The sequence below is a fragment of the Bombina bombina genome, chromosome 9, assembly GCF_027579735.1.
Source record: "Bombina bombina isolate aBomBom1 chromosome 9, aBomBom1.pri, whole genome shotgun sequence".
Classification (NCBI taxonomy): Eukaryota; Metazoa; Chordata; class Amphibia; order Anura; family Bombinatoridae; genus Bombina; species Bombina bombina.
The window spans coordinates 50,113,544-50,257,722 of NC_069507.1; the positions used below are offsets into that span (position 1 = coordinate 50,113,544).

The 144,179-nt window shown below is 36.6% G+C and overlaps 2 protein-coding genes across 2 annotated transcripts; both read right to left on the reverse strand.

The window, feature by feature from the left end:
* Positions 1–3,876: 3,876 nt before the first annotated feature.
* LOC128640387 (pulmonary surfactant-associated protein D-like) lies at positions 3,877–63,169 on the reverse strand. The gene is made up of 4 exons (XM_053692879.1): positions 62,998–63,169; positions 62,366–62,482; positions 8,499–8,582; positions 3,877–4,671 (listed from the first exon to the last, which is right to left on the reverse strand). Exons 1-4 carry the CDS (start codon positions 63,167–63,169, stop codon positions 4,289–4,291), a joined length of 756 nt encoding a protein of 251 aa, XP_053548854.1. The 3' UTR covers positions 3,877–4,288.
* A 61,263-nt stretch (positions 63,170–124,432) lies between these two features.
* On the reverse strand, positions 124,433–129,513 carry LOC128640388 (pulmonary surfactant-associated protein D-like). Its single transcript, XM_053692880.1, has 4 exons — positions 129,333–129,513; positions 128,264–128,380; positions 127,340–127,423; positions 124,433–124,812 (listed from the first exon to the last, which is right to left on the reverse strand). Exons 1-4 carry the CDS (start codon positions 129,511–129,513, stop codon positions 124,433–124,435), a joined length of 762 nt encoding a protein of 253 aa, XP_053548855.1.
* Positions 129,514–144,179: the final 14,666 nt, after the last annotated feature.

Consider the following 144,179-nt stretch of genomic DNA (forward strand, 5'->3'; position numbering starts at 1 on the left):
GAATGTATTTGTTTAGGTAATTTGGGCTTATTTAATGGGGTGTTAGGTTAGGGGTTGTTAGGTTAGGGGTGTTAGGTTACGGGTTGTTAGGTTTGGGGGTGTTAGGTTAGTGTACTGTACATAGTTATTTAAATAGTTATTTGCGTTGTGGGTTTTGCAGTTTAAAGGGTTAATAAGTTAAATAGGTTTATTGCGATGTAAGGATTTTGCGGTTTAGGGGTTGCTAGAGTAAATAGGTTTATTGAGATGTAGGATTTTGCGGTTTAGGGGTTAATAGGAAAAATAGGTTAATTGCGATGTAGGGATTTTGGGGTTTAGGAGTTAATACTTCGTGTAGGATTTTTTTTTGTTATATTTCGTGCGGGCAGTGTTTTTTTTTAATATTTGATGCGGGCGGTTAGTTTTTTTTTTTTTAATACTTGATGCAGGTGGTTAGTTTTTTTTAAAATACTTTAATGTGGGCGATTAGGTGTTGCTTTTGTAATGCTCCGTTTGCCTTCTCTGCATCCACAGGGATTGTGAAAATAGCAGGGTGGTGAAAGAATCCACCTTCAGTGGATTCTTTCACCACACTGCCATTTTTTAAATTCTTTTCTCCTCGCGCTGCCAACATTCCATTGAGGATGCGTGCGCAACTGCCGACAGCGACGGACATTACAAACGCAATTATAGTATAGATAGAAATCTTTAAATTAATAAGCACTCTCCCCAAACTGGTCAGGTAGGCACCAGGCTGCAAAAATAGGAATAATAGACTAGCAAGAAATAAGCACTCTTTGGTTTTGTAAAATAAATAGTATTTAACTAGCGTGATGTTTCAAGGTATTCACCCCTTCCTCAGACAAATACAAAGTGAGCAGTGAAAATATTTATACTGACACAAAGTCAAAAACCCCTCCCCTCATTAGTGCAACAAATCACATACAAAGCCACCTGATTGGTGGATAAGGACACACCCTAATCACATTCAGGTGTGTAACATCAATTAATTAATACAGAGCCCCAAAACCTATGTAAACAAGTGAAAGGATTGGTGGTTAACAACACACCCTAAATCACATTCAGGTGTGTAACATCAAATAATGAATACAGAGTCCCAAAACCTATTTCACCTGATTTCATTTGCTTACATAGGTTTTGGGACTCTGTATTCATTATTTGATGTTACACACCTGAATGTGATTTAGGGTGTGTCCTTATCCACCAATCAGGTGGCTTTGTATGTGATTTGTTGCACTAATAATGGGAGGGATTTTTGACTTTGCATCTGTATAAATATTTTCACTGCTCGCTTTGTATTTGTCTGAGGAAGTGGTGAATACCTCGAAACATCAGGCTAAATATACTATTTATTTTACAAAACCAGAGAGTGCTTATTTCTTGCTAGTCTCTCTCTCTCTCTCTCTCTCTCTCTCTCTCTCTATATATATATATATATATATATATATATATATATATATATATATATATATATATATATATATATTTATATTTATTTGTATTTTTTTTTTTTAAATAGAGTTAGAACTTTCTTGTGTGAAACATAAATAATGAATTCCCTTTTTTTCTAGTTTTTATTTATTTAGCAGTTTGTGTTTATGTTATACAGTAAAATGAGCATTATTAAATGGACATATTACATTCTTATAGAAGTCCAATTAACTTTGTACTTGAACTTTTTATCAGTTCCATCTCAAGAAGGCTATTTCAAAATAAACTTAAGTGCCTAAAGAACCATTAAATGCAATAGAATTGCATAATCAACAAATGCATTATGAAAAGACAATTCAATAGCACTTATACTGAATTTCAAATAAGCAGTAATTATTTTTCAGATTTTATTTCCATTTCCCTGCCCCCCGTATCATGTGACAGCCATTAGTGAACCACAGACTCATATACGTATACACTGTAAATGTTTGCACATGCTCAGTAGGAGCTGATGTCTCCCAAACTGTCCCTTTAAAAAGACTGTGCACAATTTGATAATGGAAGTAAACTAAAAATTATTTTTAAATACTTCGCTCTATGTGAATCTGGATAATTAGTGTCCATTTTTTTTTTTACATTTTTAACTTTTTTTTTTTTAATCAATGTTTCTGTGCAGAACTAACTGACTTTTTATGGGAACTTATCATATTGACAGATGTGTTGTAGATACCTGGATATCAAATTTACACAAAGATGGAATACTACTCATTTCACTTCAAATGTATCACCTCTTTTGTGTAAAATAAATAAATAATAAATATCTGTAACATATTTAACTGATACACTTTCAAATGCGTGATAGATACTTGATAAGAACTTATCCTTTTCATTTCTTAAAAACTTGGGCTTTTTAAAGCGACATTAAATTATAAATTAAAGGTAGATTTGTAAAACTTACACTAACTCTATGGTTAAACTAAAAGCTTTTGCTTATCTACAAGGATAAGTCTCTCTAATACAGGACCAAGAGAAAAAAGGTACATTTGACAACTGAGGTTTTATGTTTTTTAATCATAAACTTGCATGTTAGATAAGAGTTTTATGGATCACAATCCCTAATCATCTACTTTGTTGAATCCATTCTAAAAACTCATGCAACATTTAATTTATTGACATTTTAATGCTTTCTCCAACGGAATTAAAACAAATATTTTATTTCTTATATACTGTATGAAGTGAAAGGCAGGACAGAAATGATAAAGAGAGGTGTAATGCATTCTTTTTACCAACAGAGGGAGTTCTATCATAAAACTCTAGCTAAATGTCTATTATTGTAGTGGTGCTTTAAATTTAAATTATTTGTTTGAATTCTCTTTCTAAAACTTGTTCTAGTTCCTGTATATTTTCATTTCCCGGTCAGCAATGAATCTTTGGATCTTTTGCATTTACTAGCAGTATAATTATGTGGCTTAAAGGAATGTTTTGAGAGTTTACCATAGGCTTTAATGCAATGTAACTAATTTATTTTTTAACAAAATTCTTATTCAAATATTCAGCTGAACCAAATGTGCAGACAAACTAAATTCTGAGCTAGCCGAAAATACAAAATAAAATAACTGAAATATATGTGTGTATATCAAACTCCACTTTAAGCAAGGAATCACTTTTATGGTGCCGAAAAGCTTGACTGAGAAAATTGATGTAGTAGCTGGACTTTCACATTACAGTGAGGCATCAGAAGAATACAACCAGGAGTGGAGAATTATTTTAATAACCTTTCTCTTAATTGATAAGTTTTAATTACACTTTGATTGGTGTCAGTGTGAACTACAATCTTATGAAGGAAGTTCATCTACTTTACTCCAACTGGAGTGTTCACAGGTGATCCGGCATAAAGATGTTTTTTGCCATCCTCCACCATGATCCAGCATAAACACAGATTGGAGCATATCCCACCCCCCATGTGAATAACAAACCTCACATGTTTGAGGTATGACCAGGGGAGCATGTTTTTGTCACACCCATTAACATACTACACCATCAGGAGTTCTCTCTCTCTCCTTTCCTCTGTGGTACCTTCCCTCTTTCTCATCATTTTAGATTTAGCCACTGAAAGGTGTGGAGCAGCTTCTGTAACCACTTTAATAGAGACTGTAATTCTGTGTACTTTATATGCAGCACAAACAAAGAGAGACTTTCCTGTATCCATATATAAACATATATAACATTGGTTTGTTTGGGACTTTGACATTTGTTAGTCTGTGTATTTATATGTGTATAGTAGTTACTACCTTGCTACATAACATAAAGTTATATAAATGAAATACTACATTTTACAACACTGTGCTTTAGTCTGTAATTGAGCTTCAGGCTGTCATAACAAGAACCGTGACACAGTTGTGTTGTTTCATATTCCAGAGAGAAATCAGAAAATAATACCATTAGTTCTTGTGCATTCAAGGATTTTTAATTCGATGTTGTATTATATTAAAATTGATTGCAATTGATAATATGATTTGTATACTGTTAAGAAAAGAATATATTTTTATATTATTTTCTTAAAAAATATGTAGGAAACAATAAAAGATATTGAAATAAATGTTGTTCTATATGTAGAGGGCATGAGACACTGGCAAATAATTATTAGAAATTTTGGAAATACAGCACCTGATTTCAGATATAGTAAGTGGAATCTAAAGTTTAGTTCAAAGATAATAGACCTTTATCACAAAAACATTACTCTCAGCATAAATTGGATTCACGTGTTCATTCCCAATATACAAGAATTATAGAAACATGAGCAATGTAGCCCTTAATATAGTGCTGATAAAATCAACTTATTTATCAGTAACTTCATTTAAACTGAGAATTCACATATGGTCAAGCACTTTTCTTTACAGCTCTTATCATTCCATTTACCATTTGTAAACATTTCCACACAGTCTTCTACCCCATATTCATTGTTGGGCTCACCGGTTGACCAGTTATTATAGCCAATAGATTTAGCATTTGGGTACCTAAAGCTGCCTTCTGTCTGTAAATCATTTATACCCAGGCATGCTGGCTTGTTATATTGTGATACGATTGCTTCTACAGCTTGGTTCTCATTAGGATTTTGTGGTGAAGCCAGCTGACCCCCAGCTTTGTTGCAAGTTGATGTTGCTGCATCATAGTTGGTTTCTACACCATTTGTAAAAAAAAGTTTGTCTCCAGCACTTGTACCTCTTGAAAACAGTATAGCTGAAATACAAAGTAGAATATTAGCTATTTTAAAGCTATTGGGGCCTATCTATCAAGCTCTGAAAGGAGCTTGACGGCCCGTGTTTCTGGTGAGTCTTCAGACTCCGCAGAAACAGCAGGTATGAAGCAGCGGTCACAAAGAACGCTGCTCCATAACTATGTCCGCCAGCGCTTGTGAGCTGCTGGTGCAATGCTGAATACGGAGAGTGTATTGCTCTCTGCATTCAGCGATGTCTTGCAGACCTGATCCGCACTGTCGGATCATGTCCGCAAGACATATGATAAATAGGGGCCTCTGTCTGGATATAAAGAAAAACACATTGTAACCTCAGAATAAAATCGTCAGAAGAATTAAAAGAAATAATTTAAAGGGATATGAAACTTAAATTGTTTATTTTGTGGTTCAAACAGAGCTTAGAATTAAAACATTTTTTTTTCCAATTTACTTCTTTTATAAAATTTGCTTAATTCCCATGATTTTATTTGTCAAATAAATACCTAGGTAGGGGAATTTAATTTTGACAATTTTTTCCCTTTAACTGTGACATATGGTTATCTTTGAATATATTTAAACTTTATCTTCCTTAGCTGTATTTCTAGTTTAATTGGCCTAATTAGCAGGAAAGGCTTATTTTACTACCCATGCCTCTTAAATAAAGTATAACACTAAATTAACTTCCCAGTAATGTCATCCCACCAGGTTTCATTTATGCAGATAATATCATATTTCTCTTCTGCTTCTAAGAGCTCCAGCTCCCCCCATTTTTTTCTGTCATACATTTTTGTGTGCTTTCTGATGCTACTTGGTTCTCTTCCCTCCAAACTGGTACCCTTCCCTCATGCATATTTTGAGATATGTATGAGCAATGTATCATATTTACAGACTAACCTGTCACAAGTATTATGGTTTTACTGACCATCCCCCATTTAGGGTTGCCACTTTAGGGTTGCCACCTGGACACTTATGAGTTGCAGGTAGGGTTGCCAACCATCCCTTAAACTACAAAACACTTATAAGTTACACATGCTGCAGGGTGTGCAGGGAGGAATATGAATAGTGCTGTCCAGAAACACAATGCCTCCCTGCACACCCTGCAGCATGTGTAACTCATAAGTGTCCAGGAATATATGGCTGAGGTGGCAACCCTACCCCAATTCCTTAGTTTTAAAGATTTACTAAGCATGCTGCCTTGTTTGCCAAAACACACCTGCACCCATGTCATTCAGATGCAATCCATCCTTACTGTAGAAATTGTTCTCAACTGAAAAATCAGCCTAGTGCTCTAAAAAGTCAAAGCCCTAATGTTTACACCATGTTTTTAACCAGGTAGCAAATGGCACTGATAATATTTCAGAAAATACTTCTTTGGGAGCCCTTGCTTTAAAGGGACATGAAAAATGAAATGTTTCTTTAATAAATCAGATCTAAAATACAATTTAAAACAACTTTCCAATTGACTTCTATCATCTAATTTGGTTCACTCTCTTGATATCCTTTGTTGAAGAAGGAGCAATGCACTACTTGGAGCTAGCTGAAAGCCAATAACAAGAAGCATAAATGTGCAACCACCAATCAGCAGCTTTTGAACCTACCTTGGTATATTTTTCAACAAAGGAAACAAAGAGAATGAAATACATTAGATCAGACATTCTCAAACTTAAAGGGACATTAAACCCAAAAAATGTATTTCATGATTCAGATAGAGAATACAATTTTAAACAGCATTCCAATTTACTTCTATTATCTAATTTGCTTCATTCTTTAGATATCTTAGATAACTTTATATATGCTTATATATTTATATATCTTAGATATCTTTAGATATGCTTTTCAGAAAAGAATATCAAGAGAATGAAGAAAATTAGATAATAAAAGTAAATTAGAAAGTTGTTTAAAATGGTATTCTCCATCTGAATCATGAAATAAACATTTTGGGTTTAATGTCCCTTTAACCTTCCGAGGGTTTTGGTACTACATGTCCCATGATGCTCAGCATCATTGGAAATGTATTTTCCAAACCTCTGTAAGGCCATGTTTGAGGTTGTCTGCATTACATAGTAAACATTGAAAAGTTATTTTAAATTCCATGCTCTCTGATCCATTTATTAAAGTTTCAAAATGTAGAAGTGACAAGTGAGTGTATGTGAGAATGTCTGCATCACTATGAGTGAATTAGTGTCCATGGCAAAAATTTATCAAAATTGTATGTGATAGTGCTGCCATCTAGTGCTCTTGTAAATGGACACTAATCCTGCTGCCATCTAGTGCTCTTGCAAATGGACACTAATCCTGCTGCCATATAGTGCTCTTGCAAATGGATACTATTCTTGCTGCCATCTAGTGCTCTTGCAGATGGATACTATTCCTGCTGCCATCTAGTGCTCTTGCAAATGGATACTATTCCTGCTGCCATCTAGTGCTCTTGCAAATGGATACTATTCCTGCTGCCATCTAGTGCTCTTGCAAATGGATACTATTCCTGCTGCCATTTAGTGCTCTTGCAACTGGATACTATTCCTGCTGCCATTTAGTGCTCTTGCAAATGGATACTATTCCTGCTGCCATCTAGTGCTCTTGCAAATTGATACTATTCCTGCTGCCATTTAGTGCTCTTGCAAATGGATACTATTCCTGCTGCCATTTAGTGTTCTTGCAAATGGATACTATTCCTGCTGCCATCTAGTGCTCTTGCAAATGGATACTATTCCTGCTGCCATCTAGTGCTCTTGCAAATGGATACTATTCCTGCTGCCATCTAGTGTTCTTGCAAATGGATACTATTCCTGCTGCCATCTAGTGCTCTTGCAAATGGATACTATTCCTGCTGCCATCTAGTGTTCTTGCAAATGGATACTATTCCTGCTGCCATTTAGTGCTCTTGCAAATGGATACTATTCCTGCTGCCATCTAGTGCTCTTGCAAATGGATACTATTCCTGCTGCCATCTAGTGCTCTTGCAAATGGATACTATTCCTGCTGCCATCTAGTGCTCTTGCAAATGGATACTATTCCTGCTGCCATCTAGTGCTCTTGCAAATGGATACTATTCCTGCTGCCATCTAGTGCTCTTGCAAATGGATACTATTCCTGCTGCCATCTAGTGCTCTTGCAAATGGATACTATTCCTGCTGCCATCTAGTGCTCTTGCAAATGGATACTATTCCTGCTGCCATCTAGTGCTCTTGCAAATGGATACTATTCCTGCTGCCATCTAGTGCTCTTGCAAATGGATACTATTCCTGCTGCCATCTAGTGCTCTTGCAAATGGATACTATTCCTGCTGCCATCTAGTGTTCTTGCAAATGGATACTATTCCTGCTGCCATCTAGTGCTCTTGCAAATGGATACTATTCCTGCTGCCATTTAGTGCTCTTGCAAATGGATACTATTCCTGCTGCCATCTAGTGCTCTTGCAAATGGATACTATTCCTGCTGCCATCTAGTGCTCTTGCAAATGGATACTATTCCTGCTGCCATCTAGTGCTCTTGCAAATGGATACTATTCCTGCTGCCATCTAGTGCTCTTGCAAATGGATACTATTCCTGCTGCCATCTAGTGCTCTAGACATGTGAATGCTCCTGAGTTTATGTTCCTGCTTTTCCACAAAAAATACCAAGAGTATGAAGAACATTTGATAATAGAAATAAAATAGAAAGTTGTTTAAAATGTCATACTATATCTTAATCACAAAAGAAAAAAAATGTGTTTCATGTCTCTTTAATTCAGAGTGAAATCACAGTAAAACAATGTGTCAAAATATACTTATCAGAGCCAATTTATTATTTAAGGGATTCTGTATAATGTATGGTATAATACAGTGCTCACCTTTCTTTTGTATGTCTGTGGTTGCCTGTAAACTGCTCAGCCTTCTATCCAAAACAGCAACTTGTTGTTTGAGGGCTTCAAGTGCTAAATATGATGGATTAAACAGATAAACAACAATTTAGATTAATATTCTGTTACCTACAAACTAAACATTGTACAAAATCCTTAACTGTATTCCAGTCATACTCATTAAAGGGACAGTATACACCCATTTTCATATAACTGCATATAATACACACTACTACAATATAATGATATGAAAATACAGTATAAAACTGTGTAAAAACTTACTTAGAAGCTCCAAGTTTAGCTCTGTTGAATAAGTTAGATGTAAGACCTACTAAAAGTGGGTGTATAGCAAAAAAAAAACTAACAGACACCCCCCCCCCACTTCCATTGCATATGAAAAGACCCTTTACACAAACAGGAACAAGCTGGAGAGGTATACGTCAGTATTCTCCTAAAACTTTAGGGCTTGGTTAGGAGTCTGAAAATCAGGGCAATGTTATTTAAAAATAAGCAAAACAAAACATGTATTTAAAAAAAAAAAAAAGAAACTGTATAGGCGCTAAATGGATCATCTACAAGACATTTATGCAAAGAAAAATTTAGTGTATAATGTCCCTTTAAGTAGATAAATCCAGGGAATATTTTTATACTGAGATACACAAGTAGCTGGTACATATGTGCATTCGGATGTTTCGTTCCCCTCCGAATGCAGGAAGAAAGCGTCTCTTTGTGCTCTTTTCATTGCCGCATTATTTTTGTGCAAATCCATATTTTAGTGCGTTGCTGTAGCACAATAATAAATGAATCAACGAAAATAACTGAGCAGCACAAAGAGCCACCTTCTTCCACCTTCGAAAGTTAACAAAACCTCCGAATGCACGTGTCTAGTAGCAGCTAAAGATTCTGAAACAAAGGACTGATTTTCTAATTGGTAGCTAAAAGGTTTAATGTAGGGGTGGGTAAATATTTCAGCACAATATGGGGTCTATCACAATCCTTTAGATTAATGTATTTAAAAGGAAAGTCTACTTCAGAATTTTTATAGTTTAAAAAGATAGATAATCCCTTTATTACCCATTCCCCAGTTTTGCATAACCAACACTGTTATATTAATACACTTTTTGCTTCTGTGATTACCCTTGTTATGAGCTGCTTATTCTATTTTCTTTATTTTATAAGTTTAACTAAACTTTTCCTTTTCTTTTACTGAACTCTTCTCTGAAATTACTTCTGTATTTTCCAGCAATTCACTTATAGCCTAATAAGCTATGTATCTGCATTTTTCTAACAACTTGCTTCTAACCTAATAAGTTACACAAACATATAACTTTGTTTTGGAATTTCTCATAGATTGTTTTCTAAATATCTTAAAATCAAGGCATCTTTGTCTAGTATTATTTTTCCAACCCAATTAACCTCTGGTCAAATTCCAAGAAAGCATATAACTAATTCTAAAATAGAAAACCTGTTTTTTTAGCAACTAATAATCACGTGAGATTTATTAGCCAATTATTATCAGCCAATTAGCTCTCTGCTTTGTAAGGAACTTTAATAGTATACAAATGCATATAGATGAAAATGTGTTAGTCTTTCGTTGCTGTGTTTTGTGCTGGGACACTGTTGCAACAGTGTTATAAAGATTACCTCTCCTGAGATGAGCCCTTGTTTGATAAATATCTGGTCTGGACCTCTTTATTACTGCAACTGGGATGAGCTCACTCACGACACCCTCTATCTAAGCCTCTGAAGACTGCCCCTTATTTCAGTTCTTTTGACAGACATGCATTTTAGTCAATCAGTGTTGACTCATAAATAATTCCACAGGAGTGAGCACATTATTATCTATATTACACAAATGAGCTAGCACTGTCTAGCAGGGAAAAACTGTCAAACTGCCTTCAGAGGCTTAGAAATTAGAATATGAGCCTACTTAGGTTTAGCTTTCAACAAAGAATACCAAGAGAAAAAGCAAATTTGATGATAAAAGTAAATTGGAAAATTGTTTAAAATTGCATGTCCTATATGAATCGTGAAAGTTTAGTTTTGACTAGACTGTCCATTTAATGGTTTTCTACAGAAATCCGCGAATAGGGGTGGGTGTGGGGAGCGCTCTAAAAGAGCTGTGAGTATAAACTATGATTTGAAGTGTGTATACACTGTGATAGAATGTGTATGGATTTACCAAAATATCATAAATATAATTTCTTTGAATAAATATAATTTCTTTGAATCATAAATTTTTTGTGTGGTTCTGGTGTTAAGTAGTGTCTCTCCAAAAATGTGAACAAATAAACAAACAAAAACAAAACGTTGACTCTTAAAATTCCTCAAGGACAATTTTATAAAACCCTTCTATTTCTTCAAAATGTGTATGCACGGTGTATTATCACTGTACCTCTAAATAAATTGATACACAAATTGTGCTTCTAAATGGATAAACAAACAAATCGTGATGAATTTAAATCGTGATGAATTTAAATGAATAAACAAACAAATCGTGATGAATTAAAAAAGACTTAACTTCTAGATGAATAAACAAACAAATCGTGATAAATTTAAAAAAACTTTACTAAGATAAAAAACAGTATAAGATCGTTTCAATCGTATTGTATGGTTATACCATACAGTGAATCTGTTTAGAGCATATGGGGGTACATCTTTATCGTATAAAAATGCTGAAAGTTCGGATTTTTAATCCTTATGGTGAAAGTTCGGATTTGTAATCCTTATGGTTTTCTTAAGTTGTGGCCACAACCAATTCTAAAACAGTTAAAATCCAAATGTAGTACTGTGCTGTTGTTAGTTTGCAGTTTATTCTCCCCCTAACCGGACCTCTGATATTCCTTACCTCCGTGTTTATTTTCTTTGTATTACCTTGGGTTCTGGGAAGAGTGCTTTTGTAAGTAGGTCGAGTTCTCCAAGCGGCTTTGCCGCTGTTTGAATTTCCTCCGCAACTACTTCCTACCCTGATGTGCGTGTGACGTTGACGTTGTACACGGAGGACCTATCAGGCAACCGGATCGTGGGGGGAGTGTTTCTTGTACTGGAGCCAATCTTTCCACACTCGATGTCAGGTTTTCTACGCGTTTCAGCGCCGTAACTTGCGCCTTTATCAAGACTGTATAATCTGGTGTGTCTTTTAGGCTCCTATATAGTCCTGTTGAGGTTAGGATACTCCCCCTAATTAATGCTCTAATATGTTCCGGTTTATAAAATATCATTTCTTAGCCTTATTCATTTTTCTTTCAATGACAGATTCTTTGTATACAAATAATGTTGTTAACACATTTATACTGAAATATATTTGTTGAAAATAAAATAAATAAATAAATAAATAAAATAAATAAAACATGTGAGTAAGAAGTGATGTTTAGTGAAAATGTGAAGGGAGACTGTGGTGTGTTAATTCAATTGTTGTCATATTCGAATAAGTATGAGGATATGTGCCATCAAATAATGGTTATTTTCTATCGGGTAATCAGTACACTATTGTACTGTTGTTATGGCAATACTGTTCACTGTTTTCGCTGCACTCACAAGAAAGGATTCAAGTTAAGCTCTGCATTGAGGCCATATGGTGTGAGAGTATTGAATTTGAATATGAGTTCAGCTTCCTTTAATAGTAACATATTTTCCATATTACCTCCTCTGTTATTATGTATCTTTTTTATACCCCAGTATGTGAATCCTATTGGTTTTTTTTGATGTTTTTCTGTGAAATGTTTAGATAATAGATGTTTGCAGTTACCTCTTTTAATGTTGGATAGATGTTCTCTTATTCTATCATGTAACGGTCTGCTCGTTTGCCCTAAGTATTGTAATTTGCATTTGCATTGGATTAAGTAAATTACATTTGTATCTGAACACCTAATGGTGTCTCTTATGGGGTATTTATAGTTGTTATTAGAGGATATTACTACTTTACTTTTTTTACCATATTTGCACGCTTTACAGCTTGTGCAAGGAAAAAAACCTTGCAGAGCATTTCCATATAGGTCTTGGTCTCTTGGTTTAGATGATTTGTTAAACTGACTGGGTGCCAGTATACTTCCCAGATTATTTGTCTTTCTGAATATTAGTGTAGGTCGTGATTTTACAATGTCAGTTAGTAGTGGATCTTTTCTGATTATGTGCCAGTGTTTATCTAGAATCTTTTTTATAATCTTATGATCTTCACTGTATTCTGTAATGAATGATATTTGGTTATGTAATAAGTTTTTGTTCTTATTTGTATATTTTAATAATTCTGTTCTATCTTTATTTATTGCTTGATTTTTGGCTTCTTGTATTATTTTATCTTTATATCCTTTCTCTTTAAATTTCCTTTCCAAAGTGTTCGCTTGTTTCTGAAATGTATTTTCGTCTGAACAGTTTTTTCTTATCCTATAGAACTGGCCTTTAGGTGTATTGTTGATCCATCTTTCTAAATGACAGCTGTCCGGATGTATGTAACTATTTGTATCTGTAGGTTTGAAATATGTTTCTGTTGTGATGGTGTTATTTATGATATTTATTTGAACATCTAAAAAATGTATATTTGTTTTACTATATTCATGGGTAAAACTTAAACCCCAAGTATTGTAATTTATGTCTTCTAGAAATAAATTGAGGAGTTCTTGATCCCCTTTCCAGATCAGAAACATATCGTCTATGAATCTCCTATAGAGCACAAGGTTTGCACCCCATGGGGAGTGTAGGATATATTTATCCTCAAACCTCCCCATGAATAAGTTAGCGTAACTGGGTGCAAACCTTGTGCCCATAGCTGTTCCTTTTAATTGTAAATAAAATGTTTGATTAAAGTTGAAATAATTATTTTCTAATATGAATTGCATACAATTTAAAATGAATTTAATCTGTGGATTTTTCATTTCATAATCTGTGTTCAAGTAGTATTCTGCGGCTTCTATTCCTAATTTGTGTTGTATGTTGGTGTATAATGAATTGACGTCGCATGTGACTAATGTGTAGTCCTCTTGCCATTTTATTGTTGTTAATGTATTTAAGAAATCTGTGGTGTCTTTTAAATGAGAGGGTAAGTTTTGTACGTATTTTTGTAGGAATGAATCCACATATTGTGACATGTTAGAAGTAAGAGCATCAATTCCTGAGATTATTGGGCGCCCTGGTGGGTGGTCTAGTGTTTTATGTATTTTAGGGAGGTAATAGAAGATTGGAGTTTTGGGATATTGTATATTTATAAATTGATACTCTTGATTATTTATTATTCCTGCTGTTTTGGCAATATTTAAAATTGTTTCGAAATTTTTTGTTTGTTTTTGAATGGGGTTAAATGATAATTTTCTGTAGGTTTCTGTGTCTCCCAGTATTCTATTGGCTTCCATAATGTAATCTTTAGTGTTTAATACAACTAACCCTCCGCCTTTATCTGCTTTTTTTATTGTGATGGTTGGGTCTTCTTTAAGTTCTTTTAAGATAGTTTTCTCTTTTTTGGTTAGATTAGATGGTTTTCTTTTATTGATTTCACAATTCTCTATTTCTTCTTTTATTAGTTTTTCAAACATTTCAATATGTGCTCCTTTGTCTTGTGTCGGATAGTATGATGATTTAGGTTTAAGTGATGTGTGAATGTATTCTGATTTTTTAGTTTGTATTTGATTCTCTTGGGGATTTTTCAAAAAATGTCTTTTTAAGGTGAGTTTGCGTATAAATTGGTTTGCATTTATTAGGGTGTTGAATTTGTTTAACCTAGTAGTTGGGGCAAATGATAATCCTTTAGCTAGGACATTTTCCTGTTCTCTATTTAGGGGTTTATCACTTAAATTAAAAATGCCTTTATTAGTGTTGTTTCTTTCTGTTGTATTTATCTCGTTTTTTTGTGCTTTCCTGGGCTCTCTGCCTCTTCTTCCTCTACTTCCTCTAATCTTCTTTTCTTTTGATTTTTTAATCTCTCTCTGTTTTCTTGTTGTATAGTGTTGGATGTGGATGGGTGTTCTTGTCTTATCCCTAAAAAATGTTGATTGTCATCATCTATGGTTTCCAATACATCATATCTATTTTCAAGTTCTATCTTTCTTTGTGAGTCTCTGGTTTCTTTATTATTATTGTGATATCTATTATAATTTGGTTCATATTCCCTATAATATTGTTGTTGTCTTGGGTGGTCATTATATGAGTTGTGTCCTAGCTAAAGGATTATCATTTGCCCCAACTACTAGGTTAAACAAATTCAACACCCTAATAAATGCAAACCAATTTATACGCAAACTCACCTTAAAAAGACATTTTTTGAAAAATCCCCAAGAGAATCAAATACAAACTAAAAAATCAGAATACATTCACACATCACTTAAACCTAAATCATCATACTATCCGACACAAGACAAAGGAGCACATATTGAAATGTTTGAAAAACTAATAAAAGAAGAAATAGAGAATTGTGAAATCAATAAAAGAAAACCATCTAATCTAACCAAAAAAGAGAAAACTATCTTAAAAGAACTTAAAGAAGACCCAACCATCACAATAAAAAAAGCAGATAAAGGCGGAGGGTTAGTTGTATTAAACACTAAAGATTACATTATGGAAGCCAATAGAATACTGGGAGACACAGAAACCTACAGAAAAATATCATTTAACCCCATTCAAAAACAAACAAAAAATTTCGAAACAATTTTAAATATTGCCAAAACAGCAGGAATAATAAATAATCAAGAGTATCAATTTATAAATATACAATATCCCAAAACTCCAATCTTCTATTACCTCCCTAAAATACATAAAACACTAGACCACCCACCAGGGCGCCCAATAATCTCAGGAATTGATGCTCTTACTTCTAACATGTCACAATATGTGGATTCATTCCTACAAAAATACGTACAAAACTTACCCTCTCATTTAAAAGACACCACAGATTTCTTAAATACATTAACAACAATAAAATGGCAAGAGGACTACACATTAGTCACATGCGACGTCAATTCATTATACACCAACATACAACACAAATTAGGAATAGAAGCCGCAGAATACTACTTGAACACAGATTATGAAATGAAAAATCCACAGATTAAATTCATTTTAAATTGTATGCAATTCATATTAGAAAATAATTATTTCAACTTTAATCAAACATTTTATTTACAATTAAAAGGAACAGCTATGGGCACAAGGTTTGCACCCAGTTACGCTAACTTATTCATGGGGAGGTTTGAGGATAAATATATCCTACACTCCCCATGGGGTGCAAACCTTGTGCTCTATAGGAGATTCATAGACGATATGTTTCTGATCTGGAAAGGGGATCAAGAACTTCTCAATTTATTTCTAGAAGACATAAATTACAATACTTGGGGTTTAAGTTTTACCCATGAATATAGTAAAACAAATATACATTTTTTAGATGTTCAAATAAATATCATAAATAACACCATCACAACAGAAACATATTTCAAACCTACAGATACAAATAGTTACATACATCCGGACAGCTGTCATTTAGAAAGATGGATCAACAATACACCTAAAGGCCAGTTCTATAGGATAAGAAAAAACTGTTCAGACGAAAATACATTTCAGAAACAAGCGAACACTTTGGAAAGGAAATTTAAAGAGAAAGGATATAAAGATAAAATAATACAAGAAGCCAAAAATCAAGCAATAAATAAAGATAGAACAGAATTATTAAAATATACAAATAAGAACAAAAACTTATTACATAACCAAATATCATTCATTACAGAATACAGTGAAGATCATAAGATTATAAAAAAGATTCTAGATAAACACTGGCACATAATCAGAAAAGATCCACTACTAACTGACATTGTAAAATCACGACCTACACTAATATTCAGAAAGACAAATAATCTGGGAAGTATACTGGCACCCAGTCAGTTTAACAAATCATCTAAACCAAGAGACCAAGACCTATATGGAAATGCTCTGCAAGGTTTTTTTCCTTGCACAAGCTGTAAAGCGTGCAAATATGGTAAAAAAAGTAAAGTAGTAATATCCTCTAATAACAACTATAAATACCCCATAAGAGACACCATTAGGTGTTCAGATACAAATGTAATTTACTTAATCCAATGCAAATGCAAATTACAATACTTAGGGCAAACGAGCAGACCGTTACATGATAGAATAAGAGAACATCTATCCAACATTAAAAGAGGTAACTGCAAACATCTATTATCTAAACATTTCACAGAAAAACATCAAAAAAAACCAATAGGATTCACATACTGGGGTATAAAAAAGATACATAATAACAGAGGAGGTAATATGGAAAATATGTTACTATTAAAGGAAGCTGAACTCATATTCAAATTCAATACTCTCACACCATATGGCCTCAATGCAGAGCTTAACTTGAATCCTTTCTTGTGAGTGCAGCGAAAACAGTGAACAGTATTGCCATAACAACAGTACAATAGTGTACTGATTACCCGATAGAAAATAACCATTATTTGATGGCACATATCCTCATACTTATTCGAATATGACAACAATTGAATTAACACACCACAGTCTCCCTTCACATTTTCACTAAACATCACTTCTTACTCACATGTTTTATTTATTTTATTTATTTATTTATTTATTTTATTTTCAACAAATATATTTCAGTATAAATGTGTTAACAACATTATTTGTATACAAAGAATCTGTCATTGAAAGAAAAATGAATAAGGCTAAGAAATGATATTTTATAAACCGGAACATATTAGAGCATTAATTAGGGGGAGTATCCTAACCTCAACAGGACTATATAGGAGCCTAAAAGACACACCAGATTATACAGTCTTGATAAAGGCGCAAGTTACGGCGCTGAAACGCGTAGAAAACCTGACATCGAGTGTGGAAAGATTGGCTCCAGTACAAGAAACACTCCCCCCACGATCCGGTTGCCTGATAGGTCCTCCGTGTACAACGTCAACGTCACACGCACATCAGGGTAGGAAGTAGTTGCGGAGGAAATTCAAACAGCGGCAAAGCCGCTTGGAGAACTCGACCTACTTACAAAAGCACTCTTCCCAGAACCCAAGGTAATACAAAGAAAATAAACACAGAGGTAAGGAATATCAGAGGTCCGGTTAGGGGGAGAATAAACTGCAAACTAACAACAGCACAGTACTACATTTGGATTTTAACTGTTTTAGAATTGGTTGTGGCCACAACTTAAGAAAACCATAAGGATTACAAATCCGAACTTTCACCATAAGGATTAAAAATCCGAACTTTTAGCATTTTTATACGATAAAGATGTACCCCCATATGCTCTAAACAGATTCACTGTATGGTATAACCATACAATACGATTGAAACGATCTTATACTGTTTTTTATCTTAGTAAAGTTTTTTTAAATTTATCACGATTTGTTTGTTTATTCATCTAGAAGTTAAGTCTTTTTTAATTCATCACGATTTGTTTGTTTATTCATTTAAATTCATCACGATTTAAATTCATCACGATTTGTTTGTTTATCCATTTAGAAGCACAATTTGTGTATCAATTTATTTAGAGGTACAGTGATAATACACCGTGCATACACATTTTGAAGAAATAGAAGGGTTTTATAAAATTGTCCTTGAGGAATTTTAAGAGTCAACGTTTTGTTTTTGTTTGTTTATTTGTTCACATTTTTGGAGAGACACTACTTAACACCAGAACCACACAAAAAATTTATGATTCAAAGAAATTATATTTATTCAAAGAAATTATATTTATGATATTTTGGTAAATCCATACACATTCTATCACAGTGTATACACACTTCAAATCATAGTTTATACTCACAGCTCTTTTAGAGCGCTCCCCACACCCACCCCTATTCGCACATTTCTATACATCTGATATTGGGAGCATATCAGATTTGGGGAAGCTAGTTGAGTCCTATCTACATATCACTCCACACTTTCCTTTTCTTGCATTCTTCTCTTCTCCCGTAGAGTGAATAGTAGATAAAACCATGGACATGTTTAATCTAAGAGATAATATACTATCTGATATATCGAATGATTCTAATGACACACTATTACATAAAACTAATATAGACATACAAGAAGAAATGTCTGAATTAGAAAATATAATGATGAGAGAAATAAAACAAAAAATTGAAATAATATTTATGGAAAAATACACCAGTTCCAATATGGTCCCAAGAGGACTTAGACTGAAGAAAAATTGCACTTTCGAATTAGAAGAAGATCACGAAAATGAATGGTGCAATGTACTAGAAAAAGCATCATTAGATCTGATGCAAGTAATTATAAAATCTCGCACTAGAACATTAGAAAATCTTTCCATAAAAATTAATCAATTTAAAGAAACACTCAAACCATATATAGAAGATAGCAAATTTAAAGAAAAACAACAAAGCATCATTAAAAATATGAAAGATCTTAACACAAGTATATATAATAGTAAAAGAAAAAAATTAGAGAGAGATGAAACTGACTATAATCATAACAAAAATAAAAATAAAAGAATTTCACCAAAAGACTACTGTGAAAATAATGACACAGATATAGAAGAAATAGAAATGGAAACAATTGATACAGATAAGAACAATACAAATAAAAAAGGAAATAATGAACTTTTTAAAAAAAGTTCATTATATAGGGAATATGAACCAAATTATAATAGATATCACAATAATAATAAAGAAACCAGAGACTCACAAAGAAAGATAGAACTTGAAAATAGATATGATGTATTGGAAACCATAGATGATGACAATCAACATTTTTTAGGGATAAGACAAGAACACCCATCCACATCCAACACTATACAACAAGAAAACAGAGAGAGATTAAAAAATCAAAAGAAAAGAAGATTAGAGGAAGTAGAGGAAGAAGAGGCAGAGAGCCCAGGAAAGCACAAAAAAACGAGATAAACACAACAGAAAGAAACAACACTAATAAAGGCATTTTTAATTTAAGTGATAAACCCCTAAATAGAGAACAGGAAAATGTCCTAGCTAAAGGATTATCATTTGCCCCAACTACTAGGTTAAACAAATTCAACACCCTAATAAATGCAAACCAATTTATACGCAAACTCACCTTAAAAAGACATTTTTTGAAAAATCCCCAAGAGAATCAAATACAAACTAAAAAATCAGAATACATTCACACATCACTTAAACCTAAATCATCATACTATCCGACACAAGACAAAGGAGCACATATTGAAATGTTTGAAAAACTAATAAAAGAAGAAATAGAGAATTGTGAAATCAATAAAAGAAAACCATCTAATCTAACCAAAAAAGAGAAAACTATCTTAAAAGAACTTAAAGAAGACCCAACCATCACAATAAAAAAAGCAGATAAAGGCGGAGGGTTAGTTGTATTAAACACTAAAGATTACATTATGGAAGCCAATAGAATACTGGGAGACACAGAAACCTACAGAAAATTATCATTTAACCCCATTCAAAAACAAACAAAAAATTTCGAAACAATTTTAAATATTGCCAAAACAGCAGGAATAATAAATAATCAAGAGTATCAATTTATAAATATACAATATCCCAAAACTCCAATCTTCTATTACCTCCCTAAAATACATAAAACACTAGACCACCCACCAGGGCGCCCAATAATCTCAGGAATTGATGCTCTTACTTCTAACATGTCACAATATGTGGATTCATTCCTACAAAAATACGTACAAAACTTACCCTCTCATTTAAAAGACACCACAGATTTCTTAAATACATTAACAACAATAAAATGGCAAGAGGACTGCACATTAGTCACATGCGACGTCAATTCATTATACACCAACATACAACACAAATTAGGAATAGAAGCCGCAGAATACTACTTGAACACAGATTATGAAATGAAAAATCCACAGATTAAATTCATTTTAAATTGTATGCAATTCATATTAGAAAATAATTATTTCAACTTTAATCAAACATTTTATTTACAATTAAAAGGAACAGCTATGGGCACAAGGTTTGCACCCAGTTACGCTAACTTATTCATGGGGAGGTTTGAGGATAAATATATCCTACACTCCCCATGGGGTGCAAACCTTGTGCTCTATAGGAGATTCATAGACGATATGTTTCTGATCTGGAAAGGGGATCAAGAACTCCTCAATTTATTTCTAGAAGACATAAATTACAATACTTGGGGTTTAAGTTTTACCCATGAATATAGTAAAACAAATATACATTTTTTAGATGTTCAAATAAATATCATAAATAACACCATCACAACAGAAACATATTTCAAACCTACAGATACAAATAGTTACATACATCCGGACAGCTGTCATTTAGAAAGATGGATCAACAATACACCTAAAGGCCAGTTCTATAGGATAAGAAAAAACTGTTCAGACGAAAATACATTTCAGAAACAAGCGAACACTTTGGAAAGGAAATTTAAAGAGAAAGGATATAAAGATAAAATAATACAAGAAGCCAAAAATCAAGCAATAAATAAAGATAGAACAGAATTATTAAAATATACAAATAAGAACAAAAACTTATTACATAACCAAATATCATTCATTACAGAATACAGTGAAGATCATAAGATTATAAAAAAGATTCTAGATAAACACTGGCACATAATTAGAAAAGATCCACTACTAACTGACATTGTAAAATCACGACCTACACTAATATTCAGAAAGACAAATAATCTGGGAAGTATACTGGCACCCAGTCAATTTAACAAATCATCTAAACCAAGAGACCAAGACCTATATGGAAATGCTCTGCAAGGTTTTTTTCCTTGCACAAGCTGTAAAGCGTGCAAATATGGTAAAAAAAGTAAAGTAGTAATATCCTCTAATAACAACTATAAATACCCCATAAGAGACACCATTAGGTGTTCAGATACAAATGTAATTTATTTAATCCAATGCAAATGCAAATTACAATACTTAGGGCAAACGAGCAGACCGTTACATGATAGAATAAGAGAACATCTATCCAACATTAAAAGAGGTAACTGCAAACATCTATTATCTAAACATTTCACAGAAAAACATCAAAAAAAAACCAATAGGATTCACATACTGGGGTATAAAAAAGATACATAATAACAGAGGAGGTAATATGGAAAATATGTTACTATTAAAGGAAGCTGAACTCATATTCAAATTCAATACTCTCACACCATATGGCCTCAATGCAGAGCTTAACTTGAATCCTTTCTTGTGAGTGCAGCGAAAACAGTGAACAGTATTGCCATAACAACAGTACAATAGTGTACTGATTACCCGATAGAAAATAACCATTATTTGATGGCACATATCCTCATACTTATTCGAATATGACAACAATTGAATTAACACACCACAGTCTCCCTTCACATTTTCACTAAACATCACTTCTTACTCACATGTTTTATTTATTTTATTTATTTATTTATTTATTTTATTTTCAACAAATATATTTCAGTATAAATGTGTTAACAACATTATTTGTATACAAAGAATCTGTCATTGAAAGAAAATGAATAAGGCTAAGAAATGATATTTTATAAACCGGAACATATTAGAGCATTAATTAGGGGGAGTATCCTAACCTCAACAGGACTATATAGGAGCCTAAAAGACACACCAGATTATACAGTCTTGATAAAGGCGCAAGTTACGGCGCTGAAACGCGTAGAAAACCTGACATCGAGTGTGGAAAGATTGGCTCCAGTACAAGAAACACTCCCCCCACGATCCGGTTGCCTGATAGGTCCTCCGTGTACAACGTCAACGTCACACGCACATCAGGGTAGGAAGTAGTTGCGGAGGAAATTCAAACAGCGGCAAAGCCGCTTGGAGAACTCGACCTACTTACAAAAGCACTCTTCCCAGAACCCAAGGTAATACAAAGAAAATAAACACAGAGGTAAGGAATATCAGAGGTCCGGTTAGGGGGAGAATAAACTGCAAACTAACAACAGCACAGTACTACATTTGGATTTTAACTGTTTTAGAATTGGTTGTGGCCACAACTTAAGAAAACCATAAGGATTACAAATCCGAACTTTCACCATAAGGATTAAAAATCCGAACTTTTAGCATTTTTATACGATAAAGATGTACCCCCATATGCTCTAAACAGATTCACTGTATGGTATAACCATACAATACGATTGAAACGATCTTATACTGTTTTTTATCTTAGTAAAGTTTTTTTAAATTTATCACGATTTGTTTGTTTATTCATCTAGAAGTTAAGTCTTTTTTAATTCATCACGATTTGTTTGTTTATTCATTTAAATTCATCACGATTTAAATTCATCACGATTTGTTTGTTTATCCATTTAGAAGCACAATTTGTGTATCAATTTATTTAGAGGTACAGTGATAATACACCGTGCATACACATTTTGAAGAAATAGAAGGGTTTTATAAAATTGTCCTTGAGGAATTTTAAGAGTCAACGTTTTGTTTTTGTTTGTTTATTTGTTCACATTTTTGGAGAGACACTACTTAACACCAGAACCACACAAAAAATTTATGATTCAAAGAAATTATATTAATTCAAAGAAATTATATTTATGATATTTTGGTAAATCCATACACATTCTATCACAGTGTATACACACTTCAAATCATAGTTTATACTCACAGCTCTTTTAGAGCGCTCCCCACACCCACCCCTATTCGCACATTTCTATACATCTGATATTGGGAGCATATCAGATTTGGGGAAGCTAGTTGAGTCCTATCTACATATCACTCCACACTTTCCTTTTCTTTCTTTCTACAGAAATCCACCATTAATGACTATAGGGATTTTTGTAGATAAATTATTTGATAAGATTTTCTAAAGAATTGAAAACCTAAGAAAGAAAACTGAATGTTGGCCACATTTGTGTAGAAATGTTAAATGTTTGCCAAATATTACATATTTATCTTTGCAAAGAAAAGTTAATTTTTATCTGTATTTAAAGTAACATATTACTATTATTCAATCAATAAATGTAACATTCAAATATTGAGATTTAAAAATTCAAATTTTGTTTCACGTGTTATGTTTTATAATTGAATGACACATTTGATGTTCCATATTTTGAAGGAACATTCATTCTGCAATTTGAATGTTAAAATTGCAATATTTGCCCACTCGAGGAAAATCAGGACAAAAATTAAAGAACCTCTGATTACTTAGGGAAGTTTAAAGTCTGTGATTTATACTTAGCAGGAAAATTTTAAAGGGACATTACACACTTTGAGATGGCAATGTAAAATTTTCTGATAAATTTATTTATATCAATAAATAAATCAAAAGAACTAGGGTTACTCGTGGGGGCAAAGGATAGCCCTTTTTTCAGGAGGGTTTCCTCCTGTGAGTTTAAAATATGTGAGGAAATATTAAAAATGTTTATATTATCCAAATTTTCCTCAGTGTTCTCAGTTATCACTTCCTTCTTTTTGAGTTTAGATCTTCTTCCTGCTCTACACCCTCTTCTGTGTCCATTATTCTTTTTCTCCCCTTTCCCTGATCTAGTACTAGAGGGCTGTAAAACTGTGGAGGTCTCCACTCCATGTCCCAATCCACTTGTTTGGGTCTTGCACCTAGGTCTTTAATCCTTGGTCTGGATTTGTTTCCTGTATCGACCTCTAAAAAAGGTTGATATTCATGTTTGGTTTGGATTGGTTGTGCATACTGGCCTTCAAATCTATCCCTTTCCTGTATTCCTCTCGAGTTGTTTGGGATTTCCCAATCAGCTTCATAATCTCTAGGGGCATCTCTAAATTCTCTGAGTCTATAATTGGTCCTATTTTCTGGTAACAATTGTCTATCTCTACCAGTGCATACTTGTGTTCATATTCGTATATATTTGTCTACTCCCATTTCGATGTTCTCTCCAATTGTCATAGACTTGATTGGCTTGTTTATTAGCCCTATAATTTCTTGGACTTTGACTATAGTCACCACATTGTGTATGATTCAACTTTGAGTTATAATAACCATTCCCCTCATTCCAAATGGTATTCAATCTGTTGTTATCATATTGTTCCCTGTAAATATATGTACTGTATATGCTTATATAGCTATATATTTATGTGTTAATATGTGTATATAAGTATATACATATATATTAAAATTTGCTGTGCATCGCTGCGCGGCTTATCCGCTTCACTGTGCTTAGGCTCTGTGCCATGTCTGAAGGCATGAGAACAAGGCTCCCATTAGAGCCTATAGAAGCACGCTCTCATGAGCACAAAACGTCCGTGCAACGCGAATGTGAAGTCCTGCATCTAACTCGTAATACCAGTGCACATTTGCGTGCACTGGTATTACAAAGTGGAGCACAAATATCGCTTATTTTGCACTCCACTTGTAATCTGGCCCTTTCAAAAAAGAATTGTACAGCACCACTGGTGAGTTTTCTGATGCTTGTGAGAAAAAGGGTGACTGTTAACCCCTTACAACTCCAGCAAACAAATTCCAAAGCACCATATACTTTTCAGCCTTTTATTTAGCTTCTTCTCACATAGAGGTACAAATGTATATCAAAGACGTTTTGGGAGACTATCCCTTAATCATGCTAATAGGCCTCATCTGTTAAATGCTCTTTATAGGCCATCACATTAACCCTTTCAGTGATTATACAGAATTACATATACAACTTACTAGCACCACCTAGTGGTTACACAACCTACTACTTCAGTAAATATAAATGTGAATATAAGAACAATAAAAACATTTACCTACAAACATCTATGCAAAAAAAATCTTATTTAAATTTCAAGTTACATTTTTTATATTTACATTTTTTATTTATAGGTTATAAGAACACCCGAAATGTCAAGCTCTCTGTTCATCCCTTTAGGCATTAAAGATTCCAACGTATTATGAATCCAAAATGACTATTTTTGCTTTAATATTAGTTCCCTGTTTGCACCACTTCTTTGCTTACCTACACCATCAATAATTTGCCATCTCATTTGGCTGATGTTGTGACATCATGTGCAATTTGTTTTTCGTTCTGAATCAAAATTCGAACAAAAATCAAGTGATTCAGAGATTCAGATGTATCTGAATCTCCGAAACACCCTAGTAACAAAATTAAACTAATCCAAATCAATTTGTAATGAAAAATCCAAATTAGTTTGGATTTATTTGTTTTATTCGAATGGCCATGGCACGATAATCTGACTCTCTGGACTAATCCCAATTCCTTTGCAGTTCCATATTTATAATAAAAAAAACTAATAGAGATATATTATAAATAAATATAGTGAGATAGAACAGTGAAACTATTCCTTTTGTGTTGGTTGGAGCCATCCGAATCAACGTAACATAACATAATGAATAAATCCAAACATACCGGACTTCCGAATTTCCAAATGCATCCGAAACAAATGACCGCTATAACAAATCAATCCGAATGCATCCGAAACGAATGAACAATATAACAAATAGATCCGAATGAATCCAAAACTAAATGAAAAATTACTGAATCGATACGAAACGACATTTTCCGGCATGCACATGTCTAGTTGTGACTAGCCTCTAAAATGTGGCTGGACACCGGTGCTTCCCTAGCTTTACATATGACATTAGACCTGTGTTGACTCATACTATCTCGTACCAGCCTTATCGCCTCGACAATATAAATCTTAGAGCATGGGCATTTAATGAGGTAAACGATATAGGATGAGTCACATGTATAGTAATTTCTAATACTGAATTTTTTTCCTGTTCGTGGATGTTGAAAATCTGTTCCCTTAAAGGGACAGTAAACCTTAAAAATAATGTTATATAATTCTGCACTATGTGCAGAATTATATAACATTATATTAGCCAAATATTATTTAAACGTAATTTCCCCTATTCATTTTTAAAAGAAAGCGCTGTTTCACAGACCCGCTCTCTGCTCTCTGCTGAGCGGGTCTGTTATATTTCCTCAGCGCATCGGGCCAGCTGTATAGTCACAGCCCGGCCCGACCGCACCATAAGACTAAGTGCAGCTCGCTCCTGTGACAGGAGCGAGCTGCACTTAGTGCTATGGCGCGGTCGGGCCAGGCTGTGACTATACAGCTGGCCCGATGCGCTGAGGAAATATAACAGACCCGCTCAGCAGAGAGCAGAGAGCGGGTCTGTGAAACAGCGCTTTCTTTTAAAAATGAATAGGGGAAATTACGTTTAAATAATATTTGGCTAATATAATGTTATATAATTCTGCACATAGTGCAGAATTATATAACATTATTTTTAAGGTTTACTGTCCCTTTAATTACTGCACTGCAGCTGGCAGATCCCAAACATGGGAAAGTGCCATAACTTTTAGAGGTGATAAATCTCTGTTGTTTTTAAGTACCAAAGTCATTTCTTATTAAAAGGTCACCTAAAGGTCACCTAAATTAGGGACCCTTTGATATGCCATCATAGTTTTTTTTTTGGAAAGACTCAATATTAAGATTAACATTTTTCAATACATGCCAATGTTTGGTGATAATTCTGCTTATCTCTTGGTTAAATGGGGTTATATTGAGTGATACATACTACCCTCTGCTGTTTATCATTTGGGGCATTAGGGTTAGTTACCCCTTCTTCACTCTTTATTCTTTCAATTTCAGCTTCTATTAATTTCTTAGGGTAACCCCTCTCGCTGAATCTATTGCCAAGAGTGAAGAAGGGGTAACTAACCCTAAAACTCCAAATGATAAACAGCAGAGGTTAGTATGTATCACTCACAATATAACCCATTTTAGCCAACAGATAGGCAGAATTATCACCATGGGATGTGCCAGCTGCAGTGCAGTAATTAAGGGGGTGGATTTTCCGCAATCACAAACAGGAAAACAATTCAGTACAGGTGGCCTTCGGTTTATGCCGGTTCAATTTGTGCCGTTTCAGAATAACAACCTTTTTTTTCAGTCATGTGACTGCTATTGAAAAGCTTTGGAAAGCAATGCACTAATTAAAATAGCCAGTAGGTGGAGCTGTCCACTTGTTTTGCAGCAAAGTTATGCAACTTAACAGCCTTAAATTGATCTGTGTACACAGATCAGACCAGATCTATCGAGCAAAATTTAGCAGACACTTCCCTATTATCTTCCTGTCCAGCAGCTTGAGGTGAGGGTGCCTAACTGCCTATTAATCACTGCAGATTGAAATGCATAGAATAGGTGCAGACCCAATATTATCTAACATGCTAACAATGCAGAGAACTGATTGCAGAAAAATGCAAGTAAAAAAATGTTTTTGTTCATTAAACTTAGTTTGATGATGATACAGTCTGTTGTGTAATTATTTTATTAGGTGATGTTTAGCAAATGTTTTTGTTCATTAAACTTGGTTTGATGATGATACAATCTATATTATTAGGTTTATAATGCTGTTTAGCATTTAAAGTCTTCATTTCAAAGCTTTAAAAATAATGTATTAGGTGTTACTTATGACAATTTTGAGAGGGGCCTGGAACCTAACTCCCTCACTTCCCATTGACTAACTGGGTTTCAATTTACAATGGTTTTGATTTACAACCATTCCTGTATAAGGAATTACTAAACATGTGACTCATCATGTCGGTTACCTAATTTAATGCCCATGCTCTAAGATTTATATTGGTGAGACGATAAGGCAGGTACGGGATAGTATGAGTCAACACAGGTCTAATGTCAGATGTAAAGATAGGGAAGCACCGGTATCCAGCCACTTTTTAGAGGATGGTCACAACATCAGCCAAATGAGGTAGAAAATCATTGATTGTGTAGTAGGTAAGCTAAGAAGGGATGGAAACAGGGAACTAATATTAAATAAAAAAAGAGTCCTTTTTGATTCATAAATTTGAATTTTTAATGCCTAAAGGGAATAAGGGAACCCTAGGGTGTTCTTATAACCTGTAAATAAAAAATGTAAATATCAAAAATTTTACTTTAAATTTAGATTCAATCAGCCAATCAGATTTTTCTACCTTAATTCCGATTGGCTGATAGAATCCTATCAGCCAATCGGAATTCGACGGACGCCATCTTGGATGATGTCATTTAAAGGTACCTCATTCCTCGTTCAGTCTTCGTGCCGGATGGATGCTCCGCGGCGGAGGAGCGAAGAAAGAAGATTGAAGATGCCGCTTTTCTTGAAGACATCGCCGGATGGAAGAAGACTTCGCACGGATGGAAGAAGACTTCTTTGCCGCTTGATTGAAGACATCGCCGGATGGAAGAAGACTTTTCTGCCGCTTGATTGAAGACATCGCCCGGATCGGATGAAGAGCTCTGCCCGGCCGGGTGAAGACAAGGTAGGGAGATCTTCAGGGGGGTAGTGTTAGGTTTATTTAAGGGGGGTTTGGGTGGGTTTAGAATAGGGGTATGTGGGTGGTGGGTTGTAATGTTGGGGGGTGGTATTGTCTTTTTCTTTACAGGCAAAAGAGCAGTTTTCTTTGGGGCATGCCCTGCAAAAGGCCCTTTTAAGGGCTGGTAAGGTAAAAGAGCTAACTTTTTTAATTTAGAATAGGGTAGGGAATTTTTTTTATTTTGGGGGGCTTTATTATTTTATTAGGGGGCTTAGAATAGGTGTAATTAGCTTAAAAATCTTGTAATCTTTTTTTTATTTTTTGTAATTTAGTGGGGGGGTTTTGTAATTTAGATTAGTTTATTTAATTGTATTTTAGATATTTGTAGTTTATTTAATTTATTGATAGTGTAGGTGTATTTGTAACTTAGGTTAGGATTTATTTTACAGGTAAATTGGTCATTATTTTAACTAAGTAGCTATTAATTACATTGTAGCTATCTTAGGGTTTATTTTATAGGTAAGTATTTAGATTTAAATAGGAATATTTTAATTAATAATATTAATATTAATTAGATTTATTTTAATAAGAATTTAGTTAGGGATGTTAGAGTTAGATAGGGTTATTATACTTAATATATATCTAATAACGATATTAACTATATTAACCCTAATATAATTAGGGTTAATATAGTTAATATATATAATATAATAACTATATTAACTATATTAACCCTAATATAATTGGGGTTAATATAGTTAATATAGGTGGCGGCGGTGTAGGGGGATTAAATTAGGGGTTAATATTTTTAAAAAAGATGGCGGCGGGGTAGGAGCTCACTTTAGGGGGTAGGTAAGGTAGATGGTGGTGGTGTAAGGGGCTCACTTTAGGGGGTAGGTAAAGTAGATGGCGGCGGGGTAGGTAAGGTAGATGGCGGCGGGGTAGGTAAGGTAGATGGCGGCGCGGTAGGTAAGGTAGATGGCGGCGGGGTAGGGGCTCACTTTAGGGGGTAGGTAAGGTAGATGGCGGCGGGGTAGGTAAGGTAGATGGCGGGGGGTAGGTAAGGTAGATGGCGGCGGTGTAAGGGGCTCACTTTAGTGGGTATGTAAGGTAGATGGCGGCGGGGTAGGTAAGGTAGATGGCGGCGGGGTAGGTAAGGTAGATGGTGGCGGGGTAGGGGCTCACTTTAGGGGGTAGGTAAGGTAGATGGCGGCGGGGTAGGTAAGGTAGATGGCGGCGGGGTAGGGGCTCACTTTAGGGGGTAGGTAAGGTAGATGGGGGCGGGGTAGGTAAGGTAGATGGCGGCGGGGTAGGTAAGGTAGATGGCGGCGGGGTAGGTAAGGTAGATGGCGGCGGGGTAGGGGCTCACTTTAGGGGGTAGGTAAGGTAGATGGCGGCGGGGTAGGTAAGGTAGATGGCGGCAGGGTAGGTAAGGTAGATGGCGGCGGGGTAGGGGCTCACTTTAGGGGGTAGGTAAGGTAGATGGCGGCGGGGTAGGTAAGGTAGATGGCGGCGGGGTAGGGGCTCACTTTAGGGGGTAGGTAAGGTAGATGGCGGCGGGGTAGGTAAGGTAGATGGCGGCGGGGTAGGTAAGGTAGATGGCGGCGGGGTAGGTAAGGTAGATGGCGGCGGGGTAGGGGCTCACTTTAGGGGGTAGGTAAGGTAGATGGCGGCGGGGTAGGTAAGGTAGATGGCGGCAGGGTAGGTAAGGTAGATGGCGGCAGGGTAGGTAAGGTAGATGGCGGCGGGGTAGGGGCTCACTTTAGTGGGTAGGTAACATAGATGGCGGCGGGGTAGGTAAGGTAGATGGCGGCGGGGTAGGTAAGGTAGATGGCGGCGGTGTAAGGGGCTCACTTTAGTGGGTAGGTAAGGTAGATGGCGGCGGGGTAGGGGCTCACATTAGGGGGTTATAGATTTAATATAGCTGGCGGCGGGGTCCGGGAGCGGCGGTTTAGGGGTTAATAACTTTATTAGGTGGCGGCGGGGTCCGGGAGTGGCGGTTTAGGGGTTAATACATTTTTTATTGTTAGGATAGTGAGGGGGGATAGCGGATAGAGGGTTAGACGTGTCGGGCACGCATGCGCATATTAACAGCTGTTTCAAAACGCATGCGCAAATTGTTGTCTCCTCAGGAGCGCACTTCTAGCCTACGTAAGAGAGCAGGAGGGACTGCTCTATAAGCAATACCGGAAGTCAAGGATGGGAGGAGTTGGCGTTCAAGACGTAGATAAGTTATAACATAAATTATAATATCACAAGATGCTTATTTTCCAAAATAAACATTGCGGTTTACATTGCAAGTATATTAGGAATTAATAATGTTCATTAGAAAGCATATGATTTACATTCACTTTAAGATCTCCATAACTTCATGTTAACTAAATGCAAGAGAAAAGATATACTAGTCATATCTGATGTGCTGCAGAGTTGTTGTATATTAAAGAGATAACCCAGAGAATATTCTAGAAGTTATTCTGCCTGAACAGTTTGCATAAATACACTAAATGGATTGCACAGCTGCATTACATAAGGAAGTAACTGAGTGTGATGTATATTAAATAGATAATCCAGAGAATATTCTAGAAGTTATTCTATCTGAACAGTTTGCACAAATACACTGACTGGATTTATAAAGCTACATTACATAAGGGCATAACTGTGAGATTTCTGCAGCTGTTTGTAGTAAAAGAGTGACTGACTTTGCAGTATAAGGCAAGTGGATTGCTGAAATTCAGTAATAAGGTAGAGACTTATGTTATTCAGTATTTCTGAGGAGAAGTTTTTTTGAGCACTGCATCGATCACAAGCAGTGCTCTCTAGCTTCGTTCACAAGCAGCAAGGGATAATTACCTCAACTAAATTCTATTAAGTATATGAAATTGCATTGTACATCACCACCTCAAAGTATTTTACAACAACAGTTATGTTTATTATTTCATGAGCTCATGAAGGACTTCTGAGTTAAAAAAAGGTATACTGATGTCATAAGAAGATATTGTGATTAATATTATTATTTGTATTTGTTACACTGTATGTTATTGGTTAAACACTTTATAATAATCAAAGCAACATTTTATTTGAAGATTTCTTGTGTGGTTATTACTTGTTTTCTTTTTGTACTAAAGTCTTATAGGACCCCACACCCTATTATTCTAGGGTGTCCCCTATAGGTGGAGGCACTGCGTCATACAGGCATCCCTTATATACCTGATTTCAACCCCCCTCCTACTCCCACTCTGCGGAGGCTTAGTTCTCATACACGAAACAGGTAGACAGCATTACACTATCACCTACCTCAGGGAAAGTCAGGAAAGGGTGTCACATCAGTATTACGAGGCCTCTCTGGGATTCTTTTAAAGGCAATGTTTACCTTGGAAATTGTGTATTTGATTAAAGTAGTTAACTAATATGCTTTATGTAAAGGAGAGACACTTACTTTACAATGTCAGTGAAATAAACTGACCATTTATCTATATGTCAGTGGGTTTTTGAGAATATGTCCTAATGAATTAATAAAATAAAAAAAATCCTTACCTCTCTCTCCTGTTTCTCCTTTGAGTCCTTCTTTGCCTTGTTTGCCAGGTAATCCGTCCTTCCCAGGTATACATGTTAAAATAGCGCAGCTTTTACCCTTTAGTTCCTGGCATATTTCGGTACTTGCTGCTGCCAATGAAATCCCCATCAAGAGAACACCAAGGGTTTGTGAAAGTTGCATCTTGCAAGGGCTTTGCGTCTGTTAAAGTAATTGAGGAAACATTTCATTCTATAGTTAAAGGACCAGTCAACACATTAGATTTGCATAATCAACAAATGCAAGATAACAAGACAATGCAATAGCACTTAGTCTGAACTTCAAATGAGCAGTAGATTTTTTTATAACAAATTTCAAAGTTATGTATATTTCCACTCCCCCTGTACCATGTGATAGCAATCAGCCAATCACAAATGCATATACGTATAGTAAGTGAATTCTTGCACATGCTCAGTAGGATCTGGTGACTCAAAAATTGTAAATATAAAGAGACTGTGAACATTTTTTTTAATGGAAGTAAATTGGAAAGTTGTTTAAAATTACATGCTGTATCTGAATCATGAAAATGTCATTTAACCTGAGTGTCCCTTTAAAGGGACTGTCTACTTTCATGATTCAGATATGGAATCAACCTTTAAACAACTTTCCAATTTACTTTTATCATCAAATTTGCTTTGTTCTTTTGTTATTCTTTGTTGAAAGCTAAACCTAGCTAGGCTCATATGCTAATTTCTAAGCCCTTGAAGGCCGCCTCTTATCTCTTTGCATTTTGACAGTTTTTCACAGCTAGATAGCGCTAGGTCATGTGTGTCATATCGATAACAATGTGCTCACTCCTGTGGAGTTATTTATGAGTCAGCACCGATTGACTAAAATGCAAGTCTGTCGAAGTAACTGAAATTAAGGGGCGGTCTGCAGAGGCTTAGATACAAGATAATCACAGAGATAAAAAGTATATTAGTATATCCATGTTTGTTATGCCAAACTAAGGATTGGGTAATAAAAGGAATATCTATCTTTTTAAACAATAACAATTTTGGAATAGACTGTCCCTTTAAAGTTAAAACAAAGGGCTAGATTACATATACAGCGTAGGTTTCAGTGCAACTGTTGGAACCCCCGCCGCCTGTAAGTTCACCTCGCACATCAGGTTAATCACATATACCACGCCGGCAGATCATATACTGCCTTAACTCTGATAATCTGGCGAGGTTCAGAAATGTGCGGAAATAAACATTTCTGGAGTTTCTAGTGACTTACGGCAGTTTATGAACTGCAGGCGCCTAAGTAAAAAATTGAACGCCTCCCAAAAATGAACTTCACGTGTCAAAACCCCTATATCTGCCATCCCCCCACATCACAACTACTAATAAAATGTATTAACCTTGAAACCGCCATCCCCACAACGTAATCTACCTATTTAAGATATTAACCCCTAATCCGCCAACCCCCACTTTGCACACTAGATAATAAATGTATTAACCCCAATCCACTATCCCCCACAACACAAAGTACCTAATAAACATATTAACCCCAAAGCCACCATCCCCCACAATGCAAAGTACCTAGTAAACATATTAACGCCTAAACCGCCATCCCCCACAATGTAAAGTACCTAATTAACCCCTAAAACACCATCCCCCCACATCACAAACTACTTATTAACACTATTAACACCTAATCCGCCAACCCTCCACAATGCAAACTATTAATCTAATACCTAAGCCCCCTAACCTAACAACCCCTAAGTTAACCCCAATTAAAATACAATTACATAAATTTAAAAAAAATATTAAAAATTACCAAAATAAAAAATACTAACTTCAGATTAAAATAAAAAATCCTAACATTACAATAAAAAAAACCTAAATCTAAAGATATCAGCTCTCCCCCTAAGTCCCCCCTAACAATTCAATCCCTCACCCACCCAACCCCCCAAAATATAAAGACCTAAGTAAAAAAAAAAAACTAAGCTACCCATTTCCCCTAAAGGGGAATTTGTATGGGCATTGCCCTTAAAAGGGCAATCAGCTCTTTTGCTGCCCATTAAAACAAAAGAAAAAGCCCTAAATAAAACTCACCATTCCTGAAGTCCGGCAGTGAAGGTCATCTGCCAGGTGACTCCATCTTTAATCTTCATCCCGGGTCGCGGAGTGGAGGAAGCGCCATCTTCAATCTTCATCTAGATGTCATGGTGCAGAGCAGAGGCGGATTGGTGGCGGCACGGTCATCTGACATGGAAGCTCCTCTTCATGGGGTTCATCCACTGCACACTGAAGATTGAATACAAGGTACCCCTTTTATATTGGGGCACCTTGCATTCCTATTGGCTGAAAATTTCAAATCAGCCAATAGGATGAGAGCTGCTTACATTATATTGGCTGATTTGATCTTGATTTTGATCATCTTTAAAATGTGGAAAGAATAATGATTGTAGATATCCAGGTGTTATATAAGTGCTTTTTAAAGGGACACCGAAGTCACAACATTTCAGTTTTAATTGTAAAGCAGAATATTTTAAAATTTACCAAAAGGTTTAGCAAAAAAATAAATTATCTGTAGTGCCGAAAATTTGGATATAAACAAAACAAACAAAACTGATGTAAGACAAAATGATTTGCATTAATTGTTTTTGTAATGAAAGAAAGCAATGTAATAGAGCTTGTTGGGAAGGGAAGCTTCAGTAGAAGAACAAAGTTAGTAGGGAGCAGAGGCCGCAATTTAAAAATGAAATAGCGTAGCTAATACAGATTAGATTGGGCTACTTTTAGCTTATAGTACCATACAATCACCTCTATTTTATACATGTGTTTTTCTGTTAGGGTAATAAGGGTTTTGTGTATTTTGATACAGTCTTATCACCTTTTAGTTTGCAAGAAAAAAACAGGCCTGGAAAAGAAATTGACTGACCCTGTTCAGCCCACTAGCAGAGGCAGGGAAACTCATTTAACAATAAGGAAAACAACACATTTTAAATATTATATTATAAATACGAATGTAGTTTTTTTTTTTTGCTTCTTGCAAAATGTATTGCCTGGTGTTTTTCCTGTCTCACCTGGTATTTTTTGCAATTTAGTTTTATTCTACTGTGCACATTTAACCCTTGCGCCAAATGAACGTTGGTACTACGTCAAACAGTACTTTGCTCAGTGTACTGTGTTGACTTAGTACCTACGTCCAGCACAGAGGCAAATGTTGCAGTCCCTGCTGTCAGCTTAGACAGAGGGAGTAGCAGCCAGCAGCAGAAGGCATATGCCTTCACATGGCAAGGGAACATGGAGAACACAACCTTATCATATAAGGCCAGATTGTCAATTGTTACAGAGAGTAACACTTACCCACAATTACAGAAAAAAATAAATATTAAATGAATAATATAAAATCAAATTTTGAAAAAATAATATTTTTTTACTGGCAGACTGGAGGACAGTGGGAAGGAGGAGGTTAAGAAAGCTGTTGGGAAGGATCAGGGAGGTGGGAGAGGGAGGAGGGATTTCTACACTACAGAAATTAAAATATAAATTAATATATTTTTAAAAACTGTCCTAAACTGCATACTGGCAAACTGACTGCCAATATCTAAGATGGTGGTGACCAGTGGGGTGAGAACTGTTTGGGGGGATCTGGTAGGGATCAGGAAGTGGGAGGGGGTCAGGTGAGGGTAATTTCTACACTACAGCAAAAATTACTCTTACAAGCTACCTGATTAACCCCTTTGCTGCAGTTAGCAGCCGTCTGCTATATCAAAGCCATCCATGTCTGCTGTTTCTTAACAAATGGGACCCCAGAGAAGCTTTTCCAACCTTCTTATGATGGCAGTAGTTGTATGTAAATAATTTAAGTGAGAATCTCCAAGTTTGCAAAAAATGTAACCAATTTTTATATGATCATATTTGGTGGCCAAATAGTGGCACTAAATATACCAAAATGGGCCTAGATCAATACCTTAGGTATAAAAAAAGAAAGAAAAAAAGGCGCTATTTCTGTTTAAATGGAATGAAAGCAAAAATGCTAAAAATTCTCCAGTATTTTTGGCAAAATTTTGAATATAAGGCCCTTAGTGTCCTTGTAAACTATAATAATAATTACCAGTGACCATTACAGTGAGCACAATGGTATCAATATGGTACACATTAACTAGCACTGTTTATCTGTGAAAATTTGTCAAAATGCACTGAGATAAGAGGCACTCTTCAAGGGCTTAGAAATTAGCATATGAGCATACATAGGATTAGCTTTCAACAAAGAATACAAAGAGAACAAAGCAAATTTGATGATAAAATTGCATACCCTATCTGAATTATGATATTTTAATTTTGATAACTTTACATTTACTTACCATTAGCTGATACTTATATTAAAATACATTTTCTTTTTAGCGCATTAAAGAGGCTGTCTTAAAATACATTACAGTTTTTGTTTCCTGAAAAATAGATATCCACATATCCGTACTTAACTATGTTATTCAAGGACATGTATATAAAAGGCAATGAGCCTACAACTAATTTCACGGCTATATATACTACTTTAATATTAAAACAAGGTAAAGATCCAGTTAAGAAAGAGTGCTATAGGCCTATTGCTCTTCTGAATACAGATTACAAACTACTTTCCTCGGTTTTAGCAAATAGGCTCCAACTTCTCCTCCCTTCTATCATCCATAAAAACCAAGCGGGATTCCTTTCGAAACATAACTCTTCTGCCAAGATAAGGGAAGTCTTCCTTACCATAGATTATTTTAATTCTATGGGGGGTCTGGGACGAGCGGGAGGGGAGGGCATCCCTGACCTGGCAATTATTTCCATAGATGCTGAAAAAGCCTTTGACTCAGTGCACTATGATCATCTACTCTTCTCTCTTCACCAGTTTGGTCTTAGAGGTAATTTTCTCAAATTCATTGATAATCTTTATAGTAAGGCCTCTACGAGAATGCTGGTGAATGGTCTTATGTCTCAAGACATAGTGCTCAGAAGAGGAACCAGGCAGGGATGTCCTCTCTCTCCGCTTCTCTTTGACATCTCCATCGAACCTCTTGCTATTTTAATTAGGCAGCAACTCGAAGGAGTTAGGATAGGTAAGAAGTAATTTAAGATTGCACTCTATGCGGATGACAAATACTTCCATAAATATTGCAAAGCTTTTTTTAATAATAGATCAATTTAAATCTATTTCCAGATACAGGGTTAATACTACAAAATCAGAACTCCTGTAGATTAGGCAGACCAAAGAATCACTTTTAAAAATGCCTTTCAATGTAGTCCAGGAGTCATTTAGGTATCTTGGTATTATCATATCTTCTAATCCTGACACCTGGTATGCTTTAAATATCTCTCCAATTTTAAATAAAATGAAAGAAACCCTAAAAAACTGGCAGAATCTTCCTCTCTCCCTCTCTGGTCGCATAGCCCTCTGCAAGATGATTCTTCTTCCCAAACTTCTTTATATTCTTCAGAATACTCCCCTGATTTTAAAAGGGAAAGATATTGCTTTTGTTAACTCTCTGCTGAGATCTTTTATCTGGCAAAATAAAAAATCTAGAATATCACTGTCTAAACTTTCGCTTCCTAGAAAATATGGAGGGCTGGCCATCCCTGATATTAGGTCCTATAATCGGACTTTTCTGGCACGTATTGTAACAGATTGGATATTCTCTAGGGACTATGTTACAGATAATGATTTGGAAAAGAACATAATGTACCCTTTCTCCCCTTTGGCATTAGTCCACTGTAACAAAAGCTAATTTCCTGTTGAAATGAAAAAACTAAGATCTATGTATAATCCTATTCAAGCATGGAAGAAGACTTGTGACTCTTTGGATATAGAATATTGGGTTTCTAGATATATTCGCTTGTGGGGCAATCCCCAGTTTCAGGCAGGACTACACTCAACAATTTTTTTTAAGATGGGATTTTTTAGGTCTCTCTAATGTTTACCAGTTATTGGATTTTGAGAGAAGATGCATTAAATCATGTAGCTATCTTAAGGGGGAATTTAATCTTTCACATAAGAGCTTTTTCGCATACCTACAAGTGAGGCATTTTGCACTTAAATTAATTAGCGATTATGGTTGGAATTGGTCTCTGGGTAGCATTGAGAATTGGCTTGTTCTTATTAAGAATGGCCATATGTCAATTTCTCCCTGTTATCAAATTCTGATCTCGATTTGGAGGTACTACTAATCTTGAAAAGATCTTGTTTTACTGGACCTTAATGACAAGACAAAGCGCTTTGGATCCTAGGTTACCTTACTTCTCAATCCAAGAAACTATTCGAATAACTCTTTCTTCTTCTTGGAGGGAATTTCATATTAAGATGCTCTACATGTCATATTTTACTCTGGACAAAGGTCTGGAATGCGGGAACACTAATTTTAACATCTGGCCCAAATGTTCACTGCCATCAGCTGATCTCTTGCACAAGATATTGATACTGTCCAAAAATCTGAAATTTCTGGTTTATATTACAATATTAGCTTAATAAGATATTGGGGGTGTCCCCCCTAACCTTGACACCGATAAAAGTAGTTTTTCTCTGGTACACCATAGGGAAGCAGCAACCTAATAATAAAATAGTGAATATGGTAATACTAGCTGCTAGATATCTAATTTTTAAAAAATGGAAGACAAAAGCGATTCCCAGTATACTAGAAATTAAAAACTGTTTGAAGAAACAATGTATTCTTAAACAGTTTGATACTAACTTAGATAATGACCAGGATATAAAGAGATTTTTCCTTAAATGGTCGGTGTTTATCAGATCTCTTCCCTCTAATGAAATTGAGCACTTAATATATCCCTTTAGAAACTCAGAGTTGGTTCTTTTGGGCCTCTGGTAACCTGCCATCTCCTAACCTTTCCTTCTACCCCCTCCCCCCCTTTTCTTTTTTGGATCTTTTCCAGATAAGCCCCGCCAAAAAGTTATCCCCCGCCACCCCAAAAACATTATAAAAAAGAGGATATGAAACTTTGACTTTTATTTTTTATTGAAGAGGGTGAATTTGGGACATTTTGAAACTTTTTATTTTTTATTGAAGAGGGTGAAATTGGGACATTTTTAAACTTGTACTTTATTTTATTTTTTGATCGGTGCATAACAGAGGAGCCATGTTGTATCAGTGGAATGACAAAGGCTAACGGAGCCGGAACGCATAAAGACATACCCTGATTAGCATCCGATATGCAGTTGAGACGGCAGAGCAGATAATCTAAACGCTGGGCTTGTCTCCATTTGAAATACACTGCACCTGTTGAAAGGAGAGGGTTGCAGATGAAAGGACACAGCCGATTCCTGTATACCAGGCACTGCGACTCACAGAGCTCCGGTGGTTTCAGGTGAAGTGCACAGGTTGCAGATGAAACGGGGTTCCTAAAAGCTAAGCATCCAGTGAGATCATATAAAGGCAGATCGAGAGGGGCTAATACATCCACTGTTTAAATATTCAAATTTCTAATACGTGCAAGGTTGTGTGCGTGCATTACATTAGAGCTGGCAAAAGTGGCGGGGCTTAACTTTTCGCGCGTGCACTTTTTGCATTAGTGGCGGGGCTTATCTGGAAAAGATCCTCTTGTTTTCTCCCTCTCTAGGGTAAAATATAAATTAAGGAACATAGTTAAGGTTAAAGCTTCACCTCAAGTGGATAATTAAGTTGAGAATGCATAAGGAAGTTTAAAATGTTTTAATAACTAGAACTGTATTTTGTTTATTTAGAAGAGACAAGTCGGTCTCTCCTTATTTCCTGTACATGGTGGATACTTATGTAATATAAATTGGTCTAAGTTAGAGAGTAATACAGTGGATACATATTTGTACAAAAGGTCAGATCTGGGAATGGTCTGATGAGACGATTGATATGTATTGTCAGATATGATTAATGTAATTATAGAATAACACCCCTATGAGATATATAGTTTTTGAATGTTTTCTCCCTTTTTTTTCTTTCTTTCTTTTCCCCTCCCCCTTAAGTCAAAATATAAAAATTCCAGCAATATGATACAAATATGTGCATGTTTATTTTTACTGTTAAACTTGAATGTATTTAAAATGTATTTGTATACTCTCTGTAACATTATCATTGTTTTGCTTTCAAGGCCTTGATCCTGTAATCTTGATGTATTGCTGGTTTAAAATAAATACTTAAAAAAAAAATGCATGCCCTATCTGAATTATGAAAGTTTAATTTTGATAACTTTACATTTACTTACCATTAGCAGATGCTTATATTAAAATACATTTTCTTTCTAGCGCATTAAAGAGGCTGTCTTAAAATACATTACAGTTTTTGTTTCCTGAAAAATAGATATCCACATAAAATAAATCTATTTTTTCATCATGGTGGCAGTTTGTAGAGCAATGGCCATAGCCAGTAAGCAATGGATAATGTTGTATCATTGCTTATATATCTCTTATTTGTCCTAATATTTCAAATGCACATTTAAAATATTGCTTAATTCATTTATTAGGAGCTTGTTTATATTTAACCCTTACTGACCACCATCAAAGGAAATACAATAAAGGGACATGAAACACAACATTTTTCTTTCATGATTCAGATAGCGAATACAATTTTAAACAACTTACTTCTATTATTAAATGTGCTTTATTCTCTTACGGCTAGATTTAGAGTTTTGTCGGTAACGACCCGCGTATCTAACGCTGGCTTTTTTCTGGCCGCACCTTTAAAATAACTCTGGTATTGAGAGTCCACAGAATGGCTGCGTTAGGCTCCAAAAAAGGAGCGTAGAGCATATTTAACGCAACTGCAACTCTCGATACCAGAGTTGCTTACGGACGCGGCCAGCCTCAAAAACGTGCTCGTGCACGATTCCCCCATAGGAAACAATGGGGCTGTTTGAGCTGAAAAAAAACCTAACACCTGCAAAAAAGCCGCGTTCAGCTCCTAACGCAGCACCATTGTTTCCTATGGGGAAACACTTCCTACGTCTGCACCTAACACTCTAACATGTACCCCGAGTCAAAACACCCCTAACCTTACACTTATTAACCCCTATTCTGCCGCCCCCGCTATCGCTGACCCCTGTATATTATTTTAACCCCTAAGCTGACCCCTGTATATTATTTTTAACCCCTAATCTGCCGCTCCGTAAACCGCCGCTACTTACATTATCCCTATGTACCCCTAATCTGCTGCCCTAACATCGCCTCCACCTGCCTACACTTATTAACCCCTAATCTGCCGAGCGGACTGCACCGCTATTATAATAAAGTTATTAACCCCTAATCCGCCTCGCTAACCCTCCAGCCAATCGGATTGAACTTGATTCTGATTGGCTGATTCCATCAGCCAATCAGAATATTCCTACCTTAATTCCGATTGGCTGATAGAATCCTATCAGCCAATCGGAATTCGAGGGACGCCATCTTGGATGACGTCATTTAAAGGAACCGTCATTCATCGTTCAGTCGTCGGCCAGGATGGATGTTCCGCGTCGGAGGTCTTCAGGATGCTGCCGCTCTGCTCCGGATGGATGACGATAGAAGATCCCGCTTGGATGAAGACTTCAATCGGATGGAAGACCTCTTCTGCCCCGCTTGGATGAAGACTTCTACCGGATGGAGGACCTCTTCTTGCTCCGCTTGGATGAAGAATTTGGCTCGGCTGGGTGAAGACGACTCAAGGTAGGGAGATCTTCAGGGGCTTAGTGTTAGGTTTATTTAAGGGGGGTTTGGGTTAGATTAGGGGTATGTGGGTGGTGGGTTGTAATGTTGGGGGGGGGGGTATTGTATGTTTTTTTTTACAGGCAAAAGAGCTGAACATCTTGGGGCATGCCCCGCAAAGGGCCCTGTTCAGGGGTGGTAAGGTAAAAGAGCTTTGAACTTTAGTAATTTAGAATAGGGTAGGGCATTTTTTTATTTTGGGGGCTTTGTTATTTTATTAGGGGGCTTAGAGTAGGTGTAATTAGTTTAAAATTGTTGTAATATTTTTCTTATGTTTGTAAATATTTTTTTATTTTTTGTAACTTAGTTCTTTTTTATTTTTTGTACTTTAGTTAGTTTATTTCATTGTAGTTATTTGTAGGTATTGTATTTAATTAATTTATTGATAGTGTAGTGTTAGGTTTAATTGTAGGTAATTGTAGGTATGTTATTTAATTTATTTATTGATAGTGTAGTGTTAGGTTTAATTGTAACTTAGGTTAGGATTTATTTTACAGGTAATTTTGTAATTATTTTAACTATTTTAGCTATTAAATAGTTCTTAACTATTTAATAGCTATTGTACCTGGTTAAAATAAATACAAAATTACCTGTAAAATAAATATTAATCCTAAAATAGCTATAATATAATTATAATTTATATTGTAGCTATATTAGGATTTATTTTACAGGTAAGTATTTAGCTTTAAATAGGAATAATTTATTTAATAAGAGTTAATTAATTTCGTTAGATTTAAATTATATTTAAGTTAGGGGGGTGTTAGTGTTAGGGTTAGACTTAGCTTTAGGGGTTAATACATTTATTAGAATAGCGGTGAGCTCCGGTCGGCAGATTAGGGGTTAATGTTTGAAGTTAGGTGTCGGCGATGTTAGGGAGGGCAGATTAGGGGTTAATACTATTTATTATAGGGTTAGTGAGGCGGATTAGGGGTTAATAACTTTATTATAATAGCGGTGCGGTCCGGTCGGCAGATTAGGGGTTAATAAGTGTAGGCAGGTGGAGGCGACGTTGAGGGCGGCAGATTAGGGGTTAATAAATATAATATAGGGGTCGGCGGTGTTAGGGGCAGCAGATTAGGGGTACATAGCTATAATGTAGGTGGCTGAGCTTTGCGGTCGGCAGATTAGGGGTTAATTATTGTAGGTAGCTGGCGGCGACGTTGTGGGGGGCAGGTTAGGGGTTAATAAATATAATACCGGGGTCGGCGGTGTTAGGGGCAGCAGATTAGGGGTACATAAGTATAACGTAGGTGGCGGTCGGCAGATTAGGGGTTAAAAAAATTAATCGAGTGGCGGCGATGTGGGGGGACCTCGGTTTAGGGGTACATAGGTAGTTTATGGGTGTTAGTGTACTTTAGAGCACAGTAGTTAAGAGCTTTATGAACCAGCGTTAGCCCAGAAAGCTCTTAACTACTGACTTTTTTCTGCGGCTGGAGTTCTGTCGTTAGATTTCTAACGCTCACTTCAGAAACGACTCTAAATACCGGAGTTAGGAAGATCCCATTGAAAAGATAGGATACGCAAATGATGTAAGGGGATCTGCGGTATGGAAAAGTCGCGGCTGAAAAGTGAGCGTTAGACCCTTTTTTGAGTGACTCCAAATACCGGCGGTAGCCTAAAACCAGCGTTAGGAGCCTCTAACGCTGGTTTTCACGGCTACCGCCAAACTCCAAATCTAGGCCTATGTATCCATAGTTGGAGTAGCAGAAATGCACTACTGGGAGCTACCTGAACACAAGACTTGTGCATGATCGAAAAATTAGTTTCGGTTAGGATCGATTCAGATTTTTTCGAATTTCGGTTCGGATCGATTCGAATTCGGAAAAATTCGAATGAATTTGTTTCGGATTCGTTTCAGATTCATTCGGATTAGAAAAAATTTGGCTGGATTCGGTTCGATTCGGTTCGGAAATTCGGAATTTCTGTATGTGTTAGGTGGGATATGCTGTGTATTAGACTAGTATTATGTACTGTATATTAGGTGTAACCCATAGCAGAGTGATATAACCTAATATACTGTACAATACTAGTGTAATCCATGGCCATCCGAATCTACCGAATAAATCCAAACTAATTCGGATTTATTCGAAGATTCGGCACTATTTCAATTCGGAAATTCGAATCGATCCAAATCTCCGAATTTAACGAATTCGGCCGAATTTCCGAATCGATCCGAAATGAATCGCACATATCTACTGAACACATACAGTGAGCCAATGGCAATAGGCATGTATGTGAATCCACCAATCAGTAGCTAGCTCTCATAGCTACACACAGGCACACACAGTAACATTGTATATTTTGTACTGCACCTACATTAGCATATGTACACATACACACTGACACCCACAGATTCATTGGCATATGTACACATACACACTGTAAAAAAAGAAAGAACAAGCGCATTACTATTGCAATTATTTTTGCAATGGATCCATTATCTGTTGAAAAAGTTCACCCGAGTGTGAACGAAACGCGTTCAGAAGGAGGTTATACTTGGAAAAGATGGTCATCTTTGGTGAAAACTTTTCACTTATGTTTTACAGCTGATACACTGGAACTGTGAAAATAATTGCAATAGTAATTCAGTCCCGCAATTCCAATCGGACCTTTAAGAACTGAGTTCCAAAGTGACGGCGGTGTTTTATTATGGGCATGTTTTACTTGCACATCTTGTAAGTGTGTATTTTTATGGTCTAATATCTGACAAATTAAAGATAAATACAGTGAATCGCGGATGCGCTTGTTCTTTCTTTTTTTACAGTTTTTCCCTACAAAAGATCCGAGCACAATCAGGAACTTATGATCAGTGGCACCGGAACGATTCAGGACACCGACAAGTAGGATTATATCACATAAGTGAACTATACTAACATTGGACCCGTATATGTCTTATCAGGTTTGACTTTGAAACCAATTGGTTCTTGGACTACCATCAGTTACCGGGCACTTTTGGAGAGTAAAGTTTGTATACAACATTATTATATGTATATTGGGTTTCTTTATATGTTAACTGTTTAAGTTGAGACTATCTGCTTTAAGTATTATTTGCAGGGCAGTTTTTAATACAAATTAATATCTAAAGGTTGGCAGTTTTTTTCTTATAGTTCAGTTCAAAAGTTGTGCTACTGTTTTTTAGTGTATACACATACACACTGACACACACAGATTCATTGACATATGTACACATACACACTGATACCCACAGATTCATTGGCATATGTACACATACACACTGAAACACACAGATTCATTGGCATATGTACACATACACACTGATACCCACAGATTCATTGGCATATGTACACATACACACAAACACACACAGATAGATTGACATATGTACACATACACACTGACACACACAGATTCATTGACATATGTACACATACACACAGACACACACAGATTGATTGACGTATGTACACATACACACTGACACACACAGATTGATTGACATATGTACACATACACACTGACACACACAGATACATTGACATATGTATACATACACACATGCACACACAGATACATTGACATATGTACACATACACACTGACACACACAGATACATTGACATATGTATACATACACACATGCACACACAGATACATTGACATATGCACACATACACACAGACAGACACAGATAGATTGACATATGTACACATACACAGACACACACAGATAGATTGACATATGTACACATACACACAGATAGATTGACATCTGTACACATACACACATGCACACACAAATACATTGACATATGTATACATACACACAGGCATACACAGATACATGGACATATGTACACATACACACATAGATACATGGACATATGTACACATACACACAGGCACACACAGATACATGGACATATATACACATACACACATGCACACACAGATACATTGACATATGTACACATACACACAGAAACACACAGATACATGGACATATGTACACATACAAACATGCACACAAAGATACATTTACATATGTACACATACACACATGCACACACAGATACATGGGCATATGTAAACATTCCCACAGGCACACCCAGATACATGGACATATGTACACATACACACAAAGATACATTGACATATGTACACATACACACTGTTAGGGGTAATATGAACCTGATGGCAGCCATCTTGTTCTTCGCAGCCATCTTGTTCCTCGCAGCCATTTTGTAATGAATAGACTTTATTATACTGAGGTATTATGCAGTGAGAATTATATGCATGCTATGAGTTTCTTTAGCTATTCGGCCTTGCCAATGTACCCTGGCCTAATGCCTAGAAGTAAGATAGAATAAGATAATGTAAACAAGAGGCTTTAGACACTCGGTTGTCTCTGCAGATGGTAGTTTGTTATGACTCTGTAAATATTGTTATGAGAAACTCATGTTCCAGTTTTTCCTTGTAAATTGCTCTGTATAACTGTGTAAGATGACGCGGTCCTAACGTGTCATCCCCTTAACCCTGTATGTCACTATAAGAAAGGCTTGCACTGTGCAATAAACAGAATTGGCTTTCGATCATAATGCTGCGTGGTCTGAGTCATTCTAAGGGACCCTTATCAGATAATCTACATATGCCTCAGGTGGTACACTAGGCCCCAGGCTTTGGCCTGCGCTGACACCCCCCCATGGGATTATACACCTTACAATTCTTGGTGGCAGTTTGTGGGATTCGCAGTGCGTAAGTATGAGTGCTTTTACCATGCTTTCCTTCTGTGAATCTGAACCTAAATTTAGTTGTTTGTGTTTTTTTTAAAAAAAAGAAAGAAAAAAAAGGTGTAATATATGATAATGATATAAGGTTAAAGGGGTTCCTGTGGTTGAAGCACAGGTTTGCGGAGGTTATAGTCCTGCCGGCAGTTGTGATACCCCTCCAGACAGGTAATCAGTCCTGTGCTGGGACACGACAGGTATTGTGAGTCCTGTCGGTGATAAGCGCGCAAGTAATATATGTATGCCAGTTGACGGGGAGCTTTTAAGATAAGCTACTCCGGGCGAACTTGGCAGAGTGAGTGAGTCTCACGTGTGTTGAAGTTTCCCATATTCATTCCCATAATAGAGTTTTGCTACCCACCTGAAGCTCATGTTGATATCTGATGCTTGCTTTGCTTTGGTTATTTGTGTTGCTGCTATATAAAATTATGCTGTGCGTAGAAAATATTAAGTGGCTGTGCATGTTATTATTGTGGCTATTATTGTATTGAGAAAGGGGAACTGCTCATAGATAAGATTGCACAGAGAAAATTACATGTATAAGGTAAAAGAAAAGAAGAGTTAATAGTTTCTGCTGTTTGATAAATAGTACTGCTATTTGATAAATAGAGAAATCTCTGTGTTAAAGAATGTAGCAGGCAAAGAAGGGGGGCCACCACTGAGCGCGCACATAGCTCAGAAGAAAAAAAAAAAAGAGAGAGAAAAGAAACCTGTTACAGCAGCTCCGTTTGTAAGATTTTTTTTGTTTGCTTGCAGTAACAAAAATGAAATTTTGTATATTGAGATGCATAATGTGTGATGGTCTGTAGGTTCTCACTGTGGTATGAGTGTAACAGATTTGCTTTAAACCAAAAAACAGAATGTATTATTTGAAAATGATTATCCCACTCCAGGCAAAAAATGGCCATTTTGCGTGGAATCGGAAAGAAAAAAAAAATATATACATTGTGGACATGGTGAAAAGTTAATCTAGTGTTTTTTATATATATATATATATATATATATATATATATATATATATATATATATATATATATATATATATATATGTATGTCGTACGCTATGAAATAGATGCTTTTCTGAGAAAGGAAAAAAGGGAGTGAATCTTTGGTATGCGAGATGAAATGAACTTGTGTGTCTGTATCGTAATAATGTTTCCTTCTGTTTCTCTGCTGGGAAATCAGACGTTTTTAGAAGATATTTGGTCATGTTATTTTATATACCTGTATTTTAAAGTCACCAGCATGTTTTAAGTATGTGGTATTCATATGCAGTTTTAGTTTTAAGTGATAATTTTTGTTCGGCATGTAAAGATATGATATTGTTTTTGCAAGTGAAGTAACGGCTTTGAAAGTGCGATGGTGTGGGATTTTTTTGTCACGCTCTGGTAAATATGAAACTGTTTCTGGTATGATTAATGGGTTAACGTATGTTGTATTTGTAAGGTCTGTGCACGGCGTGGGTGCACACAATGAAATATATTTATAGGCTGTTATTGAAAGTTTTTCTAAAAGGGCGTCCATTTTTGTTGCAAGTAAATTAATCTGCAGGTCATGCTACAGTACAGAGGTGAAATTGGTGTGGTAAATCATACAAGCAGCCTAAATTATGGTTAGGATATACATATGTAATTTGCGTGATGAATGGTTAGTCCTTAAAGGGACGGTTCACTGTAACAAGGTGTTGCTATTAATGTATTGTCCATGACTTGTTATACAAGCGGCATATTATCTTATATTTGTCTGGAAAATCAGAGCTCAGTGCGTAGACAGAGCAATAGAAAATTGTCATTTTATTATTTAAAGAACCAGTGCAATAACCCTGTATTAGTAGTTTGCTAAATATATTTTTAGAGACCTTTCTTTGTATATATTTATTTTAAATTTGCTGTTCAGATAGCAGATATTTTTTTGCAGCATAACTTAATTCTCTCTGTAATGCAAACTGAAGTGATAAGTTGTCTACAATTTTAGTGGAGGGATCCGTGAGACTAGAGGACAGAAAAGAAAAAAAAAAACCCCAGAAAAAACAGGAGAGAAAATATTTAAAGGGATACAGGAAAACTGGTATAACATCTGAGAATTTAAGGGAATATTTACATAAAAGACGATGAGGTTTACTGTAAGCCTAACACTAGTACATTTCACTGTGTTAGCAGTTTCAATTAAAGATTATTTTTGCGTTTGGTTAAAATGTCCCTTTAATTAGCCTGCATCCCACTGTGAGTGCGTTCTTATGCTGATTATGCTTGTTTAGGCTATTTAATGAACGTCAGTAAACATTTTTTTATTATAAGGATCATTGGGATTAATTTAAAGGGGAAATTGTATTAGTATTTCTTTTTCAGAAAGCTTATTTTTTTTGTGTTATATGCGGTTGTTATATTTGGCTGGAGAGCTGCAGAATGGGGAATATCAAATTATATACAATGTTAAATCCAATAATTTTGTTGTGGTTAAACTAATTAGCATTTATCAAGTTTTAGTGTGAATTTTATATTTTTAAGCAGTAAACAGTGTTTCTCCTTTAAGTAGAAATGAAACTTTGAGCTTGCCTCACTATCCTTGAGAAAGACTGATAACACTGTGCATGTTTTGGTTTTCTTTAAAAAAAAAAGAAAAGAAGTTTCTCTCTTGTGTTTGGCTTTGTTACAGAGAGAACAATTTGCACTGTACATTTAAAGCGGCAGTACTGGTGTTCTATGTTATAAAAAATGATAACTATAAATTGCTCACTACAAGGAAACAAGTATTTATATTATATTCTGTCATAGAATATAGCTTAAAAAATGATAATTTTATTTCTGTGGCTGTCAAACTGTATCTCACAGATATAACTCTTTGTTATTTAAAATAACCCCCACTGCGTTCAATAAATAAATGAGATATTATTTAATGAAGTGATTTCAGTGACACTTTAAAATATATAGTTATTTGGTTATTAACTAGTCTACCACTATTATTGCAATGACTTTGATTGCTGCTTAACAGTTAAGCCGTGGTCTATAAGGTGTCTAGAAATAAACACCCCTAAAACAAATGATGCACAGTTTATCTGATTCTACTGCATTTATATAACTAGCTAATTTATCTGTTCACAGTTTTGGTTTTATTTATATGGCTTACGTGTATTCTGTCTCTTGGTGTTGTAATGAGATTTATACAGCCTGTGATAAGAGGCAGTCCTCAAAGGTTTAAAAAATTAGCATATAAGCCTACCTATGTTTGGTTTAATCTAGGAAGGTTGGTTAAAATTAAAAGTCCTATCTGAATAATGAATTTTCATGTATCCTAGAATGTCCCTTTAACAGTGGCTACTGTGGTTATCTGATCTTTCCCAAATAAGCGCAATTTTATTTGTGCAATCTGCAACTTAAGTTTCTTGGGCATCTGCTGTGATTGCTTTCTTTGTGTGATATTAAAGTTTTGTACATAGTGCATGTTTTTAATTGTTTGTCATGTTCTGAGTGTGTTGCATTTCAGCGAATGTCAGAATATGTGTTGCATTCTAAGTTAATTGTGGTTGTTTGAAATTTGTGTCAGCAGCTAATGTTTCGTTTTGTGTAAGACAAGAACGATTGGTTTTCATTGTTTGTTATGTTTTTCTCTTTTGTGGACAGCACATTGAATTGTGAAGAGTATTTCATTTTGCTTGCTATTGAGAATTGTCTCTGCATGAGTGGAGTGCATGATTTATCGTTTAGTTTCTTGTTATCTTGTGTTTGCGTGTCACATGAGATGTTTTACGCAAACATGGGGGAAGTATTGATGAGTATTGATGAATATCTTTATGTAATGGAGGTGATTATTTTTAGGAGGTGAACCTAAAACGTTTTGAATCTCCTCGTACAATGTTATTGTGTTAATTTCAGATGCCTAAAATGTTTTATTTTTCTATGTGGTTCTTAACACTATATTTGTATTTGCAGGATGAGAGTATGCTGTTTTCAGAGATTGAAACACACTAACTGAATTATTTTTGAGTTTCCATATTTAGGTAAAATCTGTACAGGCAAAATTCCATAAGTGCACTCTTCAAAAGATTAAAGATTGAAAGCAAGTAAACCTTTAAAGAAAGAAAAGATAAAGATGAAAGACCTTTTGTCAAGCTTGTTTTAACCATCATACTGCAGTAAAAAAAAAGTTACTGAACTATCTTTGGATCCATTCTTTGCTTTGCATGCTGGTACCAGCCCCAGAACTGGACTCTGGGTAATCCATGACTGTTTTCTCTGATGTGTGTCTTCAGGACATAAAGACTATCCTTCTCTGGACTGTGCCTTACCGCTCGATATGGAAGTCCTGTTATGCTGTTACAGGATCAACCAATTAAATTAGGGGAGTAGTGTTTTAACTCCATTCCTTATATTGCTTGTTTTGTATTTTCTTGTATTTGTTTTATTTTTATTGATCATATTTGGTCTAAGAAATCATATGCTTCATTGGTATTAGTGCACATTGTAGTTTATGTGCTTAACATAGTAACTTTTTAGATAAAGGTAACTGTGAACTTTGCAGTATTGTACCCTATTGAATGGCCCACTGAGTATAAGAAAATATGTTCAAGGAAAATGCTGCAACATAGCATAATATTTTAGACCCTTCACCCTTTAGAACATAAGGAGGACACGTCTAAGCTAGAAGTTTATAGTAAATATACAGAGAAATGTTTCAGGGAATAGCATAATTATAGTTTATGAAAGCAAAGGTATTTTTTCCCTTTTTTTTAATTAGTATGGTATCTGCAAAGTGAATTTGGTAATTCCTGATGTTTGTCAAAGAGAGTAATTCTTACCATAAAGATGTGTTTACCTTTAAAAGAGCTTGTAGTTTTAAATGATGTTCTGTTTGTATGCTTTCCTCATATAGGAGTGTGAGAGAATTTAGGTTGGAGAATTATAAGCATTATAGATAGCAGCCATCCAGAATAAAGCAACACAAGGTTCTTTTATTTTTTAGAAGTTCAAAGTGATATTGTAAAGAAATTCATTTATTTTCATTGACTGTTTTCTTTTTTCCATTCTTACTACAGGGCAGGCCTTAGCATAAGTTTTAGCATAAACATTCAGGCCCTTGAGGAAGTCTGACAGGTTTTCACTTGCGTAGTATTCATGAAGTATCATTTAAAAGTGTATAGAGAAGTTGTAAATTATTCTCTGAGAAATGTCAATGTATTTAGGTTGTATTATATATCAACAATGTTTTGTTTGATTTTAAATGACATAGGATGAAAGTGACGTTTTATTTGGACATAATTGTGATTGTATTGCGGTGTGTACTCATCCTGTACTGTTTCTGTTTGCTTCCTAGACTCCCTGTGACTCGAGTGTCTGCTTGCCATGGGTATCCACTGGTTGCCTTGTCTACCCCATGAACAAACCATCAGATTTCCAGTATCTCCCTGCGGAAGAACCGTGGATAAGCACCCCTACTGCAAATGAACTGTTGGAGAACTGTATTATAGCAAAGTGTCAAGGTGCAGCGCTCTCAAATGGACAAAGACTGTTCTTAAAGTATTCAGAGGCCACCTAGAGACAGTTGTGCTGTTGCTATGTCATGCTTTACTGTGGAAAAGGAACTGTTGGACATATTGGGGGGGTGCTAGCAATGCAGGTGGAGAGATAGAAGATGCAGCGTTGTTTGGGGGTAGATGGGGGGCTGGTTGGGTCTCTGTGCTGGTAGACCGGTAGTTTTGGGAGGGCTGGAGGATAGATGGAAGGTATTGGAGGGACTGTACCTATATGCAGTGACAATTAGCCTATAAAAGTATATCACGACATGCGAATATTTTTCTCTTTAGTATTCTTATAGAGTTCTGTTACCATAATATAAGGCTTTACTAATTTTCTATGCCTGTCTATTTTTATGTTATTCTGTTAGAATAAAAGGATGGTATGTTAGGGGTAATATGAACCTGATGGCAGCCATCTTGTTCTTCGCAGCCATCTTGTTCCTCGCAGCCATTTTGTAATGAATAGACTTTATTATACTGAGGTATTATGCAGTGAGAATTATATGCATGTTATGAGTTTCTTTAGCTATTCGGCCTTGCCAATGTACCCTGGCCTAATGCCTAGAAGTAAGATAGAATAAGATAATGTAAACAAGAGGCTTTAGACACTCGGTTGTCTCTGCAGATGGTAGTTTGTTATGACTCTGTAAATATTGTTATGAGAAACTCATGTTCCAGTTTTTCCTTGTAAATTGCTCTGTATAACTGTGTAAGATGACGCGGTCCTAACGTGTCATCCCCTTAACCCTGTATGTCACTATAAGAAAGGCTTGCACTGTGCAATAAACAGAATTGGCTTTCGATCATAATGCTGCGTGGTCTGAGTCATTCTAAGGGGCCCTTATCAGATAATCTACATATGCCTCAGGTGGTACACTAGGCCCCAGGCTTTGGCCTGCGCTGACACCCCCCCGTGGGATTATACACCTTACACACACATATACATTGGCATATGTACACATACACACAGGCACACAAAGATACATTAATATATGTACACATACTCACAGGCACACAGAGATACATGGACATATGTACACATACACAAATGCACACACAGATACATTGACATATGTACACATACACAAAAACACACACATAAATTTACATATGAACACATACACACATGCACACACAGATACATTTACATATGTACACATACACACAGGCACATACAGATAGACTGACATATGTACACATACACACAGGCACACACAGATACATGGACATATATACACATACACACATGCACACACAGATACATTGGCATATGTACACATACACACAGATACATTGACATATGTACACATACACAGACACACACAGATACATTGACATATGTACACATACACACAGATACATTGACATATGTACACATACACACAGACACACACAGATACATTGACATATGTACACATACACACAGATACATTGACATATACACAGATACATATTCATAATGGTGACATACACACATGTATGTATATAGGGCTAGATTTAGTGGTGGAATTCAGTCTGTTATCACCAGTTCTTAAAAGACCACTCAATGCAGTAGAATTGCATAATCAATAAGTACATAATATAAAGACAATAAGCAGTAGATTTTTTCTGGCAAATGTATTTTTTCTCTCATTGTCTGCCCCCCTGTATCATGTAACAGAAATCATCTAATCACAGACTAGTATATGTATACCCTGTGAGCTTGTGCACATGCTCAGTAGGATCTTGTTCTCAAGAAAGTGTGTATATAACAATATTGTGCAAAATTTGATCATGGAAATAAATAGGAAGTTTTCTTAAAACTATATGCTCTTTCGGTATCATAAAATTTATTTTGACTTGAGTGTCCCTTTAAGACACTGTTCCTAAAATTTGGAAAGTGTAAAGAGTAAGTAGAGAGTCTCCCTGCCCTTGAAGAGATCTAAAACAAAAATAATATTGGATTGCTAACTGGTGAGGCAGGTACTGTTCTGTGACTGAAGGGAAAGAGTGTTTAGCTATGCAGTTGACATTCAGCAGTAAAAAAATGTGTGTGTGTGTGTGTGTGTGTGTGTGTGTGTGTGTGTATATATATATACAGTATCTCACAAAAGTGGGTACACCCCTCACATTTTTGTAAATATTTTATTATATATTTCCATGTGACAACACTGAAGAAATGACACTTTGCTACAATGTAAAGTAGTGAGTGTACAGCCTGTATAACTGTAAAATTGGTGTCCCCTCAAAATAACTCAACACACAGCCATTAATGTCTAAACTGTTGGCAACAAAAGTGAGTACACCCCTAAGTGGAAATGCCCAAATTGGGCCCAATTAGCCATTTTCCTCCCCGGTGTCATGTGACTCTTTAGTGTTACAAGGTCTCAGGTGTGAATGGGGAGCAGGTGTGTTAAATTTGGTGTTATCGCTGTCACACTCTCTCATACTGGTGACTGGAAGTTCAACATGGCACCTCATGGCAAAGAACTCTCTGAGGATCTGAAAAAAAGAATTGTTGCTCTACATAACGATGGCCTAGGCTATAAGAAGATTGCCAAGACCCTGAAACTGAGCTGCAGCATGTTGGGCAAGACAATACAGCAATTTCACAGGTCAGGTTCCACTCAGAACAAGCCTCGCCATGCTCAGTGTCATATCCAGAGGTTATCTTTGGGAAATAGATGCATGAGTGCTGCCAGCATTCTGCAGAGGTTGAAGGGGTGGTGGTTCAGCCTGTCAGTGCTCAGACCATATGCCGTAAACTGCATCAAATTGGTCTGCATGGCTGTCGTCCCAGAAGGAAGCCTCTTCTAAAGATGATGCACAAGAAACCCTACAAACAGTTTGCTGAAGACAAGCAGACTAAGGACATGGATCACTGGAACCATGTCCCGTGGTTCAATTAGACCAAGATAAACTTATTTGGTTCAGATGGTGTCAAGCGTGTGTGGCGGCAACCAGGTGAGGAGTACAAAGACAAGTGTGCTTACAGTCAAGCATAGTGGTGGGAGTGTCATGGTCTGGGCCTGCATGAGTGCTGCTGGCACTGGGGAGCTAAAGTTCATTGAGGGAACCATGAATGCCAACATGTACTGTGACATACTGAAGCAGAGCATGATTCCAACATGATAACAACCCCAAACACACCTCCAAGACAACCACTGCCTTGCTAAAGATGCTGAGGGTAATGGTGATGGATTGGCCAAGCATGTCTCCAGACCTAAACCCTATTGAGCATCTGTGGGGCATCCTCAAATGGAAGGTGGGGAGCACTAGGTCTCTAACATCCACCAGCTCATGACGGTGTCATGGAGGAGTGGAAGAGGACTCCAGTGGCAACCTGTGAAGCTCTGGTGAACTCCATGCCCAAGAGGGTTAAGGCAGTGCTGGAAAATAATTAAAATATTGACACTTTAGGCCCAATTTGGACATTTCCACTTAGGGGTGTACTCACTTTTGTTGCCAACGGTTTAGACATTAATGGCTGTGTGTTGAGTTATTTTGAGGGGACAGCAAATGTACACTGTTATACAGGCTGCACGCTCACTAATTTACATTGTAGCAAAGTGTCATTTCTTTAGTGCTGTCACATGAAAAGATATAATAAAATATTTAAAAAAATGTGAGGGGTGTACTCACTTTTGTGAGATACTGTATATATGTATATATATATATATATATATATATATATATATATATATATATATATATATATATATATATATATATATATATATATATACATACATACACACACACTATACATAGATAAGATAAGTGCACTCACTGATTTCCAAACAAGAGTCTTGAGTGGATATTATTTCAAATAAATACAATGGACCCAGCACCCACTCTTCCTATGGGTATTTAAATAACAAAGTGGTGATTTTCAGTGTGCATAACTACTGTACAAGAGTAAAAAACACATTGCTTCACATTAAAGACAACAAAACACATTTTGAATTTGTTAAAGAAAAGATCATTTTCAATAATCTTAGGTTGCCGAACTGACTATAAACAAAAGATGGCTTCAGCTTCACCAGACACTGCTCTGTGCCGATGTTCCTCATTCTGAGTAGTTCCCTGTGCAGTTCTTTAGTATGAGGAACTGATGACAGGTTACTCTGTTGTTGGAGGGAGAGGTGGAGGCATTCAGGGTCAGGAACAGAAGGAAACACTTTAAACAAAAAGCCTTAAACAAAAAAACATGCAACCGCCCACACGAAATAACTAAAAAACACGTAGCCGCCTGCAAGAAATATAAATAAAAAACATATAACCGCCTGCACGAAGTATAACAAAAAAAAACCTAACCTCCCGCACAAAGTATTAACAAACACCTAAACCGTCAACCGTCACATCACAAAACAATAAAGTAATTAACCCCTAATCCGCAAATAACATAATTAAAATATTAACCCCTTAACCACCAACCACCCACATCGCAATAGACCTAATTAACCTATTAACCTCATAACCACAAAACCCCCAGATCGCAAAAAACATATTTAACCTATTACTTCTTAAACCGCCAACCCCCCACATCGCTATAAACCTATTTAACCCCTAAACTGCCAAACTCCCACATCGCAATAACCCTAATTAACCTATTAACCCCTAGACCACCAAACTCCCACATCACCCTCCATTACGATGCCATTTCAAGTTTTTGAAAAGCGGCCTTGTGCGTGCATTATGGTGGCGATGAGCTCCATACAGCACAAATTCCAAGAGCTGCTTTTATGTGCTCGTGCACGCTTTCCCAATAGACATCAATGGGGAGAGTGTGTTATAAAAAAAACTAACACCAGCGATTGCAGAATGACAAATCTCAGTAACGCAACCCCATTGATGTCTATGGGGGGGAAAAAAAAGTTTAAACCTAACACCCTTACATAAACTCCAAGTCTAAACACCCCTAACCTGTCGCCCCCAACATCGTCAACACCTAAACAAAACTTATTAACCCCTAATCTGCCACTACCGATATCGCCAACACCAAAATAAACTTATTAACCCCTAATCTGCCACTCACAATATCGCAGCCACTATAATAAAGTTTTAACCCCTATTCCCCCGCACCCCAACATCGCCGCCACTATAATAAAGCTATTAACTCCTATTCCACCGCTCCCCGACATTGCCGCTACTAAATAAAGTTATTAACCCCTAAACCTCTGGCCTCCCACATCACCACCACTAAATAAACCTATTTACCCCTAAACCGCCAGCCCCCCACATTGCAAAAAACTAAATTAAACTATTAACCCCTAAATCTAACAACCCCCTAACTTTAAATTACAATTACAACATCACTATATTGAAATTAAAAAAAACTTACCTGTGAAATGAAAAAAACTAAGTTTAAAGTAACAATATACCTAACATAACTATTAGACTAAAATTCAAATAACTATCAATTAAATAAACTAAATTACACATTAAAAAAAAAACTAACAGTACTAAATAAAAAATTCTAAAATTACAAAAAATAAAAAATACTAAATTACAAAAATAACAAACAAAATGATCCAAAATAAAAACAATTACACCTAATCTAATAGCCCTAAAAAAGAGCCCCCCCTCAAAATAAAAAAAACCTAGACTACAATAAACTACCATTAGCTCTTTTCCCTGTAAAAAAAAATACAAAGATTTCCCTGTAAAAATTTTTACAAAGATACAATTGTATGGGCATTGCCCTTAAAAGGTCATTCAGCTCTTTTGCATTGTCTTGAAAAGGGCATTTATCTCTTTTAAGAAAAATCAAACCCTAATCTAAAAAAAAAAACACCCAAAAAAGTAAAAAAAAACCCTAACACTAACCCCTGACGATCCACTTCCAAGCGGCGAGAAGTCTTCATCCATGCGGCAAGGTCTTCATCCATCCAGGCAGCTTCTTCTATCTTCATCCAGACGGCATCTTCTACCTTCACCCCGGCGGCGCGGAGCGGGTCCATCCTTCAAGAAATCCGTTGCGGAGCGTCCTCTTCATACGGTCGCTGCCGTACACTGAATCTTCAATGCAAGGGAGACTTTTCAAAATGGCTTTCCTTGCATGCCTATTGGCTGATTTGATTTTTGAAATTCAAATCAGCCAATATGATGAGATCTACTGAAATCCTATTGGCTGTTCAAATCAGCCAATAGGATGAGAGCTACTGAAATTCTATTGGCTAATTTGAATAGCCAATAGAATTTCAGTAGCTCTCATCCTGTTGGTTTTTATTGTTTATTTATTTTTTTAGTAGTGTTAGATTTTTTTAAATTTGTAATTTAGGTTTTTAATTGGTATTATTTTTTATTTTATTTGAATAGTTATGTTAGTTTTATTTATAGTTTAATGTTAGGTTTATTTTTTTTAATTCACAGGTAAGTTTATATTTATTTTAAGATAGTTAATTTAAAGTTAGGGGGGTGTTAGGTTTAGGGGTTAATAGTTTAATTTAGTGTTTTGCGATGTGGGGGTCTGGCAGTTTAGGGCATAATAGGTATATTTAATGGCGATGATGTGGGGGGCCGGAGGTTTAGGGGTTAATAGGTTTATTTAGTAGTGGCGATGTGGGAGACCGGAGGTTTAGAGGTTAATCTTTTTTTTGTGGTGGCAATGTTGGGGAGTGGAGGAATAAGGGTTAACCATTTTATTAGTGTCAGCGATGTCAGGAGGGGTGGATTAGAGGTTCATAACTTTATTAATGTATTTTAAATGACTTGTTATACCAGCTGCAGAGTATAAAATATTTGAGAAATTGCATTTTTAGGTTTATTTGTGTATATGAAGTAGCTGGTTTTGTGATTTGAAACCACAGCCTATTACAATGGGTTGAGCTTCAGGTAATATCAGATCTCATTGTGTTATCACTGTGTGTACACACACTTGCTTCCTTATCTTATATTTGTCTCGAACACCAAAGCTCAATACATAGAGAGAACAATGGAAAATTATCATTTTATTACTTAACTATCCTGCATCCCACTGAGAGTGTAATCTCTTCTGCTGGCTGTGTTTACTTAGGATTGTCAATCAATAGCAATTACTCCAGTATCAAAACTTCCAGTATAGGTGGCAATACCACAGACTAAATCAGCTATTTCAAATGCTGAAATAGGAGAAAAGGAGCTACTTGTAACAAATTTTATACACTCTAGCAGGTAATAAGGATCATTGGGAATAATGTAAAGGGGAGAACAAGTTTGGGTGAACTGTCCCTTTAACTTTTTTTTCCCCATAGACATCAATGGGTTTGTGTTTTAGGGCTAGATCACAAGTGGAATACTAAATTATCACACTTCCGCAAATAGGCAAATTTGTCCGTTTACGATTACGGGCACACAATAATTAATCAGCCATTACAAGTAGCTGGTTATTGCTATCACAAGCTTGCGGTAGCAATAACGCTTATAAAATTAACCAGAGATCAGATCTCTGGTTAATTTTTTAAATATGCCCCAAATGCCTCAACAAAAACAGTGCAGAGTATTTTATTAAAAAATAAAGATAACAGCATCTTTATTTTTTAAGAAAATAACTGCACTAGGCAGTATTTTGTGGGTAAAGTTGGGAGAAGTGGGATGTTAGAAAAATATATTGACACATATATACACATATATATATAAGCATATACAGATGTATTTATAACCGCTGCGTTACTTACTGCCTTTGCTGAGAGAGGTGTCACGGCATGAGAACGAGGCTCACATAGGAGCCTATGGAAGAGTGCTGTCGTGAGCGCAATGCTTTCCAGCAATGTGAATGCAAGCTCGTGTTCGCATAGCTGACAACTTGTAATACCAGTGCACATTAGCTTGCATTGGTATTACACAGTGGATAGCAAATATCGCTTTCACTAAAGCGATATCTAGCGCTCCACTTGTAATCTGGCGCCAAATGTTTATAATGATGAGGCCCTCAATGGGTCTTACTTTATTGAAAATGGATAGAATACATCGTAATATGACATCTTATACCTGAAATATATTCTATTTAGCATGTATAAGCTAAACAAAGTACAAAGTTACATACATGATATACAAAATAGAATATGATATATATTTTTGCGTGTTTTTTTGTCGGGGGGAGAGGTTGATTTTTTGTTCCATGGAATGAACAATAAAATGAAAGGTTCCAATACTTAAATGGATATAAAACCCAAAATATTTAATTTGTGATAGAGCGTACAATTTTAAACAATTTCAATTTACTTCTACTGTCAAATTTTCTTCCATCTCTTGGTATCCATTGTTGAAGAAGGCTAAGTTTAGGAATCTATGTGTGGCTGCATTTTTGCAACAATGTTATACATTAGCAAGAGCACTAGATGGCAGCGCTATTTCCTGTTATGTAGTACTAATGTTATACATTAGCAAGAGCACTAGATGGCAGCGCTATTTCCTGTCATGTAGTACTACTGTTATACATCAGCAAGAGCACTAGATGGCAGCACTATTTCCTGTCATGTAGTACTAATGTTATACATTAGCAAGAGCCCTAGATGGCAGCACTATTTCCTGTCATGTAGTACTAATGTTATACATTAGCAAGAGCACTAGATGGCAGCGCTATGTCCTGTCATGTAGTACTAATGTTATACATTAGCAAGAGCACTAGAGGGCAGCACTATTTCCTGTTATGTAGTACTAATGTTATACATTAGCAAGAGCACTAGATGGCAGCACTATTTCCTGTTATGTAGTACTAATGTTATACATTAGCAAGAGCACTAGATGGCAGCACTATTTTCTGTCATGTAGTACTAATGTTATACATTAGCAAGAGCACTAGATGGCAGCACTATTTCCTGTCATGTAGTACTAATGTTATACATTAGCAAGATCACTAGATGGCAGCACTATTTCCTGTCATGTAGTACTAATGTTATACATTAGCAAGAGCACTAGATGGTAGCACTATTTCCTGTCATGTAGTACTAATGTTATACATTAGCAAGATCACTAGATGGCAGCACTATTTCCTGTCATGTAGTACTAATATTATACATTAGCAAGAGCACTAGATGGCAGCACTATTTCCTGTTATGTAGTACTAATGTTATACATTAGCAAGAGCACTAGATGGCAGCACTATTTCCTGTCATGTAGTACTAATGTTATACATTAGCAAGAGCACTAGATGGCAGCACTATTTCCTGTTATGTAGTACTAATGTTATACAATAGCAAGAGCACTAGATGGCAGCACTATTTCCTGTTATGTAGTACTAATGTTATACATTAGCAAGAGCACTAGATGGCAGCACTATTTCCTGTCATGTAGTACTAATCTTATACATTAGCAAGATCACTAGATGGCAGCACTATTTCCTGTCATGTAGTACTAATGTTATACATTAGCAAGAGTACTAGATGGCAGCACTATTTCCTGTTATGTAGTACTAATGTTATACATTAGCAAGATCACTAGATGGCAGCACTATTTCCTGTCATGTAGTACTAATGTTATACATTAGCAAGAACACTAGATGGCAGCACTATTTCCTGTCATGTAGTACTAATGTTATACATTAGCAAGAGCACTAGATGGCAGCACTATTTCCTGTCATGTAGTACTAATGTTATACATTAGCAAGAGCACTAGATGGCAGCACTTTTTCCTCTCATGTAGTGCTATTTAGATATCGCTTCAACAAAGAATAACACAAGAACAAAGAAAGGTTTATAGTATTAAGTATATAAAAAAAAGGTTTTTAAAATGATATGCTCTGTCTGAATCATTAAGACATTTTTTTGGGTTTCATGTCCCTTTAAGTAGCACTGGTCTAGGTGAGTTGTGCATGGGGTAGGGGAGTTTTTTGCTTTTTTGTAGGCTTGCATCATTATATTTAATCAAATAAGGGACTTGGGCTGTGCACAGTTTTGAAGTTCTAGATGTTGTTAATTTTGTATAAATGTATATACAGTATAAGTAATCTCACTATTCTGATTTATAATATATGGAATGGATTACTCTTTGGTATGGTCTCCATTATGACATACAGTTTTAGAAGAACCAGTGAGATATGCACTTTGATAAATTGCAGAAGTTTTAAAATGTTATAACGTTAGAGAGTGTCACAATGTTCCTAACATTTAGTTGATCAAGATTGTTACATTTATTACCACATAAACCAGTTAATAGTGTATCTGTTTTGAGATATTTACTGTGACAAAATATTGTAACAACGGAGACTACCTCTTCACCCCACTCTTATTTAAACATTATGAATACCTGATTCTCCGCTGTCACCCTTCTCTCCTCTTTGGCCTTGTGGTCCCTGTTCTCCTTTTGAGCCTGGTGGTCTGGAAATTCCTGGAGGTCCCTGTGGACCAACTGCTCCTTGTGGTCCTAGGGTAAACAATTGAGAAAAAGGGAAATGTTTCTATTTTACTTAGTCACAGATGTCATCAGTGGGTGGAGCTTGGCAGCCATTTTAAAGTAGCCAGAAACAATATTCATTTTAAAATAACTTTTTTACTGTTCCTGCTGCATAATATAGAAAAAGTGCCGGAGGCTAATTGCAGCTTAATCTAAGGTAAGACTTTAAGGTGACCAAGGTGTAGACTGTCCCTTTAAGTTTGACTATTATGCAACTATGGGACAAATTCTCTAAAGCTCTCTGGTCTGGCGAGAGTCAATAAGATGCTTTGTCAGTATTAGGAGGCCTCTCTGGGATTGTTTTAGAGGCAATTTTTACCTTGGAAATTGTGTATTTGATTAAAGTAGTTCACTAATATGCTTTATGTAAAGGAGAGACACTTACTTTACAATGTCAGTGAAATAAACTGACCATTTATCTATATGTCATTGGGTTTTTGAGAATATGTCCTAATGAATTAATAAAATAAAAAAAAAATCCTTACCTCTCTCTCCTTTTTCTCCTTCTTTCCCTTCTTTGCCTGGTAATCCGTTCTTCCCAGGTATACATGTTAAAATAGAGCAGCTTTTACCCTTTAGTTCTTGGCATATTTCGGTACTTGCTGCTGCCAATGAAATCCCCAACAAGAGAGCACCAAGGATTTGTGAAAGTTGCATCTTGCAAGGGCTTTGCGCCTGTTAAGGTAAGTGAGCAAACATTTCATTCTATAGTTAAAGGGACTGTCTACTTTCATGATTTAGATAGGGAATCCACCTTTAAGCAACTTTCCTATTTACTTTTATCATCAAATTTGCTTTGTTCTTTTGTTATTCTTTGTTGAAAGCTAAACCTATGTAGGCTCATATGCTAATTTATAAGCCCTTGAAGGCCGCCTCTTATCTCTTTGCATTTTAACAGTTTTTCACAGCTAGATAGCGTTAGGTCATGTGTGTCATATAGATATTAATTATGAGTCAGCACCGATTGGCTAAAATGCAAGTCTGTCAAAGGAACTGAAATTAAGGGGCGGTCTGCAGAGGCTTAGATACAAGATAATCACAGAGATAAAAAGTATATTAGTATATCCATGTTTGTTATTCCAAACTAAGGATTGGGTAATAAAAAGAATATCTATCTTTTTAAACAATAACAATTCTGGAGTAGACTGTCCCTTTAAAGTTAAAACAAAGGGCTAGATTACATATACAGCGTAGGTTTCAGTGCAACTGCTGGAACTCCCAACGCCCGTAAATTCACCTCGCACATTGGGTTAATCACATATACCACGCCGGCAGATCATATACTGCCTTAACTCTGATAATCTGGCAAGGTTCAGAGATGTGCGGAAATAAACATTTCGGGAGTTTCTAATGATTTATGGCAGTTTATGAACTGCAGGCGCCTAAGTAAAAAACAAAAAAAATGTTTACTCGCACTTAAAAAATCAAACCCACCTCCCAAAAATGAACTTCACATGTCAAAACCCCTTTATCTGCCATACCCCCACATCACAACTACTAATAAAATTTATTAACCTCGAAACCGCCATCCCCCACAACGTAATCTACCTATTTAAGATATTAACCCCTAATCCGCCAACCCCTACATTGCACACTAGATAATAAATGTATTAACCCCTAATCCACTATCCCCCACAACGCAAAGTACCTAATAAACATATTAACCCCTAAGCCGCCATCCCCCACAACGCAAAGTACCTAATTAACCCCTAAAACACCATTTCCCCACATCACAAACTAATTATTAACACTATTCACACCTAATCCACCAACCCTCCACAATGCAAACTATTAATCTAATAACTAAGCCCCCTAACCTAACAACCCCTAAGTTAACCCCAATTAAAATACAATTACATAAATTAAAAAAAAATATTAAAAATTACCAAAATAAAAAATACTAACTTCAGATTAAAATAAAAAATCCTAACATTACAATAAAAAAACCCTAAATCTAAAGATATCAGCTCTCCCCCTAAGTCCCCCCTAACAATTCAATCCCTCACCCACCCAACCCCCCAAAATATAAAGACCTAAGTAAAAAAAAAAACTAAGCTACCCATTTCTCCTAAAGGGGAATTTGTATGGGCATTGCCTTTAAAAGGGCAATCAGCTCTTTTGCTGCCCATTAAAACAAAAGAAAAAGCCCTAAATAAAACTCACCATTCCTGAAGTCCGGCAGTGAAGGTCATCTGCCAGGCGGCTCCATCTTTAATCTTCATCCAGATGTCATGGTGCAGAGCAGAGGCGGATTGGTGGCGGCACGGTCATCTGACATGGAAGCTCCTCTTCATGGGGTTCATCCACTGCACACTGAAGATTGAATGCAAGGTACCCCTTTTATATTGGGGTACCTTGCATTCCTATTGGCTGAACATTTCAAATCAGCCAATAGGATGAGAGCTGCTTACATTATATTGGCTGATTTGATCTTGATTTTGATCATCTTTAAAATGTGGAAAGAATAATGATTGTAGACATTCAGGTGTTTTAAAGGGACACCGAACCGAAGTCACAACATTTCAGTTTTAATTGTAAAGCAGAATATTTTAAAATTTACCAAAAGGTTTAGCAAAAAAAAATAAATTATCTGTAGTGCAGAAAATTTGGATATAAACAAAACTGATGTAAGCCAAAATGATTTGCATTAAATGTTTTTGTAATGAAAGAAAGCAATGTAATAGAGCTTGTTGGGAAGGGAAGCTTCAGTAGAAGAACAAAGTTAGTAGGGAGCAGAGGCCGCAATTTAAAAATGAAATAGTGTAGCTAATACAGATTAGATTGTGCTGCTTTTACCTTATAGCAGTGATGTGCGGTGACTTCAGAGGCTGGTGAGGCAGTGGCTCGGAATTGGATACGCCTTCATTCTTTTGATATCCTTTGTTGAAAAATCATATCTAAATATGCTCAGTATCTACTGAGCATATTTAGATATGATTTCCAACAAAGGATATCTGGTTTTCTTCATTCTTTTGATATCCTTTGTTGAAAATCATATCTAAATATGCTCAGTAGTTATACTGAGCATATTTAGATATGATTTTCAACAAAGGATATCAAAAGAATGAAGAAAACCAGATATACTTTGTTGAAAATCATATCTAAATATGCTCAGTAGAACTGAGCATATTTAGATATGATTTTTAAACAAAGGATATCTGGTTTTCTTCATTCTTTTGATAGCCTTTGTTGAAAATCATTTCTAAATATGCTCAGTAGTTATACAGAGCTATAAGTAACAAGGATAAACATCATGTGACAACACCAAATACTGAACTATCCCTGTCCTAAGGCATAAGACGGTATACAAAATGCTCTAGGTACTGAGGAGGAGTTAAGACATTAGGAATGACTACCTTCCTTTGTGACAAAGCATGTTTGTGATAACAGACCTACAGTAAGCACATATATGTTCTAACTATTGTAGATAAGTCACATAAGATTAATGTAGCTCAGATGTATAGGCAAAATGTTTCAGCACATATTTTGTAAACTGTAACCTGAAGTTTTGTGTTATGACTGTCCCCAGAGACAATCCAGCATTCTGTAGCAGCAATCAACATGTTAACTATTCATTCCAGCCAAGGTAGAAAAAGAGTATGGCTGTAAACAATCTTACTTACAGAATAGTACCCAATACACAGCAGGCCGCCCCGGGACCCGGTCGCCAGCACACACAACATCCCCAGAGTTGACAGTACTAACACAAATCTTACTTAAATACGACAACGTGTCCTTTCAGTGTCTTTCAACAATCAGAACCGCATTACTGAAAGCACTAATGGGGCACAATATCAAAGGAAAGCTTCTCCTGATGCTTCATTTAATTGCATGCAGGTAAGTGGGAAAGCACTGAATTAACCCTCAGATTACCACAGAGGACTTCTATGAATTACAAAGCAATGAGCTGCAGCTTTCGCTGGCATCCGAGAGGTTATTAAGACTAAAAATATGGAGTTTGCTTTCACCTATCAAGGAGATTTCCGGCACTTTCCAATCAATTAGACATTGACTGACATGTTGTCATGTTTGTGACCTCTGAGGTTACATCTACACATTCTTTTTTTAAAGAGAATCACCCCCAATGCGGCCACACAGCCACCGAGCAGGCAATGCAGCCCCTCCAGGACAAGCGCCGCCGTCTCCACCGCAAGCCGCGATCACGGGCAAGAGCTGCGCCACAGCCAACCCCCATGCATCCCAGGCCTCTGACACAGCAAAACCCGGTCCTGCCACAGAAGCAGAAAAGGCCATCCGGAAAGCCCAACCACCCCCAGCGATGCCAGACAGAGAAGAGATCCACAGCAGTATAAAAAAAAAAGTTAGCCCAAATACAAACAAACGCCACCTGTGTCACCCTGGGCCTGGAGCCAGGAGCTCCCAACATGCACATCCGACTCCCCCAGCAGCCGGCCCCGCCCCCGATAAATACCCCGATAAATATATTATTTAATTATTATCCGCCACCGCGGCCACCTACCTAAATAATATGCTCACCTCAAATGTAGTGCACTCTGCTGCTCTGCTGATGCTGCTCTCAATGTCCGTCTCTGAGCTGACAGACGCTGACGCGCGCCTCAATTCCTTTCCGTACGGCACTCAGCCCGCCCAGAGACTCAGACTTGCTGAGGTCTGATTGGCTGAGACGGCCAACTTGCTCCAGAGGCGTTCAGAGTGAAGCCTCCGGTGTGGGAGCATGGGCCGCATTGAGAGCACTGCATTAGCACTTATTCTCCTCTTGATGGCAGTCTCTCATGCGGCCCATACATTCCCAGTTAATAGTACATTTCATATTGCGCAATATAAGGATAGCTAGCCTCCAGTTTATTGCGCAATATGAATATGTATTGCATTACTATAACGTTTTTAATTTGCACAAGTCATAAACAAATTAAATAATAAAGTACATTTGGTGGAGGGGTGGGGGGGTAGGGGGGGTCACCTGTTTATTAAAAAAAAATATATTGAAAAAAAAAAAAAGATTTATTTTTTTTATTTTTTTATTTTGTACAAAAGGCTGTAATACATAGATTGGCTAGGTGAGACACTGCCTCACCTGCCTCTTATGAGTGCACGTCACTGGCTTATAGTACCGTACAATCACCTCTATTTTATACATGTGTTTTTCTGTTAGGGTAATAAGGGTTTTGCATATTTTGATACATTTATCACCTTTTATTTTGCAAGAAAAAAACAGGCCTGGAAAAGAAATTGACTGACCCTGTTCAGCCCACTAGTAGAGGCAGGGAAACTCATTTAACAATAAGGAAAACAACACATTTTAAATATTATATTATAAATACGAATGTAGTTTTTTTTTTTGCTTCTTGCAAAATGTATTGCCTGGTGTTTTTCCTGTCTCACCTGGTATTTTTTGCAATTTAGTTTTATTCTACTGTGCACATTTAACCCTTGCGCCAAATGAACGTTGTTACTAAGTCAAACAGTACTTTGCTCAGCGTACTGTGTTGACTTAGTACCTACGTCCAGCACAGAGGCAAATGTTGCAGTCCCTGCTGTCAGCTTAGACAGAGGGAGTAGCAGCCAGCAGCATGGCAAGGGAACATGGATTACACTCCTTATCATATAAGGCCAGACTGTCAATCGTTACAGAGAGTAACACTTCCCTACAATTACAGGGAAAAAAAAATATTAAATGAATAACAATATAAAATAAAATTTTGAAAAAATCATATTTTTTTACTGACAGACTGGAGGACAGTGGAAAGGAGGAGGTTAAGAAAGCTGTTGGGAAGGATCAGGGAGGTGGGAGAGTGAGGAAGGATCTCTACACTACAGAAATTAAAATATAAATTAATATATTTTTAAAAACTGCCCTAAACTGCATACTGGCAAACTGACTGCCAATACCTAAGATGGTGGTGACCAGTGGGGTGAGGGGGAGGGAGAACTGTTTGGGGGGATCTGGTAGGGATCAGGAAGTGGGAGGGGGTCAGGTGAGGGTAATTCCTACACTACAGCAAAAATTACTCTTACAAGCTACCTGATTAACCCCTTTGCTGCTGGTGCACAGCTGCAGTTAGCAGCCTTCTAATTGCCAAAAACCAATATCAAAGCCATTCATGTCTGCTGTTTCTTAACAAATGAGACACCAGAGAAGCTTTTCCAACCTTCTTATGATGGCAGTAGTTGTATGTAAATAATTTAAGTGAGAATCTTAAAGTTTGCAAAAAAGTTAACCATTTTTTATATGATCATATTTGGTGGCCAAATAGTGGCACAAATTATACCAAAATGGGCCTAGATCAATACCTTAGGTATAAAAAAAGAAAGAAAAAAAGGCGCTATTTCTGTTTAAATGGAATGAAAGCAAAAATGCTAACAATTCTCCAGTATTTTTGGCAGAATTTTTAATATAAGGCCCTTAGTGTCCCTGTAGACTATAATAATAATTACCAGTGACCATGGGAGTGAGCACAATGTTATCAATATGGTACACATTGGGGCCTATCTATCAAGCTCCGAACGGAGCTTGAAGGTCCGTGTTTCTGGCGAGTCTTCAGACTCACCAGAAACACAAGTTATGGAGCAGCGGTCTAAAGACCGCTGCTCCATAACCCTGTCCGCCTGCTCTGATGAAGCGACAGGAATCACCAGAAATCAACCCGATCGAGTACGATCGGGTTGATTGACACCCCCCTGCTGGCGGTCGAGTCTGCAGGGGGCGGCGTTGCACCAGCAGCTCACAAGAGCTGCTGGTGCAATGCTGAATACGGAGAGCGTATTGCTCTCTGCATTCAGCGATGTCTGTCGGACCTGATCCGCACTGTCGGATCAGGTCTGACAGACATATGATAAATAGGCCCCATTAACTAGCACTGTTTATCTGTGAAAAATTGTCAAAATGCACTGAGATAAGAGGCACTCTTCAAGGGCTTAGAAATTAGCATATGAGCATACATAGGTTTAGCTTTCAACAAAGAATATCAAGAGAACAAAGCAAATTTGATGTTAAAAGGAATTTGGAAAGTTGTTTAAAATTGCATGTCCTATCTGAATTCTCAAAGTTTAATTTTGATAACTTTACATTTACTGATGCTTTAGCAGATGCTTATATTAAAATACATTTTCTTTCTAGCGCATTAAAGAAGCTGTCTTAAAAAACATTACAGTTTTTGTGTCCTGAAAAAAAGATATCTATTTTTTCATCATGGTGGCAGTTTGTAGAGCAATGGCCATAGCCAGTAAGCAATGGATAATGTTGTATCATTGCTTATATATCTCTTATATGTCCTAATATTTCAAATGCACATTTAAAATATTGCTTAATTCATTTATTAGGAGCTTGTTTATATTTAACCCTTACTGACCACCATCAAAGGAAATACAATAAAGGGACATGAAACACAACATTTTTCTTTCATGATTCAGATAGCGAATACAATTTTAAACAAATTTCTTCTATTATTAAATGTGCTTTATTCTCGTAGTATCCTTAGTTAGAGTAGCAGCAATGCACTACAGGCAGCTACCTGAACACATACAGTGAGCCAATGGCAATAGGCATATATGTGAATCCACCAATCAGCAGCTAGCTCTCAGTAGTGCACTGCTGTTCCTGAGCCTAGCTAGGTATACTTTTCAACAAATGATAACAAGAGAATAAAGGACATTAAACATTATGGGGTGTTACGTCCCTTTAAGGAATGATTGCTACTTTCTATACAAAAATGCTAAAAATTGTGTCAGCATACTGACTGCTTTAAATATTTTTAAAAAGACGTATTTTGTAAGTACATATTTTGCAATGCATTGGCTGTGACTATATGCCATACATATGTAAATATAATGTTAAATTCCATTAAAATGCAGCAAAAAATGTGGGAACTTTAATATTAGTGTAATGCAATAGCCAGTGAAACATCACAGAAAGTTTCAAGTGGCCTGGAATCCCTAGTTATTTAGATAGTTTTTATTTTTAAAAGAATATCCATGTTACTTATATTATCAAATTTACTTTGTTCTCTTTGTTAAAAAAGCAGGTAGATAAGCTCAGGAGTGTGCACGTGTCTGGAACACAATATGGCAGCATGTTTGCAAGACTGCTTTTAACAATAAAAAATAAATAATTAAAACTACTGTCATCTAATGCTCAAAAGCATTCTTGCAAAACTGCTGCCAAATATTTTTTTTGCACTCGTGCAAACTGCCTACCTAGGTATTATCTTTAATAAAAGAATACCATGAAATTAAAGTACATCTGAATAGAAGTAAATTGCAAAACTTTATAAAAATTGTCTGTGTTAATCATACATAAAATAAACATTTTGGGGCTAATTTATTATTGTGCAGAGGTCACAGATGGCATTAGAACCTTGTGGAGCGGAGGAGGTATGTAGTACAGTGATGGGCAGCATTTTTAAATATACTGTATATGTATATGATTATATGCATCTATATTTATGTGTTAATATGTGTATGATCACATACATATATATTTAAATTGTGGTCTTTGGGACCACACAAGCTCACGGTAGCAATAAACAGCCACTTGTATTGGCTGGTTAATTATCTCTCCCCCGCAAATGGGCACATTTGCCTGTTTGAGGAAGCGCGATAATTTAGTGCTCCACTTTTAATCTAGCCCTTTGTGTTTTGTCAAGCAGGTTGAAAATGAATGTTAAATCCTTTATCTGTATGTTATATTAAAAGATGAAAAATAAGATGAATGGGACAATAAAATAAATAAAATGGAAATATACGTATACAAGAGGACAGAGACCCATAACGCCAAGACGGTTTAATTTAAAGGGACAGCCTACACCAGAATTTTTATTGTTCTAAAAGATATTAATATACTTTGTACCTCTGTGATTACCTTGTGTCTAAGCCTCTGCAAACTGCCCCCTTATTTCAGTTCTTGTGACAGACTTGCATTTTAGCCATTCAGAGCTGACTCTAACTCCACATGCGTCAGCATAATGTTATCTGTATGACACACATGAACTAACTCCCTCTAGTGGTGAAAAACTGTCAAAATGCATTTAGATAAGAGGCGGCCTTCAAGGTCTAAGGAATTAGCATATGCGCCTACCTAGGTTTAGCTTTCAACTAAGAATACCATGAAAACAAAGCACAATTGGTGATAAAAGTAAATTGGAAAGTTGATTAAAATTACATGCCCTTTCTGAATCATTAAAATGTATTTCGGACTATACTGTCCCTTTAAAGGGACATAATACTCATATGCTAAATCACTTGAAAGTGATGCAGCATAACTGTAAAAAGCTGACAAAGAAATATCCCCTGAGCATATCTATGTAAAAAAGGAAGATATTTTACCTCAAAATTTGTTCAGCTCACCAGAGTAAGTGCTGTGTAAACAGTTATACTTCACCTACTGTCCAGCTGCAAGATGAAAAACAAAAAAAAGAATAGCCAATCAGTATCAGCAGTGTAGAGGTAATGCTTTTCCTTTGCTGTGATCTCATGAGATTTCATAGGACTGAAAAGGAAAATAACATGACTGTGCCTGCACATGACAGATGCACACCCCTAGCTTGTCCTGGGACAAGCATCCTGACTGGCTGTTTAAAGATATAGTAAACCCATATTTTTTTCTTTCATTAATTAAGATAGAGCAGGCAAGTTTAAAAAACGTTCTAATTTACTCCTATTATCAATTTTTCTTCGTACTCTTGTTATTTGCATTTAAAAAGCAGATATGTTAAGCTTAGGAGGCGGACCATTTTTGTTTTAGAACACTGGGTAGCGCTTGCTGATTGTGGCTACATTTACCCATCAATCAGCAAGCACTACACAGGGTGCTGAATCAAAAATGGGCCGGCTCCTAAGTTTAACATTCCTGCTTTTCAAATAAAGATACCAAGAGTATGAAGAAAAATTGATAATAGGAGTAAATTAGAAAGTTGCTTAAAATTGCATGTTCTATCTGACTCATGGAAGAAAAAAAAATTGGGTTTACTATCCCTTCAAGTCTCTTCACAGTAGGGTGTGAATACTTAGGACAATTGAGGTAAAATATCTTCCTTTTTTACATAGAGATGTTCAGGTGATATTTTCTAGTCCGCTGTTTACATCTATGCTGCATCACTTTCATATGCTTCAACATTTGGGTATCATTTCCTTTTAATTATCAGAATTTTTAAATTGTTCCCATTAAAATGTAATATTGTGAAATGTCTATTTTTTGTTTTCTATAAAAAAAACATATCCTTCTAGAAGTCATAATTCTTTTGTTCTGGTCACCCAAAGTTGATTAGAAGGGGTTAATGCAGATTTCCAAAACCTAGCAATTAAGACAACATTGCAGTATGAGCTTACCTTTTTCTTCAGAACTAACTTTATAGCCGGGCTGTTACAAACTGTAGTCACAAGATGAAAAGCTATTGTGTTTGATCTGAAGAGCTTTCTTTGACCATTACTAGGAAGCAAACACATACTGTATGTATATATCTATAAATACCACAAGTTCCCACTTCTCTGAATTGTAAAATTGTCTCAAATGTTTCTCAGTAAAAACAATTAAATGTGATAAGAAGCAAATACTTTTTAGTACCAAATTTTTGGATTATATATTAAACCTTAAAGGGTCAGTATACACTAATTTTCATATAACTGCATGTAATAGACACTACTATAAAGAATAATATGCACAGATACTGATCTAAAAATCCAGTATAAAACTGTTTAAAAACTTACGGCTAGATTACGAGTTTTGCGTTATGAGTGAAAAAGCAGCGTTATGGGTTATAACGCTGCTTTTTCATTACCGCTGCTATTACGAGTCTTGTCACAAAAGCTTGTGTATGATTAACTCCGAAACGTCACTTTTACTTAGTGTAAATCTGTTACTAATAAAGTGAACATTTTACTTAGTGCTGTGAACCGTCCTTACTACTCAAGTTGTTTTTTGGGGATTTGGCACATTGTCCCCAGGTCTTCACAAGCACTCACCCTTTGGTGCTGTACCCATTGTTACATATTCGGTCAAAAAAGCTGTACCGCACACTTTTTTGGCCGTAACGCAAATTAACTTACGCAATTTGCGTAAAGTCTTTTTTCGATGGGACTTCCATAGCGCCGATATTACAAGCTTTTTCTGGGAGGCCGAAAAGTGAGCGGTACAGCCTAACCCGCAAGATTCGTAACGCAATCTAAAGTCAGTAGTTATGAGTTTTACACTACAAAGCTGTACCATAAAACTCATAACTAAAGTGCTAAAAAGTACACTAACACCCATAAACTACCTATTAACCCCAAAACCGAGGCCCTCCCGCATCGCAAACACTATAATAAAATAATTAACCCCTAATCTGCTGCTCCCGACATCGCCACCACTATAATAAACATATTAACCCCAAAACCGCCGCACTCCAGCAAAACACTAGTTAAATATTATTAACCCCTAATCTGCCGCCCCTTCATTTATTAATGCCTAATCTGCTGCCAACCAACGTCGCCGCCACTATACAAAATGTATTAACCCCTAAGCCTAAGTCTAACCCTAACCCCCCCTAACTTAAATATAGTTAAAATAAATCTAAATAAAACCTACTATTAATAACTAATTAATTCCTATTTAAAACTAAATACTTACCTATAAAATAAACCCTAAACTAGCTACAATATAACTAATAGTTACATTGTAGCTAGCTTAGGGTTTATTTTTATTTTACAGGCAAGTTGGTATTTATTTTAACTAGGTAGAATAGTTAGTAGATAATTATTAACTATTTACTAACTACCTAGCTAATGAAATACAAATTTACCTGTAAAATAAAACCTAACCTGAGTTACACTAAACCTAATCTTACACTACAATTAAATAAATTACCTAAATTAAATACAATTACCTAAATTACAAAAAAACAAACACTAAATTACACAAAATAAAAAAACAAATTATCAGATATTTAAACTAATTACACCTAATCTAATAGCCCTATCAAGATAAAAAAGCCCCCCCAAAATAAAAATCCCTAGCCTAAACTAAACTACCAATAGCCCTTAAAAGGGCCTTTTGCAGGGCATTGCCCCAAAGAAATCAGCTCTTTTATCTGTAAAAAAAAAATACAAACAACCCCCCCAAACTGTAAAACCCACCACCCACACAACCAACCCCCCAAATAAAACCCTAACTAAAAAAACCTAAGCTCTCCATTGCCCTGAAAAAGGCATTATGATGGGAATTGCCCTTAAAAGGGCATTTAGCTCTTTTTCAAGTGCCCAAACCCTAAGCTAAAAAATAAAACCCACCCAATAAACCCTTAAAAACTCCTAACACTAACCCCTGAAGATCCACTTACAGTTTTGATGACTGGACATCCATCCTCAACGAAGCCAGGAGAAGTCTTAATCCAAGCGGCAAGAAGTCCTCAACGAACCCGGGAGAAGTCTTCATCCAAGCTGGCAGAAGTGGTCCTCCAGACGGGCAGAAGTCTTCATCCAGACGGCATCTTCTATCTTCATTCATTCGGCATGGAGCGGGTCCATCTTCAAGACATTCGGCGCGGAGCATCCTCTTCAATCAAAGTCTTCTACCAGAATGAAGGTTTCTTTAAGTGACGTCATCCAAGATGGCGTCCCTTGAATTCCGATTGGCTGATAGAATTCTATCAGCCAATCGGAATTAAAGGTGAAAAAATCCTATTGGCTGATGCAATCAGCCAATAGGATTGAGCTTCAATCCTATTGGCTGATCCAATCAGCCAATAGGATTGAGCTCGCATTCTATTGGCTGTTCCAAACACTACTCCCCAAGTAGACATAGCACACTACTCCCCAAGTAGACATAGCACAAGTAGTAAGACCAAAAGTGAGATCAAATAACACTGATAAACCACAAGGGTCCAAATATATTCCATCTGTCACCTCAGTGTCCTCAGATGCTGAACTACCCACCATAGAGCAGGTTTTTCCCATGGAACCGGATGGAGAGGGTTCCCCTTTACAAACTCAGAAGTCATAGGAAAGGTACCAACTAAGAGTGACCAGGGGCCAAAGCAAATACAAATAGGGAACATAGTTAACCTCTCAAGAGTAGAATTGACACAGGAGCAATACAGGGTTCTAGGGTATGGTTTGTGGTTTGCACCTACAGCAGATTTTAATGTCTTTCAGACAATTATTGATGTCAATCATTTGATTAGAAATATAACCCTAAAGAAACATTTTTGTGACACAAACTTGTATGCACAATCAATGGATAATGTTGTTTTGAAGACATTTGTGGAAGCGGGAGACAGACATACGTTCCAGGAATCCTATGATTTGATTACATTGCAAAGTTTACAAATTGAGGCCTAATCTCACTCAGGTCACATCAAAACAGGACCATCACTGAAATCCAAGTCTAGGTTCTACCCCATACAGAGTTATATTATAGAAACTTTTTATAGTAGAATAGAACAATACCTAGTGGAATTGAAATCCCACACATCAACAAGAGCCAGTAATTTAAATAGATCATAAAGGAATGCTCTTAAGAAATTACAGGACAATGTGGATATTGTTATAAAGTATGCAGACAAGGGAGGGACAGTAGTTATCCAAGATAAGACCCAATATGTAGACGAAGCATTGAGGCAGCTTAACAATAGGAATAGCTACATGGCATTACCCAGAGACCCCACTAACCGGTTTAGAGAGGAATTGTGGCAAATCTTGGATGATGGTGTGGAACAGAGGTTTCAAGATGATAACACTGCAGAATACTTAAATATTCAAAATTCTAAGATGTCCCTGTTCCATCACATTCCCAAGATTCATAAAATGATAACTGACATTAAAGGCAGACCAATAGTCAGTGGAATAGGGTCGCTATCTGAGCACCTATCCCAATGGCTGGACTCTCTACTTCAGCCTTTGGTCACCAAGCTGCCATCATATATTAGAGACACCAAGCATGTTCTCAAAATATGTGATAATCTAAAATGGAGAGAGTCTTTTACATGGATGACAGAGGGCGTAGTCTCACTTTACTCCTCTATTCCTCATGAGGAGGGCCAAAAAGCTATATCCTTCATCTTGTCCAATTTCACGGATTTCTTGCCAGAAAGCATCTTAAACGGAATTGTACGGATAAGGATAAATACATCAAACAATCACAAGATCTTACTAAAAGACTCAAAGAGGGAGGGTATTCACAACAAGTAGTTACCAAGGCCAGGAAACAGGTTGATGCCAAATCAAGAGAATCCCTATTACAGGGACATACAAAAGGCAGGAATGACGTTAAAGGAATACATTTTGTCACTAGTTATAGTGCACAGTTTCCCCAGTAGTGTCTATAATAAAAAAACATTTTCCCATTCCAGCTGCCGATGACCGCTTAAAAGGCATTGTTCAGGATGGAATTAGATGCAGTGCCAAAAAAAACTGTACGCTAGGGTCCATACTTTCACCCACCCAATTAAAACAGCAAAATAAACCCCAAATCAGTTCATGGCTTACTAGTATAGGGATGTATGGGTGCGGACACAAAAAATGCAAACCTTGTGAACATATTGACAAAACTAAAACCTTTACATCATATGTAACAGGTGAATCTTTTAATATACAGTCTTGCATGAATTGCATGACCACCCAGGTCATATATATGATCAAATGTGAACAATGCCGGGTTCAATATATAGGAGTAACATCCAGGGACATAAAAACAAGAATAAGGGAACATTTTTCTACTATAGGACAAGGTAGATTATCTACTCCCCTTGTACTCACTTTGTAGAAAGACACAATGGTGAACTAGATACATTAAAATGGTGTGCAATTGAGAGAGTACAGAAACCAAAATGGCAAAGAGAGAGGCTTTTTGGATGTTCAAATTGAGGACCAGGGTGCCTGAGGGTCTTAACTCCTGCTATGATTTGATAAATTTCTGGGAGTAACAACTCCCATAGTTGGGGGGCTCTGACACCCTTTTAATATGTTTCCCTCAAAATATCAGTATATGCACATACATATGTTCCCTAATCTTATATCCCAGACTTGGTCAGGGTATTCTAACTCACAACCATAAGGGTAATTCTGAATCTAGAGGTTACATATATCAATAAATGGTATTATATCAGGTATCATATACATTATACTGTATATAGATATTCCCCATGTACCACCCTATAAGGAAATAGATAAAATTATGTATGTTTTCTTTTCTCTCTCCTTTACAGAAAAATCACATACTGTATGGGGCTATCATATCCCAAGAGTCATCCTTTGCCTATACATGTTTGGTGCTCACAAATGTGCATAGTGTACAGTGAATTTAACTGACAAATAATAATTCAATATGTTCATTATTGATTGATTAATAATGATTGGTTAATATTGAGTTTTGAAACTAGCATTTCGGTATATTATGCAATGGGCCGTTCTGTTTCTCCCCCCTTTTTCCTTCAAGGGTTATTTTATTTTAATTTATTTTATTATAGGACATTGCAATCCCCTATACAGGCACGGTGCTTTGCTAATCAAAATGTTTGCATCACTCTGATATTAGTCTGCACGTTATACTTAATGTATATTCTCTTTTCATCTTGAGTTCCGAGCAAACCATTTTCCAACAGGACATGTAGATAATTCAAATGGTAAATCCTCTATAGTGTCTCAATTTGTTGTATATAGTATCGTTTTTCTAATATATTAACATAAGAATTTACCTATATTACAATCAGTCTGGATAAGTCTAAAGAGCTGTCAATTTAGATGTGGGTGGGGTCCACGCGCCTACTTTTTACCCAATAGCATTGTTTTACTGAGTATAAACTTTTGAGGGAGCAGTACAACAGCAGGCTATGATTACAGCGTTAAGCCGAAATGCGTAAGCAAGTTGCACAGGTCTAATACACACTTATGTACCAACATATATCGCACCAGGCACAGTATGAGCACAAACCTTAGCACACAACTCTAATCTAAATCATACCAATATTTAAATGACCTAATATAAAAGTGGTGTATATTTCCAAAGTTCATAGTTAAAGGGACATGCCACCCACATTTTTTCTTTTATGATTTAGAAAGAGAATGCAATGTTAAACATCTTTCTAATTTACTTATATTATCTCATTTGTTTTATTCTCTTGATATTCTTTGATGAAAAGCATATCTAGATATGCTCACTAGCTGCTGATTGGTTGCTGCACATAGAAGCATCATGTGATTGGCTCACCATGTGCATTGCTTTTTCTTCAAATAAGGATATTTAAAAAATGAAGCAAAATAAATTATGGAAGTATATTAGAATGTTGTTTAAATTTCTATTCTCTATCTGAATCATGAAAGAAAGATTTTGGGTTTAGTGGCCCTTTAAGTCCAAAATTAATATTGCCCTAATTCTATAGGTGTAATTTAATTGATTTTAAATCAGAGAAAGAGATTTTGTATTTTTTGCACTGCACCTACATTGGCATATGTACGCATACACATAGGCACGCACAGTTACATTGACATACGTACACATACACACAGGCACACACAGTTACATTGACATATGTACACATACACACAGGCACACACAGTTACATTGACATATGTAAACATACACACAGGCACACACAGTTACATTGACATATTTACACATACACACAGGCACACACAGTAACATTGACATATGTACACATACACACAGGTACACACAGTTACATTGACATATGTACACATACACACAGGCACACACAGTTACATTAACATATGGACACATACACACAGGTATATTGACATATATACACATACACACATGCACACACACATACATTGACATAGGAACACATACACACTGACACACACAGATTCATTGACATATGTACACATACACACAGACACACACAGATACATTGACATATGTACACGTGCACATGTCCACACACAGGTACATAGACATATGTACACATACACAGGCACACACAGTAACATTGTATATTTTGCACTGCACCTACATAAGCATATGTACACATACACACATACACACAGATACATTGACATATGTACACATACACACAGATACACACAGATACATTAAAATATGTACACATACACACACATACTCACAGATATATTGACATATGTACACATACACACTGACACACACAGATTTATTGACATATGTACACATACACACTGACACACACAGATTTATTGACATATGTACACATACACACTGGGGCCTATCTATCAAGCTCCAGATGGAGCTTGATGCCCCGTGTTTATGGCGAGCCTGCAGGCTCGCCAGAAACAGCAGTTATGAAGCAGCGGTCATAAAGACCCCTGCTCCATAAACTGTCCGCCTGCTCTGAGCAGGCGGACAGACATCGCCGCAATTCAACCCGATCGAGTACGATCGGGTTGATTGACACCCCCTGCTGGCGGCCCATTGGCCGCGAGTCAGCAGGGGGCGGCGTTGCACCAGCAGCTCTTGTGAGCTGCTGGTGCAATGCTGAATACGGAGAACGTATTGCTCTCCTCATTCAGCGAGGTCTGGCGGACCTGATCCGCACTGTCGGATCAGGTCCGCCAGACTTTGATAAATGGGGGCCATTGACACACACAGATTCATTGACATATGTACACATACACACTGACACACACAGATAGATTGACATATGTATACATACACACAGACACACACAGATAGATTGACATATGTACACATACACACTGACACACACAGATAGATTGACATATGTACACATACACACTGACACACACAGATAGATTGACATATGTACACATACACACTGACACACACAGATAGATTGACATATGTACACATACACACTGACACACACAGATTTATTGACATATGTACACATACACACTGACACACACAGATAGATTGACATATGTATACATACACACAGACACACACAGATAGATTGACATATGTACACATACACACTGACACACACAGATAGATTGACATATGTACACATACACACTGACACACACAGATTTATTGACATATGTACACATACACACTGACACACACAGATAGATTGACATATGTACACATACACACTGACACACACAGATTTATTGACATATGTACACATACACACTGACACACACAGATTTATTGACATATGTACACATACACACTGACACACACAGATAGATTGACATATGTACACATACACACTGACACACACAGATAGATTGACATATGTACACATACACACTGACACACACAGATAGATTGACATATGTACACATACACACTGACACACACAGATAGATTGACATATGTACACATACACACTGACACACACAGATAGATTGACATATGTACACATACACACAGACACACACAGATAGATTGACATATGTACACATACACACAGACACACACAGATAGATTGACATATGTACACATACACACAGACACACACAGATAGATTGACATATGTACACATACACACTGACACACACAGATAGATTGACATATGTACACATACACACTGACACACACAGATAGATTGACATATGTATACATACACACTGACACACACAGATAGATTGAAATATGTACACATACACACAGGTACACACAGATACATGGATATATGTACACATACACACAGATACATTGACATATGTATACATACACACAGGCATACACAGATACATGGACATATGTATACATACACACATGCACACACAGATTCGTGGACATATGTACACATACACACAGGCACACACAGATACCTGGACATATGTACACATACACACATGCACACACAGATACATTGACATATGTACACATACACACAGGCACACACAGATACATGGACATATGTACACATACAAACATGCACACAATTTAACACCATGGGTCACTGGATTTCTTTTGAAGCTTAATTAGATGGAAAAGTTGATTATACCTGCTGAGCTTTGAATACACGAAGCTCAGACATATGTCTCAATTGAAAAAATAGCTAAACAGAGACACATGTGACATTGCAGCTGTTAAATTCATTTTTAAAATACAGCCTGTATAATTTTAATTACTGTGTAATAATGTGTATTTGTGGACCTATGAAGCGTAGACTAATAGTAACATATTAGATAAATATGTGCTGAGCTTAAATGAATAACTGCATAGATGTATAAATGTTTGACATTTTTAACAACATTATTTCTTTCATTTCAGACCTGCATCTGGTTTTTCATACATTTAAAAATTATTAGAAATGTGAAATATACTGTGTTTGTATGAATATGATTCCCGGGGAGAGAAAATAATATGACAGTGCAATTGCTTATTAATATGATTTTTAAACGTATTTTTAATATATCATAAGTGGAATATTTTCACTTTTGGTCTTAAAATGATCAGAAAAAATGGTACTGTGTGATCCATGTGTATTTGAACATGTGACTTATTAATGCTAGGAATTATAGTATGTTGAATATAAACAATATAAGGAGATATTTGGAATGTAGCAAAAATGGATGGTAAGACTATATTTCTGGTTGTTTGCTGCCCCCTAGGGGATTAAAACTGGTATGACAGCCAAACAAATTGACTGTTTAAAACATATGCAAATCCAGATAACTAATCAATGCTCAGCTCCATTAAGGGGGGATCAACGACAAGCATCAAAGGGCCTATCAAAATATTGTGGAAATGATTAAAGAAACGGGGGAGGAATTCTTTATTCTCTGAATAAAGGTCCAGACAGATCACTGCTAAGGAGACAAAAAGAAGCATTAACATTTGGAGAGAAAATACATAGGCTTTGGTGACAAGCATATTCTCTGCCATTTTTGGGGACACTTTCTTGAACAAAGAAAGATTAACAATTCTTTAAGTCTATACCTGTGCACATTGTGAGTAAATCCTCCATAGATGACCCACAAGAAACTCTGGAATATGAAACATTGATTTGCTTATTTTGGGTAAAGTATATAATTTGATATTTTAAAGCAAATACATTCATTATTGCTACAGTCTAATTGCAATTAGTAAATTTAAAAGGGCCCACTTTGTATTTTAGCTTGCATTCATAGTCCTGTGTAGTCTTAACTGTGTTTGCTTTATAAAGAATACTAGTCCTAAAGCCCGTTCACACGGGCCATTTTTTGCAGTACAGCGGTCCCACCCCTTGTGCTCTCTCCCTCCCCCTCTCTTTTGCTCTCTCTCTCCCCCTCTCTTTTGAGCTTTCTCTCTCCCCCCTCTCTTTTGAGCTCTCTCCCCCCTCTCTTTTTCCCTCTCTCCCCCTCTCTTTTGCACACTCTCTCCCCTCTTTTTTGCGCTCTCTCCTCTCTCTTTTGCGTTCTCTCTCTCCCCATCTCTTTTGCGCTTTCTCTCTCCCCCATCTCTTTTGCGCTCTCTCCCCCCCCCTCTCTCTCTCCCCTCTCTTTTGTGATCTCTCTCCCCCCTCTCTTTTGCACTCTCTCTCTCCCCCTCTCTTTTGTGCTCTCTCTCCCTCCCTCTCTTTTGCGCTCTCTCTCCCCCCCTCTTTTGCGCTCTCTCCACCCCTCTCTTTTGCGCTCTCTCCCCCTCTCTTTTGCGCTCTCTCCCCCCTCTCTTTTGCGCTCTACCCCCTCTCTTTTGCGCTCTTCCCCCTCTCTTTTGCGCTCTCTCTTCCCCCCTCTCTTTTGTGCTCTCTCCTCCCCTCTCTTTTGTGCTCTCTCCCCCCCTCTCTTTTGTGCTCTCTCTCCCCCCTCTCTTTTGTGCTCTCTCTCCCCCCCTTCTTTTGCTCTCTGTCTCCCCCCTCTCTCTCCACCCTCTCTCTCTCCCCCCCTCTCTCTCTCTCCCCTCTCTCTCTCCCCCCCTCTCTCTCTCTCCCCCTCTTTCTCCCCCTCTCTCTCCCCCCCTCTCTCTCCCCCCTCTCTCTCTCTCTCCCCCTCTCTCTCCCCTCTCTCCCCCCCTCTCTCTCCCCCCTCTCTCTCCTCCCTCTCTCTCCTCCCCTCTCTCCCCCCCTCTCTCTCCCCCCCTCTCTCTCCCCCCCTCTCTCTCCCCCCCTCTCTCTCCCCCCCTCTCTATCTCTCCCCCTCTCTATCTTTCCCCCCTCTCTATCTCTCCCCCTCTCTATCTCTCTATCTCTCACCCCTCTCTATCTCTCTCCCCTCTATAGCGCGACTGTGTCTGGTCACGCCCCTTCACGGCTGACCACGCCCCCTTCATGGCCATTCACGCCCGGTCACGCCCCCTTCAGGTCAACCACACCCCTGCTCATGCCTGGCCACGCCCACTTGTGCCGCAGATCAGCTAGGGACTCAAAGGCCAGGTGTGTTTGTCCTTGTGCTGTCTCTACTGCGCATGACAGCTTCGGACAAACACACTTGGCCTTTTATTATATAGGATTGTAACAATTTAAGCCTGTATAGTTTGATTCATATCTGGTTTTCTATAAATATAATTCAATGTGTCTATAAATTGTAACTAATATAAAGAATTTAGGAATTTACATTAATTTTAATTGTTTTGTATATGCATTTTATTGGGGGTTTGTTTTAAAGAATAATTATTAAATATATTGTATTATAACCCGGCCATATACTGACAATACAGGCACACACAGATACATGGACATATGTACACATACACACAGGCACACATAGATACATGGACATATGTACACATACACACATGCACACACAGATACATTGACATGTGTACACATGCACACATGCATACACAGCAATATTGATATGTACACATACACACAGACACACACAGATTGACATACAGTTTGTACACATACACACATGCACACACAGATACATTGACATATGAACACATACGCACAGACACACACAGATAGATTGACATATGTACACATACACACATGTACACACAGATTCATTGACATATGGACACATACACACATATACATTGACATATGTACACATACACACAGACACACACAGATACATTGACATATGTACACATACACACATATACATTAACATATGTGCACATACACACAGGCACACACAGATACATTGACTTATGTACACATACAAACAGGCACACACAGATACATTGACATATGTACACATACAAACAGGCACACACAGTAACATTATATTTTTTGCACTGGACCTACATTGGCATATGTACACATACACACATACACATACACACACAGATACATTGACATATGTACACATACACACAGATACATTGACATATACACAGGTACACATTCATAATGGTGGCATACACAAATGTATGTATATAGGGCTAGATTTAGTGGTGGAATTCAGTCTGTTATCACCAGTCTCATGGCAAAGAACTCTTTGAGGATATGAAAAAAAGAATTGTTGCTCTACATAAAGATGGCCTAGGCTATAAGAAGATTGCCAAGACACTGAAACTGAGCTGCAGCATGGTGGGCAAGACCATACAGCAATTTCACAAGACAGGTTCCACTCAGAACAAGCCTCGCCATGCTCAGTGTCATATCCAGAGGTTATCTTTGGGAAATAGATGCATGAGTGCTGCCAGCATTGCTGTAGAGGTTGAAGGGGTGGTGGGTCAGCCTGTCAGTGCTCAGACCATATGCCGCACACTGCATCAAATTGGTCTGCATGGCTGTCGTCCCAGAAGGAAACCTCTTCTAAAGATGATGCACAAGAAAGCCTACAAACAGTTTGCTGAAGACAAGCAGACTAAGGACATGGATCACTGGAACCATGTCCTGTGGTCCAGTTAGACCAAGATAAACTTATTTGGTTCAGATGGTGTCAAGCGTGTGTGGTGGCAACCAGATGAGGAGTACAAAGACAAGTGTGTCTTGCCTACAGTCAAGCATAGTGGTGGGAGTGTCATGGTCTGGGCCTGCATGAGTGCTGCTGGCACTGGGGAGCTACAGTTCATTGAGGGAACCATGAATGCCAACATGTACTGTGACATACTGAAGCAGAGCATGATGCCAATATGATAACGACCACAAACACACCGCCAAGACGACCACTGCATTGCTAAAGATGCTGAGGGTAAAGGTGATGGACTGGCCAAGCATGTCTCCAGACCTAAACCCTAATGAGCATCTGTGGGGCATCCTCAAATGGAAGGTGGGAAGCACAAGGTCTCTAACATCCACCAGCTCGTGATGGTGTCATGGAAGAGTGGAAGAGGACTCCAGTGGCAACCTGTGAAACTCTGGTGAACTCCATGTCCAAGAGGGTTAAGGCAGTGCTGGAAAATAATCGTGGCTACACAAAACATTGACACTTCGGGCCAAATTTGTACATTTCCACTTAGGGGTGTACTCACTTTTGTTGCCAACGCTTTAGACATTAATTGCTGTGTGTTGAGTTATTTTGAGGGGACAGCAAATGTACACTGTTATACCGGTTGTACACTCACTACTTTACATTGTAGCAAAGTGTCATTTCTTCAGTGTTGTCACATGAAAAGATATAATAACATATTTACAAAAATGTGAGGGGTGTACTCACTTTTGTGAGATACTGTATATATACTGTATATATATATATATATATATATATATATATATATATATATATATATATATATATATATATATATATATATATATATATATATATATATATTTATATTTTAGATAAGTGCACTCACTGCTTTCCAAACAAGGGTCTTGAGTGGATATTATTTCAAATGAATACAATGGACCCAGCACCCACTCTTCCTATGTGTATTTAAATAACAAAGTGGTGATTTTCAGTGTGCATAACTACTGTACAAGAGTAAAAAAACACATCAAATAAAGAGTTTAAGAAAATGTTGCTTCACATTAAAGACAACAAAACACATTTTGAATTTGTTAAAGAAAAGATCATTTTCAATAATCTTAGGTTGCCGAACTGACTATAAACAAAAGGTGGCTTCAGCTTCACCAGACACTGCTCTGTGCCAATGTTCCTCATTCTGAGTAGTGCCCTGTGCAGTTCTTTAGTATGAGGAACTGATGACAGGTTACTCTGTGGTTGGAGGGAGAGGGGGAGGAATTCAGGGTCAAGAACAGAAGGAAACACTTTTACACAGAACCAAAGCTGCACAGGGCAGCAACAAAACAAATAAAACTTTTTTTTTCATTGCTGTTGGATTTGTTCCTCATAAACTAACCACTTTATTGCTGTTTGATTTGTTTCTCATAAACTAACCACTTTATTGCTGTTTGATTTGTTTCTCATAAACTAACCACAAGAAGTACAGCTGGCTTACCAGGCAGTTTACCAGTTGGTCCAGCCCACAAAACAGCCCTGCATTCATTAGCTGAGGTTTATGTTTAAAAAATAAAAATTAAATATATATATATTATTTTTTTTTTACTATTATTATTTTCTTGGAGAGTGGATGTTCCTGTGGTAAATTTGATTTTCATGCTTATGGTAGACATTTCTGATACAACAGTGGGAGATTTCTGTTTAGCTACTGAGCTATCGATACTGTTGTATATGGAAAGCTTAAACACACATGTCCTGTTATTTCCAATATAGATTAAAGGGATAGTAAATACCAAAAATGTTATTGTTTTAAAAGATAGATAATCTTTTTATTTACCATTCCCCAGTTTTGCTTAACCAACACTGTTATAGAAATATACTTGCTACCTCTGTAATTACCTTGTATCTAAGCTTCTGCCTCCTTATCTCAGATTTTTTTATAGACTTGCATTTCAGGCAAAGAGTGCTGACTCTTACATAACCTCACGAGCATGAGCACTATGTTATCTATATGAAACACATGAACTAACACCCTCTAGCTGTGAAAAACTGTCAAATGCATTCAAATTAGAGGTGGCCTTCAAGGGCTTAGAAATTAGCATATGCCCCTACCTAGTGTTAGCCTTCAACTAAGAATAACAAGAAAACAAAGCAAATTTGATGATAAAAGTAAACTAGAATGTTGTTTAAAATGACATGCCCTATCTGAATCATGAAAGTTTAATTTAGACTTTACTAACCCTTTAAGTGCAAATCTAAGGTCAACATTAAACTTAAATGGATTGGATAGAGCATGAAATTTTAATTTTTTTTCCATTTTACTTTTATTTTTTTAATTTTGCTTAGTTATCTTGGTATCCTTTGCTAAAGAGTAATCTTTACTCGTTAGCTCAGGAGCATGCATATGTCTTTAGCCATCTGGCAGCAGTGTTTGCAACAATCTTTCAAGCAATGTTATACATCATTGCAAACACTGCTCCTATAGATTGCTCTGTATCTGATGCACTTTCTACGAGCACCTTCACTGGCTCCCCATTCACGGAAGAATTAAATTAAAAAATCTCCCCCTAGTCTGCAAAACCCTTACCAATGCCGCTCCCCACTACCTGTCCTCATCTATACTATAATCACGTTTGTAATGCGTCCGTCACCATCGCCAGTTGCGCACGCATCCTCAAAGGAATGTTGGCTGCGTGAGGCAGCCAAAAGAATCAACCTGGATGCAGCGAAGCGAAGCTGTATCCAGGTGGATTTTGAAAATGGCAGTGAAAGAATCCACCTGGATGCAGCGTAGTCAAACCCAAAGCCTTAAACAAAAAACCATGCAACCACCCACACAAAATAACTAAAAAACACATAACCGCTGGCAAAAAATATAAATAAAAAACATGTAACCGCCTGCATGAAGTATAACAAAAAAAACTAACCTCCCGCACAAAGTATTAACAAACACCTAAACCGTCAACCCTCACATCGCAAAACAATAAAGTAATTAACCCCTAATCCGCAAATAACATAATTAAAATATTAACCCCTTAACCACCCACATCGCAATAAACCTAATTAACCTATTAACCCCTAAACCGCAATACTCCCACATCGCAAAAAAAACTATTTAACCTATTAACTCTTAAACCGCCAACCCCCACATCGCAATAAACCTAATAAACCTATTAACCCCTAAACCGCCAAACTCCCACATCGCAATAACTCTAATTAACCTATTAACCCCTAGACCACCAAACCCCCATATCACCCTCCATAGTTCTGCCATTACAAGTTTTTGAAAAGCCGCCTTGTGCGTGCGATATGGTGGCGATGAGCTCCATACAGCACAAAATCCAAGGGCTGCTTTGATGTGCTCGTCCACGCTTTCCCCTTAGACATCAATGGGGAGAGCGTGTTATAAAAAAAACTAACACCCGCGATCGCAGAATGAAAAATCTCCGTAATGCAACCCCATTGATGTCTGTGGGGAAAAAAAAGTTACGTTTAAACCTAACACCCTAACATAAACCCCAAGTTTAAACACCCCTAATCTGCCTCCCCGACATTGCCAACACCTAAACAAAACTTATTAACCCCTAATCTGCCACTCATGATATCACTGCCACTATAATAAAGTTATTAACCCCTCTTCCCCCGCACCTCAACATCGCCGCCACTATAATAAAGCTATTAACCCCTATTCGGCCGCTCCCCAACATCGCTGCCACTAAATAAAGTTATTAACCCCTAAACCTCTGGCCTCCAACATCACCACCACTAAATAAACCTATTTACCCCTAAACCGCAAACCCCCCACATTGCAAAAAACTAAATTAAACTATTAACCCCTAAACCTAACAATCCCCTAACTTTAAACTAAAATTACAATATCACTATCTTAAAATAAATAAAAACTTACCTGTGAAATTAAAAATCATAAGTTTAAACTAACAATATACCTAACATAACTATTGGACTAAAATTCAAATAACTATCAATTAAATAAACTAAATTGCACATAAAAAAAAAGCTAACACTACTAAAAAAAATTAATTCTAAAATTACAAAAAATTAAAAATTACAAATTACAAAAAATAACAAACAAAATTATCCAAATTAAAACCAATTACACCTAATCTAATTGCCCTATAAAAATAAAAAAGCCCCTCCCCAAAATAAAAAAAAACTAGCCTACAATAAACTACCATTAGCCCTTTAAAAGGGCCTTTTGTAGGGCATTGCCCTAAAGAAATCAGCTCTTTTCCCTGTAAAAAAATTCAAAGACCCCCCAACATTAAAACCCACCACCCAACTAACGCCCCAAAATAATAAACCTAACTCTAGCAAAAAACTAAGCTACCCATTGCCCTGAAAAGGGCATGTGTATGGGCATTGCCCTTAAAAGGGCATTCAGCTCTTTTGCATTGTCCTGAAAAGGGCATTTAGCTCTTTTAAGAAAGCCCAAACCCTAATCTACAAAACAAAAAAAAAGTAAAAAAAAAACCTAACACTAACCCCGACGATCCACTTACAGTTTCTGAAGTCCGGACATCCAGGCGGCGAGAAGTCTTCATCCAGGTGGCGAGGTCTTCATCCATCCAGGCAGCGTCTTCTATCTTCATCCAGGTGGAATCTTCTATCTTCACCCCGGTGGCGCGGAGCGGGTCCATCCTTCAAGACATCTGATTTGAATAGCCAATAGAATTTCAGTAGCTCTCATCCTATTGGTGTTTATTTTATTTATTTTTTCGTAGTGTTAGATTTTTTTAAATTTGTAATTTAGGTTTTTAATTGGTATTATTTTTTAATTTTATTAGAATAGTTATGTTAGTTTAATTTATAGTTTAATGTTAGGTTTATTTTTATTTCACAGGTAAGTTTAAATTTATTTAATTTAAAGTTAGGGGGTGTTAGGTTTAGGGATTAATAGTTTAATTTAGTGTTTTGAGATGTGTAGGGCTGGCATTTTAGGGCATAATAGGTTTATTTAGTGGCAGTGATGTGGGAGACCGGAAATTTAGGGGTTAATCATTTTATTTAGTGGCGGTGATGTTGGGGAGTGGCGGAATAAGGGTTAATAATTGTATTAGTGTCAGCGATATCGGGAGCGGCGTATTAGGGGTTCATAACTTTATTTAGGTGTTGGCGATGTCGGGGGTGGTGAATTAGGGGTGTTTAGACTTGGGGTTTATGTTAGGGTGTTAGGTTTAAACTTAAAGGGACAGTACACTGTAAAATTGCTTTTCCAATAATGTTTAAAAATATAATATATAATGCATTTTTAGGTTTATTTGCAAATATGAAATAGCTGGTTTTGTGCTTTGAAACCACAGCCTATTACAATGGGTTGAACTTAAAGGTAATATCAGATCTCATTATGTTAAAACTTTGTGTACACAGACTTGCTTACTTATCTTATATTTGTCTGGAACACCAAAGCTCAATACATAGGCCTCTATTTAACAAGGTCTGGCGGACCTGATCCGACAGTTCGGATCAGGTCCGCCAGACCTCGCTGAATATGGAGAACAATACGCTCTTCGTATTCAGCATTGCACCAGCAGCTCACAAGAGCTGCTGGTGCAACGCCGCCCCCTGCAGACACGCGGCCAATCGGCCGCCAGCAGGGGGGTGTCAATCAACCCGATCGTACTTGATCGGGTTGATTTCCGGTGAATTCTGTCCGCCAGCTCAGAGCAGGCGGACAGGTTATGGAGCAGTGGTCTTTGTGACCGCTGCATCATAACTGCTGTTTCTGGCGAGTCTGAAGACTCGCCAGAAACACGGGCCGTCAAGCTCCTTTCGGAGCTTCATAGATATACCCCATAGAGAGAACAATGGAAAATTATCATTTTATTACTTAACTATCCTGCATCTCACTGAGAGTGTAACTTCTTCTGCTGGCTGTGTTTACTTAGACTTGTCAATAGCATATACTCCAGTATCAAAACTTTCAGTATAGGTTGCTATACCACAGACTAAATCAGCTATTTCAAATGCTGAAATAGGAGTAAAGGAGCTACCTATACACTCTAGCAGGTAAAAAGGATCATTGGGAATAATTTAAAGGGGAGAAAAAGTTTGGGTGAACTGTCCCCTTTTTCCCCCATAGACATCAATGGGGTTGCGTTACAGAGATTTTTCATTCCACACTTCAGGTGTTATTTTTTTCTAACACTCTCTACCCATTGAAGTCTATGGGGGAAAGCATGTACGAGCACGTCAAATCAGCCATTGGCTTTTGTGCGGAATGAAGCTTAATGCCACCATATTGCACGCACAAGGAAGTTTTTCAGTTACCCGTAATGGTAGCGCTATGGAGAGTGAAATAACGCATCTTTTTCGGCATTAGTTTTGCTCCCTGTTTAGCGCAAAACTTGTAATCTAGGCAAGTATTAGGTAAATTACGATGTGGGACGATAGGAATTATTAATTTTATTATTTGGGTGTTTTGGGGGTATGGCGGTAATATGGGTGGCTTTGCGGTTTAGTGGTTAATAACTTTTTTTAGGTAGATTGCGATGTGGGGGGTTCTCGGATTAGGGGTTATTAATTTTATTATTAGTTGAGATATTTGGAGGATGGCAGAAATATTGGTTTTAAAGTGTCAGGTTTATTATTGGGAGGCAGCTCAGCCTAAACATTATTTATACAGTCACAATGCATAGTGACTGTATATAAATTATGTAGACACTGACACTACAATAATAAGCAGTTGTAATATATATATAATGTACATACTGACACTTTAAATAATTTAACATTTAGCCGTATGTACCGAAAGGAAGTGCATGTATAATTTTACGATAAAAAGCGCAGGCATATAGTATCAGTTTGTATATGATTTATATAACTGCTTATTATTTCAGTGTCAGTGTGTATATTATTTATACAGTAACTATGCATTGTTACTGTATAAATAATGTGTGGACGGAGTTACGGAAATTGCCGACCGCAACTTCCGAAAATCATATACGGGCATACTTAATAGAAATAGACATATACGTCAGTGTCAATCAAACACTGCACGTTTGAGGAAAGCCACGCCTCTCACTGGCGAAAAATCACATATGTCGCTCGTGACTAACCACGCCCCTTGCTCATGCAGTTTAGTCAGTTTAAATATAAACGGCTAGATTACAAGTTTTTGTCGGTAATGGTGTGCGGTGCTAACGCTCCTTTTAACCTCACCGCTCACTTAAGACAACACTGGTATTACGAGCTTTCTGCAAGCCAGCGTTAGCCTCAGAAAAGTGAGCGTTGAGCAAAATTTAGCTCCACATCTCACTGTAATACCAGCGCTGCTTACGGTAGCGGTAAGCCGGCTAAACGTGCTCGTGCACGATTTCCCCATAGGAAACAATGGGGATGAGCCGGCTGAAAAAAAAACTAACTCCTGCAAAAAAGCAGCGTTCAGCTCCTAACGCAGCCCCAGTGATTCCTATGGGGAAATACATTTTATGTCTGCACCTAACACCCTAACATGAACCCAAAGTCTAAACACCCCTAATCTTACACTTATTAACCCCTAATCTGCCGCCCCAACATCGCCGACACCTGCATAATCTTATTAACCCCTAGTCTGCCGCTCCGGACACCGCCGACACCTACATTATACCTATGAACCCCTAATCTGCTGCCCCTAACATCGCCGACACCTACATTATATTCATTAACCCCTAATCTGCCGCCCCCAATGTCGTCGCAACCTACCTACAATTATATTAACCCCTAATCTGCTGCCCCTAAATACTTACCTATAAAATAAACCCTAAGCTAGCTACAATATAACTAATAATTACATTGTATCTATCTCAGGGTTTATTTTTATTTTACAGGCAAGTTTGTATTTATTTTAACTAGGTAGAATAGTTATTAAATAGTTATTAACTATTTAATAACTACCTAGCTAAAATAAAGATGAGTACCTTTAAAATAAAACCTAACCTAAGTTACAATTACACCTAACACTACACTATAAATAAATTAATTAACTAAATTAAATTTAACTAATTACAATGAAATAAAATAAACTAAAGTACAAAAAAAATCAAACACTAAATTACAAAAAATAATAAAATAATTACAAGAATTTTAAACTAATTACACCTAATCTAATCCCCCTAATAAAATAAAAAAGCCCCCCCCGAAATAAAAAAGCCCTACCCTATACTAAATTACAAATAGCCCTTAAAAGGGCTGTTTGCGGGGCATTGCCCCAAAGTAATCAGCTCTTTTACCTGTAAAAAAAATTACAATACCCCCCAACATTACAACCCACCACCCACACACCCAACCCTACTCTAAAACCCACCCAATCCCCCCTTAATAAAACCTAACACTAACCCCTTGAAAATCACCCTACCTTGAGAAGTCTTCACCCAGCCGGGCCGAAGTCCTTCAAGAAGCCGGTCAGAAGTGGTCCTCCAGATGGCCAGAAGTCTTCATCCGATCCAAGCAGAAGAGGTCCTCCACATGGCCAGAAGTCTTCATCCAGATGGCATCTTCTATCTTCATCCATCCGGAGCGGAGCGGGTCCATCTTCAATCCAGCCGAGGCGGAGCATCCTCTTCCAACGAAGTCCAACTGAAGAATGAAGGTTCCTTTAAATGATGTCATCCAAGATGGCGTCCCTTCAATTCCGATTGGCTGATAGAATTCTATCAGCCAATCGGAATTAAGGAAGGAAAAATCCTATTGGCTGATGCAATCAGCCAATAGAATTGAAGTTCAATCCTATTGGCTAATCCAATCAGCCAATAGGATTGAGCTCGCATTCTATTGGCTGTTCCAATCAGCCAATAGAATGCAAGCTCAATTCTATTGGCTGATTGCATCAGCCAATAGGATTTTTCCTACCTTAATTCCGATTGGCTGATAGAATTCTATCAGCCAATCGGAATTGAAGGGACGCCATCTTGGATGATGTCATTTAAAGGAAACTTCATTCTTCAGTTGGACTTCGTTGGAAGAGGATGCTCCGCGTCGGCTGGATTGAAGATGGACCTGCTCCGCTCCAGATGGATGAAGATAGAAGATGCTGCCTGGATGAAGACTTCTGGCCATCTGGAGGACCACTTCTGCCTGGCTTCTTGGAGGACTTCGGCCCGGCTGGGTGAAGACGTCTCAAGATAGGGTTAGCTTCAAGGGGTTAGTGTTAGGTTTTATTAAAGGGGGATTGGGTGGGTTTTAGAGTAGGGTTGGGTGTGTGGATGGTGGGTTTTAATGTTGGGGGGGTATTGTATTTTTTTTTAAAGGTAAAAGAGCTGATTACTTTGGGGCAATGCCCAGAAAAAAGCCCTTTTAATGGTTATTTGTAATTTAGTATAGGGTAGGGCTTTTTTATTTTGGGGGGATTTTTTATTTTATTAGGGGGATTAGATTAGGTGTAATTAGTTTAAAATTCTTGTAATTATTTTATTATTTTTTGTAATTTAGTGTTTTTTTTGTTTATTTTATTTAATTGTAATTAGTTTAATTTAATTTAGTTAATTAATTTATTTATACTGTAGTGTTTGGTGTAATTGTAACTTAGGTTAGGTTTTATTTTACAGGACAAATTTGAATTTCTCTTTATTTTAGCTAGGTAGTTATTAAATAGTTAATAACTATTTAATAACTCTTCTACCTAGTTAAAATAAATACAAACTTGCCTGTAAAATAAAAATAAACCCTAAGCTAGATACAATGTAATTATTAGTTATATTGTAGCTAGCTTAGTGTTTATTTTACAGGTAAGTATTTAGTTTTAAATAGGAATTATTTAATTAATTGTAGTAATTTTATTTAGATTTATTTAAATTATATTTAAGTTAGGGGAGGTTAGGGTTAGACTTAGGTTTAGGGGTTAATAACTTTAATATAGTAGCGGCAACGTTGGGTGCGGCAGATTAGGGGTTAATAAATGTAGGTAGGTGTCGGCGATGTTAGGGACAGCAGATTAGGGGTTAATAAAATGTAACTAGTGTTTGCAAAGCGGGAGTGCGGCGGTTTAGGGGTCAATATATTTATTAAAGTGGTGGCGATGTCCGGTCGGCAGATTAGGGGTTAAAAATTTTATTTGAGTGTTTGCAATGTGGGGGGGGGGGGCTCGGTTTAGGGGTTAATAGGTAGTTTATGGGTGTTAGTGTACTTTTTAGCACTTTAGTTAAGAGTTTTATGTTACGGCGTTAGCCCATAAAACTATTAATTACTGACTTTTAAATGCGTAGAGAGTGTACCGCTCACTTTTCCAAGACTCGTAATACCAGCGTTAGGAAAATCCCATTGAAAAGATAGGATACGCAATTGACGTAAGGGGATTTGCGGTATGTTAAAATTGCGGAAAAAAAGTGAGCGGTACACCTGTACCTGCCAGACTCGTAATACCAGCGGGCATTAAAAAGCAGCATTGGGACCCCTCAACGCTGTTTTTTAAGGCTAACGCAAAACTCGTAATCTAGGTGAAAGTGTTTATATTAACTGACGCAGTTAGGATCGTCTGTGGTCTACTTTTTTAGCAATATTAGATATTTTATCCCAAAAACTTTTTTAAAAGCTATAGAAAAGCCTGCAGATTTTTATTTTTAAAAGCTTTTTTTTAAAGCTTTAGTTGTCCAAAAAAAATTGGACATTTTATCTCAAAAGCTTTTTTAAAAGCTACACAAAATTATTATTATTATTATACTTTATTTATGAAGCGCCAACATATTCTGCAGCGCTGTCAATGTATACAATTAATTTAAATAAAACAATGATATAAAACTTGTAAGAGACAAGACAACATTTACAAACACATACTTAGGGTTACGTTTAGGGGTTAATATATTTATTTAGTGTTAGTGATGTGGGAGGCCAGAGGTTTAGGGGTTAATAACTTTAGTATAGTGGCGGCGACATTGGGGGCAGCAGATTAGGGGTTAATAATATTTAACTAGTGTTTACGATGTGGGAGTGCGGCGGTTTAGGGGTTAATATGTTTGTTATAGTGGCAGCGATGTCCGGAGTGGCAGATTAGGGGTTCATAAATTTATTTTAGTGTTAGTGATGCGGGAGGGCCTCAGTTTAGGGGTTAATAGGCAGTTTATGGGTGTTAGTGTACTTTGTAGCACTTTAGTTATGAGTTTTATGTTACAGCTTTGTAGCGTAAAACCCATAACTACTGACTTTCAGTTTACGGTACGGATCTTGTCGTTATAGGCTGTACCGCTCACTTTTTGGCCGGACAGGCAAAATCGTAATACCGGCACTGTGGAAGTCCCATTGAAAAAATAATTTTTTAAAAAGAGCGGTAGTTACGTTGCGTGACGGTCGAAAAAGTGTGCGGTCGAGCTATACCTACAAGACTCGTAATAGCAGCGGTAGTGAAAAAGAGCCATAACGCTGCTTTTTCGCTCATAACGCAAAACTCGTAATCTAGCCGTGAATTAGGTAATATAGTTTCCAAAGGTGTAATAGTCATCTGACATTGACCAGTACCATGTCTATATGCGTGATGTCTAGAAGTGCTACATTTGTTTGTTCCCCTTTCGATATTTCTAAGGTGCTCAGACCATCTGTGGTGAACTTTTCTGCAGGTACGACCTATATACTGTAGGCCACAAATACAAGATTCCCCAGTACTCTGGAATTTGATGTTAGTCACCCCATCAGTAATATATTCACAATTATGGCATCTACTATGTTTACATTTGAAAGAGCTCTTTTTCAGTAAATTATTTTTACTTGTAGTTGGTAACTGTATCCCCTTTTTCTTTATGCATTTGGACTTAACCAACTTATTTGGGGCTAATTTTTCTTTGAATGTGTGCGCTCTCCTAAAAGCGCAGGTCGGATAGGGTTCCAAAATCTGTTTAAATATGGGATCTCTCAATAACAAATTCCAATGTTTAGATACTATCTTTTTAATCTTTTTGTGATTGGAATTATATCTAGTGACAAATGATGTCCTGATTGGGCAGGCCTCTGTTGCTTTAGATTTACTTGCTAAAAGCTCATCCCTATTCAATTCTCTAGCTCTCCTATATCCTGCTTCTATAATGCTGTCTGGATAATTATTTTCCCTGAATCTCTCTTTGAGAATATTACTTTGATTATCAAATTATTATACCTAATTCTGTGCAGTTTCGACGAATACGCCGGAATTGACTATATGGAATATTTAATTTCCAGCTGGAATAATGGTTACTGTAAAAATCTAGAAAATGATTCCTCTCTACAGATATAAAAAGTACATGATTGCACCAACCCATTAGAATCCCATGATAAAGAAACATCTAGAAAATTAATCTGGTCACTCTGTATGTTCCATGTAAATTTGAGTCCCATATCATTGTCGTTGACTGCTTTCATAAAAACATCAACTTATTCAACTTATTCTGCAGAGCCATTACAAATTAGCAGCAGATCATCAATATAACGGCCATAGAATACCAGGTTGCACCCCCATTTTGCATCATAAATATACCTTTCTTCAAAAACACACATGAAAAGGTTAGCAAAACTGGGTGCAAACCTGGTACCCATGGCCGTTCCTTTGATCTGTAAAAAATAATCGTCCAGAAATTTAAAATAATGCAGCTAGATCAGTATGTATAATACCTTCAAACAGTTCATCTGTAAGATCTGTGGGATCTACATATATTAATGGTGTATTGCAATTGATCTCCATATAATTTGTCAGTACCGGAATCCCATCTATTCCTTTGTATTTCAATTGTTTATTTGCAAAGTACCTTTGTAGGGAGAGTTTCCTTGTGAATTTGTTAATATCAACAAATAGTTCAAAAACGTAATCCCTTGCCAAGTATTCTGATTTCATCATCATCTAAAGATCCATTGGAAAGGTTAAAAATCCCTTTACCTAATTGTTGTAACTTCTTTTTCTTGGTGGTATGTCCCCTTCCCCTCCTTCCCCGTTTGTGTATGTTATTTTGTTTCTGCCTATTTGCTGATTTGTGGCCAAATTTCCATCTTTATTCCACAATGGTACTAGTGGTAATGTCTCCCCTAAAAATGATGATTGGGGGAGTTAGATGTTCCTTGTCTTAAAACTTCCTTATTTTCTGGTAAGTTATTTTTAGGGAAATGAGGAGTATCATTAGGTCGCTCATTCCTAAAATTTCTATAAGGGGTATGTTGTTGGTGTGTATATTGGTGTGTCCCTCCTGTTTTGTAGTTTCTTCTATTTTGGTAATTGTTGGATCTATTACAGTGCTTGTTAGGCTGTTCAAGAAGAGGTGAGTATCTATTCTCTAATTGTACCCCACTATGTATCGAACTAAAGGGTGCATTGTCTATTTTTTGTGGATCTCCTCTCACATCATATCTTTTATGTGGGTATGACCTATCGCTTTTCTCATTGTGATAACTATTTTTATACTGTTTGTTTTTATTTTTATATTGCACTTGTATCCATGGTTTTTCATTGGCCTCAGTGTTTTCTACTCTATTATAAGAATATACTTGTCCCCTAGCATAATCCTCTTCGTCTCTATCTTTCTTTTTATTTTTCTATAAAATAAGTTCATCCTGAAATTCATCTGTTGTTTTAATGGTTCTAGAATTAAGTGTATTATATTCAGAATGATCTTTAAAATTTTCTAACATTTTCTGTGTGTTCTCAATTTTGAGACCAATATCATTTACTAATTTCTCTCTATGTGCAATCAAAATGTCAATCAAATCAAATGAACATTTATCCAGAGCAGCAAACCATTTGGTCAATAATTCCTCATCCTCTTTAAATGAGCAATTTTTGAGAATTCTCAAACCTCTTGGTATTTGTTTTTTATCCCAATATTTTTTAAGAGAATCGAGGCCCCACCAGTGTGTATGTTCAATTTGAATAAAGTCTTCTATTTGAGAAAACAGTTGTTTAATAGATAGAACACTGGTGGTACCTGGTTCTACATTCCCAATTGTGGGTTGATATGATAGTTGCTTCTCTTGTTTGCTCTTTCAATAGTAGAAAGCATATTAAATTCCCTAAACCGTGTGCTACTAAAATAATACTATAAAAAGCAAAGTGATGTAATGAAAAATCTAGATCCCCAACTGATAGCTGGGATACAGTAACACTGAATAGTTACTAAAATAGCTTGAAAAACCTTAAACCTATAAAACCATATACGAATAAATAACTAAAAGTGAAAAAATACAAATAACAATCAAAAATGCATATAAAAAATTGTTTTAAAATACAAATGTTTATACATATTAAGCATCTTTTTTTCTGGAGTCTTTTTTAGAGTTCTTGTTAGCAGTTTGCTAACACACATCATCTCTCCAATTTTACATAGTGAGCTGGGCCACTACTAATAGTCCAGTCTGTCTGTTTGGCACTCGATTAGTGCTTTCCTGCATGTGAGTACCCTGGGCATCGGTGGGCTCCATATTGTTTGGTGGTTACATCACCTTGGTTTATCTGCACTAGGAGGTGCCCTTTTTATCTCTGTTTTAGATAACTGGTGCCTGGTTGGTATTTGAAAGGAGCAGCCCGCTACACAGAACAGTGCGCTGGGACATAGATCTCTCAACTTGTTTTCCTAGGCATATCTCTGCCTTTAGGATATGTGAGTATCCTTTATCCATTACTTTGAGTCAACATATTCCGTGATTGGCTACACTAGGGGGCGCCCTTCTTGTCTCTCTTTTGTAGAGGAATATGGCTGCACCTCACTAACGATGCCAACACTAGGGCAAAACGTACATCTGGGGTTTTGACGTTTTTCTCATTCAGAAAGGGATTGCCTGGTATTTCGGGGCTGGACTGTACTGTTAAGTCAGGATCAGACTGATATGCTACAGGAAAGTTCTTGGAGACTGCTTCTTGGGTGGTAACTAGCCAAAGAACAAGCTATTATGCTGTTGTTCGTTCCCAGGTTGAGCTTCTCTCTTTTTATTTATGCAAATTATAACTCTTAGGGTATTCTCACTAAGCGTGATAAGGGAAACCAGACGTGGACCCGTTGCTCAGTGAGCCTAGTGGGATATGGCTGCACCTCACTGACTAGGCCCACACTAGGCCGAAACGTACGTCTGAGGTTGCTTCTCGGGCCTTTGGCTGGAATCAAGTGCAGTTTTCTGTGCTTGGTCTTGGTTGAAAGATTTGCTGCCTGGAGACCTGCTCCTTCAGCCTGGGGTCCTTTCCCTTCAGGGTTTTGGCTCCTGCTGCTATTGGGGGAGTGGCTACTCCTTAGGCATAGAGCAACTGGGTAGTAGGGCCGTCCCCTTGGCCTTGTGGCATCGTCCCTGGACTTCAGCCACATGCTGCTTTTGGGGGGTGCTCTGAAATCCAGCCTAAAGAGGCAATAGGACAATTATGGCTACCAATGTGCCAAACGTTCCCAATACACTGAGGAGGATATGGACACTGCCTCCAAGCGGAAAAAAGGTGCAGATTCTGATGGATGGAAGAGTCCTGATTTGGATCTTCCAGTAGTTAAGGGTGCAGATCCAGATACTGCAAGTGATGCTGACTCTTTAATTTCAGAGTTTCCTTCTATCTCCACTAAAGACATTCCCTCTGACTCAAGCCAGTGTATAGGTGACTTTTCTGATGCCTCTTCTGTTGGTTATCTAGATAAAAGAGATGTGAACCAACTCGCTGAAGTTACTGGTTATGAGGCTGGCAAGGGGGAGCCTAGGAGGTTGGAACGTCACAGAGGCAGATTTAAAGGATCTCCTTTGAGTCCTAAGAAAAAGAAAGGAAAGAATAAGTCCTGATGTTAATTTTTTTTTATTTTTCTTTAATTTATTTTTGTGATGTTTCTGACCATTTCTTCCCTTAATGTCAGGTGTATGAAAACTATAGCAAGGAGAGCTGCAATTTTTAAGTTATTATCTGTATGTGTTGCTAATATTTTTGTTTGCATGAATGTGGTCTCTCTGAACATCCTAAATGTGCTGACTGGGAATATGGTCCTAGAGTATGGTCTTGTTCTTCTGATAGGAATGGGTGGGTGGGAGTTTTGTTTAAGGGGTTTTGTTTTTCTATCCTTAATGTAGTTCATATTGTTCCAGGTCGGGTACTTTTGGTTAGTTTTAGTTTTTTTGTGACTGTTTTTTGTTTGTTTAATGTAAATGCTTCTCCAAATAGGGTAGAACGTTTGCTTAATTTTGAAACATTAAAGTTTTTTTCTGCCAGGTCGAGAGCCATCTTTTTTGTTTGGCGATTTTAATTGTATTATTGAGAATGGGAACAGAGAGGGTGGGAGTGATTGTAGGGTGGATAGCTCAGGGAAGTTTTTACTTGATCTGCTTAAATCTTTTGGTTTGAAGGATGACTTCGGGTCTGTTTCATTTTCAGGGGAGGGTTTTACTTTCTTTAGTGATAGTGGTGGGATAAAATCTCAAAATTATTTTTGTTTTTTATCTAAATTTTTATGTGTTGATGATTTTTCTTTAAAGCGGATGCCCTTTACGGATCATGCCCTTTTGATGTGTAATGTGAATTGTGATTTGAAGATCAAGTATGGTAAGGGTGTTTGGAAACTGAATGTGGATTTGTTAGAAGATGTGAAGATTAAGCGTCAGTTTGTTTGGATGTATGAAAGGTGGCGTGAAAGAAAATGTTATTTTAGTAATGTGCTTATGTGGTGGGAATGGTTGAAGGTAGAAATAAAGAGGTTTTTTTTATTAAGAAAGGCTGTGAGAAAGCTAGAATGGAAAGGGAGTTGTATAATAAATGGAGTTGTTGGAAGACATTGAGGTTAAGTTGGAAAAATATGATAATGATTTGTTAGAAAGGGATCTAAGTTTGGATGAGATTGCAGAGGTTGTTAGGAGTTTTAAGAATGGTAAGGTACCTGGTTGTGATGGTTTACCTGTTGAATTTTATACTTGTTTTTGGAATTTGATTGGGGTGGATATGTTGGATGTTTGTAAGTTTGTTTTGAGAATGAATGTTTTGCCTGTTTCAATGAGGAAAGGTTTGATTGTTTTGTTATTTAAAAAGGGTGATAAGAGAGATTTGAGGAGTTGAAGGCCAATTACGTTGTTGAATGTTGACTATAAGGTAATTGCAAAGGTGCTGGCAAATAGAATATGTGGAGTGATTGGTAAGGTTGTGGGTGAAGAGCAAGTGTGTGCTGTTCCTGGGCATCAGATTTCTGAAAGTTTGTTGTTACTACATGATGTACTGTGGTATGTGAGGGAGAGGATGAGGTCTGTTGCTATTGTGGATTTTGAAAAAGCGTATGATAGGGTAGTGCATGATTTTATGTTTCATGTTTTAGAACGTTTAGGTTTTTCTGGTAAGATTATTGGATGGTTTAAATGTTTGTATTGTGATATTGTGTCAAGTTCAGGTTAATGTTTTTTTGACTGAGGAATTTTGTGTTAAATCTGGAGTGTGTCAAGGATGTCCTTTGTCTCCTGTGTTATTTGTATGTGTCATTGAGCCATTGTTAACTAGTTTGAGGAAGGATAAATTAGTTAGAGGTGTGAGTGTTCCTGGCAGTAATGGAAGGTGTTTAAAAGTGATTGGGTATATGGATGATGTGAGTGTGGTATGTGAGACTCAGGCTGGTTTGAGGAGGGTGAAAACTTTGGTTGAATGTTTTTGTATGGCAAGTGGTTTCAGAGTTAATTGGAATAAGTGTAAAGTTAAAGTTTTTGGTAATGATAGGGAGATTGATTCCTGTGGATGGCCTGAGACTGATGGTGCAATTGAGGTGTTGGGTGTGAAATTTTATGTGGATTTGAAAGGCTTGGAAAGTTGGGAGAATGTTTTTGATAAAGTGAGTAGAAAACTTCAGTTTTGGTCTTTAAGGACTTTATCTTTGGAAGGAAAAATGTTAGTTATTAAATCGGTTTTGATCTCTATTATGTTATATTTGGCGTTAGTTTTTCCGCCTCCTGAGAGGGTTTTTCGGAGAATTTTGAGAGTGTTGCTTTCTTTTTTCTGGAGCTCTGGTATGGAGCGTTTGAAAAGAGATGTTGTTGTTAAGAGTAAGAATGTTGGTGGTAAGGGTTTTCCAAATGTGGAGAGATTTTTGGCTGTGAAATATGTTAGTAGATGTGTGGTTCTGAGTGGTAAGGATAGCATGGCTGGTTATATGGTAAAGTATGCTTGTGGAAATGTTTTAAAACGATATGGTTTGTTTGAGATTGATAGAAAGAAACCACTATGTTTTGCTGTTCCGTGGTTTTATGTAAGGGTGGAATGTTGGATAAAAAATATGGTTTGGAGAATGTTAGTAGTGAGATGTGGTGTGCAAACAGAATGGTGTTGAAAATGTTGGAGAAGAAGGAAGGTCTTGAGTTGATTGGGGGTTTGAATGAGAATGAATGTGTGTTGGTATGTAAAATGTGTGTAATAAGTATTTGATGAATAGGCAGAAAGATATTACTTGGGTGAGTGTGCATAAGTGTTTGCCGACAAGGGATTTTCAGAGAGTGCGTTGTTTAGTGACTTCAGAAGTGTGTCTTAGAGATGGTTGTTGTCAAAGCGAGAGTGTTATTCATTTGTTTTGGAATTGTGAGTATGCTAGGAATGTTTGGAGAAGTTTGAAAATGATGATTAAGGGTCTGACTGGAGTGCAGTTTTTTACTTTTAATATGATGATGTATGGTTTGTGTGGAAGTGGTGTGGAAAAGGAGAAAGCAAGATTGATATGGTTGTTGGCATGTTGTGTGAAGGAGGTGTTGTGGGATGTGCATAATATTTTAATTTTTAAGGAAGATGTAGTTACTGTAGGTAATTGTGAGGGTATGATCTGTGGGGAGTTGTTTTTGTATTTTTCTTTTGATAGGAGTCGATATGGGGAATTATATTCTGAAAGCATCTGGAAGACAAAGAAGTGGAAGGATTGGATTATTTCGTTTTTAGGTTTTTGGGTTTTTTGTTTTTTTTCTCCAGTTTGTTTTTGTCTGTATTTGAAATATGTTTAATTTTATTCTGTGTGATTATTTAAGTTTTATGTTTGCATTTTGATTTTTTTCTGATGACAAAAGTTTGTGTCAATATTTCAGTTGTTTTGTAACAAGAGATATTTTGTTTGCATTTGTTATTATGATTTTATTTTGTATATATCAATATGTGATTATTTTTCTAATAAAAGAATTACAAAATGTACGTCTGGGGTTTTGCCTTTTCTCTTGTTCAGAGAGGAATTGCCTGGTATTTCGGGGCTGGATTGTACTGCTAAGTCAGGATCAGACTGGTATACTACAGGAAAGTTATTCTCTGTTAAAGGCACATGTTGAGCAAAAGGAGGCTGCTTCTTGGGTGGTAACTAGCCATAGAACAAACTATTATGCTATTGTTCATTCCTAGGTTGAGCACTTCTCTCTTTTTATTTATGCAAAAAACCCTGGCAGTCTGGCCAAATATGGTGTTGCTACACCTGTAGATTAATTATATATATGGGACAGCAGACTATCCAATAGGGTGTCACTACACCTGTAGATTAATTTATATATAGATAAAATCAGTTTTTCCAAATACATAGTTGCTACTTCTGTAGCTTTATTATATAAATAAATATTGTTGCTACCCATGTAGCTTTATTATATATAACATATTTTGAATATATTTAGGATAGCAGTCCATCAAAGTAAGGTTGTCTCTACACCTGTACGTAATATATATATATATATATATATATATATATATATATATATATATATATATATATATATATATATATATATAAAATTTAAAGTAAAAGACTATAGGAGCACACCTCTATGAATTACGTAACTATCTAAAATGTTTATTATCAATAAAGAAAATGTATTAAGCTTCCTTTATTTATTTTAATTTGTAAAATTGGGAAATTGCCCAATATCTAATCTTAGTGTACAGTGTCCCATTTTTTTAGGTAATGGATTCTTTTCAGAGGATAACTTTTTCTGAAACCAAATGCAACTTTTCCCAGGATATGCTAACCTAGCAAATATTTAAAGGGAGAGTAAAGTCAAAATGAAGCATCCATAATTCAAATAGAACATACAATTGTAAACAGCTTTCCTATTTTCTTCAAATGTCAAATGTTCTTTTTTCTCTGGGTATTCTTTGTTGAAAACTAAATCTAGGTAGGTTTATAGGAGCTTAGGAGCGTGCACATATCTATATCAGTAAATGTCATGCTCTATTCAAATATATTTAGGTTTAATTTTGACTTTACTGTCCCTTTAAAGGGATAGTAGAAACCAAAAATGTTATTGTTTAATAAGATAGATAATCCCTTTATTTACCATTCCTCAGTTTTGCATCACCAACACTGTTATATTAATATACTTGTTACCTCTGTGATTACCTTGCATCTAAGCCTCTGCTGACTTCCCTCTTATCTCAGATCGTTTGACAGACTTACATTTCAGGCAATTAGTGCTGACTCTTAAATAACTTTACGTGCATGAGCACAGTGCTATCTATATGAAACACATGAACTAACATCCTCTAGCTGTGGAAAAAAAAATCAAATGCAGAGGTGACCTTCAAGGGCTTAGAAATTAGCATATGATCTACCTAGGTTTAGCTTTCAAATAAGAATAACAAAGCAAATTTGATGATAAAAGTAAATTAGAAAGTTGTATAAAATGACATGCCCTATCTGAATTATGAACGTTTAATTTAACTTCAGAGGTTCTGTTTCATGAAAACATAAAAAAGCATTTTATGCAACATTAATTTTTAATAAAGGTTTTAACTATGTATTTACAGTAAATATTTCACATTCCAATGTTCTGCACATAGCAGAATATGTTCTACATATTTATAAATAGATATTCCTATATATATCTGTATATATCTAGCATTCTCCTAGCACAAAGCCATCACCCACATCACTTAGTGAAAGGGATCCCCAAGGGACAGTTTTTACGCCTTCGACGAAATTGTTCGTCTCGTGTAAAATTTGATAAACATGCAGCTTGCATGACAGAGAGGTTCAAGGCGAGAGGTTATCCAAAGAGAATTCTTAAAAATGCCTATACCTTTGCAAAAGATATTGATAGAGAATCCCTCCTCTACCCGAAGGAGAAAGAAAATACAGGTTCCATTAGACTGGTGACAAGGTATAACTGTCACTGGAATGGAATAAAACATATTATCAATAATAATTGGAAAATTCTGCTGAATGATGAAAATGTGGCAAAAGAAATTGGCCATTTTCCAACACTCACGGCGAAAAGAGCCCCTAACCTAAGGGATAAACTTGTACAAAGCAAGTTTGTCACTCCACAAAATAATTGGCTATCTAGACAAAAACTAGTGGGAAATTTCCCATGTAAGAAATGTGTGGCGTGTAGGTTTATGCTAAAAACTAAAGTGTTCTCGGCTTGCACAGAAAAAGTGTATAAACTTAAATTTTTCTTTAACTGCAACACTGAAGGAGTGGTATATTTACTAAACTGTGATTGTCCCTGTTTCTATGTAGGGAAAACCAAAAGGATACTGAAAGATAGAATCCTTGAGCACAGGGATGACATAAAGAACAAGGTGAAAAATAGCAGTGTGGCTAGGCATTTTGAGTCCTTCCACAATAGTAGCCCTGACTGCATGAGAGTGCTGGGTATTGATAAAGGGATTACCAATGGTAGGGGGGGATAATGATAAAGTCTTGCTACAGAAAGAGTGTAGGTGGATTTTCAACCTCTCTACCATTGGTCCCAAAGGTATGAACGAAAGACTGGATATGGCGTGTTTTTTGTAAATGCTGTGACATAAAATGTTAACTGTTGCTAGGTAAAATTTCAAATACATAGCCGTATCAAAATCTTTGAGATTCTATAACCTGTACATATATCCTCATAGCTATTACCTGTTGAAGAAGGATGAGGATTTTGAATATATATTTAAAATTGTATATTTTAAAATAATTTCACCTCCCATATGGGCGGAGTTAGTTTGGTTTAAAGGTAGAACCAACATACGTTAGAACATACAGCCCTGAGGAAGCCCCGTCTGTCCTGTGACGTGGGGGTGAAACGCGCGTCGGCATTGGCTGACCGGTTGCACGTGTTCTGGTACGCAGTGTTGTCGAATGGAACAGAGCGGTATGCTGTGGTGAGCCGCCAACTTTAAGTAAAGCAATTCTTGGAGTCCGGATACCTATGTGAGCAAAAGAATCGGTGCATTGAAATTTAACAGACCGATTTGGATAAAGGAAAGTTAAGCGACTCTGGAAAATACAAGAGGAGAAGGGCGCCAGCAGGTGTAGTCGACAGAGGGACCCGGATGTCCATGCCCGGAGTTCTCCTACATCTATGATAAGTGCCCTTTTGCTTCACATTAACATGTTGTAAGATCAAGAAGTTATGATTTCATGTGGATGCAGTTGACAGAGGGATTTGTTTAATGATTGAAAGTCCTCCTGCATATTCGCTTGATTGTCCAGCTGCTACATTTCACTTTAGCTCTTGCTTGCTGCATTGCATGTTCTACTCTATGCCGCTTGACTTTTGCTAACAGTTACCAGCTTTGGCTCACTTAGTGACTCTATCGCTTTCCTCTTTACAGCTCAATTTACAAAGCTCAAATTTAACTGACTACTTGGTCGGTACATGCCTATTATTGGAACAGTTTACCAGCGATTTTGCAATTATGTATACCATCATGACAGTGGTTATCCATTGTATCCATTATTATTGATACTATTCATATATATATTGTTGAATCGCATTTCACTATGTACAATTATCCTATATTGTATATATGAGACAACTCAGCTAACACAGTTTACTAAAACTTATGTCTGTGTCCTATAACAGCTGGTTTTTCATATGTTCCATATATCATTATTGTGGATTATTTCCATATGTTTTATGTATGTACTGTGTTATTTCTTACAACACTAGCGTTATACAGTCACTTGGACCGGTCCAATATCAGTGCAGCATACATATGCACTTTTTTAACTATTTGATACAGGTTGTTTGTGAAATTCCAACTGTTGATTTGTTTTCCTAATTGGCACCCGGCGAGGTGCGTGAAGTAAAAACCTTCTTAACTGCATAACGTGTTGCTTTAGTCATTTCTTATATATATAGAAGAGTGCTGAAACCCCAGTCTTATTAGAGGTTATAGCATAAACCTCTTATCTTTCTTTCTATTTGACATAATATAAATTTCAATGGGTCTGCACCAGTTGTTACAATTCCACTGATATAGAATTTCTTTAAAATAAGTGGATATCGAGTTTTCTGATATTAGAGCACTCATAGCAACACTTTAATAGCAAATTTTCCATTCACAAATTTTTCTTTTCTCATATATATATATATATATATATATACACATAGATAGATAGATAGATAGATAGATAGATAGATAGATATTGTACCAAAATACCGTCATATTTATATAGAAATATTTATTTTTTAATAAATAAAACATATCCTGCTATGTGCAGAACATTAGAATGTGAAAGATTCATATTTTCACATAAGGTAAGCGCAAATGAGAATATGCAATCGAGAGTGGGGTTTTTTTTCAAAAAATTTTTCCCATTGACTTCTAGGGGGCAATATGTAAACGTGCATGTGATATACACCTTTTTGTGCTTGTCGGGTTAGTGCATGAGTGAAAAGAGTTTACTTTGATCTCGTGATACAAGCACAACCCTATGAGTGCAAAAAGCTTACTTCTAGTGCAATTAACGCTCAAGCAGATGCGTTAATTTGCACTCCACTTGTAGTCTGGCCCATAGAGTTTCTCACACCAGCACCCCTCATTGGAATGTGATGCCCCTTCTCCTTTGAGATAAGCACATTCTGTACTTTTAAATTCAAAATTCAAAGTGTAATTGTTGTTTTTTTTGTAAAATGGAAGTTCCATGGGAATGTCTCTCTAATCCCAGTGTAATTCTATAAAGATTTTTGCACTGCAGATCTCACAGTTTTTTTTCACCAATTAAAAGGTGGCAAGCTTTTCTCAAAACAATTTGAACACTTATAACCGCAATAGGAAAACAAATGCATACTAAAATATAGGCAAATGTAAAATGCTATACACAGAAAGCAGAATAATATGAGTTATATTGGCTGCAGGATTTTAATTTTAAAGTGCTTCTCCTGCTCCCTGCTAACCTCACACTAAGAAGCGAAGTGTCCCTATCCAACGAGCTTCATTACTTTTAATAGGAGCCATCTCGCAACTCACAGGGACTGCCCCTTTTTTATGATCATTCCACCGGGTCAGCCCTGCAAGAGTCTGTGAGAAAAAGTAGGTTTGAGCTGGCAAAGTTTATATCATCTTGCCCATAATCCGTTGATGCAATGCTGCCCCTTGCTTGGGCGCAGAAGACGAGGGCAATCAATTATCCTGATCTGATCAGCTCTGGATGGATTTCAATCTTCCACCTAAAGTGTCACGGAAATACTTAATGAGCTCTGAGATAATGTCAGAAATAAAAGGGCATTAAAGCAAAAACTTGAATGGACTGGGCTTGAGCATGGGATATTAAGCAACTTTTTATTTTGCTTCTATTATCGAGTTTTCTTAGTCTCCTTGATATTGTTTGTTGAAGGAGCAGGAGCGTGCACGTGTCTTTAGCCATCTGTACCAGTGTTTTCAAAATGTTTATAGCAATGTTACAAATAGTTGCAAAGACCATAGAATCTAGACACATGCACGCACTTCAGATCTAATTAGCGTACCTAGGTTTACTCTTTAAAGAAAGATACAAAGAGAACAAAGCAAATTAGATAATATGAGTAAATTGTAAAATTATTTAAAATTGCATTCTCTAAATAGACATGTGCAAAATTTTCGGTTTGGTCGAATCTTTTTTCCAAATATTCCAAATACTATATTTTGAATATTCATATCCTGTGCTATTCGGTATTCATCTCGTTTAAACTAAACAAATACTGACCATTCGTGGAACTTTTGCATTAATTTTCTTTAAACAAATGTAAATGTTCCAAAGCTAGATGTGGCGAATCCCAGAGCCTGCACTAGGACCTTTTCTTTTTGTGTAGTCCCTGGGAGATGCCGTGCTTAGCCTCATATTAGCAGCGCTGGGGCTCTGTGAAAAAGAAGAGTGGGTTAGCGTGGCTCTCCAGCACGCTAAAGGTAAGTATTTTAACTATTTAAAGGAAACCATTATCATAACAATCATCATTATTCATTATTTTTTGTTTAATTTCATGCTACATTCGTTCAGATGTTGATTTTGTGAAAAGAAGACGAATATTTAAGTTTTGTTAATGAATATGCATTTGTAATAAAATAAATGCGCATGCTTACTCTATATGAATCATGGATGTTTCATTTAAACTTTTTCACTCTCTTAAAATTCATTAAAACCAAGAAAACATCCTTTATACCTTCAAAGCAGATAACTGGACTATGTTATTTAAATCTGTGAATTAGAAAAAGAAAGAGGGAGCTCCAATGGTGAAATATGTTGGTGTAATTCGGGAATCCAAAAAACCAACCATGGAAATATACTCACAAACGAGAAGCACTCAATTGTGCAATAGGTACGGGCTGAAACATCAGAGCTGTCCAGCTAGCTCACACTCAGGCTTCCAACTCACTTGATAAGCTTATTATTATTTATTCACTTAAAGAAGTATTTCTGGTGCACACCTTTTAGCAGAGACTATGTTATTGAAATCAATCATTTTTAAGCAGCGTCTCAAAGGAGTTTTGGATTTGTCAAATTAAAGGGACAGTATACTGTAAAATAGTTTTTCCCTTAATGTGTTTACAATTGCTTTTTTTACCAACTGCAGAGTAAAAAATGTATGAAAATGAGCTTTTTAAGGTTTATTTCTGTATATTAAAGCTCTGATTTTGTGTTTTGAAGCCACAGCCTAATAAAATAGGTTGAGCTTGTAGGTATAATGCGATCTCATTACTGTATCACATTGTGCACATAAACATGTTTCTTAATCTTATATCTGTCCTTAAACAATCACCAATACTTTGAGAGAACAATGGAAAATCAACATTTTATTACCTTATCTCTGCTATATCGCACTGGGAGTGTAATTTCTTCTGCTGGCTGTGTTTACAAAGCTTATCTATAGCTGGTACGCTCGGCCACAAACTTTCAGAATAGGTGGGGATACCACATGCTAAATCAACAATTTCAAATGCCAATATAAGGGTAAAGGAGCTACTTGTAAACAATTTAATACACTCCAGCAGGTAAAGTGGATCATTGGGAACAAATTAAAGGGGAGAAATTTTTTGAGTAAACTGTCCCTTTAAGCCCCCTTTTTTTGTGCCTATTTCTAGTGGCATTTCTTGGCTATTTTCAAAGTTACGTTTTAATATTAACGTGTTTGAGCATGCTCACTTTTCATATTATTGTTATTACTATTATTATTATTTGTATGACTATTATTCTTACTATAATTATTATTATTATTATTAATAAAAGTTACTAATAAAATTCAAATCACACTTCTAAACTATAAAAGTTGCACACAAATAAAATCATGAGTAGATTTATTAATGGTTTATCTGATGTTAGTAGATGTTTAAACATGCTAATTAGAAAATTCTAGAAAATAGAAGGCGCCTCCTAGGGTAGACAGACTGTACCAAAAATGTATACAATGGGATAATATTTGTTCTACTCACATGTAGAAAAACACTATAATATGCATAATAGGCAAGCCGGATCCTCAGAGTTGCCCGATGGACTTGCATCTTGTACAGGAATACAGCCCTCCTTCAGCAGTGGAATGCTTCAAACAATCCTGGAACACAGCCCTTCTCTATCAGTGGAACGCTTAAAGCAGTCCTGGAACACAGCCCTTCAATAGCAGTGGAACGCTTCAAGCAGTACTGGAACACAGCCCTCCTTCAGCAGTGGGACGCTTCAAGCAGTCCTGGAACACAGGGCTCCTTCAGTAGTGGAATGCTTCAAGCAGTCTTGGAACATAGCCATCCTTTAGCAGTGGAACGCTTCAAGCAGTCCTGGAATACAGCCCTCCTTTAGCAGTGGAACGCTTCAAGCAGTCCTGGAATACAGCCCTCCTTCAGCAGTGGAACGCTTCAAGCAGTCCTGGAATACAGCCCTCCTTCAGCAGTTGAACGCTTCAAGCAGTCCTGGAGTACAGCCCTCCTTTAGCAGTGGAACACTTAAGGCAATCCTAGAACACATCCCTCCTTTAGCAGTGGAACGCTTCAAGCAGTCCTGGAACACAGCCCTTCTTTATTAGTGGAACGCTTCAAGCAGTCCTGGAACACAGTCCTCCTTTAGCAGTGGAATGCTTCAAGCAGTCCTGGAACACAGCCCTCCTTAAGCAGTGGAACGCTTCAAGCAGTCCTGGAACACAATCCTCCTTTAGCAGTGGAACGCTTCAAGCAGTCCTGGAACACAGCCATCCTTTAGCAGTGGAATGCTTCAAGCAGTCCTGGAACACAGGGCTCCTTCAGCAGTGGAACACTTCAAGCAGTCATGGAATACAGCCCTCCTTTAGCAGTGGGACGCTTCAAGCAGTCCTGGAAAACAGGGCTCCTTCAGCAGTGGAACGCTTCAAGCAGTCCTGGAACACAGCTCTCCTTCAGCAGTGGAACGTTTCAAGCAGTCCTGTAATACAGCCCTCCTTCAGCAGTGGAACGCTTCAAGCAGTCCTGGAATACAGCCCTCCTTTAGCATTGGAATGCTTCAAGCAGTTCGGGAATACAGCCCTCCTTTAGCAGTGGAACACTTCAAGCAGTCCTGGAATACAGCCCTCCTTTAGCAGTGGAATGCTTTAAGCAGTCCTGGAATAAAGCCCTCCTTTAGCAGTGGAATACTTCAAGCAGTCCTGGAATACAGCCCTCCTTCAGCAGTGGAACGCTTCAAGCAGTCCTGGAATACAGCCCTCCTTCAGCAGTGGAATGCTTCAAGCAGTCCTGGAACACAGCCCTCCTTTAGCAGTGGGACGCTTCAAGCAGTCCTGGAACACAGGGCTCCTTCAGCAGTGGAACGCTTCAAGCAGTCCTGGAACACAGGGCTCCTTCAGTAGTGGAACGCTTCAAGCAGTCTTGGAACATAGCCAACCTTTAGCAGTGGAACGCTTCAAGCAGTCCTGGAATACAGCCCTCCTTTAGCAGTGGAACGCTTCAAGCAGTCCTGGAATACAGCCCTCCTTCAGCAGTGGAACGCTTCAAGCAGTCCTGGAGTACAACCCTCCTTTAGCAGTGGAACACTTAAAGAAATCCTAGAACACATCCCTCCTTTAGCAGTGGAACGCTTCAAGCAGTCCTGGAACACAGCCCTTCTTTATCAGTGGAACGCTTCAAGCAGTCCTGGAACACAGTCCTCCTTTAGCAGTGGAATGCTTCAAGCAGTCCTGGAACACAGCCCTCCTTCAGCAGTGGAACGCTTCAAGCAGTCCTGGAACACAGTCCTCCTTTAGCAGTGGAACGCTTCAAGCAGTCCTGGAATACAGCCATCCTTCAGCAGTGGAACGCTTCAAGCAGTCCTGGAATACAGCCCTCCTTCAGCAGTGGAATGCTTCAAGCAGTCCTGGAACACAGCCCTCCTTTAGCAGTGGGACGCTTCAAGCAGTCCTGGAACACAGGGCTCCTTCAGCAGTGGAACGCTTCAAGCAGTCCTGGAACACAGGGCTCCTTCAGTAGTGGAACGCTTCAAGCAGTCTTGGAACATAGCCAACCTTTAGCAGTGGAACGCTTCAAGCAGTCCTGGAATACAGCCCTCCTTTAGCAGTGGAACGCTTCAAGCAGTCCTGGAATACAGCCCTCCTTCAGCAGTGGAACGCTTCAAGCAGTCCTGGAGTACAACCCTCCTTTAGCAGTGGAACACTTAAAGAAATCCTAGAACACATCCCTCCTTTAGCAGTGGAACGCTTCAAGCAGTCCTGGAACACAGCCCTTCTTTATCAGTGGAACGCTTCAAGCAGTCCTGGAACACAGTCCTCCTTTAGCAGTGGAATGCTTCAAGCAGTCCTGGAACACAGCCCTCCTTCAGCAGTGGAACGCTTCAAGCAGTCCTGGAACACAGTCCTCCTTTAGCAGTGGAACGCTTCAAGCAGTCCTGGAATACAGCCATCCTTCAGCAGTGGAACGCTTCAAGCAGTCCTGGAATACAGCCATCCTTCAGCAGTGGAACGCTTCAAGCAGTCCTGGAATACAGCCATCCTTCAGCAGTGGAACGCTTCAAGCAGTCCTGGAATACAGCCCTCCTTCAGCAGTGGAACGCTTCAAGCAGTCCTGGAATACAGCCCTCCTTCAGCAGTGGAACACTTTAAGCAGTCCTGGAATACAGCCCTCCTTCAGCAGTGGAATGCTTTAAGCAGTCCTGGAACACAGCCCTCCTTCAGCAGTGGAACGCTTCAAGCAGTCCTGGAACACAGCCCTCCTTTAGCAGTGGAATACTTCAAGCAGTCCTGGAATACAGCCCTCCTTTAGCAGTGGAATACTTCAAGCAGTCCTGGAATACAGCCCTCCTTTAGCAGTGGAACGCTTCAAGTTAAGCTCCAGGCCTCCTAGGATCAAGTTCACACTCTCTAAGGAAAACAGATGGAACACTTTTCACTACCAAGTGGATAGTAAGCGCAATGTAGCAGAGATCAAGTAAAAATAATTTATTAAAAACATCACGAGCAATGCGTTTCTCAGTGCCTTTGCATCATTTCATCTAGTGCTCTTGCTAATGTATAAAATTGTTGCAAACCTGCTGCCAAATAGTGCTGCAGACACGTGCACACTCCTGAACTTAACTTCCTGCATTTCAACAAAGGATAAGAATAAAACAAATACAATTTGATAATAGAAACAAATTGAAAAGTTCTTTAAAATTGTATGTTCTATCATTTTTTTTGTATAATAATCCTATTATTAGGTCTTGCAAGAATTTCCACAAGTCTTCAGGGAAGGAAAAGGCACACAGCCAAAACAAATGTGACACATGCCAGCTAATTAATTTGATACCGATCATGGATGTATATTATACTTGTCTGCAGTTTACTTTTTGTCAATCATTGATATCACACCAATTGTGCAATAAGTAATTTGATATTATCTGTCTTATTAGCATTCACACACTTCAGTAAAACCATTAATAAACTTTCTCATGATTTTATTTGTTTTGCAATTTTTATAGTTTAAAAGAATGATTTGGATTTTATATTTAGCTTTTAATAATAACAATAATAATAATAGTAATAATAATAAGAAGAAAAGTGATTATGCTCAAAAACGTAATGATTAAAACTTAAATGACCAGTCAACACATTAGATTTGCATAATCAACCAATGCAAGATAACAAGAAAATGCAATAGCACTTAGTCTGAACTTCAAATGAGTAGTAGATTTTCAAAGTTATGTATATTTCCACTCCCCTTGTACCATGTGATAGCAATCAGCCAACCACAAATGCATACACATCTAGTCTGTGAATTCTTGCACATGCTCACTAGGATCTGGTGACTCAAAAAGTGTAAATATAAAAGACTGTGCACATTTTTTTTAATGGAAGTTAATTGGAAAGTTGTTTAAAATTACATTCTGTATCTGAATAATGAAAATGTAATTTAACCTGAGTGCCCCTTTAAAGTTTAAAACAGCCAAGAAATGCCAGTTGAAAGATTCAAAATGTGTTTTTAAGGGTTTGAAGGTTCTTTAAGGCACAGAATTTGAAAAGTCGCTGACTTTTTTTGTGATTGACTTCAACATTGTCCAGTTATCCACTTGGAAATTAATAGGGATGTTTTCTTAGAATTAATGCATTTTTAGAAATTAAAAAATTGGATTATTGCAGAGGTTTAGATTGATTTTGAATAGGTTAAAATGACAGCAAATTCAAAATAAAACATTCATGGTTCTGATAGAGCATGCTATTCTAAATAACTTTCCAATATACTTCTATGATCTAATTTTCTTCTTTCGACATCCTTTGTTTAAACACATACCCAGGTAGGCTTAGGAGGAGGAGCTGCTCAATGTGTTCAGCTAGCCAAGAGAATGAAACATAGCTAAGAATAGAAGTAAATTGGGGGGAAAAATAAATAATTTTCATGCAGGAAATGAATCAAGAAAGCAAGATCTTGGATTTCATGTTCCTTAAAAATATTACAACAAAAAAAGTAATTTGATTAACTGCAAAAGAATTATGATTTATTGGAAAGACCCCTATGTTTTTAATAAATGTAAGAAATGTTTAGGCTTTTGCCTAATAGGGTGTATCTCTTTAATAAGGGACACATATGAAACATACATATGTCAAGGCTGTTTTCAGGGCTTTTTAAAGAAATGTTTTGTATAAGAACCCTGACATATGTATTTTTCATATGTGTCCCTCTTTAAAGTGGCAATATACTCACCCTATAGGTAAATTACCTACCATGTTTGTGGGATCACTGTTTTGAAAGAGAGGCACCAAGCTAAGCTGTTATTTTTCAGGCATACAGATTACAGCAATTACTGCTCATCTCAGTGCATACAACTTTAATTAGAACTCTGTTGTGTACATGTTGGGGTTTTGCTTGTTATAATCAGAACTGTTGCAGGTTGCACAGACCAAAACATGGATCTCGTATAGTTCTAAAAGCTATTACCTATTGCTCAGAGATCATACTATAAGTAGACTCTAACAAAACAGTCAAACAAGACATCTAGATTATTTGTTGACACATTTCAACATATATTAAATGTTTTATTTATTAATACAAATTTACAAGTCCCCCCACCCCAAAATAATAATAATTATTATTGAGCAACCATGATACAAGTAAACAAGTACTAATCTTACAGAGAATCAATGAATTTATTTTAATGGGACATGCAACCCAAAAACTTTATTTCATGATTTAGATAGAGACTACAATTTTAAACAACTTTTCAATGTACTTCTATTATTTAATTTGCTTCCTTTTCTTTTTTAATTTTGAAACAAGCTTTATTAAAGAGAAGATGGGAACAACCGAACCACTGGGTACAATCTTTAGGACAGTATTCATTACATACATATCGTAATATACAGTATAGCGTTGTGATAGTCTTGAGGTTGTTCAAAGTTCAGAGTTGATATCTCAAGATCATACAGTCTGTTTCTCTTCATTATTACTGTTATAGTTAGGTGAGTCCATAACTTTGAGCTTGCTTCTGCCAGCTGGAGAGCTCGCAGAGTGATAGAATTCCTATTAACTGATTAAATCTAACTTTGGAACTTAACGTCAGGATCATAACTTGCATATCAACAGTAGGTACCCGGCTTTTGGTTACATTCCACCAGGTCTCGCCTTGTTCCTAACATTATAGCCTTATTCACTATTTCTTAAGGCTGAGATAACTAAGAAGGGAGATTTAGTAGAGGTTGGAAAGAAGAGTGGAGAAGGTAAGAGGGGGGGGAGGAAAAAAAAAAAAATTATAAGGGGGGAGGGTGAGCGGAGGGAGATGAAATGCGTGTTTAGGAGTGGCAGGGTGGTGCCTGAAGCGTCTCCTAAGCCCTGCAGGTCTGTAGTATTGTTAGTCATTTATTGTTTCTCATATTATAGCCCCTGTCCTCCCAAATCAGTGTCATCATTTCATGGGTGTCTAGTTTCCCTAATTTGAGGTAGTGATACCGTTCAAGCTTAAGTAGTTCGCCTACTCTGTGCCTCCATTCCTGCAGAGTCGGACCCTGCGCCCTTTTCCAGTGTGTAGGTATCAGGCCTTTGGCGCTGTTTAGCATCAGTAAGAGGAGCAGATACTTGTCCTCTCCTACCATTTTGGGGAGTTTGTGATATATTAGGTACGTAGGTTTTGGTGGTATTATGGTCTTTAGCTTCCTGCTCATTTCTCCTAACACTTCCTCCCAGAATGGGCGTACATGAGGGCATGTCCACCAAATATGCAGTAATGTTCCCTCTTCCCCACATCCCCTCCAGCATCCCCCGTCTACATGTGGATATATTTTGTGCAGTCTGTGGGGTGTCATGTACCATCTGCTCATCAGCTTGTAATGAGTTTCTTGGATTTTCATAGAAACCGAAGCCTTTTTCGCTTTAGCGAAAATTTTAGTCCATTCTTTTGCCTCGATGTCTTGTGTAAGCTCATTTTGCCATGCGGCAGTATAGGACGGCAGGGTGGTTCCTCCTTTTGTCAGCAGATTCTTGTATAGTTGTGAGATTAGGTGTGTGGGGGTCTGTGTCATTGTGCATAGCGTCTCGTAGAATGTTTTTTGTCTGGTCAGTGCTGTTTTGTCTTGGTGTGTTGTTATATAGTGTTGTATCTGAGCAACCCTGAACCAGGATGTAAAAATCTCGGGTGCCCATTCCGATAATTCAGTTTGTGTTTTTAATTTTCCTTGGTGCATGATGTTGACTATGGATGACTCTGCGAGAGTATGGAATTCGCCTACCATGTGAGGTCTAAACTCCATACCTAAGTCTGGGTTTTCTCTAATTGGAGTATTTGGCGAGTGGAGCGTGGATATGTGTGGCTCTTTAAGAAGCGTCTTGTCCCATACCTCAAACACCTGTGCTATCAAAGGGTATAGTGCAATGTCAGTTGGTCTGCCCTTGGCAGAAATCCATGCCAACGAACCAATGTTCCCCCGTCCCAGGATATCGTTATCAATTTGGACCCAGGCTTTATTGCGCATGTTTTGGCTCCACTCCACCAACCTCTGTAAAGAGATTGCTCTTTGGTATTCTGTCAGCAGAGGCACCCCCAAGCCTCCCCCATCTCTGGGTAAGTATGTGGTATGCTTTCTGATACGTGGCTTGATGCCGTTCCATATATAGACTTCTATAGCTTTCTGTAATTGTTGTATGTATTGCGTGGATGGGGAGATAGGTATTGTTTGCATCACGTACAACACCCTCGGTAAGATATTCATCTTAACCACTCCAATACGTCCCATCCATGAGATGGTTTTATTTTTCCAATTGGCTAAGTCTTTTACGATCTCATCCCTAATGTTTTTATAATTAATCTCTATAGTCTCTTTTAAATTGGGGGTAAGCATGATCCCTAGGTATTTTATGGAGTTGTGTGCCAGTTTAATCGGGCAATTGATGATCAGGATTTCTGATTTTTGCGGGTTGAGTAGGAAGTTTGATACTCTTCCGAACGCCACAAACTCTGACATGGCTTCCCGTAGCGAATCCGGGGCATTTGAGATAGATAGTAGTACGTCGTCGGCGTACATGGACAGTTTCTGTTCTTTCCTGCCTATCGCGAACCCTTTGATAAGCGGGTTGTTTCTGATTTTACTCGCCAAGACCTCAATCGTGAGTGCGAAGAGGAGCGGCAAAAGGGGACAGCCCTGCCTAGTGCCGTTGTTAATGTTAAACGAGTCGGAGAGTGTTCCATTCACCCTAACTCTTGCGTTAGGGGAGGAGTATAGGGACATGATCATATTTGTGATTTTAGTTCCAAATCCGAATTTTTGAAGCGTGTGTTTCATGAACGACCATCTCACCCGGTCAAATGCTTTCTCAGCATCTGTAGTGACCAGGGAGAGTGGCGCTCCGTGTATTTGGGCATGCGTGATCATTTGAAGCACTTTCAGGGTGTTGTCCCTTGCCTCACGGGCTGGGACAAACCCCACCTGGTCAGGTGATACCAGGTCAGGAAGCAGTTTATTAATTCTGATAGCCAAGACCTTCGCCAGGATCTTAACATCAGAGTTTAGGAGAGAGATGGGTCTGAAGTTCTGGGGCATGTCCTGCGGTTTCCCTGGCTTGGGGATTACAGTTATGTAGGCCTCCAACATGGAGCTCGGGCGTTTGGGCACCTCGGGTAAGGCATTGAACATGTTTGCCAAGATAGGAGCCAACTCATGCACGTATGTTTTGTAGTATTTGAGTCCGAAACCATCAGGTCCGGGACTTTTCCCCAAAGGGAGGTCTTTAATCGCTTTCTTAATTTCCGCTGTCGAGATCGGGGTATCTAGTGTATCCCTCTCCTGCTCTGTCAGGCTGGGGAGATCGACACCCTCCAGGTATTCTAGCATCGCCGCATCGTCTTGTGACGGGCGTGGTTGGCTCTCCCCCCCCTGCTCATTATGTGCTATGTTATACAGCGTTTCATAGAACACTCTGAAGGTTTCTGTGATCGAGTCTGCATCTAGTCTCGCCACTCCTTCTTTATCTATTACGTGATGCGCTTCCTTTTCTTTTTATCTTTTGCTGAAAGGTTTATCTAGCAAAGCTCAGGAGCAGCTAAGAACCTTGGTTCTAGCTGCTGATTGGTGGCTGCATATATATATATATATATATATATACAGAATTCATTGCCTCACCCATGTGTTCAGTTAGAAACCAGCAGGGCTTTGCTGCTCCTTCAGCAAATGATACCAAGATAATTAAGAAAATTTGATAATAGAAGTTAATTGGAAAGTTGTTTAAAATTGTATGTTCTACCTAAATCATGAAAGATAAATTTTGTGTTTCATGTCTCTTTAACCCCTTAACGACCAATGACGTGCCAGGAATGTCCTACAAAAAAACACCCTTAACTACCAAGGAAGTTCCTGACACGTCCTCTGGGGTTTGAAGCTCTGGAAGGGATGCTGATCGCTTCCAGCTGCTGCCAGAGTATTGCAGTGATGCCTCGGTATTCAGGCATCTCTGCAATACCCTTTTTACCCAACCGATGCAGTGAGAGCCACTCGTTGGTGCGTGGGAGCCGACGTGGGAGGCGGGTGGTCTGCAACCGATGCATGGTTGATGCAAGAGGGGGGCGGGATAGTGGGTGGGGCGGGAGTGGGTGGGAACCGCATGGGGGGCGGGGGCATGGCACGTGCATGGGGGGGCGGGGGGGGGGCACGTGCACAGGGCGGGAGTGGGTGGGAACCGCTACACTACATAATTTTTTTTTGAGAAAAGTGGGAGAGAGAGGGGAGGGAAGTTATATAAAAAGGATCTAAGGGATCTGGGAGGGGGTGGGGGGGTTGATCTTTGGGGGGGAAGCTACACTACAGAACAAAATAAAATAAAAATAAAAATCTTTTTTTTGTAAACTGCCAGTACCCAAGATGGAGGACAATAAGGTAGAGGGGAAGGTTAGAGAGCTGTTTGGGGGGGGGGGGGGGGGGGGGGGAGATCAGGGAGGTTTGGGGCAAAGGGGGATCCTACACAGCAGCATATGTAAATATGCTAAAAATATAAAAAAAATTGAAACGATACCTTTTATTTTAGTACTGGCAGACTTTCTGCCAGTACTTAAGATTGTGGGGACAATTGTGGGGTAGGGGAGGGAACAGAGCTGTTTAGGAGGGATCAGGGGGTCTGATGTGTCAGGTGGGAGGCTGATCTCTGCACTAAAGCTAAAATTAACCCTGCAGGCTCCCTACAAGCTACCTAATTAATCCCTTCACTGCTGGGCATAATTCACATGTGGTGCGCAGCAGCATTTAGCGGCCTTCTAATTACCAAAAAGCAACACCAAAGCCATATATGTCTGCTATTTTTTATCAAAGGGGATCCCAGAGAATCATTTACAACCATTTGTGCAATAATTGCACAAGCTGTTTGTAAATAATTTCAGTGAGAAACCTAAGATTGTGAAAAATTTAACGTTTTTTTTTATTTGATCGCATTTGGCGGTGAAATGGTGGCATGAAATATTGGCCTAAATCAATATTTGGCCTAAATCAATATTTGAGGTTGTCTACTATACTACACTAAAGCTAAAATTAACCCTACAAGCTCCCTACATGCTCCCTAATTAACCCCTTCACTGCTGGGCATAATACATGTGTGGTGTGCAGTGGCATTTAGCGGCCTTCCAATTACCAAAAAGCAACACTAAAGCCATATATGTCTGCTATTTCTGAACAATGGGGATCCCAGAGAATCATTTACAACAATTTGTGTCATAATTGCACAAGCTGTTTGTAAATAATTTCAGTGAGAAACCTAAAGTTTGCGAAAAAAATTTTTTTTATTTGATCGCATTTGGCGGTGAAATGGTGGCATGAAATATACCAAAATGGGCCTAGATCAATACTTTGGGATGTCTTCTAAAAAAAATATATACATGATGTCAAGGGATATCAGGGATTCCTGAAAGGTATAAGTGTTCCAATGTAACTAGCGCTAAATTTGAAAAAAAAAAGTGGTTTGGAAATAGCAAAGTGCTACTTGTATTTATTGCCCTATAACTTGCAAAAAAAGCAAAGAAGATGTAAACATTGGGTATTTCTAAACTTAGGACAACATTTAGAAACTATTTAGCATGGGTGTTTTTTTGTGGTTGTAGATGTGTAACAGATTTTGGGGGTCAAAGTTAGAAAAAGTCTGTTTTTTTCCATTTTTTCCTCATATGTTTTTTATAGTAAATTATGAGATATAAGGAAAATAATGGTATCTTTAGAAATTCCATTTGATGGCGAGAAAAGCGGTATATAATATGTGTGGGTACAGTAAATGAGAAAGAGGAAAATTACAGCTAAACACAAACACTGCAGAAATGTAAAAATAGCCTTGGTCCCAGACGGTCAACAAATGGAAAAGTGCTCTGGTCACGAAGGGGTTAATTGGAAGGTTTGTATGAGTATGTTCCAAAAGTAGGAAAACTAGAGTAGAGGAATCAAGAAGGAAAGATTTAGGGCTTCATTTATGAAGTAGTGGATGCAGCGTCAGAGCCCCAGCAGAGAAGGTTTGCATGAGCTAGCCTGCAAGATGCTGACCACTGCTACTTAAAGGGACAGTCTACACCAAAATTGTTATTATTTAAAAAGATAGCTAACACCTTTACTACCCATTCCCCAGCTTTGCACAACCAAAATTGTTATATTAATATACTTTATAACATTTAAACCTCTAAATGTATGCCTGTTTCTAAGCCACTACATACAGCCTCTTATCACATGCTTTTTTTATTAGCTTTTCACAACAGGAGACTTCATGTGTGCCATGTAGATAACATTGTGCTCTCTCCCATGGAGTTGTGCAGGACACAACACTAATTGGCTAAAAAATAAATAGCCATGTGATAAGGGGGCAGTCTGCAGAGGCTTAGATACAAGGTTATCACAGAGGTATAAAGTGTATTAATATAAACATATTGGCTATGTACAACTGGGGAATAGGTAATAAAAGGATAATCTATCTTTTTAAACAACTCTCTAATTTAACTCCATTATCAATTTTTCTTTGCTCTCAGTATTTTCTTTTGTTGAACAGCAGGGATGTAAGTCAGGGGCGTGCACGTGTCTGGACCACTATATGGCAGCAGTTTTGCAAGAATTATATCCATTTGCAAGAGCCCTAGATGGCAGCACTGATTTCTACCAAGCAGCACTCCAGACACTTCCCTAGATATCAATAAAGAATACTATGGGACCAAAGCAAATTTGATAATAGAAATCAATTGAAAACTTTTTTAAAGAATTACAAAAACTTTTGAATTTCATATCCCTTTACCTCTTCCTAGAAGATTATCAAAAGTTGTAAATTGTTTTCATACAAGTGCCTTAGAAAATAAAAATGTAAATAAAGTTTTATTAAATGAGTTTGATTTTGTAAATCTGAAATGAAAAGACAGATAATAGAAGTTGCCCAGACAATAATATTATAGAAAATAAAACAATGTAGCCCAAAGTGCTGATAAAATCAACTTATTTGTTTATTTGAATTAAAACATGGTGTTATTCAATGATCAACAAACACAATTTGGCCTTCAGGCAAATGATACATGTACTGGGAACCCACAACCCATTGTGGGGAAGATAAAAGCTTACAGAGGCTCTACGCCCATGCTGGAGCGTAAAGATGTTGCCTAGGATAGTTTTTTAGTAAGTTAATAAAAGAAAACATACAAATGACAAAACATGGAATGTTTCTGCATCCCAATGAGCTGTCAGTAGCAATAATTTAGATGAATTAGCTACAAAGAAGGCTACATGATAATAATATATGGAAAACATTAAATGGACACTAAACCCAATTTTTTTCTTTTATGATTCATAGTGCAGCAATTTTAAGCAACTTTCTAATTTACTCCTATTATGAAGTTTTCTTTGTTATCATGCTATCTTTATTTAAAAAGCAGTAATGTGAAGCTTAGGAGACGGACGATTTCTGGTTCAGAACCTGGGTTACGCTTGATTATTGGTGGCTAAATGTAGCCACCAATAAGAAAGCAATATCCAGGGTGCTGAACATAAAATCCTAAGCTTTATATTCCTGCTTTTTTTTTAAAGAAAGATAGGAAGAGAACAAAAAAAATTGATAATAGGAATAAATTAGAAAGCTGCTTAAAATTGCATTCTCTATCTAAATCATGAAAGAAAAAATTTTGGGTTTAGTATTCCTTTAAGACAGAGAGAGAGTCTGTTTTTTCAACAATATATCACAATTATTATGATGTATAACTAATAAATGCATTATGATTCTATATTTTTTGTCTTTGCTTTGCTTTCTTTTGATAATTTTGTATGTACTGGTAGACATCAATCATTTTATCTAAATTCACATATTATCAGACGTTTTTCATTGCAATTCTTATCATTCCATTTTCCATTTTTATACATTTCCACACAGTCTTCTACTCCATGGTCATTGTTGGGTTCACGATTATCCCAGTTAATATAGGAAACAATTTCCCCATTTGGGTACCTAAAGCTGCCTTCTGTCTGTATATCATTTATACCCAGGTATGCTGACTTGTCGTATTGTGACAAAATTGCTGCCACAGCTTGATTCTCATTAGCATTTTGTGGTGAGGCCAGCTGACCCCCAGCCTTTACGCAAGTTGATTTTGCTGTATTATAGTTGTCTTCCACATCATTTGTAACAAAGAGTTTGTCTGCAGCATTTGTTCCTCTTGAGAACAGTAGTGCTAAAATAATAATAAAAAAAGAATATAGCTATTTTTAAGATATTAGCTACATGCAAGAAAACACACTGTTAGCTTAGAATAAAAATAAATTAAAAAAACATCACTAAAAGAATTACAGCTACAGCTGGCTTAAAGGGACACTAAACCGATTTTTTAATTTAATGATTCACATAGAGCACGCAGTTTTAAGCTACTTTCCAATTTACTCCTATTATCACATTTTCTTGCTATCTTTATTTAAAAAACAAAAATGTAAAGCTTAGGTGCTGGCCCATTTTTGGTTCAGAACCTGGGTTATGCTTGCTCATTGGTGGCTAAATGCAAACGCTATCCAGTGTGCTGAACCTAAAATGGGCCGGCTCATAAGCTTTCTATTTCTGCTTTTAAAATAAAGATATTAAGAGAACAAAGAAAAATTGTTAATAAGAGTAAATTATAAAGTTGCTTAAAATGTCATGCTCTATCTGAATCACAAAAGAAAGAAAAAATGGGTTTAATGTCCCTTTAAGCTATTGTGCTGCCTAGGTCCCAAGTGGAAACCAATTTTGATCCAATCACATGACTCAGATGTGATCCCAAGCGGAAACCGCATTAATAATAATATGTGTAATTTCTCTAACAACAAAACAAACACTATTAGACATAATATGCTTTCCTCGTGTGCCACCCATGCCACGTGCACCCTGGGTTCCGTTCTCCCACCTGGTCCAATTAATGAGCTGACCCTGATTACAGCTGCTCATAATATTTAAGTTTTGCAAGAAAAACAGCCACCTTAAAGTATATTATGCAGGTAATTAAGACGATGCTGACAGTTTTTTTACTTTTCACAAAATTAATGGGTATTTTTGTTGATAAATCATTTCATAAACTTTTATAAACAATTGTGACCAACCTCTATTTTTCCTATTCCTTTCACCACAATAATAATTTAATTAACATAATTACAAAGCTTTAAATAGATCATAGTGTATTAAATAATAAAACAAATGTATTCAAGTAGAAAATGGAAAGAATATGTAATTTAAGATCTGGATGTCCTACTATAATATACAGAATTGACATATTGTGAATGCCTTTTATATAATATTATTTCTCATCAATATGGACCACTGCTGCTGAATTTGATTCCTCAAGTACTAATAGCATGATGGATTTCCCATCCTGACCATAGGAATATAAAAGTCCCTCTGAGTCCTGCAGTGCTGCACCTGCTAAGTTGAACACAGTCAGTAATTTGCTCACCACTGCGCCAGCTGTGTTTAAATGAATAGTCTAATCAAAATTAAACTTTCATGATTATGATAGGGCATGCAATTTTAAACAACTTTCCTATTTATATTTACCATTAAATTTGCTTTGTACTCTTGGTATTCTCTGTTGAAAGGTAAACCTAGGTAGTCTCATATGCTAATATCTAAGCCATTGAAGGCCGCCTATTTTCTCGGAGCATTTGGTCAGTTTTTCGTAGCTAGACAGCACTAGTTCATGTGTGCCATATAGGTAACATTGTGCTCAGTCCTGTTGAGTTATTTATGAGTCAGCACTGATTAGCTAAAATCAGGGCCGGACTGGGAATTCAGACCAGCCCTAGTAATTTGTGTAGACCGGCCCTGTTCCAGCCCTGCCCCTGACCCCAGTCACCCTCCCAGCCATGTCCCCACCCAGCCCAGCCATGGTAAAACTCCAGCCCAATCCGGCCCTGACTATCTGACAGCAGTGCCTCCCTCGCCCTCTTCCCTCCTTCCTGAGTGCGCGGCTAACTAGGACACTGTGGGGAAGTAATGGGGGAGCGGGAGGTTATAGCGTCATCTTTCACTTATTCAAGGCAGCCAAGCTAGCAGCACAGATCTCGGAGGTCCCTCCTCCTTCCACCCTGGGCCGAATCAATAGCAGACGCAGCACCTATCTGCAGCCTGCATATAGTGATCGTGAGATCCACTTGCAAGAAGTGGAGGATTCCCAGTCTCACAGCCGCTGTATTCAGGTCTGTGCCCCATAACAGAAGCATAAATGAAGCACAGTTTGCCTCTGCTGACAGATTTCCCCCCCCAACCCCTAACAAGGGTGCCACTACTGACTTACTAACTTGAGTTAAGCTCCATGTGCTGGGCCGCTTGTGTGTGTTAAACTCCCCCCTGTGTCGCAACACCACTCCCTTGCCTGCTCACTGTGTAAGGCTCTTTCTGCTAGGGCGGCCCACAGGATTTTTCCCGGTATCCCAGTGGTCCAATCTGGCCCTGGCTAAAATACAAGTCTGTCAAAACAGCGGAAATAAGGGGCAGTCTGCAGTGGTTTCGATACAAGGTAATCACAGAGGTAAAAAGTATATTAATATAACTGTGTTGTTATGCAAAACTGGGGAATTGGTAATAATAGAAATCAGTTTTTAACTGATTTCAGAAACCCCCATCCTTCTGTTGTAAACTAGATTTAAAGTCGAATCACATGACATTAAAGTATGATCTCTTAATTCACACAGTTTATTATTTAAGGCATTATCTACAATGCATAGGACAGTACTCACCTTTCTTCTGTACATCTACGGTTGCCTGTAAACTGGTCAGCCTTCTCTCCAATGAAGTAACTTGGATTTTGAGAGCTTCAAGTGCTAAATATGATTAATTGAAAAAAATAATGGTATTTTAGATTACATTTCTGTTATTTACCCATTAAACAAATTACATTTTCTACAAAAGCCTCTGCTGCATTCCATTCATACTCACAAATTATTGTGAAACAAAGGGCATATCCTGAGCACAGGAGCAACACAAAACAGGATTCAAAAGCATGGGAATAGTTTTATATATTAAGATACTTAGGTAGTTTGAGATAGTGATTATCCCCTTAAAGGGACAGGATACCCACATGTTGTAGCATTTGAAAATGATGCAGCATAGCTATAAAAAGCAAATATCACCTGAACATCTCTATGTAAAAAATAAAATTCTAAGTATTTACACCCCATTTGAAAGGGACTTTAGTCCCAGGACTTACAAGGAAGTGAGCATCTGGCACGTGCAGGCACAGTGGCTGATTTATTAAGGGCCAAATGGCCCTGAATGTCCCTGTTTCCGCGCTAGCCTTCAGGCTCGCCGGAAACAGGAGTTAAGAAGCAGCGGTCTTAAGACCATTGTTCCTTAACTCGTATGCCTCCTCTGAGGCGACGGACATCAATCCGCCCGATCGAATACGATCGGGTTAATGGAAACCCCCTGCTAGCAGCCGATTGGCCGCGAATCTGAAGGGGGCGGCATTGCACAAGCAGTTCACCAGAACACTCTATTTGCACAAATCCAGTGAGTGCATGCCTTTTCTAGTATTGTAATTTGTGCTTGCCTGCACCCTGGTAGCTGTCTTTAAGGTGGGAGTGCGCTCTACTATTTTTAGATACTTACTTGACTAGTGTTATAACATATGCATCCTACCATTATTTGCATAGTATAAATACCTGGAGCTCCACTGTCACCCTTCTCTCCTCTTTGACCTTGTGGTCCCTGTTCTCCTCTTGATCCTGGTGGTCCAGAAATCCCTTGAGGTCCCTGTAGACCAATTGGTCCTTGTGGTCCTAGGGAAAAATATAAATCCGAAGAAGATGTTTTTTTATTTTTACTCTGTTATATTCATGACATTATGATAGGTACAGATTAATTTTTTTTAAATGAACTTTCCTGCATGTGGCCCATCAGAATGTTTTATTGGTCCTTTGACTTTGTTTTAATTCAAAATTGTAAAAGTAGCTGAGAATTTATTTGGTGATTTTTTAAAAAAAAAAAATCTGTCCTCTATAACAACACTAAATTAGACATCTATTTAAACAGATTGTCTAGTCTTGTAAATATGTATAGCAAACAAAATATCATGATATCCCTATCAACCTTAGTAAAGGAAATGTGATTGTCAATAAAGAACCATTTTCATAGCAAGTATTGTAAAGCTCTGGAACTTGCTATTATGGGAAATAGTGACTAATAGTTTAATAGGTTATATAAAATTGGATCATTTGCTGTTATAAAACATTACTGTTAAAAGCTGATGCATTAAACAATCTATTTGCATTTATGGACAAGGAACACATTTCTAATTGTTCCAGAGAAGAACATGCAAATGTAAAGACATTAAAGGGACACTATACCCAAACATTTTCTTTCATGATTAAGGTAGAGAATTTAATTTTAATCATCATTCCAATTTACTTCTATTACCTAATTTGCTTTATTCTTTAGATATACTTTAATGAAGAAATAGCAATGCACACAGTGAACCAATCACAGGAGGCATCTATGTGCAGCTACCAATCAGCAGCTACTAAGCATATCTAGATATGCTTTTCAGCAAAGAATATCAAGAGAATGAAGCAAAATAGATAATAGAAGTAAATTAGAAAGTTGTTTATAATTGTATGCTCTTTCTAAATCATGAAAGAAAAAATTTGGGTTTCATGTCCCTTTAATCTTTAAAGATCTAATAAATTTGAAAAGGTTAACCATAACTAATACGTCACTAAAAAAAAACCCTACCTCTCTCTCCTTTTTCTCCTTTGGGTCCCTCCATCCCTTCTTTTCCTGGTAATCCGTCCTTCCCAGGTGAACAGGTTATGAGAGCGCAGCTGGTTCTCTCTGGATTTTGGCATATTTCCGTATTTGTTGCTACCAATGAAATGGCCAACAAGAGAGCACCAAGAGTTTGTAAAAGTTGCATTTTTTATTTTGTACCTGTTAAGATAAATGAACAAACAAATGAAGAATTAGTGAAATAATTATTACTTATAGAAATTAATACCTGAAATTAGTCATAGAAATACTAAGTACATATATTATAGAAGTGCAGTTCATAGTAATGAACTATTTTAAGGAACAGTAAAATGTTAAATTCTAAACTCTCTAAGGCCCTGATGATTGAAAGTGCTGCGAGGTGGCGATATATTCAAAAGGGATCCGATGCAATAGTGAGAATGCCGGCAAATATTCAAAAGTGACGACATTACTTCACCCTGCCTGTTGCAAGCCTCTTGATATGTCAAAAATTACGAATCAGGCTTCCTCCAATCATGGGATTGCCTCAGGTAATGATTCCCCTGGGGGGGAAACCATGATTGGAGGATGCCATATTCATCATTGCTGACGTATGAAATGACGAGCGGCAGGAGGGGAATCTCTGGAGCGGCTTTCAAGATAAAAGGTATTTTAACAAAACGAGTGAAAGGTAAAGTTTGATGAATGAAAGTGCCCCAGTTTTTAATAGGATTTTTAAAAAATGGGCACTGATTCATCAAACTTAGTTATATGAAAGGGCACTAGGTACTGCCTCTGAGTTTGTATTTCTATTGCATCCTGTTAGCAGTTAAAGGTACATGAAAATCATTTTTTCCCACCAACTCTACATTTTACTTGTGCATTATTCTCTTGGTACCATTTGTTATAGGAGCAGCAACGCACTACTGGGAACAAAGCAAATTAGAAAATAGAGGTACATTGGACATTTGTTGCATGCTCTATATGACAAACAGAAGTTTAATCTTAAAGTGAAAGTCAATCCTAGCATTTTACAAACGCTAGGATTGACTATTGAAACAAATAAAGGTGACTTTCATTCATGAAGTATAAGTTAAGTATAAGATCCTTCATGTAGAGAGCTCCTTTATTTGTTTCAATTGATCGCCGTTCTTAGGTGCTACGGCAGCCCACGACTAAAAAATATTTTTGCTAAGAGGTGACGTCCGGCTTAGCCAAAACATTTTTAGCCGGGGGCTGCTGTAGGAGCTAAGAACGGCGGTCGATTGAAACAAATAAAGGAGTTTTCTACATGTAGTATCTTATACTTATCTATTACTTCATGAATGAAAGTCACCTTTATTTATTTCAATAGTCAATCCTAGCGTTTGTAAAATGCTAGGATTGAATTTCACTTTAAAGGGACATGCCACCCACATTTTTTCTTTTAGGATTTAGAAAGAGAATGCAATGTTAAACATCTTTCTAATTTACTTATATTATCTAATTTGTTTTATTTTCTTGATATTCTTTGATGAAAAGCATATCTAGATATGCTCACTAGCTGCTGATTGGTTGCTGCACATAGAAGCATCATGTGATTGGCTCACCATGTGCATTGCTTTTTCTTCAAATAATGATATTTAAAAAATGACGCAAAATAAATTATGGAAGTAAATTGTAATGTTGTTTAAATTTATATTCTCTATCTGAATCATGAAAGAAAGATTTTGGGTTTAGTGCCCCTTTAACTTTATACAGTCTTTTTAATCACCTGCAAGACACTAAATAAAAGCTGGAAATTGTCATGTGGAAAAACAACAAAGAAACAAAATAATTATTGTTTAAACAGAGCTATGCGTTTAATTAAAGGGGCAATGCACTGCGTATTATGAGCTTCACAAGGACTAGTAAAACAACCTGTTGAAGTACTGTACATTTTTGTATTAGAGCATTTTATTATTTTATCAATTTGCATTGATTACGCTATGTGATGCCCCTTTGTTTATGCTTAAGGGGATACTAAACCCAAATTTTTTTTCTTTCACTATTCGGATAGAGTGTGCTATTTTAAGCAACTTTCTAATTTACTCCTATTATCAATTGTTCATCATTCTCTTTCTATCTTTATTTGAAAAAGCATGAATCTAAGTTGAAAAGACAAAAAAAAGCTAGCAAGAGAATAATAAAAAAAAAATGATAATAGAAGTAAATTAGAAAGTTGCTTAAAGGATTACTTTCTGTTATAATTTTTAAGCTAAACAACTAACATATTAAAGTTAATAAACATTAATTAAAACCTACTGACCTATATTTTCTCCAAAACAAAGTTTCATAACGTTCTAAAAGTTATATCTTTTATTCGCCGATGATGTCACGTTAAACTGCCCACTATTTTCAGCACTGCATGTTCAAAATACTTAAACCAATAACTTTGTGTTTAAAGCGCCATTTTGAAACCTAGGTATTGTAAACGGATTGGTACAGAGCAAAGGATACCCACGTTGTGGGTTTGGAAAACAATTACATTTGCAGACAAGATTTCTGATATACGGTAGAGATATGTTAATGAAATGCTATTGATAAAAAGCGTATTTGGGGTAGTTAGTTAGTAACAGGCATAGAAAATATTTACTTACAGTGGCCCTTTAAGATTGCATGCTCTATCTGAATCATGAAAGAAAAACATTTGGGTTTAGTGTCCCTTTAAATATCCTGCAAAATACAGATCTATTGGATGAGAACATTATCGCTGATTTATGTTTAACAGCACCAAACTATTTCATATTTGATTCACTATAAGTGATTAGAACATTAATTTTACATTTAATATTGCTTGAGCCAAACCTTCTAAATTGTTTTATTTATCAATTAGCAACGTTTCATTTTAGCCCCAGTGAGTACTACTCCAATATATTTTACATTTAATTTTTGAATTACATCAATCTTTACTTTATAGTTTACCATTAATTAATAAATATCAGGGTAACTTCAGATTATGCAGGCTAGGTGTTGTAGTAACCAAAAGGCTTTACTGTAAGAAACATAATTATACCTAATTTGAGAGTCTTCAAAATGAATTCACAAGAAAGAAAATAAATAAATGAATAAATGTGCAGGACCATATGATATGTAATTTATTGTCCAAGATAGTAGCTGAACCATTGCACACATACAGGTAGATAGATATATAGATAGATAGATAGATAGATAGATGGATAGATATATAGATGATAGATAGATAGATAGATAGATAGATAGATAGATGATAGATAGATAGATAGATAGATAGATAGATAGATAGATAGATAGATAGATGATAGACAGATAGATAGACAGATAGATAGATGATAGAGAGATAGATAGATAGATAGATAGATATATGATAGATAGATGATAGATAGATAGATAGATAGATAGATAGATAGATAGATAGATAGATAGATAGATAGATAGATAATAGACAGATAGACAATAGATAGATAGATAGATAGATAGATAGATAGATAGATAGATAGATAGATGGATACATAGATAGATGATAGATAGATAGATAGATAGATAGATGATAGATAGATAGATAGATAGATAGATAGACAGATAGATAGATAGATAGATGATAGATAGATAGATAGATAGATGATAGACAGATAGATAGACAGATAGATAGATGATAGAGAGATAGATAGATAGATATATGATAGATAGATGATAGATAGATAGATAGATAGATAGATAGATAGATAGATAGATAGATAGATAATAGACAGACAATAGATAGATAGATAGATAGATAGATAGATAGATAGATAGATAGATGATAGATAGATGATAGATATAGGATAGATGATAGATAGATAGATAGATAGATAGATAGATAGATAGATAGATAGATAGATAGATAGATAGATAGATAGATAGATAGATAGATAGATAGATAGATAGATAGATAGATAGATAGCTATATAGATAGATATATTAAAATTATTGTATAAATCCCATAGATTCCTCATTCTAAATTAATACTTTATTAAAATGTTACAATTTAGAAATAAGGTGCAGTTGCACAAAGCTACAATATATCAGAGATATTTATCTGGAGAGAATAACTTGATAAAATGTGTTTTGTAACAGTCCATATATAATAAAATATTGTGTTTTGTACTAGATGTTTTTATTGGTTGGGTAATATAAAATACTAATTTAACAATTATTGAACATTGGGAGCACAATTTTAATCTATTCCCCATTTTTAATGCAACAAATAAAAGTTAACCACAGAGTTATGGAAAGAATGCAACAAGTATATTCTTTGTGTTTCTTTTTCTGAGTAAATTTAATAAACAGCACCACTCCCTACTATTTGACAATTGTAAGAATATACAGGTGACACAAAAGACAGTCTAACTTAAGGAATATTATAGTAATATGAAAGGGCACTAGGTAGTGCCTCTGAGTTTGTATTTCTATTGCACCCTGTTAGCAGTTAATGGTACATAAAACACAATTTTCCCCTAACAACTTTACATTTTACTTGCATTATCAAATTTGCATTATTCTCTTGGTATCTTTTGTTGAAGGAGCAGCAATGCACTACGGGTAACAAAGCAAATTAGATAACAGAAGTAAATTGGAAAGTTGTTTAAACTTGCATGCTCTATATGACAAACAGAAGTTTAATCTTAACTTTACAGTCATTTTAAGCACCTGCAAGACAATTAAAGTGGCAATGTACTGCGTATTATGAGCTTCACAAGGACTAGTAAAGCAACCTGTTGAAGTACTGTACATTTGTGTATTAGAGCATTTTATTATTTTATTAATTTGAATTGATTATTTTATGTGATGCCCCTTTGTTTATGCTTAAAGGGACATGAAACCCACATTTTTTCTTTCATGATTTAGAAAGAGCATGCCATTTTAAACAACTTTCTAATGTACTTCTATTATCTATTTTGCTTATTTCTCTTGATATCATTTACTGAAAAGTATATCTAGATAGGCTTAGTAGCTGCTGTTTGGTGGCTGCACACAGATGTCTTGTGTGATTGGCTCACCCATGTGCATTGCTATTTCTTCAGCAAAGGATATCTAAAGAATGAAGCATATTAGATAATAGAAGTAAATTGGAATGTTGTTTAAAATTGTATTCTCTACCTGAATCATGAAGGATAAATATTGGGTTCAGTGTCCCTTTAAATATGCTGCAAAACACAGGTCTGTTGGATGAGAACATTATTACTGATTTATGTTTAACAGCATTTCACATTTTAACAACTAAACTATTTCATATTTGATTCACTATAAGTGATTTAAAAATCAATTTTACATTTAATATTGCTTGAGATGAGCCTTTTAAATTGTTTTACTTATCAATTAGAAACTTTCATTTTTAGCCCCAGTGAGTATTCTCTCATATATTCTACATTTCATTTTTAAATTACACCAATCTTTGGTAAACATAGGTAATGCTGTCAATTAAAGGGACAATCTACACCAGAATTTTTATTGTTTGAAAAGATAGATAGCCCCTTTAGTACCCATTCCCCAGTTTTGCATAGCCAACACTGTTATATTAAAATACTTTTTTACCTCTTTGATTACCTTGTATCTAAGCCTCTGCAGACTGCCCCCTTATTTCAGTTCTTTTGACAGACATGCCTTTTAGCCAATCAGTGCTAACTCCTAGGTAACTCCACGTGCGTGAGCACAATGGTATCTATATGGCACACATGAACACCCGCCTAGATTTAGAGTTCTGCGTTAGCCGTCAAAAGCAGCGTTAAGGGGTCCTAACGCTGCTTTTTACCGCCCGCTGGTATTTATAGTCAGTCAGGAAAGGGTAAAAAAAATGCTCACTTCCAAGCCGCGACTTTTCCATACCGCAGATCCCCTTACGCCAATTGCCTATCCTATCTTTTCAATGGAACTTCCTAACGCCGGTATTGAGAGTCTTGGCTGAAGTGAGCATTAGACCCTCTACCGACAAGACTCCAGCCGCAGAAAAAAGTCAGTAGTTAAGAGCTTTCTGGGCTAACGCCGGTTCATAAAGCTCTTAACTACTGTGCTCTAAAGTACACTAACACCCATAAACTACCTATGTACCCCTAAACCGAGGTCCCCCCACATCGCCGCCACTATAATACATTTTTTAACCCCTAATATGCCGAACGCACACCGCCGCCACCTACATTATCCCTATGTACCCCTAATCTGCTGCCCCTAACATCGCCGACACCTACATAATATTTATTAACCCCTAATCTGCCCCCCCCAACGTCGCTGCCACCTACCTACACTTATTAACTCCTAATCTGCCGACCGGACCTCGCCGCTACTCTAATAAATGTATTAACCCCTAAACCGCCGCACTCCCGCCTCGCAAACCCTATAATAAATAGTATTAACCCCTAATCTGCCCTCCCTAACATCGCCGACACCTAACTTCAAGAATTAACCCCTAATCTGCCGACCGGACCTCGCTGCTACTCTAATAAATGTATTAACCCCTAAAGCTAAGTCTAACCCTAACACCCCCCTAAATTAAATATAATTTTAATCTAACAAAATAAATTAAATATTATTAACTAAAGTCTTCCTATTTAAAACTAAATACTTATCTGTAAAATAAACCCTAATATAGCTACAATATAACGAATAATTATATTGTAGCTATATTAGGATTTATATTTATTTTACAGGCAACTTTGTATTTATTTTAACTAGGTACAATAGCTATTAAATAGTTAATAACTATATAGCTACCTAGTTAAAATAATTTCAAAATTACCTGTAAAATAAATCCTAACCTAAGTTACAATTAAACCTAACACTACACTATCAATAAATAAATTAAATCAATTAACTACAAGTACCTACAATTAAATAAACTAAACTAAATTACAACAACAAAAAACACTAAATTACAAAAAATAAAAAAAAGATTACAAGAATTTTAAGATAATTACACCTACTCTAAGCCCCCTAATAAAATAACAAAGCCCACCAAAATAAAAAAATTCCCTACCCTAATCTAAATTAAAATAGTTAACAGCTCTATTACCTTACCAGCCCTTAAAAGGGCTTTTTGCGGGGCATGCCCCAAAGAAATCAGCTCTTTTACCGGTAAAAAAAAACACAATACCACCCCCCAACATTACAAACCACCACCCACATACCCCTACTCTAACCCAAACCCCCCTTAAATAAATCTAACACTACCCCCTGAAGATCTCCCTACCTTGAGTCGTCTTCACTCAGCCGAGCACTGATGGACCAAAAGAAGACATCCGGAGCGGCAGAAGTCTTCATCCTATCCGGGCAGAAGAGGACATCCGGACCGGCAGACATCTTCATCCAAGCGGCATCTTCTATCTTCATCCATCCAACGAGGAGTGGCTCCATCTTCAAGACCTCCGGCGCGGAACATCCTCTTCCTACCGACGACTACCAACGAATGAAGGTTCCTTTAAGTGACGTCATCCAAGATGGCGTCCCTCGAATTCTGATTGGCTGATAGGATTCTATCAGCCAATTGGAATTAAGGTAGGAAAAATCTGATTGGCTGATTGAATCAGCCAATCAGATTCAAGTTCAACCCGATTGGCTGATCCAATCAGCCAATCAGATTGAGCTTGCATTCTATTGGCTGTTCCGATCGACCCTCCAGTTGTGAAAAACTGTCAAAATGCATTCATAAAAGAGGCAGCCTTGAAGGTCTTAGAAATTAGCATATGAGCATACCTAGGTTTAGCTTTCAACAAAGAATACAAGAGAACAAATCAAATTTAATGATAAAAGTAAATATGAAAGTTGTTTAAAATGGCATGCCCTATCTGAATCATGAAAGTTTAATTTTGACTAGACTGTTTCTTTAATATATATCAGGGTAACATCAGATCATTCAGGCTAGGTGTAACCATAAGGCTTTACTGTAAGAAACATAATTATGCCTACTGTGAGAGCCCTCAAAATTAAATTCACAAAAAAGAAAAGAAAGATAGAAAAAAAGAAAGAAAGAAATGAATGAATTTGCCAGTCCATATGATATGTTATTTATTGTCCAAGATAGTAGCAGAACCATTGCATACATCAGGTATATACTGTAGATATATATGGGAGAAGAAGAAAATTCTAAATGCTTATGTCTCTGGTATTTATGACAGTGTAATATCTTCCAATGATCAATCTCACCTACCTTTAGCAGTTTACATAAAAGACATTTTTGTTTCTGGAATGTGAAAGACTTTTTTAAAATTCATTATAGTTTGTATTTCTTAAAATGGACATTTTCTGTTTAAAATAAACCTAATTGTATTTCCATGCTTTTGGTGCTTATTTTGGATCATTACAGCAGTGAGAGTTCTCCCTATAAGTCAGTGAGTAAGGGATTCTGTAGTATCAGTTGTGCTTAAAGGGATATTGTTATATAAAATGCTTTGTTATGTGAAGTTAAAATCTGTGCAATATACTTTCAATATTTATTTTCTTTTCTTTGTCCTATCATTTAACTCTGATAATTGTTTATTTTCTAAATTCCACTATGTTTCTATATAAGTCATGTTTTGATATAAAGGGACATTTTATTTCATGATTCAGATGGCACATACAATTTTAAACAACTTTCCAATCTATATTGAAGGATCCGCAATGCACTACTTGGAGCTAGCTAAGCATATGAGGTGATCCAATGACAAAAGGCATATATATGCAGCAAAAAATCATCAGCTAGCTCTCAGCTCCTGAGCCTATCTTGGTATGCTTTTTTAAACAAAGAATACCAAGAGAACAAACCAAATTAGAGAATAGAAGTAATTTGTAAAGTTGTTAAAGACTCTATGCTATCTGTATCAAGTTAGTGCTGTCTTACTCTCCTGCTAAGAACAATCAGGGACGGATTTAAAACAGGCAACAAACTAGACCACAACCTTATTGGAATAAATTAAGTTGTATTGCCTGATTAATATATATCCTTTATTTGTCTCAGTAGAAGACAGAGATAAATAAAACTAGTTCAAACACGGAAGCCCATTAGCAACCAGAGTACTTTATAGAAGCTATACATTTACATTTATATTTTAAATTTTAAAACAACTAACATACTTGTAAAATATGTATCTACATATTCTAAGTCTATTCTTTGCTTTGAATACATCATTATGTCTATCATGTATTTACTGATTAATATCCCTTTCCATATGCCTGTTATTTTGGTGCCAAACATACATTTAAGATAATGGTTTGATCAGTACAGGAGCTCAATTATATCTGGCTATTTTCAAATGTGATTTAATAAATACATTCAACTGTGATTTTAAGGAATATCTGATCTTCATTTACAATATTCTGAAAGCCGAGCAAACAGAATTATCGCTTGAAAGTACAAAGTACAAATGAAGTGGAATTTGGTTTTAAGTGCAGCAACATCTTTGGAATTGTAATATCATTGAGATCCACTAACCAGGAAATAGTATGGGTTCATGATCAGCAAGATAAGTAGTTACTATAAGTAGTTAGCATATTGAGAAACTTTTTAACAAAAAATGTAGCAATGAAAATCAGACAATTTTTTGGCCTAAAATATAAAACTAAATAGCCATTTAATTGTTGCTTTTCTCTTTTTGTATCATGACAACCTAATAGTTTGTTCTTACCTTTTATTCTGTAGAAGGATTATTGCAGTAAAATGCTACAAAACTCAATCTCAAGAGCTTTCGGTGACTATGACCTAAACTTTGAAGAATATATATGTGTAATGAAAAAAGTCAAAGGTCACATGGACACACCTCTATGCATAATGCAATTATCTGGTCTGTTTGTTATCAATAAAATAAAATGTTTAAGATGCAAATACTTTTTTGCACAATGCTATCCTAATATTTGTTGCTTGATTATCAGAAATGCAAATAACTTCCACGTTGACTGTTTACAAATTATATTGTTGCTATATATGTATTACATATTTTATAGCATATAAAAGGGTATAAAAAAAACACAACAAAATTGTTCTGAAATTCAGAAGCAAGCGTTTTCTTTTGTTAATTTCAGATTAAGAAACTGGAGTATTGCCTAATGCCCAATATCTTTCCTTAGTGAACAATCTTCCATTTACCAGACAATGGTTGCTTTTCAGTGGATAACTACTTTATTTTTTAAAAAAGTTTCACTGTCCAAGAGGTGCAAACCTAGTGCAAAAAAGGAGTTAAACACACAGTTGGGGATAGATTTATTATATGGCGGGCGGACATGATTCGCTATAGCAAATCATGTCCGCCTGACATCCCTAAATGCGCTGTCGGCATACGCTGTTGGCATTTAACATTGTACAAGCATTTCTTGTGAAATAATTGTGCAATGCCACCCTCTGCACATTTACAAGGCTGTCAATCATCCTGATTGTATCGGATCAGAATGATTACAGTCCGCAACCTACGACTGCTGCTCCTTAACTTACGTTTTTGGCGGGGGTAGATTTTACAAGCAGCGGATCATTTCCGACAGACATGGTTGAATGCTGACAGCATACACTGTCGGCATTTAACATTGCACAAGCAGTTTGGTGAACTACAAAAATGAGAGAAGAGGCGCCAAATAGTGTGTATCGTATGGCTAAAAGGCAGCACACCCCAAATTACGGCTACTACTTACAGGATACAAAGCACTTGATAAGTGCCACAGATGCCTTCTGAACAATTAGCAGCTGTCCAGCAAGCTGAGCCAGGTAAACGGTCCCTCCGGATAGAAGCTGTATAGATGAGATGAAAAAACAAGGGCACCACAATAGTGTGTATCAATGAGACAGGATACTACACAGACAACGAGGAAATATACTCACTATGTATCAGGCACTTGATATGTGCCACAAGCGCATTCTGGACAATTCTCAGCTGTCCAGCACACTGTATACTAAGGTGATTCCCAGCTGCCACAGTATATCCCTCTCAAATCAGGTGATAGGTGTTCAGTCAAACTCCGTATGCGGTCCCAAATGATGCAGCGATAACTAGTTATATCAGATATCTAAATTATATCTATTATCAGATATCTATTATTTCAGTTTGGTGAACTGCTTGTGCAATGCCGCCCCGCTAGCAGGGGGTGTCAATGAACCCGATTGTATCGGATTGGGTTGACTGCCGTCCGCCGCTCAAAACAGGCAGTTGAATAAAGGAGCAGCAGTCATAAGACTGCTGCTTCTTAATTCCTGTTTCCTGTGAGCCAGAAGGCTCTCACGAGAACAAGGGGAGCAGGGGCCATTTGGCCCTTGTTAAATCGGCCCCTTAGAGTTAGTTCCAGAGCAACAATGCACTATTGTGACCTAACTAAACACATCTTGTGAGCCAGTAACAGGAGGCATATGTATGTAGCCTCAGAAAAATGAGCTAGCTCTCAGTAAAGCACTGTTGTTCCTGAGCCTAATAAAGTTCATTGAGTAACATGTTACTGAGTAAATTTAAAAGCCTCTTAAAACTGCATTTTGCATGAAGAAACATGTAAGTATAGATAAACTTTATAAAGGTTTGTATCTGGGAAGCTTGATGTAATGGTCTTAGGAATCTTTTTTAATTCAAAATTGTATTCATATTTTCTTTCCAAGCCTTTCCTTTTTTTTAACCCTTTTGGGGTTTAATTACATTTTAATTTTTTTTTAAAAAAAAAATCTTTTTTTTTGCTTTAAGCAAAAGGATGTTTTCTAGTAATTTATTATTGTGCAGGTAGCTGCGATGTTTGCTAATTTGCTCAGAAAATTCATCCAGCAACTTTTAGCTGCAGTTTTATTAACTGGTTTAGATACCCTGACTCATTTATACTTTGGGATACAACATAGTTGGAGTTTTCCTTGCTGTTTTGCCCTTCTAAAGTCATCTGACAAAGTATCCTTGTGTTGAGCTAACTGGGGGCTGCTACTGATCCCAAAATGTTCATCTAGTACCTATTAGGCACAGTATTATTTTAAGTACCAACTTAATTATTGTGATTTGAGATTCTATGGATTTGAATATGGCCTTTTTTCATTTGTATTTACTCATTTTAATTTTTCTCACTTGTAAATCACCACTAATTCCAGATCAGATATCCCGAAGAGTGGCAGGTATTCTATATTTTAAAATTGTTTATTGTATTAGCATAATAGTATATGTATAATGCTAATACATATAGCACTCTAGTATTCTAGTATTCTCTAGTATTATAATACATACTATACCTATGCAAAATGATGCATATAATTGATGTATTATTTTACATACTATATATGCATATAACTGATGTATTACTAAACATACTATATCTATGCATATAACTGATGCATATAATTGATGTATTATTTTATATACTATAGCTATGCATATAACTGATGTATTACTAAACATACTATACCTATGCATATAACTGATGCATATAATTGATGTATTATTATACATACTATAGCTATGCATATAACTGATGTATTGTATATACTATATCTATGCATATAACTGATGCATATAACTGATGTATTATTATGCATACTATATCTATGCTTATAACTGATGCATATAAGTGATGTATTATTATACATACTATAGCTATGCATATAAATGATGTATTATATATACTATAGCTATGCATATAACTGATGTATTATTATACATACTATATCTATGCATATAACTGATGCATATAAGTGATGTATTATTATACATATTATAGCTATGCATATAACTGATGCATATAACTGATGTATTATATATACTATAGCTATGCATATAATTCATATATTATTATACATATTATAGCTATGCATATAATTGATGCATATAACTGATGTATTATACATACTATAGCTATGCATATAACTGATGCATTATACATACTATAGTTATGCATATAACTGATGCATATAACTGATGTATTATATATACTATAGCTATGCATATAATTGATGCATATAACTGATGTATTATACATACTATAGCTATGCATATAACTGATGCATATAACTGATGTATTATACATACTATAGCTATGCATATAACTGATGCATATAACTGATGTATTATACATACTATAGCTATGCATATAACTGATGTATTATTATACATACTATAGCTATGCATATAACTGATGTATTATTATATATACTATACCTATGCATATAATTGATGTATTATTATACATACTATAGCTATGCATATAACTGATGTATTATTATACATACTATAGCTATGCATATAACTGATGTATTATTATATATACTATAGCTATGCATATAACTGATGTATTATTATACATACTATAGCTATGCATATAATTGATGTATTATTATAAATACTATAGCTATGCATATAACTGATGTATTATTATACATACTATGGCTATGCATATAATTGATGTATTATTATACATACTATAGCTATGCATATAACTGATGCATATAACATGTATTATTATACATACTATAGCTATGCATATAACTGAAGTATTATTATATATACTATAGCTATGCATATAACTGATGTATTATTAAATATACTATAGCTATGCATATAACTGATGTAGTATTATAAATACTATAGCTATGCATATAACTGATGTATTATTATTATACATACTATAGCTATGCATATAACTGATGTATTATTATAAATACTATAGCTATGCATATAACTGATGTATTATTATGAATACTATAGCTATGCATATAACTGATGTATTATTATACATACTATAGCTATGCATATAACTGATGTATTATTATAAATACTATAGCTATGCATATAACTGATGTATTATTATACATACTACAGCTATGCATATAACTGATGTATTATTATTATACATACTATAGCTATGCATATAACTGAATCATATAACTGATGTATTATTATAAATACTATAGCTATGCATATAACTGATGTATTATTATAAATACTATAGCTATGCATATAACTGATGTATTATTATACATACTATAGCTATGCATATAACTGATGTATTATTATTAATACTATAGCTATGCATATAACTGATGTATTATTATAAATACTATTGCTATGCATATAACTGATGTATTATTATACATACTATAGCTATGCATATAACTGATGTATTATTATAAATACTATAGCTATGCATATAACTGATGTATTATTATAAATACTATAGCTAAGCTATGCATACAACTGATGTATTACTATTATACATACTATAGCTATGCATATAACTGAATCATATAACTGATGTATTATTATAAATACTATAGCTATGCATATAACTGATGTATTATTATAAATACTATAGCTATGCATATAACTGATGTATTATTATACATATTATAGCTATGCATGTAACTGATGTATTATTATACATACTATAGCTATGCATATAACTGATGTATTATTATACATACTATAGCTATGCATATAATTGATGTATTATTATACATACTATAGCTATGCATATAACTGATGTATTATTATAAATACTATAGCTATGCATATAACTGATGTATTATTATAAATACTATAGCTATGCATATAACTGATGTATTATTATACATACTATAGCTATGCATATAATTGATGTATTATTATACATACTATAGCTATGCATATAATTGATGTATTTTTATAAATACTATAGCTATGCATATAACTGATGTATTATTATAAACACTATAGCTATGCATATAACTGATGTATTATTATACATACTATAGCTATGCATATAACAATGTATTATTATTATACATACTATAGCTATGCATATAACTGAATCATATAACTGATGTATTATTATAAATACTATAGCTATGCATATAACTGATGTATTATTATACATACTATAGCTATGCATATAACTGATGTATTATTATAAATACAATAGCTATGCATA

Excerpts from the sequence above, each read along its gene's own strand:
- LOC128640387 (XM_053692879.1), bottom strand. The coding sequence starts at position 63,169 with ATGCAACTTTCACAAATCCTTGGTGCTCTCTTGTTGGGGATTTCATTG. Across the intron at positions 8,583-62,365 it reads GGGTGACAGCGGAGAATCAG|CACTTGAAGCCCTCAAACAA; the intron begins GTATTCATAATG and ends CATCATATTTAG. Across the intron at positions 4,672-8,498 it reads CACAGACATACAAAAGAAAG|CTATACTGTTTTCAAGAGGT; the intron begins GTGAGCACTGTA and ends TTTGTATTTCAG.
- LOC128640388 (XM_053692880.1), bottom strand. The coding sequence starts at position 129,513 with ATGCAACTTTTACAAACTCTTGGTGCTCTCTTGTTGGCCATTTCATTG. Across the intron at positions 127,424-128,263 it reads GGGTGACAGTGGAGCTCCAG|CACTTGAAGCTCTCAAAATC; the intron begins GTATTTATACTA and ends AATCATATTTAG. Across the intron at positions 124,813-127,339 it reads CGTAGATGTACAGAAGAAAG|CACTACTGTTCTCAAGAGGA; the intron begins GTGAGTACTGTC and ends TTATTATTTTAG.